This window comes from Gopherus evgoodei, chromosome 4 (genome assembly GCF_007399415.2).
Source record: "Gopherus evgoodei ecotype Sinaloan lineage chromosome 4, rGopEvg1_v1.p, whole genome shotgun sequence".
NCBI classification, from domain to species: Eukaryota; Metazoa; Chordata; order Testudines; family Testudinidae; genus Gopherus; species Gopherus evgoodei.
The window spans coordinates 99,352,135-99,474,030 of record NC_044325.1 but is presented as its reverse complement, the minus strand read 5'-3'; the positions used below and the strand labels follow the sequence as shown (position 1 = coordinate 99,474,030).

The following is a 121,896-nucleotide window of genomic DNA, read 5'->3' as shown; positions in this document are numbered from 1 at the left end:
TAAACTGACTTTTCACATGGGATTCTCTCATGGCTGGCCAATAGCTAGCCTTGCCAGTTCCAGATTTGAAGCAGCAGGTTCTGTTTCACTAGAGCCTCTCCTGGACAGGAGATGCAGGGAAAGCCCCATTGAACAGTCTCTGCAACGCACATAAATATACAGGAGTTCTCCCACCATTCTTTCCAGTACTTCAAAAGAGCCAATCCCCTCACCATAGCCTTCGAACAAGTGTTTGTGTAACTTCTGTAAGATCCATGATCCACAGCAGGAAGCTTTTGGTAAAAGGCTTTGGAATCACCAATGAGACACTGCTATGTTTTGCTTTCTTCTCAGACCACTCATTCACAGAGAGCAACAGCCCGAAGTCTGTCAGGTATTCACGGTAAATTTCTTCTCAGGCAAAAGTGCTTATGGCATCTAGAAGCCAATGCCACCAGTTGTAATATTTGCTTACAGAAATCAATACATTTATAGGGATACTGCAAGTAACAACTCCAGTACACACAGACAGGATTCAAACTTCCTCCTAATACCTCCTGTCCCCCCAGCAAGACAACACATTATCTCAAAACAAAACAGCTTAACACTAAAATAAATATAGAGCACCACCTATTGATGAAGGTGCTGTCTGCACTTATCGTGGTAATACATCAAAAGAAATAAAAAACTATGTAACAATTTCAAAGGACAAAACTCAAGGAAATTTCACAATGAGGCTACATATATCTGGAGAAAAGAAGAATTTATGCTCTATAAAAACCCATTTTAGAATGCAATCTTAATTGTGGAGCTGAGAATTGATATCTGCATATTATAGAGATGAAGATCTTGATACCAATGCAACAAAAACTAGGTGTGATGACTCTAACACAGGAGATATATGCTGAGTGAGCCTAACTGTAGGTAAAATTCTATTGGCTTAATCCTGAATAAATATCTCTGCCAATTTGGCAGGCAGTTTAGCAATTAGCAGTACACAAGTCTATGTGTGTTAAAAGTGAGTTACAGTCCTCAGTTCAGCTTTGGAAAGAAAAAGGGTGTACTCAGTCAGTATCCCAAATGTGAGATCAGAAACATTTGACAACAGATTAAACATGTTCATATATTGTTGGATCTGAGTCAAATATACAAAGCTAGAAGTGTCAGGATGACCAGAAAAAAAGAATTTAACCGTTGCTTGGGATCAAAAAGAAACATTTGACTTTTTTACATAAATATCTCACTTTGAAAGGAGTGCATTTTTAGAACAATTTCATAGCACAAAGAAGAAGATATTCAAATACATTTAAAATGTACAGATTAAAATGTACATTTAAAATGTATAGAAGAAAAAAAATGTACAGGTGAAAGCAAATACTTTCTCATGTGTCACATAATTAGGCTGTGGAACTGTCACCACAGGTATGTCATTAAGCCAAGAATTTAGCAAGATTCACATATTTCAAGGTCAGAAGGAACCATTGTGATTATCTAGTCGGACCTTCTGAACAACATAGGCCAAAAAAATTCCCCAAAATAATTTCTAGAGCATACCTTTTAGAAAAACACTCAGTCTTGATTTAAAAATTGTCAGAGATAGAGAAACCAGCATGACTCTTGGTAAATTGTTCCAGTGGTTAATAGCCCTTACTGTTATGTATGCCTTATTTCCTGTTTGAATTTGTCTAGATTCAACTTCCAGCCATTAGATAGTGTTATATCTTTCTCTGCTGATTGAAGGGCCAATTATTAAATATTTGTTCCCCTGTAGATACTTATAGAATGTAATCCACTCAATGACCTGGAAGAAAACATTAACTTTCTCTTTGTTAGACTCAAAGAGCCCAGTCTATTTAGCTTATCACTATAAGACATGTTTTCTAATCCTTTAATCATTCTTGTGGCTCTTCTCTGAAACTTCTTCAGTTTATCAACATCGTTCTTGAATCATGGGCACCAGAACTGGACACAATATTACAAGAGCGGCTGCAGCAATGCCAAATATAGAGGTAAAATAACCTCTTTACTCCTACTCAACACTCCTCTGTTTATGCATCCCAGGATCACAGACTACTGCAGCAGCACAGGAGCCTGCAAATAGAGCTGTAAACAGGGGAGTTTGCGTGGGAGTTCTGTTGGAGGAGACAGCATTTGTAGAAGCTGTTGGGGCAGTGTGCTGGGAGAGAAGCTGAGCCCTGATTAGGGGTGGGGCTTTTCTGATTAGGTGTCCTAGAAAGGTAGCCAGGCAGTGGCATAGACAGTGGCAAAGACATAATGAAGATGACTGGATGTGGAAGCTTTGGTATGTACATGATCCTGGAAGGGGTACCTGAAAAGAGTTTCGTCTGCAACAAGTGCCGCCTGATAGAGCTGATGGAAGAAAAGATCTGAGGATGGGAGATGCAGGTGGAAACTCTGGTTGAGTTTAGAAGGGGCTTTGAGCAGATGATGGAGCAAAGACATGAGGAGGCTGAAGGGAAAAGCTCAGACTTGCAGTTAAAAGCAGGACCAAAGAACTCTGAGGGGAGACTGCTGGGTGAGGAAAGTGGACAGTGGAAGCATGTGACTAAGAGAACCAGGCAGAAGAAAAGATGAGCTAGTGAAGGAGAAATAGAGCATTCATGGACAGAGGACTTGTCTCTCGGGATGGACTTCACCTGAGTAGGGAGGGAAATAGACTTCTAGGATTGAGGCTAGCACAATTGATTAAGGGAGCTTTAAACTAGGAATTTTGGGGAGATGGCAGGGAGATGTCCAGGTAACCTCCATGCTGGATTTTAACATTGAGAGGGAAGGAAACGAAGTAAGAAAGGATACAGCCATGGGTAGGAGAATGGACATAAGCAGAAAGTGTAGTGTAGACACCAGTCTAATAGATGATACTGAAGGTAGAATGTCTGTGCCTAGTCAGATAAAGAACGTGAGCAAAGCCAAACAGCAAAAATTAAGATGTTTGTACACCAATAAAAGGAGCCTAGGTAAAAAAATGGAGGAACTAGAGCTACTGGTGCAGGAAGTGAAACCAGACCATAATAGGGATAAGAGAAACATGTTGGAATAGTAGTCATGACTGGAGTACAGGTATTGAAGGGTATGTGCTGTTTAGGAAAGACAGAAATAAAGGCAAAGATGGCGGAGTAGCATTGTATATCAATGATGAGGTTAACTGTAAAGAAATAAGAAGTGATGGAATGGATAAGACAGAGTCTGTCTGAACAAAAATCACATTGGGGTAAAAAGCTACTAGATCCTCCCCTGGGATAGTGCTTGGAGTGTACTATAGACCACCGGGGTCTGATTTGGATATGGATAGAGATAGAGACTTTTAAAATATTTTTAATGAAGTAAATACTAGTGGAAATTGTGTGATCATGGGAGTCATTAACTTCCTGGATATAGACTGGAGGAAAAGTGCTAGTAGTAATAATAGGGCTCAGATTTTCCTGGATGCAATAGCTGATGGATTCCTTTACCAAGTAGTTGCTGAACAAATAAGAGGGGATGCCATTTTAGATTTGGTTTTGGTGAGTAGTGAGGACCTCATAGAAGAAATGGTTGTAGGGGACAACTTTGGTTAGAGCAATCATGAGCTAATTCAGATTAAACTAAATGGAAGGATAAACAAAAAAATAGATCTGTGACTAGGGTTTTTTATTTCAAAAGGGCTAACTTTAAAAAATTAAGGAAATTAGTTAGGGAAGTGGATTGGACTGAAGAACTTGTGCATCTAAAGGTGGAGGAGGCCTGGAATTACTTCAAGTTAAAGTTGCAGAAACTATCAGAAGCCTGCATCCCGGGTTATCATACAGGAAGATCTGGATGACCTTGTAAACTGGAGTAATAGTAATAGGATGAAATTTAATAGTGAACAATGTAAGGTCATGCATTTAGGGATTAATAACAAGAATTTTTGTTATAAGCTAGGGACGCATCAGTTAGAAGTAACAAGAGGAGAAGGACCTCGGAGTATTGGTTGATCACAGGATGACTATGAGCCACCAATGTGATATGGCCATGAAAAAAGCGAATGCAGTCCTGGGATGCATTAGGCGAGGTATTTCCAGTAGAGATAATGAGATGTTAGTACCATTATACAAGGTATTGGTAAGACCTCATCTGGAATACTGTGTGCATTTCTGGTCTCCCATGTTTAAGAAGGATGAATTCAAACTGGAACAGGTACAGAGAAGGGCTACTAGGATGATCCAAGGAATGGAAAACCTGTCTTATGAAAGGAGACTCAAAGAGCTTGGCTTGTTTAGCCTAACCAAAAGAAGGCTGATGGGGAGATATGATTGCTCTCAATAAATATATCAGAGAGATAAATACCAGGGAGATAGAGGAATTATTTAAACTCAGTACCAATGTGGCACAAGAACACATGGATATAAACTGGCCATCAGGAAATTTAGCCTTGAAATTAGATGAGGGTTTCTAACCATTGGAGGAGTGAAGTTATGGAACAGCCTTCCAAGAGGAGCAGTAGGGGCAAAAGACATATCTAGCTTCAAGACTAAGCTTGATAAGTTTATGGAGGGGATGGTATGATGGGATAGCCTAATTTTGGCAATTAATTGATCTTTGACTATTAGTGGTAAATATTCCCAATGGCCTGTGATGGGATGTTAGATGGGGTGAGATCTGAGTTACTACAAAGATTTCTTTCCTGGGTGTCTGGCTGGTGAGTCTTGCCCATATGCTCAGGGTTTAGTTGATGACCATATTTGGGGTCGGGAAGGAATTTTTCTCTAGGGCAGATTGGCAGAGCCCCTGGGGGGTTTTCACCTTCCTCTGCAGCGTGGGGCACAGATCACTTGCTGGAGGATCCTCTGCACCTTGAAGTCTTTAAACCATGATTTGAGGACTTCAGTAGCTCAGACATAGGTTAGGGGTTTATTACAGGAGTTGGTGGATGAATTCTGTGGCCTGCGTGGTGCAGGAGGTCAGACTAGACAATCATAATGGTCCATTCTGACCTTAAAGTCTAGGATCACATTAGCTGTTTTGGCCACAGCATCATACTGTTTAGCTGATTACCCACCTCAACCCCCAAATCTTTTCAGAGTCACTGCTTCCCAGTGCTTTACCATTATCAGGTAGAGTCCTCTATCCTGAAAGTATGGCCTACAATCTTTTTTCTTAAATGTGTATATATATATATTCATTTAGCTATAGTAAAACATACCTTATTTGCTTGGCCCAGTTTACCAAGACATCCATATGGCTCTGAATCTGAAACCTGCAGGACTCACTGGAAACATGCCCACTTGATGTCAATTCCCCATTTACATTTTGAGATCTATCCGTTATCCAGTTTTTAATCCACTTAATGTGTGCCATGTTAGTTTTATAATGTTCTAGTTTTTTAATCAAAATGTCATGCAATACCAAGTCAAACACCTTACAGAAATCTATTATTTCAACACTGTCACCTTTATCAACCAAACTTGCAATCTCATCAAAAAAGATATAAAGTTAGTATGACAGGATTTATTTAAATTTTGAAGTTGCACTAAATCCAATATCAATTGACTGTCAGGAAATAGTGGGAGTAGAGTTTGAAAGTTTGGGTGAATATACACATATATATGTGATCATCTCAATGGATTGCTCAAGCATTACTTTGTCTTATGGGGTTTCCATCTGAAAAATAGCTTCTGCCTTTTTTGGGTTGTCCTGAAGACTGTGTTCACTGAGTATATGCCCCATAGAGATAATTTCTTCTATCCCAGTTTGGTAGTTTGCTTTAACTTAATTCCTAGGAGACAGAACTTTTTAGTGTAGAATTTTCTGGAAACAGCATCCACTTCAATATTTCTCATGGGTGAGCATTCATATTGAAAACTCCTTTGGCCTTAAAGATCAAAATAGAGCAATCCAACATGAACGCTGCCTCATGAGAAATATAGAAGAGGATACTGTTTCTAAAAAGCCCTCCCTCCTTCCCAAAAAAGTACTCTTGTCTAGATCTTTGACAAGTGCCATAGGATTTCAAAGTCTGTAGGTGCTAATCGCTGCAAAGGGACAATGAAGGCTTCAGTTTGTGACCCACACTAAATGAATCCTACACTGTTTACCTATCTCAAGAGGGAGAGAAATAAGTGTTAAAGGGAAAACGATATAAAAACTGCAAAAATAACACTGCTCTACAGCCAAAATGCTTCTGAAATAAATGTAGTCCAACTTTACTAATTCTGGGTCACTGAGAACAAAAATGATGCTTAAAATTGTTGATTGGCTCTAGTTTTCAAGATATGCTATTGGGTCAGTATATACGACCCTTGACTTGGGGATGGCGGAGGATAAGTGAGTTGTAAAGGGAAAGGATCTCAATTTAAACCAGAAATGACTAAAATACATCTTTGACTGGATCCATGAATAAATCTATGACTGGGTTTGGACAGTGCTTGCTTTTTAGACAAAACAATGAATGATGCAATCTGAAGCTGATATTTCATCAGACATGATATGAATTGCATCATGTTATTCCTAGAAGTCATGGATGATGCAAACATAAAGAAGCTTACATCACTCTGTTGAACAAATTGCTCTATATCAGCTCTAGAAATCATACAGTGTCGTGCTCTCTTATTTGTCAGTGTTTGATTTTGCAAAGGGACACATTTCTGTTTAGCCAAAGTGAGCAGAGATGCCTTGTACGTGTGTGAACAGTGCAGATAACTTCTGCTATGTTTGTGGTGAAGTGACTTTTGCATCACAAAAGTGCAGTATAACCACTATGGTTAAGAAAGCCTATCACCTTTATTTTGGCTGCAAAATAGGACATCAGGACAAGAGGTGGGCCCCACACATATGCTGCAACACTTGTGCAACAAATCTTCACCAGTGGTTGAACAGGAAAAGGAAATCTATGCCTTTTGCAGTGCCAATGATTTGGAGAGAGCCAACAGATCATACCAGCAATTGTTACTTCTGCATGGTGCCTCCAGTTGGGAAAGGTGTGTCAAAGAAGAAAAAGTGGACTGTGCATTATCCAAACATTCCATCAGCTATACGCCCAGTACCCCACGGAGAAGGCCTGCCGGTTCTTGATGCACCAGAATCATTCTCACTTGAGTCAGACGAGGAAGAGGAAGAGGATGAAACTTCTGGTCCTGAACCATCCATGTCACAGGACCCACATTTTCTCCCATCCTCCTCCTCTGAACCACACCTCATAACACAAGGTGAACTGAATGACCTTGTCAGGGATTTGGAACTACCCAAGAGTAAGGCAGAGCTGTTGGGCTCCAGACTACAGCGGTGGAATCTCCTGGCAGACTATCAGGGCAAATGGAGCCCATCAATGCTTGCAGACTAGTGCTGGACAGTGACAAGAGATGCTCCATTTAACGAATACAAGAGACAAGCCAAGAAGCACCGAGTAGACACTGAATAGGACTAAACTATGTACATAATAGTTTTTTGCCTTTTGTTTCATAATAAATGTTATTGATATAACCCTTTTGCTGATTTTTAAAGTGTTACATAAACAGGACAGGTGAAATATTATCATGTAAAGCAACCATAAACACATGAAAAGACCTAGGTTTACAATTTATGATAAAAACTCTACTATCTACACAATAAACATAGACATAAAATGTAAAAACTTAAATATCTTAGAAACAGTAGCCAATCAGTTGTTTTAATTGTCATATTTGAATTCAGCACATCAAAATACATAATAAATATCACATTTTATCTCTGAAGCAGACGACTTCTCAAAAATTGTAGACCAGTGTAATTTGACGCTCTCATACACAGTGGGCCAAATTAGACTCTAAATTACACCAGAGTAAACAAGTGTAAACACTACGTTATTCTGGTGTAACAGGACAGAATTTGCCTCATTGGGCACCCAAAATTAGTGGAAATTTTTTATCTTAATATATTTGTGCCTCAGTTCCCCGTGTGTAAAATGGAATGTGAAAAGTACACAGAAAAGAATTCCATTTAGCAAAAATATTTAGAGATTTCAAAATTTGTTCTGATTCTGCGTCAAAACAAAAGTGAAAAGGAGAGAAATCACCCCAGAATAGCCAACAGCCCAGGGATTATGCTAGTTACCTGGGCTGTTCAGGCAGAGGAAAGACTGGAACCTGTTTGGGTTTCAACAAATTGGCATTTTCAGATGGAAATATGTTTTGTTAAAAAATTCCCTAGTGCTAAGCATCATAGAAAGGCCCATGAGGAAATTTAATAATACTGTGTTTAGAGCAGGGTTTGTATAGTGTGCAATAAATATGGCCCGGGACCCCATACTGAACGAGGAGAAAACAAATTTTGTAATAGATAATAATTAGGTAAACCCTGAATGAAGCAGGGTCCTATTGGAAAAGAATAGTAATCTGATCATGTAATTAAAGCTTGCATTACATTACAAATGTGCTAGAGGGACAAACTACAGGTGCACAGAATGGACAGTCTGGTGGTGTTTGGATGTGGGTCCATGATGTGATCCACAGGGCATAGTGCAGTAGTGAGAAGTGTTTTTATGGTGAGTGGTATGGTGTTTGACATGATAGCAAGACCACGGTTCTGTAAGATGGAATAATGGTTCAAGAGGGGGTGGTGGGACTTTGGAGTGTACCAGAACAGTGGCTCCATTGTGCAGGGCTATGACATAATGACAGGGTTATGGTGCAGTGGCAGGAGGGCTGGGATTAGGGTTGCCAACTTTCTACTTGCACAAAACCGAACACCCTTGACCTGCCCCCTACCCTGCCCCTCAGCAGAGCTCCTCCCCCACTCACTTCATCCCCCCACCCCCCTCTCCGTCTGTCAGTTGCTCTCCTCATCTTAACTCGTTCATTTTCACTGGGCTGGCTCAGTGGCTTGGGGTGTGTGTGAGGGCTCCAGCCGGGGGTGCGGGCTCTGGGGTGGGCCCAGAAATGAGGAGTTCAGGATGTAGGAGGGGGCTCCGGGTTGAGGCAGTGGGTTGGAATGTGGGAAGGAGTGAGGGCTCTGGCTGGCGGTGCAGGTTCTGGGGTGGGTCCAGGGATGAGGGGTTTGGGGTGTGGGAGGGGTCTCCGGGCTGGGGGATGTAGCCAAGGCAGGGGTTTGGAGTATGGGAGGGGGCTCCAGGTTGAGACAGAGGGTTGGGGTGTGGGACAGGGTTGCGGGTTCCAGGATGGGGCCAGAAATGAGGTGTTCAGTATGTGGGAGGTGGTTCTAGGCTGGGGGTGTGTGGCGAGGGATTTGGTGTTCAGGAAGGGGATCAGGGCTGGGGTAGGGGGTTGGAGCATGGGAGAGGATCAGGGTGCAGGCTCTGGCACCTCAAACAGCTCCTGGAAGCAGCATGTCCCCTTCTGGCTCCTATGTGGAGGTGTGGCCAGGTGGCTGTGTGCGCTGCCCTGCCTGCAGGTGCTGCCTCCGCAGCTCCCATTGGCCATGGTTCCCAGCCAATGGGAGTTGTGGGGGTGGTGCTTGGGGCAGGGACCAGCATGTAGAGCCCCCTGGCAGCCTCTACACATAAGAGCGGCAGGAGGGACATGCTGCTGCTTCCGGGAGCCACGCGGAGGACGCAGGCAGGGAGCCTGCCTTGTCCCGCTGAGCCACTGACCGGACTTTTAACAACCACAAGAGTCCCTTTTCAATGGGGTGTTCTGGTCGAAAACTGGACACCTGGCAACCCTAGCTGGGACTGTGGGGTGAACAGCAGGGCCAAGAAGTGGCGGTAGGAAGTGATCTTGTGGCAGCTGGCAGGGGAGGCTGGTGGGACTGGCTCTGGCGTGGATGGGGCCATGTTTGAGGACACAGTGCAGGCGGGAGGACTGTGTGCAATGGCAGGGTGCCGGGCTGGGTAGGAGTTGTAGCGAGGGGCATTTGGGGCTGTGGTAACGATGGCAGGGCCATGGCGGCAGCGTGGCTAGTGAGGGGACTGGTCAGTAGCGTGTGGCTGGGCTAGGAGGTTTTGCAGCATGTTGTGGCTCTGTGGCGGGACGGGTCGCAATGCGGGGCCTGGGGGAGCGGTACCGCCTGGCCCAGCGGCGGGCGCCCGCCCACTAGCGAAGCACCGACGGGCCGGGGGACTTCGCCCCAGCCGCTTACAGCGGCCCCGCAGGGGGGCGTCACGCGTCGGCTACCGGCCAACCAACGACTTCCTCCCCCAGCCAATTGGCTTCTCTCCGACCTCAGCACGCGGGCAGGTGTCTCGCTACCGATGGCTCCGAGAATCTGCCAATCAGCGGCGCTTTTCTCTCGGAGAGTGGCGTGCGCGGGAGCCAATAGGAAGGTGGATGGCTCGTGCCGCGCAACGGCCAATGATAGTGGTTGTTCCAGGCCCTGTTGGGTTTCTGGGAAGCGGGGAGCCGGGGCGGCCGGGTGAGAAGCGACGGGAGGGGCTGGAAGTAGCCGGCTGCCGCTGGGAGTATCCCGACGCGGGGGACCTTCAGGCTCAGCGGGGCTAGCGGCAGCATAACGGTACGGGACGCTGCCGTGAGCGAGCCTGGGCGGGTGGGGAGCCCCCTGTGGGGGTGGGAGCGCTGGTGTCTTGGGGGGAGCGGGCGGAAGCGCTGAGCCCCGCCCCTCGCTGCCGTGGGAGGGGGCTGTCTCCGGGCAGGGCAGTGGGGTGCGCTGTCAGGGGGTGCTGGGGTGGGAGGTGCTGGGGCTACTCGGGTGGGTGTTCTGGGCAGGTCGGGGAGGCGCTTCTGGCGCTGGGGGAGCACGGTGGGGGGGGCAGCATAGCCAAGGAGTAACGGGCTGAGGCTATCTCAGGTATAGGGGCAGTACTGGGGTTTTCTGTCTGACAGCAGGGGAATCAACACAGATTCTTCCTCAAATTGTATGAGCTTTGTAGATGCATTCATCATGATGCTATGGGTGTGTTCGTCCTAAACGTTAACTATCTTGTTTTAGATATAAACTTTTTTGTGCTATGTGGATTGATGGCTCTGTTCCCTGTAATGTGACACTATAATGCTGCTGCATTTGCATTTGCGTATGTAGGACTACATCCCTGCTGTTAAATGAAACTCCTGTCTGCTGTTAAATGATTTCTCTCAGCCTGTGTTTTTCTTGGACTTCAGTCTCTTTTGGAAGGGGGATTTTTTTCCCCTATACCTCCTCCCGGTGGCCTTGTATATGAAGAGGGGTATTGCAGAGAGCAACACACCCACTCTACCGTTAGTTCATCATCATATGCTTCCTACTTTTTCTCTTACTAGTGTTTTCTTATTGGTTGGGCCTCCCTGTATGGAGTAAAGCACTGTCCTTCCCTACAAAGCAGCTCTCTGCTCCCTGCCTGGCAACCACTTCTGAGGCATTCTGTCTCTCTCCCCCTCCCCCCCCCTTCAGTGTAGCTTACTGCTCTTAGCATAGCAGCATTAAAACAGCTATGAGGGAAGGGAAGCTGCTAGAAGTAGCAGCTACTGGATGGGAAGCAGAGAGTAGCATTCAAGGAAGGGGACGCAACCTCACTTCCTGCAATCCAAGAGTCTATGAGAGAATGGGGATTAAAACTGACCACTTCTTTGTCTGAAGATTTTTCTGTCTAGTGCTTCCACATGAGTGGGGAAAGGCATAGGTGGGGTTATAATCACTCTGATGCCCCAGGGCTTTAGGTTGCCTTAGGCCAGGAGCTTATGGAGGTGGAACTCTGAAGTGTTATATTGACAGCTCTTGATGAGTGGAAACAAAGGGAGACTTTCTTGCCTGAGGTCTGGTCATACAGTTTAAGGCTAGATACTAAGGCTGACCACCTAGATATCAAAGCCACCAGCATCCACATGCTAATTCCAACAATTGAAACTAAATCAAGGTATTACAGCCCACAGAGGACTAAACTACTACATGCCACAGGCAGAGAATAGGAGGGACCCAGGTGCATTGGTGCTCAAGGCCCCACAACGATAGAGAAATAATTAAATGAGATATACCTAGATAATACTGGCAAGTGTGCAGAACCCACACACTGCAAAGGAAGGCAAAACCCCGCAAAGTCACTGCCAGTTTGACCTGGAAAAAAATTCCTTCCTGACCTTGCATATTGTAATGAGTTAGACCATGGACATGTGAGTAAGACCCAGACAGCCAAGCACCCAAGACAGAGAATGCTTGGTGCTACTTCAGAGCCCTTGCTGTCCTTGTTCAGTTTTCCATCTTGAGGCATGGCTATCGCTGATGCATCAGAGGAAGAGGATCATACCTCTCCTGTAGAATATTTTGAGGGACATGAGCTTCTAGGATCTTAAGACATAAATCAGAAGTGACCCTCAGGGCAGCTGAGCATCACCTCCCATAAAGTTTCACTCATTAATTTGTCCAGCTGTCTTTGGACAAGTTAAAATTTAGGTCAACATAGCTATTGCAATCAGATGTGAAAATTACAAACCCCTGAGTGCTGTAGTTTTGCCAATTTAGCCCTCAGCATAAACATAGCTAGGTTGACAGAAGAATGTTTGACATAGCTTTTGCAACTCAAGAATGTGGAGTTTCTACAGTGACAGAAAATCCGTTTCTGATGCTGTAATCTCTGTCTACTCTCCAGAGTACAATAGCTATGCTGCTGTAGTGCCAATAATGTAGATGTGGGCTGAGGCTTGACAAAAGTGCTGGCACCTATTATGTAAAACATTTTAAAGCTTAGTTGCCTTTGTGCAATAGGTAACTTTTGGAGAGGTTTTTTAATTGCACTTAGTGTGAATCCCTTAATACATTAGAAGTTAATGGTGAACTCATAGTCATAGTAAGCTAGCATGAAATTGGTGAAACAAAATCTTTCTGAAACCTGAACAGCATGAAATGCTTTGGTGAAAGGTTCATATATGTATGCATTCTTAAGCATGTTAATAGTAACTATTAAAATAAGAGATTCTGGCATAAAATGTAATCTTAATCAGTGCTTTATTTCATTAATTTCTGCCATCCATATTATGTCTGAACTATGAATGCAGGGGGCTAAAGTAATGTGCAGTGTTACTCTGTGTACTGCAATATCTGGTCATGAGCTTTAAGAGTGAGAAACCTTGTTACAATTCTTTCTTATGTTTGTTTGGTCTTTAATGGGGCTTTGACATATACCACTTTTTTCCCCTTGAAAAGCTTGTGTACACGTAGGAGAAACTGGTTTTCCAGTGATAATTTTATGGATTTGTTTTTTAGATTATAGAGCCAGATTGAAGAATTAGGGAGAAAATGTGTATGTTTTTAGCATTACTTTGAAAAGAACAGATGTCAAACAGTTGATTTTTATTATTCTAATACTTAATTGTCATAAGTGATACTTCAAGGTAAGTATAGGCATAACTTTGTGATATTGGAACGCATTGTAGCTGTTTAAATTTAAAATCATTTTCTCTAAAGATGAAATATCTTCCTGTCCCAGTTCTAGTCATTTAGTAATGGGGAGTGGTGAGGAGACTTGAATGTTGTGGGACAGTAATGGGTTTGGTTTTCTGGACATGTTCATAAATTTTTCAAGCCCTGAGATAACACCTGTTATCTTCGGTAAGCAGAGGCTGATGCATGTCTTGTAAACTTGAGGTACCACCATTTACCTCTATCTCCTGAAACGGCAAAGGAGCTCTGTGTTGCTCTCCCACTACAGAGCTTCATAGCTGTAGAGAGGGCATGTCTATCCAGTCTCTTGGCTGGTGTGAGTAGAGGGCGCTCTTTCATTTGCTGCTTTTCAGCCTCTGTTTTTTTTAGGCTTCTCTGTGAATAATTCTAGTTCTTGATTCTGCTGTAGTTAAATAGCCTTTCTGAGCATCTGAAGTGTGAAACTGACAGTATCAGTTTCACAGCTTTTCCCTGGCTCTGGGTAGAAGCTGTGCCGTTTACAAGTATTGTTTGAGTCTGAAGCTGCTTGGAAAAGCTGCCTGAGTAGCAGCAGCAGAACAGGACTTGTCTGTGAGCAAAGAAAAGCAGTACTATATCACTTAGCCTTCCAAATGTGAATGCAGTGTACCTTCATAATCATGAAGGCTATAAACTTTATTTTTAATATAGTCCAAATTATGCACAAAGATGCTTTAGGGGGCCCATGCCTCCTAATGAATGTTTCTTACTTGCTAGTGGTTAGTAGACTTTAGCGGTTAGTGTCCTGTTTATGCTACCAAGACATGCAGATACTGTTTAAGGAGAACAGGTTGTCAGTTTTTGCTCTAGTGTCATCTCTAATACTTTGGAAGCAAGTTTTGAAGAAGTATTATCTCAGGCAAACAATACCTGAAGATAAGGTTTCAAAAAATCCAGTGCCACAGTAAAAGTTGTAGCTGTTCAATTCAGGTGTGATACCACTCTTATTAATGTAATATTTATTTGCATATTCTTTTTTGAGAGGGGGTATCATTTTCTAAGTAATGGAGCTAATTGTTAGAGGTGGGTCTTTGGGTTGGAGACCCCAGCAACATGCTTGCACTGGTTCTGCATGACTCTGTCAAAGGGGAAAGCAATCTAATATTTTTGGGTGGATGGTGAGTCAGGGAAGGGGTTCATACATTTTATATAACTTGTTCACTTGCAACCTGAAGATTTTTATGCTGTACCTTTTTGTGGGACAATTAAATGAACCATCACATTCTTACTGAAAAGGTGAATATATGCTTTAAAAGTGTGGTGTGGTCTTACCAGCTTCAAAACTATGAAAATAGTAAGTAAATTTAATGGAAACTGCAGAGATGGTTTTAATGAATCTTTGCTTAAACATAAATGTAATTGCATGAATCTGACCTTGGCATAGCTCCCCTTTAGGGGTTATATAGGGAATGTATAACTGTCTTCCTCCCTCTTACCCCAGAGGATCTGTGTTCTCCTTTCTTCAGGGGTAGAGGCTGTGTTGGCTGACAGATCTCTCTTGGAGCTGGTGAGCTGAACAGCCTATTTCCTGCCCAGGGTTTCCCCCTTCTGTGTGGAGCTCCCTCCTTTTAACTCCTCCAGCCCTTGCATCCCAATCATCCAAAGCCCAAGATTTGGTGGTGATGGGGGACTTCAACTATCCAGATATATGTTGGGAAAATAACACCGCGGGGCACAGACTATCCAATAAGTTCCTGGACTGCATTGCAGACAACTTTTTATTTCAGAAAGTTGAAAAAGCTACTAGAGGGGGAGCTGTTCTAGACTTGATTTTAACAAATAGGGAGGAACTCGCTGAGAATTTGAAAGTAGAAGGAAGCTTGGGTGAAAGTGATCATGAAATCATAGAGTTTGCAAGTCTAAGGAAGGGTAGAAGGGAGTACAGCAAAATAGAGACAATGGATTTCAGGAAGGCGGATTTTGGTAAGCTCAGAGAGCTGATAGGTAAGGTCCCATGGGAATCAAGACTGAGGGGAAAGACAACTGAGGAGAGTTGGCAGTTTTTCAAAGGGACACTATTAAGGGCCCAAAAGCAAGCTATTCCGATGGTTAGGAAAGATAGAAAATGTGGCAAAAGACTACCTTGGCTTAACCACGAGATCTTGTGTGACCTACAAAATAAAAAGGCGTCATATAAAAAATGGAAACTAGGTCAGGTTACAAAGGACGAATATAGGCAAATAACACAGGAATGCAGAGGCAAAATTAGAAAAGGCAAAGGCACAAAATGAGCTCAAACTAGCTATGGGAATAAAGGGAAACAAGACGACTTTTTATCAATACATTAGAAGCAAGAGGAAGACCAAGGACAGGGTAGGCCCACTGCTCAGTGAGGAGGGGGAAACAGTAACGGGAGACTTGGAAATGGCAGAGATGCTTAATGACTTCTTTGTTTTGGTCTTCACTGAGAAGTCTGAAGGAATGTCTAATATAGTGAATGCTTACGGGAAGAGGGTAGGTTTAGAAGATAAAATAAAAAAAGAGCAAGTAAAAAATCACTTAGAAAAGTTAGATGCCTGCAAGTCACCAAAGCCTGATGAAATGCATCCTAGAATACTCAAGGAGTTAATAGAGGAGTGTAAGCCGGTCGTGTCGGGGCTCGTCCCTCCCAGGCGCGGCGGGGAGCCAGGGCGCCTCCTTACGCACTGCAGTCCGGGTAGGCTTAGCCCTGCGGCCAGTGTTGAGCAGGGTACAAGGCCTGTAAACAAGGTAGAGCCCCGGCCCTCTAGCCGGGGTCGGGGCTCTCAAAGTAGATAAGCCCAGCTCTTGGGCAGGGAGGGCAGTAATAGTCCAGGCTCAGGCCTCTAGCAGGGGCTGAGCAAACACAGTATCAGCCCAGGCCCTTAGCAGGGCGGGCAGTAATAGTTCAGGCTCAGGCCTCTAGCAGGGGCTGAGCAAACACAGTATCAGCCCGGGCCCTTGGCTCGGGGGGGCACCAAACACAAGTCTAATTAGCTCTGGCCCTTTGGGTCAGGGCAGAGCAGTGGCAAAGTTAAGGGGGCCCAGCCCTTGGTTCGGGCGGGGCACCAAACACAAGTCTAATTAGCTCTGGCCCTTTGGGTCAGGGCAGAGCAGTGGCAATAGGCGGGAAGAGGGGGAGTCTGCCACCCGGTTATGGGTGGCAGGGGGAAACGCAGGCCCTCCCACTCCACTGCGTTTCAGCCCGGGGCCCTAGCAGCGGTCAAGACCCGCTGCGGTCAGTGGGGATCCTGGCCGCAACACACTGACATGGGTTCGGGCTCTTCGGGAGGCAAAACAGGGTCAGCTATCCCCAGGCCACTTCCAACTTCCCCCTCTCTGGGTACCTGGTCCTTGCCAGCGTCGTCTGGGGGGTCCCAGACCATGGGCTCCTCCGGGTACCGGTCGTGGGGAAGCTCAGGCCACTCCTCGGGGTATCGGGCACACAGCAGGTCAGGCCGATGTTCCTCTGGGTGCCAGGTCTGAGGCAAGTCCAGCCAGCGCTCCTCTGGGTAGTGGGCGCGGGGCAGGTCCGGCCAGCATTCCTCTGGGTAGTGGGCGCGAGGCAGGTCAGGCCAGCGCTCCTCTGGGTAGTGAGCGCGGGGCAGGTCAGGCCAGCGCTCCTCTGGGTAGTGGTCGCAGGACAGATCCGGCCCAACGGGAGCCCGGGCACCAGCGTCTGTCCTCTCCGGCAGCCTGCGCCCAACTGAGTGCTGGGGCTGGGCTTTTATACTTCCTGTCCCGCCCCTTGACTTCCGGGGGGCAGGGACAGGCCGTGCTGACTCCGCCCACTGAGGCACCTGCTCTGGCTCGTCCCTCCCAGGCGTGGCGGGGAGCCAGGGTGCCTCCTTACAAGGAGGTATCTGAACCTCTAGCTATTATCTTTGAGAAATCATGGGAGATGGGGGAGATTCCAGAAGACTGGAAGGGGGCAAATATAGTGCCCATCTATAAAAAGGGAAATAAAAACAACCCAGGAAACTACAGACCAGTTAGTTTAACTTCTGTGCCAGGGAAGATAATGGAGCAAGTAATCAAAGAAATCATCTGCAAACACTTGGAAGGTGGTAAGGTGACAGGGAATAGCCAGCATGGATTTGTAAAGAACAAATTGTGTCAAACTAATCTGATAGCATTCTTTGATAGGATAACGAGCCTTGTGGATAAGGGAGAAGCGGTGGATGTGATATACCTAGACTTTAGTAAGGCATTTGATACGGTCTCGCATGATATTCTTATAGATAAACTAAGAAAGTACAATTTAGATGGGGCTACTATAAGGTGGGTGCATAACTGGCTGGATAACCGTACTCAGAGAGTAGTTATGAATGGCTCCCAATCCTGCTGGAAAGGTATAACAAGTGGGGTTCCGCAGGGGCCTGTTTTGAGACTGGCTGTGTTCAATATCTTCATCAACGATTTAGATGTTGGCATAGAAAGTACGCTTATTAAGTTTGCGGACGATACCAAACTGGGAGGGATTGCAACTGCTTTGGAGGACAGGGTCAAAATTCATAATGATCTGGACAAATTGGAGAAATGGTCTGAGGTAAACAGGATGAAGTTCAATAAAGACAAATGCAAAGTGCTCCACTTAGGAAGGAACAATCAGTTTCACACATACAGAATGGGAAGAGACTGTCTAGGAAGGAGTATGGCAGAAAGAGATCTAGGGGTCATAGTGGACCACAAGCTTAATATGAGTCAAGAGTGTGATACTGTTGCAAAAAAAGCAAACGTGATTCTGGGATGCATTAACAGGTGTGTTGTAAACAAGACACGAGAAGTCATTCTTCCGCTTTACTCTGCGCTGGTTAGGCCTCAACTGGAGTATTGTGTCCAGTTCTGGGCACCGCATTTCAAGAAAGATGTGGAGAAATTGGAGAGGGTCCAGAGAAGAGCAACAAGAATGATTAAAGGTCTTGAGAACATGACCTATGAAGGAAGGCTGAAAGCATTGGGTTTATTTAGTTTGGAAAAGAGAAGACTGAGAGGGGACATGATAGCAGTTTTCAGGTATCTAAAAGGGTGTCATCAGGAGGAGGGAGAAAACTTGTTCACCTTAGCCTCCAATGATAGAACAAGAAGCAATGGGCTTAAACTGCAGCAAGGGAGATTTATGTTGGACATTAGGAAAAAGTTCCTAACTGTCAGGGTAGTTAAACACTGGAATAGATTGCCTAGGGAAGTTGTGGCATCTCCGTTTCTGGAGATATTTAAGAGTAGGTTAGATAAATGTCTATTAGGGATGGTCTAGACAGTATTTGGTCCTGCCATGAGGGTAGGAGACTGGACTCGATGACCTCTCGAGGTCCCTTCCAGTCCTAAAGTCTATGAATCTATGATGTGCAGATGTGGTGGGTTGGGGCAGGGCATCTGTAGCCCAAAGCAGATTCTTACTCCACCCTGGTGTGGGGTTTGTATACCCCCTCACATGGATTTCAAATACAAATTAATAGACTAATAGTGGCTGTTTAGAATGAATAATGAAGTTATCTGAGTGTAATGGCAGAACTTCTTGAACTGTCTGGATTTAGGGGGGAAGACGTGTTCTGTAGCTTGCTTGGAAAAACGACTGTACCTAATAGCACCCTGCTAAACATGGCTTGCTGCTTAATTGGGCTGATTGCATGGTCAACATCAACATATCAGAGGGGTAGCCATGTTAGTCTGGATCTGTAAAAGCAGCAAAGAATCCTGTGGCACCTTATGGACTAACACATTTTGGAGCATGAGCTTTCGTGGGTGAATACCCCCTTCGTCAGATGCATGTAGTGGAAATTTCCAGGGGCAGGTATATATATGCAAGCAAGCTAGAGATAACGAGGTTAGTTTAATCAAGGAGGATGAGGCCCTGTTCTAGCAGTTGAGGTGTGAAAACCAAGGGAGGAGAAACTGGTTTTGTAGCTGGCAAGCCATTCACAGTCTTTGTTTAAACCTGAGCTGATGGTGTCAAATTTGCAGATAAACTGAAGCTCAACAGTTTCTCTTTGAAGTCTGGTCCTGAAGCTTTTTTGCTGCAGGATGGCCACCTTAAGATCTGCTATAGTGTGGCCAGGGAGGTTGAAGTATTCTCCTACAGGTTTTTGTATATTGCCATTCCTAATATCTGATTTGTGTCCATTTATCCTTTTCAGTAGAGATTGTCCAGTTTGGCCAACGTACATAGCAGAGGGGCATTGCTGGCATATGATGGCGTATATTATATTGGTGAACCGGTGATGGTGTGGCTGATCTGGTTAAGTCCTGTGATGGTGTCGCTGGTGTAGATATATGGGCAGAGTTGGCATTGAGGTTTGTTGCATGGATTGGTTCCTGAGCTAGAGTTACTGTGGTGCGGTGTTCAGTTACTGGTGAGAATATGCTTCAGGTTGGCAGATTTGTATGTGGGCGGGGACTGGCCTGCCACCCAAGGCCTGTGAAAGTGTGGAATCATTGTCCAGGATGGGTTGTAGATCCCTGATGATGCGTTGGAGGGGTTTTAGCTGGGGACTGCATGTGATGGCCAGTGGAGTCCTGTTGGTTTCTTTCTTGGGTTTGTCTTGCAGTAGGAGGCTTCTGGGTACACATCTGGCTCTGTTGATCTGTTTCTTTATTTCCTTGTGCAGGTATTGTAGTTTTGAGAATGCTTGGTGGAGATTTTGTAGGTGTTGGTCTCTGTCTGAGGGGTTAGAGCAGATGCGGCTGTAGCTCAGTACTTGGCTGTAGATAATGGATCGTGTGGTGTGCCCGGGATAGAAGCTGGAGGCATGAAGGTAGGCATAGCGGTCAGTAGGTTTTCGGTATAGGGTGGTGTTAATGTGATCATCACTTATTTGCACCGTGGTGTCTAGGAAGTGGACCTCCTGTGTAGATTGGTCCAGGCTGAGGTTGTTGGTGGGGTGGAAACTGTTGAAATCGTGGTGGAATTTTTCCAGAGACTCCTTCCCATGGGTCCAGATGACAAAGATGTCATCAGTGTAGCATAGGTAGAGAAGGGGCGTGAGTGGACGAGAGCTGAGGAAGCGTTGTTCCAGGTCAGCCATAAAAATATTGGCATATTGTGGGACCATGCGGGTGCTCATAGCAGTGCCACTGATCGTGAGATATATATTGTCATCAAATTTGAAATAGTTGTGTGTGAGGATAAAGGCACAGAGCTCAGCAACCAGTTGTGCTGTAGCATCATCAGGGGTACTGTTCCTGACAGCTAGTATTCCATCTGTGTGTGGGATGTTTGTATAGAGAGCCTCTACATCCGTGGTGGCTAGGATGGTGTTTTCTGGAAGGTCACCAATGCATTGTAGTTTACTCAGGAAATCAGTGGTGTCACGGAGATAGCTGGGAGTACTGGTGGCATAGGGTCTGATTAGAGAGTCCACATATCCAGACAGTCCTTCAGTGAGAGTGCCAATGCCTGAAATGATGGGGCATCCAGGATTTCCGGGTTTGTGGATCTTGGGTAGTAGATAGATCCCCGACCAGGGTTATTCTAAGGGTATGTTGATTTGTTCCGGTGTTAGTGTAGGGTGTGTCCTGAGTAGATGGTGCAGTTCCTTAGTGTATTCCTCAGTGGGATCTGAGGGAAGTGGCCTGTAGAATTTGGTATTGGAGAGTTGTCTGGTGGCCTCCTTTTGGTAGTCGGACCTGTTCATGATGACAACAGCACCTCCTTTATCAGCCTCTTGATTATAATGTCAGGGTGGTTTCTGAGGCTGTGGATGGCATTGCATTCTGTGCGATTTAGGTTATGAGGCAAGCGATGTGCCGACGTGCACAGGCAGAAATTGTGGAAATACAACATCAGCTCAGGATTAAACAAAGACTGAATGGCTTGCCAACTACAAAATCAGTTTCTCCTTCCTTGGTTTTCACCTTACAAGTTTTTTTTTGAATTCTTCACCACCAGTTCATCCCCAACACTTCCCCCACTCCATTTCCTTTTATTGATGTATGAAGACCTGCACTTGAAAGAAGTTAGTTCTCCTCTATAGCAACTGCTGCTCAAATAGGGTACGTCTACACTATGAGATTATTCCGATTTTACATAAACCGGCTTTATAAAACAGATTGTATAAAGTAGAGTGCACGCGGCCACACTAAGCACACTAATTCAACGGTGTGCGTCCATGGTCCGAGGCTAGCATCGCTTTCTGGAGCGTTGCACTGTGGGTAGCTATCCCATAGTTCCCGCAGTCTCCCCCGCCCCTTGGAATTCTGGGTTGAGAGCCCAGTGCCTGATGGGGCAAAAATCATTGTTGCGGGTGGTTCTGGGTACAGCCTCACCCCTCCCTTCGTGAAAGCAGCAGACAACCATTTCGCGCCTTTTTTCCTGGGTGAACTGTGAAAACGCCATAGCACAGCAAGCATGGACCCTGCTCAGGTCAATACTGCAATAGTGGACATTGTAAACACCTCGCGCATTCTTGCCCAGTCTATCCTGAACCGGGACTTGCAAAGCCAGGCGAGGAGGAGGCGGCGGCTACCGCAGCGCGGCGATGAGAGTGATGAGGACATGAACACAGAATTATCTCAAACCGCGGGCCCCTGCGCTTTGGAGATCCTGCTGGTAATGGGGCAGGTTCTAGCCATTGAACGCCGATTTTGGTCCTAGGAAACAAGCACAGACTGGTGGGAGTGCATAGTTTTGCAGGTGTGGGGCGATTCCCAGTGGCTGCAAAACTTTCGCATGCGTAAGGGCACTTTCATGGAACTTTGTAACTTGCTTTCCCCTGCCCTGAAACACCATAATACCAAGATGAGAGCAGCCCTCACAGTGGAGAAGCGAGTGGCAATAGCCCTCTGGAAGCTTGCAACGCCAGACAGCTACCGGTCAGTCGGGAATCAATTTGGAGTGGGAAAATCTACTGTGAGGGCTGCTGTGCTGCAAGTAGCCGAAGCAATCATTAAGCTGCTGCTACGAAAGGTTGTGACTCTGGGAAACGTGCAGGTCATAGTGGATGGCTTTACTGCAATGGGATTCCCTAACTGTGGTGGGGCGATAGATGGAACCCATATCCCTATCTTGGCATCGGAGCACCAGGGCACCCAGTACATAAACCGCAAGGGATACTTTTCAATAGTGCTGCAAACACTGGTGGATCACAAGGGACGTTTCACCAACATCCACATGGGATGGCCAGGAAGGGTTCATGACACTCGTGTAACCCTTCTGCCCCTCTGAATTGGCAGCAACAAGGGCCGGGTTCAGTATCCAGGGGTTCTGTTTCAATAACACAATGCATAACCAGCTCGAGCCCCCACCCAGTGACCTGAGACACTTACATACCACACCCCCCTGGGCGCCCCTAGGAGGCAATACTTCCCCTCTTGCAAGCATGAAGTCTGAGTGTAGCAAAATCTTTTTAATAAAGGAAGGAATCAATGCGGCATCCCATTGGAGAAACACCACAAACAGGGTTATAACACAAACCATAAACAAAAACCCACCTCCAAGTACTTTTGGCAATGTCCTTTTTCCCCTTAGGGTTTTAAGTCCCATCACCTGAAAGTCCAACAACCCAAAAGTCTCTGGTCAGTGCCACCCCAGAGTTCGAGAGTTTATCTGTAGAGGTCCCTCCCCCCAGCCTGGGTAGAAAGGGGCATCTTACGTGGTCCGGGGCCAACTGCACTCCCTCTCTGTGGGTTCTGCTTCCGTCTTCTCCATGAACTGCTCCGCTTTACAGCCACTCCACTCTGCTCCTCCAGCCATCCTCAGAAACTGCTCCGCTCCACCAGCTGCTCCGCTCCACGAGCTGCTCCAGTTCTCGCTGCAAACTGCTCGGCTCCACTCGCTCTGTGGGCCGCTCCACCCGTCCCACAGCTACTCCGCTCTGCCAGCCGCTCCGCTCCACCAGCTGTCCTGTGATCCGCTCCAGCTATCCACACAAACTGCTCCACTCCACCAGCTCCTCTGTTCCACAGTATAGCTTCAGGCTCCCCCACTAGTTAGCACAGTACTCAGTGCTCTCAGCTCAGTAATTTCAGCTCTTTAGTGATTTCAACTCTTAGTAGGGGAGCCCCAGTGCTAGTGCACCATTAGCCCAAAGTGCGTTCAGCTCGTAACCTGTATCTAGATTCTTGGGGGAATAAAAAAATCAACTCTGACATTCCACAATGGAGAGAGGAGGGGGTGGAACTGGTGCTTCTGGCTCCACAAGGAGACTGCACCACCAGGCACAGATACCTGTCCCCAGCCTCTTGCAATTCACTGGGTTTTGGAACCCATGTCCCTTGTCTAGCAAATACCACCCAACTGAGGTTGAATCATTTCTGTCACAAAGCAGTCCCACAGCTCGGCAGCCTGGGATGGGGTAGGCGTGCCTATGCAAATACATTCTCTGAAATTCTTTCCACCAGATGTCAGGGTAGAGCTCATCCTGACTCTGCTTACACTCGCGTCTTCAGAACCACTTCTCTGTTTCAATGGCTCCAGCAAGGGAATTACTTCCCAGACCAGAAAATAACAGTTGGGGATGTTGAAATGCCTATAGTTATCTTGGGGGAACCAGCCTACCCCTTGATGCCATGGCTCATGAAGCCATACACAGGCAGCCTGGACAGTGGTCAGGAGCTGTTCAACTACAGGCTGAGCAAGTGCAGGATGGTGGTGGAACGTGCTTTTGGCCGTTTAAAGGCGCGCTGGCGCACATTCCTGACTCGCTCAGACCTCAGCCAAACCAGTGTCCCCTTTGTTATTGCTGCTTGCTGTGTGCTCCACAATCTCTGTGAGAGTAAGGGGGAGACCTTTATGGTGGGGTGGGAAGCTGAGGCAAATCACCTGGCCGCTGATTATGCACAGCCAGACACCAGGGCGATTAGAAGAGCACACCAGGAAGCAGTGCGCATCAGAGAAGCTTTGAAAACAAGTTTCATCATGGGCCAGGGTACAGTGTGACTGCTGTGTTTGTTTCCCCTTCATGAACGCCACCCCTTTATTGACTCCTTCCCTGCAAGCAACCCACCCTCCCCCTTCGATTACAGCTTGCTTAAGGAAATAAAGTCACTATCATTTAAAAATCATGTATTCTTTATTAAGTCATTCCCTGTAAGCAACCCACCCTCCCCCTTTGATTACAGCTTGCCTAAGGAAATAAAGTCTCTATCGTTTAAAAATCATGTATTCATTATTAAAAAGTAATTATAAAAAGAGGCAGAGAACTGACAAGGTATCCTGGGTGTGGTTTGGGAGGAGGATAGGAAGGAAGGAAAAGGCCATTAAATACACTTCAATGTAATGACAGCCTTTTGGTTGGACTGTAAACTGGGGTGGAGTGGGCGGGTGCACGAAGCCTTCCCCCATGTGTTCTTACATGTCTGGGTGAGGAAGATATGGAACATGGTGAGTGGTGAGGGTGGTTACACAGGGGCTGCAGCGACACTCTGTGAGCCCGCTGCTCTTCCTGAAGATCCACCAGACGTCGGAGGATATCAGTTTGATCACGCAGCAGCTCCAGCATTGCATCTCACCACCGCTGATCCTCCTGCCTACAGCTCTGATCTTCCTGCCGCCACCTCTCATCTCGAGCGTCCCTCCTATCCTCACGTTTGGTCCCTCCTGTCCTCACGTTCACTGGCATCTTTCCTGTACTTTGCTACCACGTCCTTCCACTCATTCAGATGAGCTCTTTCATTGCGGGTTACTTCCATGATTTCTGAGAACATTTCATGTCGCATCTTCTTTTTCCTCCGCCTTATCTGAGAGAGCCTTCGGGATGGAGTAGGGAGGCTTGGAAAAATGTGCAGCTGCATGAGGGAGGGAAAAAAGGGAGAGAAGTATTTTAAAGGATACATTTTACAGAACAATGGTTAAACTCTTTCACAGTGATCAACACTATTCACCTTACATAGCACATGTGATTTCACTACAAGGTTGCATTTTGCATCTTAATATTGAGTGCCTGCGGCTCTGGTGTTACAGATCTCACAGACGCAGGTCCGGGCATCAGAATTCAGCTTGCATGAGGCCATGGTAAGCCATTGTCTTTCGGCTTCTCCAGTCTTCATATACACAGTGCCCTCTGATGCTTCTTTCCTGTTAACATGCAGCAGCAGAAGCCAACCTCCCCATCCAGTTCTCTAGGATGATTGCTTTACCCTTCACCCCACCGCATGGCTGGTATCATGGAAGATCACTGCTCTATGTGCAAGGAAGGATTTCTTTTAAGCAACAGCCCAGTAGGAAAATGGCCATCTCTGTCCCCTTAATTAAATTCCTGAATTTCAACCAGGTTACCATGAACGATATCACTCTGCTGAGGATAACGGAGTGAGATAAAGAACGGATGTTTCTAGAATGCCAGCCATCACCGGGACCATACGCAGCTATGCTTTGTCATGCAATGATACCCGATTACTTGCTACACGCATGGCGTGGTAAACTGTCCTACCATGGTGGACAGAACAAGGCTGCCTTGCCCAGAAACCTTCTGCAAAGGCTTTTGGAGTACCTCCAGGAGCGCTTCTTGGAGATGTCCCTGGAGGATTTCCGCTCTATCCCCAGACACGTTAACAAACTTTTCCAGTAACTTTACTGGCCGTGAATGCATCCCAAGCCCTCATGGCAAATCAATCATTAAAAAATGCTTGCTTTTAAACCATGTTTTATATTTACAAAGGTACACTCACCAGAGGTCGCTTCCATGGCTTCACTGTCTGGGCTAGTGGCTTGCGAGGGCTAGGAGGGTAATTCTGTCTGAGTCACAAAAAGCTCCTGGCTGTTGGGGCTAATGGAGTACTGTGTGCTCGCTGCAAGGTCGTCCTCTTCCTCCTCCTCCTCATCTTCCCCCTCTGCAGAATCCTCATCCATGGTTGAGATTACAACCCCCACCTCGGAATCCACGGACAGGGGTGGGGTAGTGGTGGCGCAGCCCTCTAAAATTGCATGCAGCTCAACGTAGAAGCGGCATGTTTTCGGCCCTGACTCGGACCTTCCGTTTGCTGCTTTGGTTTTCTGGTAGTCTTGTCTGAGCTCCTTAACTTTCAGTCTGCACTGCAGTGAGTCCCTGGTGTGGCCTTTGTCCATCATAGCCTTGGAAATTTTTTCAAATATTTTTTCATTTCGTCTTTTGGAACGGAGTTCTGTTAGCACTGAATCCTCTCCCCATATAGCGATCAGATCCAGTACCTCCCGTGCGGTCCATGCTGGAGCTCTTTTTCGATTCTCAGGAGACTGCATTGCTACCTGTGCTGATGAGCTCAGTGTGGTCACCTGTGCTGATTAGAGCTCCACGCTGGCCAAACAGGAAATGAAATTCAAAAGTTCGCGGGGCTTTTCCTGTATACCTGGCCAGTGCATCTGAGTTCAGACCGCTGTCCAGAGCGGTCACAGTGGTGCACTGTGGGATACCGCCCGGAGGCCAATACCGTCGATTTGCGGCCACACTAACCCTAATCCGATATGGTAATATTGATTTTAGTGCTACTCCTCTCTTTGGGGAGGAGTACAGAAACCAATGTAAAGAGCCCTTTATATCGATATAAAGGGCCTCGTAATGTGAACGGGTGCTGCGTTAAATCAGTTTAACACTGCTAAAATCGGTTTAAACGCCTAGTGTAGACCAGGCATAGACTTCATCTCCTTCCTGGGACTGCTGTTCTTGTCCCTGCAGCACTAAGAGGAGGTAGGAGCTCTTGAGTGTCAGCTGCTGACTTAGGAGGTGGACGTAGGTGCTAAACCTCCTATCACCAGTTCCCCTTCATGATAAAGTGGTGGCCTTTGTAGGCCAATCTGTCTCCACCCACCTTATGCCACTGGGGTTACTGAGGTATCATGTTCCTACTCCAGATTTTCATTAAATTTACTTGTAATAGATCTCTGCCCTGATCATCTGGGACTTAATTGTTTGGCTTGCAGTTTGTCTCTTCCTGCTTGAGTGATGTATGGTGGAAGTCTGAGAATTGTATGATTCCGGAGACTGCACAATGAATTCAAGTATGATTTGACTGTGAAATATAACACTCTAAAAGTGGCCTTATGAGGTTCTATTTTTGTCTACTTACTGTATCTCAAGTATCCTCAGTTTACAAGTAGAAAGATCAAAGGCTGATAGACTTTTCTTTTAAATCTAAGAATCAGACTGTTTTTGTTCTCATGCAGCAACAGTAATACATTCTATAGGCTTACATAGGGATTCACTTGCATCTAATCCATCTATTCACATGTAGAAATCAAATTTTACTGTTAACGAAGGTGTAATAAAATAAAATTAAAAGCTTACATTAATTGCCTAGGTAAGCATGTTTGACTCTGGACACAGGATCAGATCTGTTGAGTAAAAAGGTACCATCTTCAGTCACTTTTTAGATTAAAATTGCTCTCTTAGTCCCTGGCTATGTGGTCCTTGTTAAATCCATAACTCGCTTATTTTTTGTTAGGTTTACAATAAGCATATCCGTAGTATGTTTTAACATGTGAGGGACACCAGTCATCAATTGCTTTCTTCATGTGTCCATTGTTCTGACATTTCTTGAGGAAGCCATCCCAAAAATTACCAGAGGAAAATGCCAGCACACCAATGACAGACTAAAAGTTGAAAGCATGGTGCTTTTTGTTTTAAATGCCAATATCCAGTCTAAGTATTTAGCATAATCAAACTTTCATGTTGATATGGAGATTGCATAGAGTCTTCTCTCTTATTATCTCATCTCTGGATTGAACAATGGTCAGATGATTATGTTGGGTATATTAGACTTTTTCAGCAGTCTGATATTGACTGTGTAGCCCAGGGGTGGGCAAACTGTGGCCCACGGGCCACATCCAGCCAGTGGGACCGGCCTGCCTGGCCCCTGAGCTCCTGGCCTGGGAGGCTTCCACCCCCCTGCTGCTCCGCAGCCTCAGATCACTCACTCCACTGCCGGCACACTGCTCTGGGAGGCAAGCTCCTGGAGCAGTGCAGCTGCAGAGCCTGGCCTAATCTGGTGCTCTGTGCTGCATGGCAGCATGGCCCGGCACCGCCAGCCACTGGTGCTCCAGGCAGTGTGGAAAGGGGGCACAGAGCAAGGGGGGTCAGAGTGGTGGTCAGGGGGTGGGGGTGTGGATGTGGACGGTGGTCGGGAGGAGGTAACCTGGGGGTGGAATGGGGGCAGAGATCCCGGGGGCAGTCAGGAAGGAGAGGGGGTTGGATGGGGTGGCAGGGAGCAGTCGGGGCAAGGGTTCTGGGGGAAGTCAGGGAACAGGGAAAAGGGGTGATTGGATGGGGCAGGGGTCCCATCAGGAATGAGAGGATGGATTGGATGGGGCAGCGGGGGTCTAGGAGCAGTCAGGGGACAGGGAGCAGAGTGTGTGGATGGGGCATGGATCACAGAGGAGCCGTCAGGGAACAGGGGGGTTGGATGGGGCAGGAGTTCTGGGAGCAGGGGAAGATAGGAGGTGGGGGCCACGACCCCTTACCATAACTAACCCTCCATACAATTTACAAAACCCGATGCGGCACTCAGGCCAAAAAGTTTGCCCACCCTGGTGTAGCCTATAGGTATGGATATTTGCTAGGTGAGGCATAGGTATAAAGTAAGGCAATAATGCAATGAGCTTACTAGCTTCAAGGCCTGGAAGATAGTAGCTTAGTTAAATTAATCAAGGCATAAAGTCCCAAAAGCATAAGCTAACCAAGTGCATGGCTATGTTCGCAGATGTAGAGCGCTGTGAGTTAAAGCAGCCCTCGGAGAGCGCAGAAGGGAAACCACTGCAGTGTATTCACATTGTCAGATTCAAGTGCTCTGGTGTGGCCACATTAGCAGCTCTTGCAATGCCACAGAGAGCAGTGCATTGTGGTAGCTATCCGAGCGTTCAAGTGGCTGCAATGTGCTTTTCAAATGGGTGGGGTGGGGGGGGGGGAGTGTGACAGGGAATGTTGTGTGTATTTGGGGGGAGCGGAGTTTTTGGAGTGCTGAGAGTGTCAGCATGCTGTCTTATAAGTTCAAACAGCAGCAGACCCCCACACCCCGTCGCCTCTCGTGACATGCTCACAGCAAGCAGCATTTCAGCAAGCATAGTTGTTTTGTCCCAGAGCAGATAAGCATGCCGGAGTCAGAAATGGAGCTTTGAAAGGGGATATCAGCATTCCTACAGCCAAGTTCAAAACAATGAGAAGAGTGACCACGTGACTTAGGGGGATTATGGGACATTTCCAGAGGCCGGTCACAGTGCAGTAATGCAACACCTCGTTCACACTGATGCCTGGGCGCTTCAGCCAAGGCATAGCAAGCGTTATGCTTCTTGTGGATGTGGATTACCAGGAGTGCTCCAGCTGCAGAGTCCAAGCACTCTAGGTGTCTTGCCAGTGTGGCCGGATTTGGAGTTAGGGCACCTGGGGCTGTAAGTTGCTCTAACTTGCAAGTATAGCCAAGCCTCAACAGTAACTCTAGATTTTAAGATATTACAAGATAGAATTCTGTAATGACTTAACTGCTGACAGGTAACTACAGGATGTTACTTTATACCATCTTGGAATATTTTAAGTTTGGGACATTAGCAGATGTCTGAATACAAGAATGCCATAGTAACTAATGGGTATTCATGTTAATAAGCTTGAGGTAAAAGGATTAATAACTGATGGGAGACAGGTGAGGAACTACAAATAAAGTAAAGGGGCTGAAATCCCTACTGAATATGCATTAGGCATAGTGGCAACAGTATAACACACCATAAAAGCTGTATCCTGGCCAGTGTATCCTGGGAGATGCCAGAATGATGACTGATGATGATGGTTAGGGGGAAGATGAAGATATCTAAAACTTCTGGTTGCTCTGTAAGTATATGGATGCTCAGATCATTCTGTACTATCTTTACCTACATTACTGGGTTGGAATGTTTGTAACTTTGCTAACTGTGTTAATAAAACTATTAGTTACAGAAGGTTTTACCTAGATGTGAGTGTTGTCATTGGTGTGCACACTGGGGCTCCCAACAGTAACTCTACTAATGCTAGGCCTGATCTTGGGACAAGAACCTACCAGATTTCAGAGTGCTAATTAGGGAAACGAAATTAGTCATATAATCAATATACAATATATATCTTTATCGGACAATAGTGGGTGGGTGTTGCTATGTATTACGTGGGTCGAAGAGGTTACTGTATTTTGGTTCTGTTATTTCCTCGGGCAGCTTCTGAGAGAGCAGTGATTGGCTATTGCTCATACTTCCCATGACTCTCTTGGGGAGAAACTGCCAGATTTCATCTTTTTAAGCCTGTTTGTATTAGTGTAACTGAGACTGCTGGGGTAGACCACAATATTTTGGGTTGGAATATAATTAGTATGATGTTCTGAGCTACACTTTATCCTCAGCAAAGCCAGAATTTTTATCCTTCTTGTTCACCCAATGGCTGGTTTCATGTTCTTGAGTGCATTCCAGACTAGTGAGAGGGTGTCACCACCTGCCCTGTAAGCCTGGGTACCTTAGATGCTCTGCTGCTGTGGCTCACAGCCTAGACAGTCAGCAGACGAGCTTGCTGCAGTTTCCTGAATGTCTGTGTGCTTTGCAGCCCTGATTCAGCACTGTGACCCCAGCAGCTTGCCTGTGACACATTAGCCTTGCCCTGATCTCCACCACCCTTGGTTACTATTTGTAGGGTGACCCCAAGACATCCCCAGTCCTGAATTTCCCCCAAATCATTTGCCCTGCAGTGTCCATCCCTCTCCTGGGATGCTTAGGGAAGACTAACGTTCTTTGCTCCTTTTAAAGAGACAAAAGAACAGCAGCTTGTTGCTTTAACTGGAGTTAACAATCATTTCAGTTCCAACACATCACTGGGTTGGTTGGCTTAGATTGAAAGTAAAACAAGTGTATTAATAAAGAGGTTTTAAATGACATTAAGCACAAGGGATAAGGAAAATAGTTACAAGCAAATAAAAGTAAAATATGCTTTCTAGTGGCTAAGGCCTGGTCTAAGCTAGAAATTGAGATTAGTTTACTATGTTGGTCAGGGGATGAAAAATTCACATCCTTGAGTGGCGTAGTTAAGGTAACCTAAATCCCAGTGTAGCTAACTCTAAGTTGATGGAAGAATTTTTCTGTCAACCTAGTTGCTGCCTCTTGGAGAGGTGGATTACCTATGATGATGGGTGAATCACTCAGGTTGGCCTAGGTAGTGTCTATACTGAAGCTCTACAGTGGTGCAAATGTGCTGCTGTAGCGTTTTATGTATTGACAAGCCCTTAGGCTTAACTCAACATGCGACACTTGATTCAAGGTAGATGTCTTACCAATCTCTTTCTTTCCTGCCGTGGCTGAGTTTCTCTGTCATGTGCTGGTTTCCATTGACTTTGTTGATGAAAGAGCTTTGTGGGTTTCTCACCTATATGCAGTCCCCAGACACTTCAGCACTGTTGGTTGAAGGGCCTATCTTTCTCAGCTTGCAAGAGCTCTGGCTCCATGTGTCCGTGCAGTGATAGATGCCATGATGTTTTTGACTCTCTCCTTATATCTTTGGATGACCTCATGCTTCTGTCCTTTTTCTGAGGACTTCCCTTCCCACGCTACTTCATAAGTAGATGGGGCTTTCATTGTTTGGATTCCATCATGCTTAATTTACAGAGGAGACAGGTAGATAGCGGTCTCCCTCCTGTCTAGGGGAGAACGTGTATCTCTCCCTTTGTTTGGTCATAGACTTTAAAGTACAAAATTGGTGAGTATCCATAATTCCTTATATAATGTTAATACATTATGGGGGAAAATATGGATTGGCAAGAAAAGAAGGTATGAAAACTGACCTCGGCTGCTTCTCACACCGACCCTGTTGCCAAGTTACAAACCTGTGGCAGGTACTGCACTTATACAGACATCCACAGGCAGAGACACACCCAACTGAATAACACGAATGCTTCTCCCAGCCACTCATGAACCAACAGTAGTGAGGCTCCAGTTGGTTCTCTCCATCTCCCCAGTCTTGCACCCCAGAACTGTACCATCTTGTACTGGTCAGAAACCTGACCAGTGTAAGTTCATTACCTAGTCTGTTCCCCCTGGATGTGGAGGAGACACACTAGCCTTTGTAAACTGAGCTGAGATTTCCTTAGCTCTTCAACCAGAATGCACTGTTTAGGTAAATTTTAAAACAGATTTATTAACTACAGAAAGATATATAGATTTTAAGTGTGTAAGTAGCAAGTGCAGAAGTGAAAGTAAGCCAGTCCAGTCCGTTACGGTGTACTGGCAAGAGCCAGTACGCCGTGCCGGACCACACTGGCTTCCGTAGCGGGAATTTAAAGGGCTCTGGGCTCCCTGCCACAGCGGGCAGCCCAGAGCCCCTTAAATCCCACCCGTGGCTCCGGCGGCCAGCCTGGGGCTGGATTTAAAGGGCTCTGGGTTGCAGCGGCTGCGGTCAGCCCAGAGCCCTTTAAACCCCCTGCCCGTGGCTCCGGCGGCCAGGCTGGGGTCGGATTTAAAGGGCTATGGGCTGCTGCAGCTGGACTCTGGGCTGCCTTGGCTGCTGTCAACCCAGAGCCTTTCAAATCCCGTCCACAGCTCCGGTGGCTGGGCTGGGGCCGGATTTAAAGGGCTCAGAGCTCCCCTGGCTATGGGAAGCCCAGAGCCCTTTGAATCCCGCCCGCGGCTCTGGCAACCGGAGCTGTGGTGGGGATTTAAAGGGTCCGGAGCTGGGAGCCCCGGGTTGATTTAAAGGCCCTGGGGCTCCCAGCCACAGCCGATGCCCCAGGACCTTTAAATCTTGAGAGGCCACGCTTCCGGTTGAGGCCACGCTTCTTCCGGGAGAGGCCACGCCCCCCTCAGGACTCCGGCAGTACCGGTAAATCCTGTAAGTTACACCCCTTGGCAAGTATGGAGATCATAATTCATTACCTAAGAGACTGAATTTATTTTATTTAAGCTCTATAAACTAAACAAGATTTGAATCAAGCAGTGTCTCACCCTGACAGATGGGCCACAGGTTGCCCACCAATGAACTATACCGTCAGGGTAATCTGATTGTGGGCCGCAAGACATTTTGCTGATGTTGACTGTCCGCAGGCACGGTCCCCCGCAACTCCCAGTGGCCACGGTTGGCTGCTCCTGGTGAGTTTGATTCCCCAGCCCTCATTTGCTTTTCAGTTGTCTATGATGTAAAACTGAGCATATGGCTGCATACATTTTGTTGACTAATAACTAGAAATAAAGCGTCAAACCTAGCTACATTATTATTAGACAAACGAGGTTTGGGGATTTCCTTTAATGTTCTTCACTCCCATTTTCCATCCATTATATTATATTTTAAATAAATTGCCAAAATAATTGAAACCAGTGTGATTATATTGTGTTGTTTTGACAAATACAATATGCAGAATTTTAAAATATTGTGTGCAGAATTTTTAATTTTTTGGAGCAGACTTCTTAAATTTTTGGTGTGGAATTCCCCCAGAAGTAGATGTATAGCAAGCAGAGTTAATAGCAGTGCTGCTTCAGAATTGTAAACCTAGTGCTCACAGCCTCATTCAGATAGGTGTTTTACTCAAACTAAAAAGGATAATACTGTATCTAGAAAATTCATGACCGTCATGTCATGTACAAACCATGACAAAAATTGTCAGTATGTAATAAGCTCTTAAAGGCAAGTCAAGGTGGGGAGAGAGAGCAAAGATTTAGGAGGAATTGAAAATGGTTTGAGGAAGTGACTTTGCTTATTGCCTGTTATGCCTCTTGATCATCATAGTACAGTTCATCTAGCCATGTCAGCTTCTAGCTGAGCATATGTTTTTTTTAATTTGACTTAAACCGATTTACAGTTCTGGACTAATATAAAAAATAAACAGGTTTCTTTCCTTTAGTAGTTGTATATTAGGTTAGTTGATCATATCAGATTGTGGGAATACACAATTAGCCTGTTGTAACTGAAAGAAACCTGGGAATGTACTTGCCCCGCCTTGCCTACATCTTCACGTAGTCTGTTGGAAGGTATTCACCTTGCTGGTGTAGCCATGTAGATGTATCCCATTCAAACTGACTTAATGGGATTGTTTCTGACACTTATTCTTCAGGATTAGGTTAATTTAGGAATTCTGGTGATGTACAGACCAACCCTTTATTGCTTTTGACAATGCTGACTGAGTTGTTTTGGGATGTCATGGCCTCTTTGACAACTGTGGGAATTCTCTGGTGGCTTCTGACTTCTTTTTAGGTGTGCAAACACTAAAGTTTGGGGTATGACTGAGTGGGAGTGTAGTGATAACATTGTCATGGTCTTGGCAAATGCTTACGTCAGCCTTACTTCAAGACCTTCCTAGATCCTGTTTTGATAGTTATCCAGAACCAAACAGATCCATTTGAATTTCAAGGCTGGAGATATAAATACTGTCCAGCTACTGGATCAGTGCATTGTTGGTTTGGGCTAGGGGTTCTCAAACTGGGAGTTGTGACCCGTCAGGGGGTCACAAGGTTATTATGTGGGGAGTTGTGAACTGTCAGCTTCCACCCCTAAATCACGCTTTGCCTCCAGCATTTATAATAGCGTTTAAACCTAAAAAAAAGCTTTTTAATTTATAAGGGGGGGAGGGGATTGCACTCAGAGGTTTGCTATGTGAAAGGAATTGCGAGAACCACTGGTTTAGGCCATCCCTCCTGCAGATTACTGTGGTTTACACTTTGCCTATGAGTTGACCTTGTGGGGAAGAAGGCTAGAATGCAATGGAAGAAGATGCATTCTAAATCTAAAAAACTACAGATACCTTTTACATGCTGTTCTGTAGTTGTAGGAAGCCTAGATTATGTTCCTTTGGCTAAATGCAGTTAGTAGAATCAATGATGGGCTACTCAAGTGATCCAGATGGCCTTAGCTTGGTGGCAGAGTATTGTTGTGAAGAGTTTCTGTTCTCCTCTCCTACCATGAAGATTTATTTCACAGTTGAGGTTATATCCATTGACTAACATTGGAACAGAAAGACAACATGCCACCCCTCTTTGGAGGAGTTTTGCTGACAGAAGTTTAGGATATACTGGTGGGTTTTGTCCAAATAAAATAGATCCTGGACCCTCAGGATTAGTGAAAGCATGTGGACCAATTATTGAGATTCATTAACTTCCCTTATAGACCAACAGATTTATCTAGGCATAAGCGTTCATGGGCTAAAACCCACTTCATCAGATGCCTGGAGTGGAAAATACAGTAGTATTATAGTAGGAAGCTATATATAGCAGTACATGAAATGATGGGAGTTGCCTTACAAATGGGGGGTCGAGACAAATCAATTAAAGTAGGCTATTATCAACAGAATGAAAAATCATTTTGTAGTGCTAATCAGGGTGACTCATTTAAAACAGTTAACAAGAAGGTGTGAGTAACAGTAGGGGCAAATTAGCATAGGGGGGAAATTAGGTGGGTTTTTTTTTTCTATTCTTGTAGGGACCCATCCACTCCCAGTTTTTATTCAGGCCTAATTTGATGGTGTCCAGTTTGCAAATTAATTCCAGTTCTGCAGTTTCTCATTGGAGTCATTTTTTTTAAGGTGTGTGTTTTTTGTTTGTTTTGCTTTTTAAGAATTGCCACATTTAAGTCTGAGACTTTTCATGTACTGCTGTATATATCTTCCTACTGTATTTTCCACTCCATGCGTCTAATGAAGTGGGTTTAAGCCCACAAAAGCTTATGCCCAAATACATTTGTTAGTCTGTAAGGTGCCACAAGTTCTCCTTATTGTTTTTGCTGATACAACGCTATCGCTCTGGAACCTAACTTCTCTTTGTGAGAACAAAATATCAACCACAGCAAAACATGTTGTGACCCAACCCATGCTCAGACTCATCTGACAATAACCTTGTCTGGCCACATTGGAAAGTTAATGAAAAAGCATTGGCTGGCCAATTTATCTGAATCCCTTTAGTTTCTTCATTACTCGTTAGTCTAGCACCACACCTCAATCTGCCATAGATTGCGTGTTTTAGTATTCTTGCAAGGTAACATGGTTTAAGGCTGGTGGGTGGTAATTTTTTGGTTTTTTTGTTCTGTTGTTTTTCTTCTCTATAATCATTTGTCCTTACCCAATCGGGGGCTATGTACACCCGCCATCCCCATGTGCATCCTTATAATATGATTGTGTGGTATCCAATGCAAAGTTTGTCATGTTGGGTGTCTTCGGAAGGCTTATGATACACTGAGCATTGTTATAGTAATGTTATAGGTTGTAATTTCATGTATATAGTTATGAGGCTGAAAATGTGTCCTCATGGCTTAAAACAAGCCCAGGCAAAACTCTTCAAGAGCAGAGGGGCAGTTCGCACCTCTTCAGGGCATGTATGGGACAAACCCAGTCCGGCCTCACTAGAACAAAGGACACTGGCCTAGGCAGCAACAAAAGATCTGTTGGACTCTCGAGTGAGTCACCTCCCCCTTCCCTTGGTCAGTTTGGGACTGCAATGAGGTAATGCTCACCTGACTCTGAAAGAAGGGTGTAGAGGGCAAAGCCAAGAGGGAAGAAAGACATGATAAAAGGGAGAGATGTTTGCCATGCACGCTCTCTCTTCAACCTCCATCTACAGACACCACCACCAAGCGACTGAAGTGCTTATCAAAGGGGAAAGCCTGGCTGAAGGGCAACCAGCCAGCCTGTGGTGAGAAGCATCTAAGTTTGTAAGGGCACTGAAAGTGTTAAGATCAGCTTATAATCCATTTTGCCTTTATTTCATTTGACCATATCTGACTTCTTGTGCTTTGATTTAGATTTTAAGTGATTTTATTTTTTGTAGTTAATAAATTCATTTGTTTTATTCTACCTGAAGCAGTGCATTTGATTTGAAGCATGTCAGACTCCTCTTGATCTGGTACATATCAATTTCTTTGTTAAATTGACAAACTTGTAAGCCTGCAGCATCCAGTGGGCATAACTGGACACTGCAAGACGAAGGTTCCTAGGATTGTGTCTGGGACTGGAGATATTAGCTCGTGTCATTCGGTTGCACAGTCCAAGCAGTGGCTGGCCAAAAGTGCTCACTCACGTAGCTGGGAGCAGCTTACATGCCAGAGGCTGTGCGTGAACAACCCAGGAGTGGGGGTTCTCACAGCAGAGCAAGCTAAAGGTGGCTCCCAGAGTTGAGGATTGGGGTGACCTAGCAGATTACCAGCCCAGATAATGGGAACGTCACACCTGCTACTTGTGCTTGCCAAAGCTCAGATTTTAGGTATGCTTCTAGTCTTAAATGGTCCACTTGTTAGCATTATGTACCTTTATTTCCCATCCCATCTTTCTTATACCCACTCTTGTCTCTTTTTATTGCACTTAAACTAAAACTTGAACATCTGTTGGAGCTAAACTCTTAATACAGAATTTCAAGAAAGTGTCGGACAATAGAGGGATGATCCTCCCTTTGGAACTTTGTTACTAAGGCAGCCAAATCCTTTGTGTCCAGACAAATCTAGAAAATATCCTTCTGATTCAGCAAAACACTATAAAATAGCAATGTAGATTTCAGAAGTATCTCTTATCTAGAGATTCATAGATCTTAATGTATTACAAAGCAATAAGTTAAATATTTGCTGCACTGACTGAAGAAAAACAGAGCAGCCATTATATGCCTTACAATACTACTTGCTCAGTCTTAGACACTAGAACGTTTTACTGAAAGAGGAAATATTGGCCAGGAAGCTAGACTTATTGTTCCCCATTGATCTGTTTGTTAAGTGCCTGGTGAGTTTTAATGTCCATCGGAGGTGGGCTGAAGGAACCTTTTTTGAACATTTTATTCAAAGCATCTCTGAATTTTCAGCATGGAATTCAGGCCCTGAATTCTGGGCTAAACTACACTGACATAAATTCTCTCCAAAAGTGTTCAGCAGAAGCTTCCCATGGAGGATACAGAACTACATGGTTAAGAAAAAATTGTCTTGGTCTTTTATGTGAACAAACAGTACAGAAATAGGCTAGTCACCCAACTGTTTAAATTATTTCTGCTTTAAATCAAGAACCTTTAAAAAACCATTTGTATTAAATCCTCTAAACTGTCATAATCTCTCTTCCCACTCTTGCTTGTTACTAGTTCTGTGAATAATGGCAACTGTCGGTCTGCCAGATTCCAAGTGACCCACTTCCCAGAAACCCAAGAGATACTACTTTGTAAGAATTTTGGTGTTGCACGTGCTAGATTTGACATCACTGAAGCGATCAGGAATATCTGGATGTTTGTAAAAGAAGTAGCTGTTTTATATAAATCATATGGTTAACCCAAGGAACAAAAGCACTTCTCTTTCTAGCTTAATGATGATTTTTAGCACTTTGTATCTCATCCAAATCTGAAAGGAATTTTTCAAACAAAGATGACCTGCTGCAAACAATGATGGTGGGAGCTTCTAAAAAGAAAAGGTAACAAGAATCCCTTAAGTGTTAGGCCAAAGGTTCTCAAACTGTGGTCCATGGACCACCTGTGATCCACAAGCTCTATTCAGGTGGTCCGCAGATAGTTCCCTCTAAGGTGCATGCCTGGGTGGCTGCAGACAAGAGAATGAAGGGCCACCTGCCTAATTAGTGGAACCACGCAGGTGTGACTCCACTAATTAGGTGCCTAAACCCTGGAGAAGATGCACATGTAAAGTGAGGTGGTGGCCTTGTAGGGGGAATAGAGGGCAGTGGAGTGAGAAGAGGAAGTGGGGGGAATTTGGAACATGAAGGGCTGCAGCGTCCAGAGAGAGGCGACTTTCCCCAGCTCTAGGGCTGAGGCTGGTGGGGAGAGATGGCCCTCCTTTCCAGCCTCAGCTCTGTGGCTGCCACGGTGGGGGAGATACCTCCTGCTTCTCAGCCCCAGTTCTGGGGCTGCCATGATGGGGGAAGGGGGGAGAGACTCCCCCCATCCTTCTTGGCCCCAGCTCGGGGGGCTGCCACAGCAGAGGAGAGAGGACACATCCATCACATTAGAAAGGTCAGACTACTGATATTAAAATACGAGTTGTGTGCTTTTATTTGTAGAACAGAACCCCCTCCCCTTTTTTTTCCCCTAATATAGTGCTTTTATCCCAAGTGCTTTACAATATCTATCTAATGGTGCAAACAACATTTGGAAAGATCATTAAAGGTCCGCCGAGACCCTCAGCAATTTTCAAGTGGTCCACAAAGAAAAAAGTTTGAGAACCACGGTGTTAGGTAATATTAGTTTCTTCCTTAAAATTTTTATTAATGTCAAAAATGTCATATGGCTAGCCAGTGGAATTCACATCTTTAATACAAGTACCGTCCAACTTCAGATAACCTCAGATTATTCATGAGCTGGCTTTCAGTCCCTGCATGTGCTAACGGGTATGATTTTTGCAAGCATTGTTGCAACCATAAGTATTTCTGTAACACAGTCAGTGCAAAAGTTGCTATGTACAGTGCATTTGTATTGACTCACCCTTAGCCTTGCTCAGAGCAAGTGCAATCCCTAAGCACCATGTCTCCATTAGCGTTGCTTGCTCTGCTTTGGTTCAGTGTCTGCGTAGACAGCAAGCACTGGTTTAATGTTTGCAAGGAGTACTCTCTGTGAATATGGTATACCGTGTGCAGCAAAAACAGAGACTATTTGAATTTGCTCCCTATTACGGCTTTTACTGACTTAGTGGCGCTGTACTAGTTTTAGCATTGCAGTTGAGTTATTTTAGACTTGATAAATCACTATAGGTAACACCTCATAAAACAAAATAGAGGCTTGGATGGCCACAGTCTAAAACAGTCATGCCTGGGAACTTTTTGACCTTTGCTGTCCTTTTTCTTTTCACTTTCTTTTCTAGTATCAGACTCTGTCATAAGCTGTATCTCTTGTTTACTAAAATACGTATCATTACAAAATGCTTTTTTGGAGAGATTAAAATATGTTAATCCTGTTTGTACTGGGTTCTGTACAAACAGGTGAAATCCTGTTTGAGACCTCGGGACACTACATTAGAAATAAATAGCAACAAAGGTAATTCTTACTCCCTATATAATTTAGAATCTAAAACACACGTGTACAAAGGTTTGGGGATGAGGATATAGCATTAAAGCATCTGAAGATGTTGGTGAATTAGTACAGTTTTCAGTTTTATGTTGTGATGGAGGTAGGGTAAGGAAATGGCAGAGAGAGAACTTAGAGTAAGAGAGTAGGGAAGGAAGAAAAAGATAAATGGTTACAATTCTTCACCTTCCTAGCAATCATTAGTAGGCAGGATTTTATAGGCTCAGCTGCAAAAGGGAGTGTTAAGGAGAGATTCTTGAAAAAATAATTGCTGTATTTTTTTAAGTGTTTTGCCCACTGTCATGCATAAGGGGAATATCAGAGAAATCATGGAAGTGCTTGAGGATATGTCCACACTGCAATAAAAGAACTGAGGCTGGTCTGGGTGAGCTAACTTGGGCTCACGGTGCAGGGCTATAAAATAGTTATGTAATTGGGGCCCTCCCTCCTTGCAGCCCCAGAGCTCAGGCTATAGCTGAATCCAAACATCTACACTGCAGTTTCATAGCCCTGCAGACTGAGCCCCATGAGCCCAGGTCAGCTGACCTGGACCTGCCGTCGGTCTTTTATTGCAGTGTAGTCTTACCCCATAGGAGAAGATGGGGAAGGTAGGAGTGAAAGCAGGAATGTTGGACATAATGAGTCACTTGATAAGAAACTTTTGCTTTCATGCAAAGCTGAAAGGGGAAATGACTAAAGGTCAATGGGCTAGTCATTTTTCTTTAAGTTCATAGTAATTAAGGATGAGGGTGTAGCCTCAAGTTACTATTAGACAATATTGCCCTCTGCCTTTTCAAGTGAACTTATTCAAAAGCTTACTTGCTCCAAGTTCTTTCCAGTATGAAATCTACCAGATGATAACTTGGTCAAAATAATTGTCCAATTGGAGATTTAAGTGCTGTTCTGTTCAGGGACCGTCACAGGTGTATGGGTGTGGCTTTAGGTGCTTCATATAGTCCTTTAATGTGTACAGTGCAAGAATTCATATTCTCATTCTCAGCTCTTGGATAAGAATCTTTAGCAAATAATTAACAAGCCGTATGCCTTGCTGCCTGAAACTTCTAGAATTGAAACCTAGCCTACTCAGGTAGCTGGACTGCTTGCTAGAAATGACTTGGCTCATAATTCAATACAAGAGGAGGCTCTGAGGAAAAGCACTGTAGAATATTGTTGGACAGTGACTTCAGTATCAAGGATACTGGTGGTGTGGCTACATGGCTTGATATTGATATAAGAATATTATTTAGTCACCTACCTCACGGGTATTGTGAGGATTGTAAAGAATCTTGAAGATGGAAAGCAGGCATAATTATCACTATAGTGCTAGATCAGGGGTTGGCAACCTGTGGCACGCATGCCAAAGATGGCACGTGAGCTGATTTTTAATGGCACGCTATGGCTTGCCGGGACTCCAGTGTGCCATTAAAAATCCTGCCAGCTCGGCAAGCCGCAGGGTGCACGCTCCAGGGCCGAAGTGTCTGGCCGAGTGCACAAGCCGCTGGCCCCTCCCCCGCCTTCCCTCCTTCCCTTGGAGCTCTGCCGCCGCGCGCACAGCGCTCAGGGAGCCAGGGCTGCGCACTCCCGCAGGGCAATGTTTGGCTCTGCAGGGAGGGAAAGACGCTCCCTGCTCATCCGGAGCCCTGCTGCCGTGTGTGCAGCATTCTGAGGAGCGGGGCTGCGCACTCCCGCGGGACAGCGTATCTGGCTCTGCTTGGAGCCTCGTGGTAAGGGAGCCGGGGGGGAGGGGTTGGATAAGGGGTGGGGGCAGTCAGAGGACAGGGAGCAGGGTGTGTTGGATGGGGGTGGGATCCCAAGGGGGGGTGGCTGGGGTGGGGGTCTCTGGAGGGGGCAGTCAGGAAGCAGGAGGGTGGATGGGGCATGGGAGTCCCGGGGTCTGTTAGGGGGTAGGGCGTGGATAGGGGTCAGGGGACAAGGAGAAAGGAGGCTCCTGGGGAGGGCAGTTAGGGTGGGGGGGGTCTCTGGAGGGGGTGGTCAGGGGACAAAGAGCTGTGGGGGTTGGATGAGTCGGGAGTTCTGGGGGGGAGCTGTCAGGAGGCTGGGGTGTGGAGAGGGGTTGGGGCAGGCAGGGAGCAGGGGGGGTTGTATGGGTCCAGAGTTCTGGGGATCCTCTCAGGGGGCAGGGAGTGGTTGGATAGGCATGGGAGTCCAGGGGGTCTGTCTGGGGGCGGGGGTGTGGATAAGGTTAGAGGCAGTCAGGGGACAAGGAACAGGGAGGCTTAGATAGGGGATAGGGTCCTGGGGGGCAGTCAGGGAACAAGGAGCATGGGGGTTGGAGGTTCTGGGGGAGGCAGTCACCCAGCCCCCTGCCCTGAGCCCTGCCCCCAACACACACACCCCAGGCCCCTGCCCTGAGCCCTGCCCCCAACACACACACCGCAGGCCCCTGCCCTGAGCCCTGTACCTTCTTCATATGTACCCAGCCCTCTGACTCCTTCACCCCCCGCACGACCCCAGTCTGACTCTGGCACCCCCACACATACCCAGCCTCCCCCCGTCCTGACTCTTGCACCCCCACACATACCCAGCCTCCCCTCGTCCTGACTCTTGCACCCCCCTCACATGCCCCCAGCCCTCTGCCCTGACTCCTGCACCCCCCTACATCCCATGCATTCCGCATATTCCCACCCCTATCCCCACCCTGAGCACCAAATGGGAGCTCCTGCACCCTTCCCCCACATCACCACCTGCACCCCTCACACCAAATGGGAGCTGCCCAGGTAAGTGCCCACACACCCAAACCTCCTGCCCCAACCCTAAGCCCCCTCCCTCATTCTAGCTCCTGGCCAGATCTTTCACCTATGCTCAGTGCACTCCCACCCTCAGCTCAGTGCAGAGAGAGGAAGAGAATGGGCCAGAAACAGGGAGAAGGTAGGTACCCACTGTATGTGGCCAGGGCCAGGACCCCAAACTGGCAGCAGGGCGAGCGGGTCTGGCAGCTGGGATCCCGGCTGACAGGAGCTGGCGGATGGAACCCGAGCCCACTGCCAAACTGAGGTCCCAGCCGCCAGCCCCGCACAGCCTGCTGCCGGTCTGGGGTTCTGGCTGCCGGACCCTTCCCAGCTTGGGTCCCAGATGCAGGCCCCACTCAGCCCGCTGCCAGCCTAGGTGAACAGAACCCCAGACCAGCAGCAGGCTGAGCAGGCTGGCAGTGTAAGATCAACATTTTAAATTAATTTTAAATGAAGCTTCTTAAACATTTTGAAAACCTTGTTATATAATGTATAGACTTGTAGAGAGACTTGTAAAAACATTAAAATGTATCACCGGCACGCAAAACCTTAAATTAGAGTGAATAAATGAAGACTCGGCACACCACTTCTGAAAGGTTGCCGACCCCTGTATTAGATCTTCTCCCGTGTGGAAAATTATGCTGCAGTTCCTCACTATTGGAGTAGGCAGTGTCATGTCTCATGCATGTCTTAAGAGTTTACTGCTTGCAGTGGTTCAGATGAGTCATGGAACTGCAGATCAATGCTTCAGATTAGTTAGGAAAGTCTACCTTGTGGCATTCTCAGTTCCTCTTCTTCCACCTACTCTAAAACCTTCCTCTTTTCATTAGCTGTTCTAGTAAGGTAATCATTAGTTGGGTAAGAAGTGTGAGACAGCTACAAGAATAACATTCTTTGAATATACTGTTTGTGTAGATCTGCACTAACACTCCTCTTCCCCCACCAATGACTTTCTGGTTGTAATGGCTTGATACACAGTTTTGTAGTGTAGATCTTCATAGATAATTGTGTATACAAAATGCAGTTACTAATAAGTAACCTTCCTGTTAAGGTAGATATTTCTGTATTCATGGATTGTTTCATCGTAACAAAATATAAAGCCACATTGTTGCAGGCACAGAGGGTGCCGGAGGCAAGCAACAGTGGTTCGTTGCCCCGAGCGCGTAGCGCCAATAAACACACCAGGATAGAGAAGCAAGCAAAGTTTATTTGAAATCTCAAAGCGGTGCTGGGAGACTTAGCATGCCTCAGATCCAGCACCCCTACGCAAGCGGCTTCCTCCTTTTATATCCCAGTTGCTTTCTGAGAACTTTTTCTTGCTGACTAGCTGATCTCTCACTCCCCCCTCCTTTCCCATCCAGCTGCAGTATCTTTTCTCACTCAATCTTTTGTCTTCCCCTTTCCTCCCCCCTCTCCGCTGCTGAGACACCTATACTGTATCTAAAAGCGACCTTGAAACTTGCTTCAATTTAGCTCCAGTGTGTTACAGCAGGGAGCTGGCTGCTACAATTAGAAAACTAACTGCTGACATTACATTTTACAGCTCTTAACATATTAGGTTACACTAGGTTACACAAAGTGTTTAACATGGAGGAACATTGGTTTATTGAGGCCTACAGCAGGAGGGCTTCACTGACACTTGTGGTCTATCACCCTCCCGAGTTACCTAGGGTTATGCCTAGTGACACCAACAACATGTTATAGTATTTATTTTAAAGATATGCTCCTTAAATAGTAGGAGTAATTATGTTCCAGGAGCAGTGGACTGTCTGGTATATTAAACTTCACCAAATAATTTTGAAAGAGCAGAAACACACGAAGGTTGACTTTCCCAAGATCACAGTCGGAGTTAGTGAGAAATCTGAAATTAAACTCAAGATATATTTCTTGCTTCTAGCCCAGTTCTTTAGTCACTAGAACTTACTCTCTGCATCTATAACTAATTGTAAGGAGATGCTTTAAAATTTGACCTAATGTGTCAGGGTTAGTGGAATGAATGTTGAGGATTGCCTCTTAAGATTCTGACATGACTTTTCAGTTGCCATCTTTCTCCCTATGATTTCCTCCTTTGTGATCTTGGATAAATGCGAGTTAAGAAAGTCAAATAGTCTTTTGAGGTCTTTACTTCAGCCACACCTTGAGCATGCTGAAACTCAAAACAAGGGTGTGTGAGTATTATGTGACGCTTATGCTAAAGTGCTTTCTTGTAAAATCTGTAGTCTGTGTGACTTCTAAAACGTATGCTGCTAAACGGTTTATAGCAGGAAACCAAAGAATACTCTAGGTCTCTTGGATTTGCTAGCCTTTTGGTGTTGCACCTCATATAGTATCCAGCAAGTGCCCCATAACACACAGTCCTTGGATAAAGAATAGTACATACATCTACTAGGTGCAGTATACTTGTCACATCATGGTGAGATTTGTGCTTTGGAATGTATTATGATCAGAGGTGGATGGCTTATTCTTTTGCCTCATCCTATTATCCCTGTGTCCATTTCTGTCTCAGTTAAACTTCATTTGCAACAAGGATGCCTCTAGCTTTCATCTGGAAGGAGTGAACTCATAAATCCTAAATCTGGTTCTGTCCTGACTACTACGGTAGCATTGGGGAAGAATCTTTGGTTTTATCTGTAAAAGGGGGATACTACTTAATTTCGTCCAAGTATAATGGTGAGGATAGATGTCCGTACAGGATGTTGAAAAAATAATGTACTACTTAAATACTAAGTACCATAATCTAAATATGGGCCCAACCTTGTGAGTTTGGATTTTTATGTGAATTTTCCAAGTTCAGATGTGTATGCATCCAGATATCTGTTTTAATTGTAATTTTAATTCCTCCTCTCACTGACTTTGTTCCTTTTGTTCACTTTCACTTCCTTGTCTTGGTTTAGTTTCTGTAAACCCAAAGCAGAAAAAAAATCTTGGTTTTTGTTAGTTTTAATATACTTTTAAAAGTTACGTGCATTTTCCTGCAAAAATTGCAATATTTTCCAACTTTGCTTGTAAAGAAATGGCTGAAAAACTAACAGGTAATTAATTAGACATTTTCTAAATTTTGGTTTGGTAACTAGTTTAATAACAGGAGCACAGAGAATTAGACTAGACTGAATAAATTCTGTTGTGCTCTGTTTGAATCCAAGCAACTATATTTGATTGTAAGAATCTTCACTTTATTTAAAAAACAAAAAAAAACAAAAAAAAACTTCTGAGGAAAGTGTACTACATTATTAAGTATCTCTAGATAATCGGAACCTGGCTGTAACAAAAGGTGAATGTTGGCCATAAAACAGCTGATGCTGTCAACATATTGATACAGCTTGCTTGTTTCTGTTTGCTATTAAGAACTTGAAGAATAATTTTTCGTCTGGGAACTAGGATTGGCTTTGTTTGGCTTTAAATTATTGCAAGTAATAAAAAGCCATACCAAAACTAATACTGTTAACTAGCACCTGCAAATAGAACTGACTTTTTTAATAATTTAATTTAATTTTTTATTTTATTTGCTGGCCCTTCTGAAAAATCAAATTTTAGTTTTGGGTCAAATGAACTTGTTTAAATTTGAGCTTTTTAAAACAATTTTCTGTTTTTAATAAACCTGAAGTAAATATTGAATAAAAAATTAGAAAATTTTCAGTAGAGTTTGTCAAAACCAAACTTATTTATTTTTATGCCTAGCTTTTGCAGATGAAACAACTTGGCAAAATTAGATATACGTTCACAATGTTTCTGTCAGTCAATCTGCTTTTTGGCCAAAACAGTTTTTTGGCCAAAATTAACCCACCTCTATTTTCAAGTCCTCAATTTTTGTGTGTGAGGGGTTGGGGTGGGGAAGTGTTTCAGTTATGTGAAGCTGTAATTCTGTTGTCTTCCTGAAATATATTAAAGGATTCAACCAAATGTTTGCCCAATGAGTGGGACACCTATTGACTCCCAACAGGTTCAAGATTGGACTACAATTGTTGTAAACAAAGTCTGAGAAATATTGTGATAGTGGGTATGTAGGTAGGAACAAGAATTTTAGTTGATCGTTGAAAAGGTTCGTGTATCTCTGAAAACCGAAGCAAAGCACTTCCGTGCTATCCTGTGAGTACTATGCAGTTTGGAGTAACACTTTACCTTTCACAGCAGGCCCCAGGTTTTGTTCTTTTCTTGGGGAATTCTTTAGTGCAATTTTTGTGAATTTTCCAAATCTTTGGCTTGTATGCATGTTCCAATACACAAGTGATATTATTGTAAGAAATTACTACATTATCTTTGAGGTGTAAGTACTTATTCTTGTTTTTGCAGGTACTTATTTAAGGCCATATCTACACTGCACTTTCGTTGTTAAAACTTTTGTCACTCAGAGTTGTGAAAAAAACACACCCCGAATGACAAAAGTTTTGGCTACAAAAAGCACTGATTTGGCTGCTGCAGGTGCGGCCTGAGCCCGCCGCCCCGGGGACATCGGCTGGCCCCGCTGCAGGCAGCGCCAGCGCCTTATGGGGGAGCTGGGGTGACCGCGGCCCTGCCAGTACAGCCTCCGCCTAAGAACCCCCCCCCCAGGAAATTGGCAGGGGCCCGGCCCCTTTGTGTATCTCGGGCTGTTTGTGGCGCCCATCACCCTGAGCGCCTCTGACAGACAGTGGCAAGGAGTAGGCAATCCATGGCACCTGTGCTGAAGGCGGCAGTGGCCCTTGCACTGCCCGGCTCCTGGCCACCAGCCTGGGGGGCTCTGCATTTTAATTCTGAGTGAAGCTTCTTAAACGTTTTACAAACCTTATTTACTTTACATACAACAATAGTTTAGTGACCGATATATATTATAGACCAGGGGTTGGCAACCTCTGGCACGCAGCTCGCCAGGGTTGGCACTCTGGTGGGCCGGGTGATTTGTTTGCCTGCCGCGTCGGCAGGTTCGGTGGATTGCGGCTCCCACTAGCTGTGGTTTGCTGCTCCAGGCCACTGGGGGCAGCGGGAAGTGGTGCAGGCCACAGGATGTGTTGGCTGTGGCTTCCTGCTGCCCCCTTTGGCCTGGAGCGGTGAACCACGGCCAGTGGGAGCCGCAATCCCCTGAACCTGCTGACGCGGCAGGTAAACAAACCGGCCCGGCCCGCCAGGGTGCTTACCCTGGCGGGCCACGTGCCAGAGGTTGCCAACCCATTATAGACTTATAGAAAGAGACCTTCTAAAAAGATTAAAATGTATTACTGGCACGCGAAACCTTAAATTAGAGTGAATTAGAGGGTTTGAGCATTGGCCTACTAAACCCATGGTTGTGAGTTCAATCCTTGAGGGGGCCATTTGGGGATTGGTCCTGCTTTGAGCAAGGGGTTGGACTAGATGATCTCCTGAGGTCTCTTCCAACTCTAGTAATCTATGACTGTGCTTTGTTGGTGGAACCACTCTCCCACTGCCCCTTGTTCAGGGTGGCTACATTTTGTCTCCAGGAGAGCTCTCTCCGGGGACAGACGCTACACTGTGCACCATATAAGGGCACAGCTGTAGCAGCACAGCTGCGCCATAGTAAGGTGCTCAGTGTAGACATAGCCTAACATTCCCTGCCCTCTTTGTGCTTTTTGGTATAAGGGACTTTGCTGCGACAGGGAGGTATACTGTCATAGTCATTGAAGGTCAGAAGGGACCACGAAATCATCTAATGTGACCACCTTTATCACAGGCCACCAGCACGCACACACTAATGCCAACAGCTGAAATTAGACCACAGTCTTACTGCCCACTGAACACTATACTATTATATACCAAGACAGAGAATAAAAGAGACCGAAGTGCACCAGTGTCTGAGGCTACCCTATCCACTGTCTGATTTCCTGGCCTCTGATGCTTCAGAGGGAAGAAGACCAGGTGACCTCCCCCTAAAACTTATTCTTGCGGGCATTGAGGGGAATCCTTTCCTGACTACTGCAGGTAACTGTCTGAAGCCCTGAAGCATGAGCTTTAGGAAAATAAGTTATAAACCAGGAGGGACCTCTAGGGCTGTTGAGCCTGTCCTTACCATCACAAGCAACCCCATCATACAGTTAAATTCATCAGTTTGTCCAGCTCTTAAAAAGTGAGGAGTTGTGTAGGCAAACAACTAGGGGAAGGGGCTTGTTCCAGAACCTCACTCTTGTTTGATGGTTAGAACCTTCTTCTAATTTCCAGCCTGAATTTGTTCATGGCCAGTTTATATCCATTTCTTCTTGTGCCTGTATGGCCCTTTAGCTTTAATAGCTATTCACCCTTCTTGCTGTTTACACTTCGCCCACATGTATTGATGGAAAGTAATCATATCCCCTTTCAGCTGCTTTTTTTGCTAAGCTAAACAAGCTGAGCTCTTCCTCTCTCGTCATAAGATAAGCTATCCATCCCCATAATCATCCTAGTAGCGCTTCTCTTCAGCTATTCTAATTTGAGTTAACCTTTCCTGAACATGGGTAGCCCAGAATTGTACACAATATTCAAGGTCTTACCCAGTTTCTTGTACAATGGCATTAATATTTGTCTATCTCTACTGGAAATACCTCACCTGATGCATCTCAGGATCACTTTTGCCTTTTTTTGCAGCCGCATCACGTCAGTGGTCTGAATTCAGCCAGTGATTGAGCAGTGTACCCAGGTCTCTTTCTTCCTCTGTTTTTCTTCCAACTGATGAGCCTTTAATTTGTAGCAGAAATTCTTAGTATGAATCTTTTAGAGCCAGCAGCTGGCATACCTGGGTCCTGTTTTCACTGAACATTTTTCAAGTATCTACATGTGATCGTGTATTAATGATCTGAACACAAGAACAGCCGTACTGGGTCAGACCAAAGACCCATCTAGCCCAATATCCTGTCTTCCGACAGTGGTCAATTCCAGGTGCCTCAGAGGGAATTAACAGAACAGGTAATCATCAAGTGATACATCCCCTGTCGCCTATTCGCAGCTTCTGGCAAACAGAATCTAGGGACACCATCCCTCCCATCCTGGCTAATAGCCATTAATGGACCCTATCCTCCCTGAATTTATCTAGTTCTTTTTGGAAGCGTGTTATAGTCTTGGCCTTCACAACATCCTCTGGCAAAGAGTTCCAAAGGTTGACACTGTGTTGTGTGAAGAAATACTACTTTTTGTTTGTTTTAAACCTGCTGCCTATTAATTTCATTGAGTGACCCCTAGTTCTTGTGTTATGAGAAGGAGTAAATAACACCAGTCATGATTTTATAGACCTCTATCAGATACCCCCTTAGTCTCTGTTCCAAGCTGAAAAGTCCCAGTCTTATTAACCTCTCCTGATATGGAAGCCATTCTATACCCCCAATCATTTTTATTGCCCTTTTCTGAACCTTTTCCAATTCCAATATATCTTTTCTGGGGATGGGACAACCACAGCTGCATGCAGTATTCAAGATGTGGGCATACCATGGATTTATATAGAAGCAATATATTTTCTGTCTTATTATCTAGCCCTTTTTTAATGATTCCCAACATTGTTTGCTTTTTTGACCGCTGCTGCACATTGAGTGAATGTTTTCAGAGAACTGTCCACAATGATTCCCAAGATCTTTCTTGAGTGGTAACAGCTAATTTAGACTTCATCATTTAATGTTTATAGTTGGGATTGTGTTTTCCAATGTGCATTACTTTGCATTTATCAGCATTGACTTTAATCTGCTATTTCATTGCCCAGTCATCCAGTTTTGCAAGATCCTGTTGTAGTCAGCTTTTGACTTAATTATCTTGTAGTTTTGTTTCACCTGCAAATTTTGCCACCTCACTATTTACCCCTTTTTCCAGATCGTTTCTGAATATGTTGAATAGGCCTGATCCCAGTAAAAACCTTTGGGAGACATCACTATTTATCTCTGTGCATTCTGAAAACTGATCATTTATTTCTACCCTTTGTTCCCTAGCTTTTAACCAGTGACAGAGTCCTGTGGCACCTTATAGACTAACAAAAGTATTGGAGCATAAGCTTTTGTGGGTGAATACCCACTTCGTCAGATGCATGGGTTGATGGATTTCCACTCCACATGGCTAAATGCAGTGCCTTGCATGGTGCGTCTGACAAAGTGGGTTTTCATCCATGAAAGCTTGTGCTCCAATACTTCTGTTAGTCTATAAGGTACAACAGGACTCTCAGTCTGGATCTGTAAAAAGTGACAAACATGGCTGCCCCTCTGATCTTTTAACCAGTTACCAATCCATGAGAGGACCTTCCCTCTTATCCCATGACCACTTACTTTGCTTGAGAGCCTTTGATGAGGAACCTTGTCAAAGGCTTTCTGAAAGTCCAAGTACACTATACTCACTGGATCCCCCTTGTCCACATGCTTGTTGACTCCCTCAAAGAATTCTAGTAGATTGGTGAGGCATGATTTCCCAACAAATTATGTTCATCTGTGTTTGATGATTTTGTTCTTTACTAATAGTTTCAACTAGTTTGCCTGGTACTAAAGTCAGGCTTACCAGCCTGTAATTGCTGGGATGAGCTCTGGATCCCTTTTTAAAAATTGGCATCACCTTAGCTATCTTCCAGTCATTTGGTACAGAAACTGATGTAAATGATAGGTTACAAACAACAGTTAGTAGTTCCTTCAGAACTCTTGGGTGAATACCATCTGGTCCTGGTGTCTTCTAATTGTTTAGATTTGTTCCATAACCATCTCTAATCTCACCTCAGTCTTGGACAGTTCCTCAGATTTGTCGTGTGAAAAGAATGGCTCAGGTTTGGGAATCCCCCTGAGATGTGAAGACAGATACAAAGAATTAATTTAGTTTCTCCGCAATGGCCTTATCGTACTTGAGTGCTCCTTAGCGTCTTGATCGTCCAGTGGCCCCACTGGTTGTTTAGCAGGCTTCTTGCTTTGGATGTGCTTAGCAATTTTTTTTTATTACTACTTTCTTCGTCTTTGGCTAGTTATTCCTTAAATTCTTTTTGGCCTTCCTAATTCTATTTTTACACTTCATTTGCCAGAGTTTATGCTCCTTTCTATTTTTCTCGTTAGGATTTTAACTTCCACTTTTTAAAGGACGCCTTTTTGTGTCTCACTGCTGCTTTTACTTTGTTGTTTAGCCATGGTGTCACTTTTTTGGTTCTGATTATGTTTTTTAATTTGAGGTATACATTTAAGTTGAGCCCCAATTATGGCGTCTTTAAAAAGTTGCCATGCAGCTTGCAGAGATTTCACTTTTGACACTGTACCTTTTAATTTTGGTTTAACTAACTTCCTCATTTTTGTGTAGTCCCTCTTTCTGAAATTAAATACTCCAGAAGCCTAGCACTGTAGCGTTTTCCCTGCCACAGGGATGTTAAAGTTAATTATGTTATGGTCACTCTTACCCAATGTTCTAGCTATAGTCACTTCTTGGACCAGATCTTGCTCTCCACTTGGGACTAAATCAAGAATTGCCTTTCCTCTTGTGGGTTCTAGGGCTAGCTGCTCCAAGAAGCAGTCATTTAAGGTGTCAAACTTCATCTTTGCATCCTGTCCTGAGGTACCCAGTCAATATGGGGATAGTTGAAACAGTCACTATCACCATCCTGGTGAGGTGATCGGTAATATATCTTATCTGCTATAATCTTATTATTAGAGCATGGAATTATTATACATAGAGAGTCTATGGTACCGTTTTGGTTCATTTAAGATTTTTACTTAATTTGTTTTTATACTTTTTTTCCATACATAGTGCCACTCTCCCACCAGCACAACTGGTTCTGTCCTTCCGATATATTTTGTACTCTGGTATTACTGTGTCCCATTGATTATTCTCTTTCCACCAAGTTTCTGTGATGCCAATTATATCAATATCCTCATTTAATACAAGGCACTCTAGTTCACCCATCTTATTATTATCTTCTAGCATTTGTATATAAGCACTTTAAAAACTTGTCGCTTTTTAGCTGTCTGCTGTTACATGATGTAATGGAATGGGACTTCCCCCCCACCCCCCGTTCAACTGTTTTTCATCAGATCCTACCTGTATTTTATAATCTTCCATCCTCTCCTCCTTATTGGGACACAGAGAATCTCCATTAATAGATCCTCCCCTAAGGGATGTCTCTGTCTGAACAACATGCTCCTCTGCACCTGTTGGCTTTCCACCAGTCCTTAGTTTAAAAACTGCTCTATGACCTTTTTAATTTTAAGTGCCAGCAGTCTGGTTCCATTTAGGTTTAGGTAACGCCCATCCCTCCTGTATAGGTTCCCCCTTTCCCAGAAGTTTCCCCAGTTCCTAATACATCTAAGCTCCCCCCTACACTATTGTCTCATCTACACCTTTAGACCCTGCAGTTGTCTGTCTAACTGGCCCTGCGTTTGGAACTGGAAACATTTCAGAGAATGCTACCATGGAGGTCCTGGACTTCAATCTCTTACCTAGCAGCCTAAATTTGGCCTCCAGGTCCTCTCTCCTATCCTTCTGTATGTCATTGGTACCTACGTGTACCACGACCACCAGTTTCTTACCAGCGCTACACACAAATCTATCTAGATGTCTCAAGATCTGCAGTCCTTGCACCAGACAGGCAAGGAACCGTATAGTTCTCCCGATCATCACAAACCCCGCTATCTATGTTTCTAATGATCAAATCCCCCATAACTATTACCTGTATCTTCATAATAACTGGAGTTCCCTTCCCTGGAAAGTTATCCTCAATGTGAGAGGATACCACGACATCATCTGGAAGGAGGGTCCGAACTATGGAATTATTTTTCTGCTCCAGTTGGATGTTCTCCTTCCCCTCCTCAACAGCACAATGGCTGTCAGACTGGAGGTAGGACCATTCTACGGTGTCCTGGAAAGTCTCATATATGTACCTCTCTGTCTATTTTAGCTCCTCCAGTTCAGCCACTCTGATCTCCAGAGCCAGTACACAGTCTCTTAGGGCCAGGAGCTCCATGCACCAAATGCGCACATACACTACCTGCCCATATCATACATGCTTTATTCAGTGCAATAAACTGAATAGCCCCCACTCTGTTGCTGGACTTCTACCTGCATTCTCTTTTTACTCCTGTAGCTCATTCCTTTGATGTTTAGTTTTTGTCAGGGGGTGGTTTTGGCTTTAAGTTTAAAGAATGTTAAGTATATCTAGCTGCCCCCCCCCCCCCAACAAACTTACTTGAAGGGTCATGTAAGTGCTCCTCCTTCAGCTTGAGAACTCCCTTGCAGAACTCCCCTGTTAGCCGCTCCTGTTCACTAGCTCCTCCGGCCGCTTAGGAGCGGGCTTCCTGAGTAGCCCCGCCCCCTGGTTAAGGATTGATGCATGCTAAAGGACTTGGGGATCAAAACCTCATTAAGAAGCTCTCAGCCTTGCCTGGCAGGCTGCTAGGTTCAGCACACAGTTCCCCAAACAGAGCACGTGACCAGTCCAGCAGCAAGGATACCAAAAACACGCACACTACAGACAACAAACTTACCTTAAACTTTCTGTAGCAGCCACCCAGTTTTTATTGGTCCTATAAGTGGTTAATTAAAGTGGGTATATACACTTTTTGTTTATATTGTACAGTCTCTTTAAAACTCCATCTATCTAGCTCTGCAAAGCAAGTGGCTTATTTCACTCAATGAAAAAAGAAAATATTGTTGGCTAAATACTTAGAGCCAGTTCTGAATAACCAAAAACTAAGGGAGAAATTGGGATGGGGCAGAGGGAGAAATCTTGAATTGTGCAAGTGGCATGGATCCAGATCGTGTAAAAGATGTAAAAGGTATTCTGTGAATTGCTTCTAAAACCTATGGCATTTGCTTAAACTTAATACCCACTTGTGTAAGAAGGAAGGGGATACCGATAGATAAAGAATGTGGTCCGTGAGCTTCTACTTTCAACCACAGGACTGAATGTTCATATCTTTGCATTATAATGAAGGAGGTACAGATCTATAGGCCTGCATAAAGTGAGATTTTTCTAATATATTCTTATTAAACTTTAAGGTCATAATGGTATCCATCCCTGAATACTATGAAGGAAAGAATGTCCTCCTCACAGGAGCTACTGGCTTCATGGGAAAGGTGCTTCTGGAAAAGCTACTAAGGTCCTGCCCTAAAGTGAAAGCAGTTTATATATTGGTGAGACATAAAGCAGGACAGATGCCTCAAGAACGAATGGAAGAAATGATCAGCTGTAAGGTATGTCTCTGGAAGCTTTGTGTTAACTGACTAAAGAAGTGATACAAACCGTTTTTCCCCATTATAAAGAAACTTGTGAAATAGTGAGCAACCGTCAACATGTTGGAACAGGTTTTTTGCTGTACAAACTTCCAGATAACTGACTGCTGTGGTATTGATAACTAAATATCAGGATTGCATTGACTTGTAACAAATTTAAAGGAAAATAGACGTCTCCCTCCTGGAGACAGAGGGACACATACAGCAGATGAACATAATTAAGCTTGTTTTCTGCCATTTAAACTTGCGGACAGATACACATTCTTTGAATGTCATATACCATATTATATGCTTTGTTTTTTAAAGTTCTGCTGATGACTTTTTTTGTGCTTTGCATTCAAATGAAAAGCCCAGTGATAAGTTTTACAGTGAGGGTAAGAGGATGTACATTTCAAGTGGAGTGTCTTGCCCACTTTCAGCTTTGTTAAAAGGTCTTGTTTTTAATGCAGCTATCTTGTATGTTAGAGTACAAAGCAGTGTTGAAATGTCAAATGGTTGTCATGTAAATGACTTGTGTTTTACAGTCTGCTAATAAAATGTGTAGTCACCTGTAGGGAGATAGTGTTTTCCCTTATGGATAGAGCATTGACCACTGACTCAGGAGACTTGTGTTCTAGTCCCAATTCAGCATCTGGCCTGCTGTATGCCCTGGGACAAGTTACTTCAGCTCTGTGTGCCTTAGTTTCCCTATCTTTAAAATAGGGAGAAAAATCCCTTCTTTTTAGAGTGCTTTGAGGTCTACTGATAGAAAGCACTCTAAGAGCTAGGTAGTATTTATTATTATTATTATTATTAGAGCTTCCCCAAGGTGAATTAGCTGGAAGACGGTGTGAAAATATTGGAGAAGATGTAAAATTAAATGTGTGGTTTACAGTGAAATTAAATTACCCTTGTCTACAGTTTCTGTACCACTTAACTATTGTAGTTTAGAAATATGGTCAAATTGGTGCAACCCCTTAGTGTGCATGAAGTTATACTGTATGGAGGAGGTGCTTATCAACATAGCTTATTTCTTTAAACTTACCAAAATAAGCTATGCCCATATTTCAAAATATTCTCAGTAGATTTTTTTATAATAGAGTTGTGGAGGTCTAGCACCCCACATTTCCCATGAATTTTGGTTGGTTAGTAATCTACATTACAGTGTGAGCCTACTATGAAACCTCTTTTCAATTTTGGAATTTCAGTGATTTCTCTTTGACAAAGTAACTGTTAATATTTTGCTACCCTAGGTACCTGGTGCTTTGGGCTAATGAAAGTAAATAATGCTGGAGATGCTGTTTAAAAGTGCAAAGTTTCAAAAAGTTCAGTGAATAGATTGTTGGATCTGGAATAGATCTGGGCAAGGAGAAGTCTGGAGATATATGTGAGAAGGGAGGGACAGGCGGTAGAAACAAAAATGAAACCATTTGAACAACATATTTCAGAAGTCTTGATCTTTCTGGGTGTAGCCTTCATTGATTTGAGTTCTACCATACTATTCTCTCACTAGAAAGGAAAACCTATAATGGCAGCAGGCTGTAAGCAGACCCAGTTTGAGTCTTTTATCTCATCGATCTCCAAGTTGTGAAGAACGTGTATTAAGGTTATAACAACCAACAGGAATGCACTTTTATGTAGAAATCCATGATTAAATAGTCTTCCTGACTAGTGATTTAAATCAAATCAACCCTGGTTGGCTGGCAGAGTTCTCACTTGCACCTCAGGAGGCTTGGACGTAGCAATAACTGGCAATATAGTAGTATCTGACCTCATCCTAATATCACCTGGCATCTCCTCTGTGTCCAGCACAACTCCACATTTGTACTCCTGTTCAAACACTCCCATGAAGCCTTCCTGTCTTCTGTTACACCACTGTTCTAGGGACTGCTAACAGTAAATGGTATACATTACCTGGGACAATGAGTCACATTTTGAGAGCTAAGGTAAATTGCTCTGAGGAACTCCTCAGAGCAAGGATCAGTGGATTTTAAGAACTTAAGTTTCCCCAGCGTTGCTCCTCTTCCTCCTCCTTGCTGATGTCCATATCTTGGGAATAGATGTAGTACTCTAATTAGTTGGGCAAATTTATTTTGTCTGAATCTCTTCTCTCCCCCCCCAAATAAATAAATAAATAAAAGATCTCGGGTTAAATAAAACATTTCATTAACTTGTGTCTAGTTTACATTGTTGTGGTCAAAACAAAACTTGAGAGATGCTGAAATACAGCACAACTAAATATTAATAGAAGCAGAAATAAGAATTTGGGCGTGTCCTCTCCTACCTCCCAGGTGACTGCATAAAGTCTCAATGAATGTATATCTATATATTTATACAAAGTAAAATAGCTTCAACAGGAGAGACTGGGACACCCACCCCAGAATACCATATAACCTGGTGGTTAGGATGTTCAGGTAGGATCAGGGAGTCCTGTGTTCAAATCCTTGCTCCAGAGTGGGGATTTGAACCTGGGTTCCCCATATCCCAGGTGAGTGCCCTAACTGCTGTGATAAAGGTTATATCAAGACACAACCAATAACAACAAGCTTGAAATGAAATGTTTTTTAACTTTTTTCAATTCACTGAACCTTAAGTTCAGTTCAGATTGAATTGAACAACTTTCAATCTTCCAGAACTGCCAGCAAACTGACAAATCAGTTATTCACACAGTTCTAACTGTAATCTCCCTGAGGGACTCCCTAGGGAAGCAATTGGAAAGACCTGAGTTAAGACTCTGTGGGGCTGTCGTGTATCAGGCATTATCTTAACAGGTGTTTTGAGTTTGCTGGATCCCACAGGTTTGTGTTTTGGCTGTCAACTTCTGCATTCTGGAAGGTTGCAAGGTACTTGCAGCTAAACAGCATTGGCTCCCTTGTTTATGAACTATTTTTTGTTAAAGAATTTCCTGTCTAGAGAGAGTAGTGGCAGCTGGGAGGAATGACTGAAGGACCCTTCTTAAGAGGGCTTCCGGGACACACTTTGCTGTTTTAGTTGGGATTGGTCCTGCTTTGAGCAGGTGGTTGGACTAGATAACCTCCTGAGGTCCCTTCCAACCCTGATATTCTGTATTTCTATGATTCTATGACTAGTGGCTTCCAGCCTCTCCCTGCCCCAGTACAGTTGGAGGGGTTATGGGAAGAATCATGGGACTGGAAGGCACCTCAAGAGGTCATCTTAATCCAGTCCCGTACCCTCATAGCAGGGCTAACTACACCTCTACCCCATTATAACGCCACCCAATATAACACTAATTTGGATATAAAGCAGTAAAGCAGCTCTTGGGTGGGAGAGCGAGGGGGGGCTGTGCACTCCGGTGGATCAAATCAAGTTCAATATAATGCGGTAAGATTTTTTTTGGCTCCCGAGGACAGAGTTATGTTGAGGTTGAGGTGTATTATCTAGATTATAGACCATTCTTGATGGGTGTTTGTCTAATCTGCTCTTAAAAATCTCCAATGATGCATATTCCACAAGCTCCCTAGGCAATTTGTTCCAGTGCTTAACCACCCTGACAGGAAGTTTTTCGTAATGTCCAACCTAAACTGCCCTTGCTTCTTGTCCTATCCTCAGGTTATGGAGAAAATTTTTTCCCTTCTTCCTTGTAACAACCTTTTACGTACTTGAAAACTCTTATCATATCTGCGGTCAATCTTCTCTTCTCCAGACTAAACAGACCCAGTTTTTTCAATCTTCCCTCATAAGTTGTGTTTTCTAGACCTTTAATCATTTTTGTTGCTCTTCTCTGGACTTTCTCCAATTTGTTCACATCTTTCCCGGGATATGGTGCCTAGAACTGGATAAAATACTTCAGTTGAGGCCTAATCAGCACCGAGTATAGAGGAAGAATTACTTATCGTGTCTTGCCTACAACACGCCTTCTAATACATCCCAGAATGTTTGCTTTATTTGCAAGTGTTACACTGTTGACTCATATTTAGATTGTGATCCACTATGACCCCGGATCCCTTTTCTGCAGTACTCCTTTGCAGGCAGTCATTTCCCATTTTGTATGTGTGCAATTGATTTTTCTTTTAAGTGGAGTATTTTGAATTTGTCCTTATTGAATTTCATCCTGTTTACTTAGACTACTTCTCCAATTTGTCCAGATCATTTTGAATTTTAATTCTGTCCTCCAAAGCACTTGCAACCCCTTCCAGCTTGGTATCATCTGCAAACTTTATAAGTGTACTCTCTATGCCATTATCTAAATCATTGATGAAGATTTTGAACAGAACCGGACCCAGAACTGATCCCTGCAGGACCCCACTGGATATGCCACTGATAACTACTCTCTGGGAACAGTTTTCCAAACAGTTATGCAGCCAACTTACAGTAGTTCCATCTAGGTTGTGTTTCCTAGTTTGTTTATGAGAAGGTCATGCAAGACAGCATCAAAAGCTTTACTAAAGTCAAGATATGCCACATCTACTGGTTCCCCTCTATCCACAAGGCTTGTTACCCTGTCAAAGAAAGTTGTTAGGTTGGTTTGAGACAATTTGTTCTTGACCATGCATGCTGACTATTGCTTATCACCTCATTATCTTCTAAATATTTGCAAATTGATTGCTTAATTATTTGCTCCTGGTACTGAAGTTAAGCTGACTGGACAACCTGGGGAATTACAGACCATATGTCTTTAGACTGGCACTATATTTGCCTTTTTTGAAGTCCTCTGGATTCTCTCCATCTTCCAGAGATAATCACTGATGTCTCAGGTATCTCCTCAGTCAGCTCCTTGAATATTCTAGGATGTATTTTATCAGGCCCTTGTGACATGAAGACATCTAACTTGTCCAAGTAATTTTTAACCTGTTTCCCTATTTTAGTCTTTGATCCTACCTCATTTTCACTGACATTCACTATGTTAGATGTCCAATCACTGCTAACCTTTTTGGTGAAAACTGAAACAGAAATGATTTAGTACTTCTGCCATTTCCACATTTTCTGTTGTTGTTTGTCTCTCACCCCTTTCCCCTGCCCCAATTGAGTAATGGGCCTACCTTGTCCTTTGTCGTCATCTTGCTTCTAATGTATTTGTAGAATGTTTTCTTGTTAGCCTTTATGTCTCTAGCTAGTTTAATCTCATTTTGTGCCTTGGTCTTTCTAATCTTGTCCTACATACTTGTGGTGTTTAACATTCATCCTTTGTAATTTGATCTATTTTCCACTTTTTGTGGGACTCTTTTGAGTTTCAGAAAATTGAAGATCTGGGTAAGCCGAACTGTCTATCTTTCCTACTCAGTGGGGTAGTTTGCTCTTGTGCCCTTAAATTCTCTTTAAAAAACTGCCCACTCTCTTAAACTGTTTTCCCCCTTAGACTTGCTTCCCATGGGATCTTACCTACCAACTTCCTGAGTTTGCTAACATCTGCCTTTTTGAAATCCACTGGTTTTTATTGTGCTGTTTTCTCTCCTACCATTCCTTAGAATCATGAGCTCTACCATTTCATGAAAACTTTCACCTAAGCTGCCTTCCACTTTCAAATTCTCAGCCAGTTCCTCCCCATTTTAACTGATTAAAGAAAACTGATTTACTATCAGTTCATGCCTTCTGTGTAACTATATTGGCATTCAGCCAACTTTCTCCTACTCCAATTGAAGTAACTTTGAGGAACAAAGAACCTCTGTTAAATCCAGAAGCATGGCGGCTGTTCTCAATTCCTTCTGGGGATACAGGAATCAAGAGTTCAGGAACATTTAAATCCTAGTCAGATGCTTAGCCACTTCATTGGATTTCATTTACTGCTTCAGTTGCCATTTGGTTATAGAAACTAAGGAGTCTTTCCTTTTTTATTCTTTTCAGCTTTACTCTACCACCATGCACTGACCTGTATAATGGTATAGACAAGAATAGCAGTTGTGTTTTAAGCTCGAAGAAGTCTCAGGTTGACCAGATAACTTCTGATGTGTCTATATAAATGTGAAGAGAACTCAGCACAAAGCTATGTCTAGAGCAGTGGTGAGCAACCTGCAGACAATCAGAGTAATCTGGTTGCAGGCTGCGAGACATTTTGCTGGCGTTGACCATCTGCATTGGTCCCTGTGGCTTGCTGCTTCCCACAGCTCCCATTGGCCGGGGACGGCGAAATGCAGCCACTGGGATCAGTGGCGGGCCATGCCTGTGGACAATCAACATTTGCAAAATACCTCACGGCCTGCAATCAGATTACCCCCAATGGGTAATGGTTCTCGCATGGTTCTCGCCACTAGTCTAGAGAGATTCTTCACATGATCTGACATCTTTAACTCTGATTTCCAGTAGCACTTTATATGTTCAAAAAGTAGTATTTGAAAAGCATAGACGTCACCATTACTTGTTTTGCAAAATTAGGTGTCTTAGCAAAGTTATACCCCCTTTTCATGGAAAGCACAACCTTGAAAGCTCAGTCTTTAAACAACACTTTCAGTAGTAGTAGCTGCTACCTAACTGGAGGCTTCTTTCATTTTTGTTAATGTGATGTTGGATTAAAACATTTTGATATGGTGTTCTGTTCAAATTGATGTTAATCTAAACTGAGCTTCCTGTCTGACTGGGATATTGACGTAAACGCTAAGGTTCTGTTGTACTGATACATTAAAACCATAGCATGTGGAACTTCCATTGCTGTTAGTTTGTTACCCCTGTAAATTTTCTGGGCATCTAATGGAGAGGAAAAAGACAAGGATTTTGTATTTGTATGTAATACACCAAATATATGGTGATAATCCATGCAATTAAAATACAGATGTGATTAACACATTTATTGTACCTCTCTAACAGCCTCATGTCATGGTATATTTCCCCAATCTGAACCTTAGAGTCCAAAAGTTGGGGTACCAGCATGAATTCCTCTAAGCTTAATTACCAGCTTAGATCTGATAAACTGCCACCAATCAGGAATTCCAGTGCCTGATACACTCTGGTCCCCCCAAAACCTTCCCTGGGGACCCCCAAGACCCAGACCTCCTGGATCTTAACACAAGGAAAGTAAACCCCTTTCCTCACTATTGCCTTTCCTAGGATTTCCCTCTCCGGGTTACCCTGGAAGATTACCATGATTCAAACTCCTTGAATCTTAAAACAGGGGGGAATGTCCCCCCCCCCCTTCTCCCTCACCCAGAGGCAAAACAGATTCAAGCTCCATGAATCTAAAACAAAGGGATTCCCCCTTCCTTCCCTCCCTCCCTCCCTGTTAAGTACAGACTCAATTCCCTTGAGCTTCAACAAGGGGGAAAAATCAGACAGGTCTTAAAAGTAAAACTTTTTATTAAAAGAAAGAAAAAAGTAAAAGGTGTCTCTGTACTTTAGATGGTAAAAGTTACAGGGTCTGTCAGCTTATAGAAACTGGAGAAAAAGCCGCCTCCAACAGAAATACAATTTAAAATACTTCCAGCAAACTACACATTTGCAAATACAGAAACAATCAAAAGACTATAACCACCTTTCTTACTAAAATACTCACTATAAAAGACTGTAGCAGGGAGATTGGCAAGAAAACTGGTTGCCCGTCTAGTCCCTTCCAGGACCCAGAGAGAACAAAGCCAAACCCAAAAACACAAACAAAGGCTTCCCTCCACCGAGATTTGAAAGTATCTTGTCTCCTGATTGGTCTCCTGGTCAGGTGTTTGGTTCCCTGTTTGTTAACCCTTTACGGGTAAAAGAGACATTAACCCTTAACTATCTGTTTATGACACCTCATTTGAGCAATCTTAAATCCTCCCGCCTCTTTTGCAACTACCTGCAAGAGAAGTGGGGTTTTTATTCATTCTTTGTCAATTGTGAAATTTTCCCCAGAATGACACCTGGCTTAAGCCCATGGTGTGTGTTCATTCTTGGATCATCAACACATCTTCTAGACCTAAATGTCATGGGATTAAAGACTGATATCTGGAGTCCTCTCACTTCTAGACTGCAGTATTATACAGGGGAAGATGTTTTGCTTTTTAGCTCTGAATGGGCCAGAGATGATAGACTGTAAGTTGACTATAGCTACTTTAGTTAATTTTTAAATGCTTTCTGTGGCTCTGTTGGAGCCCTGAGCATTTGGACTTGTGGGAGCTTAAGGAGTTTAGCTTTAAGGACAGGAAAAGTAGTTCCAATAAATAAAGTTGAAAAAAAATAAAAGTGTCATGCATGTTCAGCTTTATCATTAACTTGGAATGACCTGCAAAATTCACTGACTGCTTTGCCAGTTGAATAACTTGCCCATCCCAACTTGTACTGATATGTGATATGAAATTTTACAATCATATTTTTAGTATCCATTATGTTTGAGGGAAGTAAAACTCCATGTTATAGGCAGAAAATATTTTTAGTTAATTGCCCCCTTTCCTGCTACATTTAAAAAAAAAAAAGCTCATTTCTGAAATCTTTGTGTGAATTTTTATTTTTAGTCCTGATTTTCTTTTGACAGCTCTTTGACAGGTTAAGAGATGAACAGCCTGAATTTAAAGAGAAAATAATAGCAGTTCCTAGTGAACTTACGCAGTCTGAACTGGACCTTAGTGAGCAGGACAAAGAAAAGCTCATAGACTGCATTAATATTGTATTCCATTGTGCTGCTACAGTCAGATTCAATGAAACACTGAGGTGAGTATAAAGCTTGATATATATATAAAAAAAAAACTAATGTAATTTAATTATATTAGTGTATTCCTCAAGAGAACACCAGCTTGAAAATAACATTTATCTGCAAAATCTTATAAACAAACAAAAACCCTTGGTTCTTCCTGAATTTCACTGCATATAGAGTCAATTTAATTTTTTTCCTCTGTATAAAGAAACTCCCCAAGAAGATTTTAACCCTTAGGATTTAAAGGATAAGTATAAAGGTCCATCATTGAGGAAAGACCAATATGAGGATTGTGCCAGGCCCCAGACTTGGTACAGGCACAAGGTGTACAGAAAGTTAAGTTATGTTGCTGCTTGTACTGGTCTTGGCACCTTCATGTGTCTTGTGAGCTCCTGCTGTGATGGCTCCTGATATATGTCTAGCTGGTGGATAATAAATGGATGTGGATGGGCTAGAGCAAGATTCATCTGGCTCAGCAGTTGAGCTGAACCACCACCCATTTCATGAACCACTCATGGAAAGAGTGCACAGGTATATGTAATTTCATGGTCAGCCTTTTTGGAAGGTAAGGGTGTACTGAGAACAAAAATGTTCTCGTTCTGAGGGTATGGGGATAAAATTCTAGCTCTTGCTGCTTCATCTGACAGTGGGGTCAGAGAATCAAATATATGCTAAGGGTGGGGGCAGGGGAAGAGAAGATATGTGATGAGGTGGAAGGAGAAAGTAATGGCAGAGGGATAGCAATACACATTAGAGGAAGTGTGGGGAGAAATAAGAAATAAAAAGTAGAAGAGTGAGGTGAAAATTACTAGGAAGATTTCTAAAGAGATTGAGGGGAAAACTACTGAAAGCTTAAAGAAAAGACTTTTGTAGGAGAAAAGGACTAACAAAAGCAAAAGAGATAAAGTAAGCTTTGGTATATCCATTTTTAGTAGAAATTTTTTTAATATTGAAATGTTACAGTACATTTTTGACATTTATTGCTATATGAGAAATCTCTCTTCAGGAAGGAGGAGGGAAAGAAACTTGGCCATATTAGAGTGAAAGGCAGGGTTAGGAACCCCTCGTTTCTGAGTCCCTGCAAATACTGATCATGGCCCTCTGGGACTGCTACATGATGAAAATGAGCAAATCCCCTTTTTATACTTCCTTCTCACAAATTATTTTAATTAGGCGGTTCCCTTGTGTCACTAGCATAAGAATTTAGCTAAAGAGCTAGGTTTACAGAGGCCTTTAGTGGTGAAAAATCCTTCTGGATTGGGGACATGATGCCTCAAGCCTCCTGTAATTTCCACTCTGCTGACAGATCTGGAATCTCCTGAAGCAGAACACAAGTGGACGGAGCTGGCTGGGAAGGGCTACTGGAAGTGTGCTGAACTGATATTTCTCTTGGGCAGTCTTCGCTGACAAGTCCCCCTAGGAAGCCCTTGGTCAGAACTTAATTCCCTGCTGTTGAGTCTCTGCCTCATCTCTCCCCTGCACCCAGAGAGTTGACTCAAACTCAAAATATTCATCTTCTGAACTAAAAAGCAAGCACAGAACATGTTTGGACTTTGTTTCAGAACTTTTTCCATTTCCTAAGTTAGAAATGCAGGGAATTTTTCATGGATCAATTCTTTTGGTCTTTTGAAAGCGCTGAAGATTGAAGCCAAAATAGGTTATGAAAAAATCTAACACTTGTTTAGATAACATTTAACTTGGTCCTGCTAGTGAAGGCAGGGGAGTGGACTCGATGACCTTTCAAGGTCCCTTCCAGTTCTAGGAGATAGGTATATCTCCTATTATTATTTATTATTATTTTGTAAAATGATTGTGCTTTTGCTGCAATGGAGTGGGGATTGTTTGAAAAATTGATATGAGATTACTGAAAAACTGTGATCTCTATGTAATTCTACTTATGTTAAAGCAAAAAAAACCAAAAAACCCTCAAACTTATATTCAATATTAATATAACACTTTATCCCAGCAAAATTTTGACAACCTTATAAATAGTCCACCAGTATTACTGAAATGCCAGTCAGGGGAGGAAGGCAACAGCCCATAGTAATATAATAGAAATGGAAAGAATACCTTACTTATGTGAAATTTTATAGGTGAAATTTGTGTGTCCAGAAAGTCACAGCCCAGATACTAGCTAAATTAAATTTGCATTCATCCCTAGCCTTTCGGAAAGTGCCATGGAAATTTTAATTAGAAGCAATCAATACCGTGGTATCTTTGGTTGCCTTCCTCTATACAAGACCCCATGACTAACATAATGCCCATCCTTCCCCCAACCCTCCCCCGCATATCTGGTTATTACCTGAGCACTGACTCAGAAGGGAGAGTTTCACCTATTGACTTGCCAACATGAAGTCTTTGGAGACCTCCCACTGAAGTATTGACCAGGGCAGATCTTGCCTAGCTTGATGTGTTAACTGCCTGATGTGGATGGCTCTGCAGGTTTATATATGAATATCAATTGATACCGGGTTAGACACCTTGTGTGAGGGTCAGAGGTGAAGAAAGCAAGAGAGCTTAGCATTATAGATTGCATGTAAACATTTTTCACTCCCTTGTTTTTAGTTGAGAAGAATTTTATTTTAGGAAAATAAAGAAGTTTCATAACTTGACTAGAGTGTATGCCATGTAAGCAGAGGAATTTTTTTAGACAGTACACAAAGATGGAACTAAAAACAGTGGCATGAAATTAGTGAAAACTAGTCTGAGTACTTAGAAACTTCCATATTATGGGTTCTGAGACTGGAACAGTCTTGCAAGGAAAGTGGTGCAAGCCATTTCTAGGGACACCTAAAAATCAACTGGACAAGATGTGGGAAAATGTTATGTCTGCGTTGGTAGAGGGATGTGAATAGATGACCACATGAGACTTTTCATCTCAATTTGATTCTCTGACATGATTACTCTTACTCATCTTCATTTGTCTATTTTCTTTAACAGAGATGCTGTTCAGTTAAATGTGATTGCCACACAACAGCTCATCATCTTGGCCCAGCGAATGAAGAATTTGGAGGTGTTCATGCATGTTTCAACAGCATATGCTTATTGCAATCGAAAGCACATTGAAGAAATCATATATCCACCCCCTGTTGACCCCAAGAAACTGATAGGTTCTTTGGAGTATGTTTTGAATCTTTGTTTTTTTCCTGACTAATCCACACCCACTTGCTGTTCTCTTCTCGAGTACTATTACACATTGATAAAAGACTTTGAAAAGCATAATATAAAAAAACTATAACATGGGTGAGGCAATTATCTCCATTTTACAGATAAGGAAACTAAGGTATAGGAAGGTCGTGACTTATTTTAGATCACTTACTCAAGAATTGAGATAAATGTCTGTTTTTCCATACAGAATACTACCTCCTCAAAGCCAAATGATAAATATTGAATATATCAAACTAAACATACAATTAGATGCCAAAAGTTAAAACCATCTAAAGCACTAGCAACCCTATAAAACCCCATCAAGCAATCCTAATAAAAAGATAGTGTCTATTATTTAGCAATTCAATATAAAGTTAAATGTCTATGCTGTAGCATGTAAACATAAAATATAGCAAAACTTAAAGTTCAAACCAAACAAATCTTTGTTTTCCTAAAGTATTCTAAAGTTGCATGGTTTTAAACTTCAGTTTCCAATTCACTAAGGCATCATCTCGTTGAAAGAAATTGAAGATCATTGGAGGAGGGGGTTGTATTTGAAATAAGAGTAGTTTTAAAAAAAATCAAATTTGGACTCAAGAATTGAACCTGGATTCAGAACACTGCATTACAATAAAAATAGTGTGTAGAGGCAAACTTTTTTTGCAGTCTGCCTGACCGTGAATGGTTGTAGTGATGGGCAAGTGTGACTGCAACAGGGACTGAGATGGAGACTGCAAAGGAAGGATAACCTCTTGCTCTTTGTATTAGAACCTCTTGATGTCAAAAATAGCCAAAACTAAACTTGTTCTTCATTAATCCCGTGCTGTTTTTCTGACTACTCTGAGGGGATATCTCGAGAGCAGACAGAGCCCCCTTCCAATTGTGAAAATACAGCATACTTTCTGCCCAACAAACTTCAATGAATAAAACAAAACTATATGAAGGGTAAACTCCCTCTGGCTCAGATGTGTGGTATAGTTGTGGCAAATACAGTAAAGTTTGAGTTCTAGCATCAAGTGGGAAAAGCAGTAAACAAGCCGAAACTAGCTGCCCATCTGTAAGGTGCACAAAAGATTTCATTTAGCCAACTGTAACTAGACCTAGGTTCTAGTGGGTTAATTTTCTGAAGCTGCTGCAGAGGATAGACAAAAAGCTTGAGTGAGTTGGAATAAAATGTAAGGTTTAGTAGCCTGGATTTCAGTAGGGAAGAAAAGAGAATCTGATTCTAGGCCCACGTCCACACTACAGGGTAAAATCGATGTTATTAAAATCGATTTTATAAAGCAGGCTTTATAAAATCGATTTTGCGCGTCCACACTAGGGCTACTTACATCGATGTTGAGCGTCCATGTTCCCTGGCGTCCATCTTTTCCCTGAGCGTTGCACTCTGGGTACCTATCCCACAGTTCCTGCACGGGTCCCTGCCCTTTGGAATTATGGGTTACTAGCCCAGTGCATGATGGGATCAAAGTCCCCGTCCTGGGTGGTTCTGGGTACAGCCCCCCCCCCCCTTCCTGTAAACGGCACACAGTCAGTTCGCGCTGTTTTTACTGGCTGCAGTGAGGGAAACGCCATTTTGCAGCAAGCATGGATCCAGGTCTGCTCTTGTCCTTGATCGCGAATGCTGTAAATAATTCACGCATTCTCGTTCTATCACTGCTGACCCATGATGCAGAAATGCAAGAGAGAATGCTTGAATGCGGGGACGACAGCGAAGACAAACTGGAGAACGAGTTTTCTGACACCCCGGGCCCCTGCACGTTGGAGCTCCTGACGGTTATGGGTGAGGTTCTACCCGTTCCGCGCCACTTTTGGGCACGGGAAACAAGCACTGACTGGTGGGACCGCATAGTCCTGCAGGTGTGGGACGATTCGCAGTGGCTGCGGAACTTTCGCATGCGTAAGAGCACTTTCTTTGAACTTTGTGACTCGCTTTCTCCTGTCCTGAAGCGGCATAATACCAGGATGAGACCAGCCCTCACAGTGGAAAAGCGAGTGGCAATAGCCATATGGAAGCTTGCAACGCCAGACAGCTACCGGTCAGTCGGGAATCAATTTGGAGTGGGCAAATCTACTGTGGGGGCTGCTGTGCTGGAAGTATCCAAAGCAATCATTAAGCTGCTGCTTCGAAAGGTTGTGACTCTTGGAAACGTGCAGGCCATTGTGGATGGCTTTGCTGCAATGGGATTCCCTAACTGTGGGGGGGCCATAGATGGAACCCACATCCCTATTTTGGCACCGGAACACCAGGGTGCCCAGTACATTAACCGCAAGGGGTACTTTTCGATGGTTCTGCAAGCCCTGGTGGATCACAAGGGACGTTTCACCAACATCCACGTGGGATGGCCAGGAAGGGTTCACGACGCACGTGTCTTCAGGAGCACTACACTGTTTAAACGGCTGCAGCAAGGGACCTACTTCCCTGATCAGAGAATAACAGTTGGAGATGTCCAAATGCCTATAGTTATCCTTGGGGACCCAGCCTACCCCTTGATGCCCTGGCTAATGAAGCCATACACAGGCAGCCTTGACAGTGCTCAGGAGTTGTTTAATTACAGGCTGAGCAAGTGCAGAATGGTGGTAGAATGTGCATTTGGCAGGCTTAAGGCGAGATGGCGAACGCTTCTCACTCGCTCAGATCTTAGCCAAACCAATATCCCCTTTGTCATTGCTGCTTGCTGTGTGCTCCACAATCTCTGTGAGAGCAAGGGGGAGGCCTTTATAGCGGGGTGGGAGACTGAGGTAAACCACCTGGCCGCTGATTATGCGCAGCCGGACACCAGGGCAATTAGAAGATCTCACCAGGATGCTGTGCGCATCAGAGAAGCACTGAAAAGTAGCTTCCTCATGGGCCAGGGTACAGTTTGAATGCTGATTTTCCTTTCAATTGATTGCTGCCCTCCCCGTCTATGCGGTGTTGCTGCTGCAAGATACTTTGCCTGCAGCATTCCTCAATTGCTTGCTTAGGTTACTTGCGAGAGCTGTCCATTGGAAAACATATAATTCTGTATTTCCCAATTATTACCTACCTCCACCATTAGCTGCTTCCGTCTGCTGCTAGGCACAGGACCTGCAACCTTCCTTAACTGCTTTTTTATTGAAAATAAAGTTACTACTATGTGTTACAAGAATTGTGTTCTTTATTTAGAATCAGATCCTTTCATCAATCAAGCATCATGCTTGTTGTTACAATACTGTGCTTGAAATTTCATAACTCAGCGTTCTATGGGGGACGGAGCGAGGGAGGTTTGGAGGAAGGGGGAGGGAGGTTTGAAAGAAGAAAGTGCATCAGAGTAGACAGAACAAGAATTCTCATGGACCAGGGTACGGTATGGCTGCTTTCTTTGTTTTCCCTTTATTACCCATATCCCCAATTGTCAAATCCTGATGCTGATAACTAGCTTCCGTGCAGCTTTCCAAAGCTGCTTGCTTCAGTTCATTACCAAACTACAGTCACACTTCCTTAATAGCATGACCTGAGAGTAAAAATAGGCAAAGGTGCCATGGGAGAAGTTTGGATCATTAGAGGAGGGAAAAAACAGGACACAAAGGGCTTTTCAATCTAATGAAAGCCTTCTGGTTGGAGTGTCCGCAGCAGTGGAGGGGGCTGGTGTAGAGAGCCTTCCCCCACGCGTTCTTACACGCCTGGTTCTGGAAGGTGTGGGACAAGGTGAGTACTGAGGGAGGTTATACACGGGCTGTAGGGGCATTCTGAAACCACGGAGCTCTTGCAGCATATCACGGAGGATGTCAGTCTGATCACGAAGAAGATCCAGAGTTGCTGCTCGCCAGCGCTGATCTTCCTGCCACCTGACATCATTTTTGGCGTCCCTCCTGTCTTCGCGTTGACTGGCAGCCTCCCTGTACTTTGCGACCAATTGCTTCCAGTCTCCCTGCTGAGCTCTCTCTGTACGGGTCACTGCCATAATTTCGGTGAACATGTCCTCACGCGTCCTCCTTTTCCTCAGTCTTTTTATGATACCCCCCCCCACGTGGATGAGAAGCGAGAGGGAGGCTGGAGAAATGTGCAGCTGTGTGTGGGGGGGTAGGGTTTGGAAAGAGTGATAAAAGAATCATGAGACACATTTCACACAACCATTCATACAGTCTTTCTCCTCACTGACCTGTGCCTGTTACCGAACCTTGAACATTTTACTTTACCACAAGGTCACCTTAGGATTCCTTTAATATTTATTGCTTGTGGCTGAGGACAGAGAGTTCTGCTCAGACGCAGGTCAGGGAAGCACACAGACCTTGTCCGGAGAAAATGGGAAGTTAATAATGGCTAGTAATCCCTGTAGTAGATTGTACTGGTAATCAAGCTACTGTCCTTCCCTGCTTTGCTCTCGCGTTCCCCGAACAAGCAGGTCTCCTTGCCTGCGGTTTGCTGGGTGGTTCGGGGAACGGGAGAGCAAACCGCGGCGAGGCTGCTCTCCTTCCCTGCTTTGCTCTCGCATTCCCCGAACAAGCAGGTCTCCTTGCCTGCGGTTTGCTGGGTGGTTCGGGGAACGGGAGAGCAAACCGCGGCGAGGCTGCTCTCCTTCCCTGCTTTGCTCTCGCATTCCCCGAACAAGCAGGTCTCCTTGCCTGCGGTTTGCTGGGTGGTTCGGGGAACGGGAGAGCAAACCGCGGCGAAGCTACTCTCCTTCCCCGGTTTGCTCTCGCGTTCCCCCAACAAGCAGGATGGAGACTTTTCTAAAAACCACCTCATGGGTCAGTGTTTTAGGAAAGGTAAAAAAAATTACACTCACCAGAGGACGGTCCCTCAGCTTCATTTTCTGGAGTACTGCCTTGAGATGGCTGGCAGGGAACCTCAGTAAGGGTGAGGAAAAGATCCTGGCTGTTTGGGGGGATAAAATGCTCTGTGCTCTCTGCTGGAGCCTCCTCCTCTTGGTCCTCATCATACTGATCATCGCCATCAAATAAATCTTCCGTAGTTGCAGGAATCACGACGCCCACCTCTGAATCCACAGACAAGGGGGGGTTCGTCGTTGCGCTGTTCCCCAATATTGCGTTAAGCTCGTCGTAGAACCGGCATGTTTTGGGGGCAGAGCCTGACCTGCCCTTTGCTGCTTTGGTCTTCTGATACGCCTGTCTGAGCTCTTTCACTTTCACTCGGCACTGTAACGAGTCCCTGGTATGTCCCCTCTCCCGCATGGCATTAGAAATTTTTTCAAAGGTTTTCTCATTTCTTCTGCTCGAGCGCAGTTCTGAAAGCACCGACTCTTCTCCCCATACAGCTATCAGATCCTGTAACTCCTGTGTGCTCCATGCTGGAGCTCTTTTCCTATTTTCAGGAGACTGCATTGTTCTCTCTGCTGCTGAGAGCTCCACGCTGTGCAAGCAGGAAATGGAATTTCAAAGTTCCCGGGGCTTTTCCTGTTTACCTGGCCAGCAGAAGAGTACCTTTACCTGTGTAGAGCGGCCACTAGAGCACTGTGGGATACGTCCCGGAGGCCATTAACTTCGATGGCCGTCCACACTATCATAAAATCGATTTTAAAAAATCGATTTTGGGGTTACTCCTCTCGTTTTGATGGAGTTCCAAAATCGATTTTAGGGACCCTTAAAATCGATTTTATGCACTCTGTAGTGTGGACGGTTACAGCTTAAAATCGATTTAAAGCTCTTAAAATCGATTTAAAGCTCTAGTCTGGACCTGGCCTAGTAAAGAGAATAAAGAATACCCATGGATAATAGTTAAGGGGACATCAGTGTAATAAATTTCACAAAGGTGTAATTTTTGCAGTATGTAACCTCAGATTACTGTAACAAATATTGAAGATGAGTTGTTTTTCTTGAACATTTTCACTGTTTACTTCTACAATAAATGTAGGTCCAAAAAGATTTCAAGTTGTTATCTTTCCTCAAAGTAATTTCAAGTATTGTAACTGCCCTTGACTCCCCTATCAATTTTTGTGGTAATTTTTCTCTTTAAGGTAACTGTCCAAATTTATTTTTTTTATTAGATTCTAATTAATTGGATCTCAACTTGATCTCTTAAACGTAAAGTGGCGGATGATGGTGGGTAGAATATGAGCCTTTCAAAAAGGCTGTCTGTTATGGCAGAAGTAATAGAAATAATAAATGTAGTATAGGAAAACTTTTTTTTCATAAGAATGCATTTGCCATTTTTCTTATTTTGGAGCAACAAGAAACACTTGTAGAAATTCTCAAATTTTTATTTTATGAATCTGAAGGCATGGATTAACTGTGCTGTGAATACTTCATAGACAAAGTTAGGGGTTGGATAGTCTGTTTAGCACTTGATTGAAAGGCCATTGGATCAGAGTTCAGACAAGCATGCACTTAAATGCAGAAATAAGACACTGCTTTCCATTGCAGCTTTGCTGGATTTTGTCCAAGTAACTGAAAGCCTGGGTAATGAAAGATTGTGAATCCTTTTTGAAGTAAGTTGATTGCATGCATTATTGGGCTAATCTGAAGCTACAGATAAAAGTACTATGTATTAACCCAATAACATAAGGATAGACAGGATATGGATAATTGAGTTATGAAGTTAGAAATTTAGCTTTACCAACTAGAAAAAACCAAATATATCTAAATGATCACTATACTCTCTTTGCACTAACTTCCTCTGTAAAATCAGAGTCTTGAAATGAGCTTAATCCTCACATCAGTTTATAGAAGTTGACTATTTGGGAGCTTCTACGTGGAAGTGTAGAATTACTTTTTTAAGTTTTGTAACTGCCTATTCAGGGAAGAAGGTGTTGGGCTGGTAGGAATCTAGCATGTAACTAATTTAATGTGTGAAAAACTTGGCAAAACTAAAAGCTGGTCGAGTAGGGAAATACTTTTTTTAAATAACTGATAAGGGCCTTGTGTAAAGCAACATATGTTGTAGCATCAGAAGTGGCTGCATAATTAGTATTAACAACAGTTGTCAAGACGTTGTATAAATCTTTCTTAAGACCCAAACACGGGTCTTCAGTGCCTAGGTAGAATAGGTAAGACCTCAGTGTTAAGTAACCATGAAAAAGTCCTCTATAGAACACATTCTAATGATACTCCATTATCTATCTTAAAGAATTAAGGCCTGAACTGAATTTCACAGAATTTGAACCTGTTTCCAGAAGTCTAGATATTTCAAAGCTAGTGCTTAGGTTTCATGAATAAATATATGCATCTAAAGTGAAAACAAGGCAGCATCAGAATATGGGAGGGATATTGAGAGAGATTAAATGTATTTCTGGTTCTGCTGCTGCTTTGTGTGACCATGACGATGTATGTAAGCCTTTCAATGCCTCAGTTTCCCCAGTTAGTTGAAATGCTAAACCTGTTTTTTACAGTAGTATTCTCTTCTGCAACGGCAGAGAGAATATTCTTCATTTCAGTTTATGCAACTACTTCAGTTTCATGACCAATTGATTCAAAATTCAGAAACAGAGTGATTGGGAATCAAAAAAGTAGGAAAGCTTTTTTCTCTTAGTCTGTGCATAAAACAGGTGTGAAAGGATGAGATCTAATGCTGAAGTGTTTCTAGTCACCTCAAGAATCAATTCAATTCACTAACTACAGATCATCTTTTCTTTTTTTAATAATTATTTTAAATGCAAAACATATTTTAATAAACTTTGTTCTTAGGTACCCGGTGCATTTGATGTTGTTTAATAAATAAGTAATTTTAAAATGTTATTTGTACATTTTAACTGAATTTTACTTTCTATCCAATTGGAGTTTGACACAAGTCAGGAGTTATTTTAAAAAAATTGAATAAATAGAAAATGATGAATGATGCATTTCTTAACATGATAAAATAAAGTAAAAATTAAGACAGACTAAATGTATATTAAACTATATAATTGCTTAAAATATGAAGTTAAATATAAGGTATCCTGGTAATCAAAAAGTAACAATTTTTATAAAGGCTATAGTTAATTGCAAATTTCATTTTAATGATTACCAGCCAGGAGACTAAACATTCTTTTAGGGTAAATAACTAAATTCAAATGCAAAACAAGATTAAAATCAATTTAAATCAAGGTTTCCTACTTACTGATTTAAACCATAATTAAAATTGGTGACTTAAATCACTATAATTTTAAATCCTTTCACCCTGTGTACAAATGCATGTCAAAATGAATACTGTGTGCATTTGGTATTTTTTCTAATAAATAACTTCCTTCATTTTTAATGTTAGTGTTAGGTAATCCTGATGTCATGTGTCATTCTGTATAAAGGGGAGTTACTCCCATGTTCCTGAGGCTGGTACTCAGAAGCTTAGAGATAAGTACCTCTCCTTGTGATAGCTATTGAAATGTGGAAGTAACTCAGCAACCTCTTGATGTGTTAGATGTTGGGACTATGTAAATATGAACACGTTTTGTGTGAAATACAATAGAAATTGCTTATTCAAAGCATAAGAAGTCTAAGCATTGTGTGGCTTGAAAGGAAGGAGAATCCGTTATTTTTCAAGATAAATTTAGGAACATACCACCACAAAAAAAAAATAGTTCCATGCTTCACTGCAGTGTATGTTAAATTCTACCAGCTGCCACAACCCCTAGTTTGGTTGGAACCTAACAACTTGATGATACTAAGCCAGCAGAAGTGTCACACAATCTCTGGCCTTTTTTGATGTGTGACTCTTCTGGAAAATATCTGGAATACTCACATCAAATGGATTAGATTATCATTTCGGCTTTATAGCACATGCATCAACTGGAACTATAGATGGGTACGTTGGAGAATAATAGATCCCTTTCTTTTTTTGGCACCCAGAACAAGATACTTAGTTAACAGCACACTTATAAATCTATAACTAGTTATGGGAGTTATATATTGGTTGAAAATCGTGTTTTTCAGAAATGCAGAGGTAGAAACCAATTCCTTTACTGTTACTTGAGTATTGTGGTAGAGGAGGACACAGGGTAATTTCTGCTGGTCTGCTACTGCATATAAACACTCTGAAAACCTGGACAGTTGCCTGCAGAATTCAGCTGAAGGACAAACTTGGAGATGTGGGGAAAAGCACTGGGGGTGTTGAAAAAGGGAAAAGGATATGGGGTTGTTTGACTGGCAGTGCAACATGCTCTCCTATGCGTGCATACTGCAAATGTGCTCTAGTGGATGTGGGTCAAGGAGTGAGTAGCTTTTTGAAGGCTGCTTGAATGTACAGCAGGCACTAATGTGGGTACAGGAGTAGTTCATGTAAATTGGGCTGAAAGTGAAGGCAGCAACCAGGAACCTGCAGCACTCAGTGACTCTACAAGAACATAACAACCTCACTGAGACAGTCCTGGTTCAAACTGTGTGGCCTACTAGTGAGTGGGAAACAGAAGTGGGGCCACAAAATGCAGGAAAAGGTATAAAAGTTGGCTCTATTTAAAAAACAAAAAAACAAAAAAAAGCCCTAAATAGGTGCTAAACAAATAAGATGGACTGAAAATGGACCAAAAAACATTGGCAGCCATTGTTCTGTGACATGGTGCAGAGGAACATGCATCCAAAAGATCTGTAAGCAGGGGATGGGCTGTGAGCTGCTTGTTACTAAGCCTGTGCTACCATAATTTCCCTTAGAAATGTTACTTGTGGTTTTCTCTCCAGATCCCTCCCCTGAAGGAAGGGTGGTATCCCATTTGTGCAGTATGCTGTTACAGGGCAAGAATCTTCAAGACTAGATTAAGTTTAAAAAACAGAGGAAGCATTCAGATGAAGTAAAGGGTTGGAAAATAAGGATGAGATTCCCCCAGTGCACGTACAGCTCTCATTAAATATATTAGGGGTTTGCATGTGTACATGACAAGGCAGAATTTGGGCCCAAGTGTGGCGGGATTGCTACCTTTCCAGCTCTTGTCTTTGCAGAGATCACTGAAGAGCGCTGCATATAAAAGCATGGGAAGAGATCTTTATGGGCTAAACTAAGTTGTAGTTTACTGTAACTTTCTGCCCCGCACCTTGAAAAACATTTAAAATGCACCAAATTAGGTTCCCTTTGGAGTCCTTCATTTTTTAACCCTCTGTAGATCCAGGCCTACCTACCAAAGTGTGAATTACATACACCCTTGCACATCATATCTGGACTTGATTCACTAAATGTAAGGGAACATAAATTGTAACTAATACTAAGGAGCCAGAAGAGAATAGTAAAGCAAGAGGAGCGTGTACAGAAAAGGCCTTAAACATCTTTTTTCCTAGTCTAAAAATAGCGTTCAGTGTTTTAAGTGCTGTTTAAATTGTTCTGTGGCCTTTTTTTATACAGTGGTCCCTTCTCTGGCTCAAAATTTATGAAAAACCTAGTATAAACAGCTTTTAATACCTTTTAAAAACATGATAGCTGGTTATGGTCTCCCCTGATTTTACCAATACTAGCTGATTTTTAAAGGTGTTTAAAACTCGTTTTTAATAAATACCAATATATTCAGCAAGTCTGGACAAAGTGTAAGAAGTAAGTCTATTTCAGTTTTCACCTTCTAGATGTTTAGTATGTAACTTACACCATTTTAGGCTCCCTTGTAAGGTAATCTAAGTAGGTGTAAGGAAGCTTTCAGGTGTGGTCTACACGCACACGGTTGCACCGGTTTAACTAAAGGCGTGACTTTTTAAATTTTTTTAAAATTGATTTAATTTAAACTGGTAATGCTTCTATGCTCAGACAAACCTTCATTACACACCAACTAACATGACTTCTCTCAGTTTGAGCCTATGCCTATAGGAGGGTTTTTCACCTTGCTCACTGTGTTATTTGGAAAAACTGTTTAACATCTTGGAAGAGCCAAGAAAATTAACTTAACATATATAGCTGGCATGTAGTAGAAAATGTAAACATTAAATCAGAAGGGGGTAGGCAGAAAAGTGGCAATATAAAATCTTGAAGATGACAGTCTCGTCATTAGCCATAACTAATGGACCAAGTCCACTAATTGTGTATCAAATATGCACTCTGTCCCCTCACTTTTTTTAAAAAATATGGTATGAATTAATTCACTACAGAAAAATGGGGGAGAATGAATTGTGAATTGATATGTATTAAAAAGTATGTTTTGCTTTTATTTTAAACCAAGTTTGCAAGCAGTTCTGGTATTTTACTGGATATTATTTTATTTTGTCTTATCAATTTTTGTGTTGCAATTGAACTTCTGGAAATGTGGTGGTGCACAGTGCATTCAGTTGTGGGTTTTCTTGTGCAGTGATCTGTTGCTTTTGAGAAATCTTGTATTGATCAGAGATCAGTTTATATCCATTTTCTTCTTTTTATATTGCCATTTAATAATTCCTGTAAATTCTTCTTCCTTCAAAAATAACCCTTCAGATTTTTAACTCAATTCATAAAATAAACTTTAATTTCTAGAGCACATTGCAATGTTTCTAAACATAATGGGGTTGGTCTATGTAAGAAAACTTTAACCTGAATAATTAAATAAGCTACGCCAATGCAAGCCCTTATTTTTAGATATACTTACAAGCTTAAATTATACTTGTACCCATGTTGCTTTGGGATAAGTGATTTGTTTTTTTAAATCTGTTTTTAAGTATAGTGGGTTTTAAATCAATTTAGCCTTATTGGTGCAAGAGTTCTAATGTAGACCAGCCCTTAGTCTCCTGAAATTGACATCAAATTCTTCTTTCAGTACAGTTCTTCCACACTTTACTCACCTCCAGTCTGAGAGAGCTGTTGATTAAACAGAGTGAGCATTAAGGGCTAAATGCTGTTAGTGTTCAACTGTTATTTTTTGCTTCTAATGAGATCAGGCTTTGGCTTCTAAATAAATGAAACTGTTTCTCATAAGTGAAATCTGAGGGAGTTGTACAGATTGCAAAACTGAGCTTGGTGTAAATTATCTGCAGAACATCACTATTGTACAACCTACATATATGTGCTTGCATACCAGCGTCAAAAGTGCTGATTTATCTGAGAACTGATTTTTCAGAGGTGCTATGCTTGTTAGTTTTTGTGCAAAATGGTGCTCGCATCTCTGAAAATGAGGCTATTGGGTTTTTTAATTCATTGATGATCTGATATTGGACACTAGGGCTGTTACAGAGCTTTGAAGTGGCAGTATTAAATTACTTCCAAAGCTTTTCCTAAAGCAACTTGTAAAACTTACCAATAAAACACTACAGCAAAATTCCTTGCTTTACTGTGTTTATGCCATTCTTTGTCTACCTTGCTTCTGTGGAACTTTACAGCTTCAATTTCTCATGATTGTTGCTTTGAAATAAATGAGGCAGTCATAAGCATTTTTTCTTGATAAGTTTTTTTTTAATTTCTCTGCTTTCTTTCAGACTTATGTACTCCTTTTAAGTGAATTGTACAGTAAATTAAATTGTTGTCTTTTTTGATTCTTTAGGTGGATGGATGATGGTCTAGTGAATGACATTACTCCAAAACTGATAGGAGACAGACCTAATACTTACACTTATACAAAAGCCTTAGCAGAATATGTTGTGCAGCAGGAAGGTGCAAAATTAAACATAGCCATTATACGGCCATCAATTGTTGGTGCCAGCTGGAAGGAGCCTTTCCCTGTAAGTCTTTTTTTGAGCCTCCCTCTGAATGTTCTACAATCCATGTTTCTTGACCTGTAACCTATGCATGCATCCTTGATAGCCTGTATTGCTAGGGATCTAGTTCAGAAGTTTATAGAAATCCAAGTTGAAACTTAGTCACTTGTGGATAGCAAACTGAGTTACAAATCTGCCTCATTTGGTTGACAGCTTTCTGTGTGTAGGTTTTTGTGTAAGAAACCCATAGATTTAAAGGATAAATTACTCTGACCTCTGGATTGTATGGGCCTATCAAGTGAATTAAGAAATATTTGTTAAAACGCAGGAAGGGTATATTTAGTTGGAACTACTGGAGTGAATATGATGCTTTCCTAAAGCGATATTTTTCACTATATACACACACATTTTACACACTTAACTGTTCATCCAAAACTTTTTCTGATAAGGAGACTAAATAGTGTAGCCTTTTGGAAAGTAGTTTTGACTTCAGTGAGTTTCTGCGTATCTATAAAGAACGGAAGTTTCTCTCATTAGTTAGTTCCCATGACTTCTAAGTGACTAAAACACATGCAAAAGTAAAGCCTTGATCTTTTATTTTTCTTTGCCACATTTGTGCTTCCTGATCCTGGAGATGCCTTTACGGACCCTTCTCCCCTTCAACTTGCAAGAGAAACTAGGGATTAACAGAGCACAGAAATGCCCTGGAGCGCCCCCTGTTTGTAACCACCCTACATGACAGCCATAGGAAAGGGAGTGTTTTAGATGATGTTCTTCGAGTGATTGCTCATATCCATTCCAGGTAGGTGTATGTGCCGCGCGTGCACGTCTGCCGGAAACTTTTTACCCTAGCAACTCCAGTGGGCCGGCAGGTCGCTCCCTAGAGTGGCGCCAGTATGGCACCAGATATATACTCCTGCCGGCCCGCCCGCTCCTCAGTTCCTTCTTACCGCCGTGTCGGTTGCTGGAACTGTGGAGTGCGGCTTGCTGACCTCCACGTCCCTAGCTCTCCTGTTTGTCGCTTGACTTGTAAATAATTCTTAGTTAAGTAGTAGATAGTCTTTTAGTATAGAAATAGTTAGTTAGAATCTTGTAAATAGTTATCGAATGTTGCCTGCGGTTGGGCCGTTGCCCTCCCCGGCACCCGGCACCGGTCCCATGCCTGGCGCGCCGGGTTTCAAGCAGTGCTCGGCGTGCAAGAAGCCGATGCCCACGAGCGATCCCCACGACGCGTGCCTTAAGCGCCTAGGGGAATCGCACATTAGCGACAAGTGCCGCATTTGCAAGACTTTTAAGCCTCGCACTAAAAAGGAGAGAGACCAAAGACTCCGTGCTCTCCTTATGGAAGCGGCTCTGTCTCCGGCACCGGCGGCGCAGGCAGCCAGTTCTACTTCGGCACCGGACCGCGCCGGCACCGGCAAGACTCCCCGGCACCGACCATCTCCAGCACTGGGAGCAGATCTACGTCCCTCGGCATCTGCGACACCATCAAGGCAGGCCCGAGTGGACCGCCCGGCACCTACCTTAGCCGCGGCACCGCCTGCAGGACTGCTGTCAACTCCGGGCCCGGAAGGTCCGTCGAGTCCAGCCCCACCTAGCTCCCCCATAAGATCAGGGGTCGAGCTAAGGGTCCCGTCGACGCCGGAGACTTTCGCCTTGGCTCGGGACTTAATTGCACTGACGGAGCCATCTCAGCCTCAGCCTGCACCCCCGGGACGCATAACTTCCAGTGGCAAGCCGATGCTTCAAGCGCTGTCTCCCAAGTCCTGGCACCGATCACCCCGGAGGCGTGAACACTCACGCTCGGTGCGCCGCTCGGAGTCCCGGCACCGGTCGCCCAGACGGTACCGATCGTACTCATGGCACCGATCACCATCCGCACGGTCCCGGTCGGGCTCATCTCACCGCCGGCACCGAGACTCCAGGAGCCGTTCACCTCGGCGTTCGGCCCCACGGTCGACCTCCCGGCACCGAACCGGTGGCAGGTCCTGAACCCGGTCAACCTCCCAGCACCGCGCTGGTGGTAGGTCCCGGTCTCTGCTGCCGTCCCGGCACCGTGTTCTCAGAAGGTCACGGTCCCGCTCCCGGCACCGACATCGCTCCCGATCCCGGTCGGGTTCTCGGCACAGATCATCACGCCGTTCTTGGTCCCGATCCTGGTACCGATGTGGGTCGTGGCACCGAGCCTCGGCACCGAGGGGAGCGTCAGTCACGGCGCATAGAGCTGCATACCAACCAAGCTCAGCGCCCCCCTGGCCTTCTAGGGAGCCATCAGTCTCCTCCCACACTGACAGTGCCTATGCCATGGCACAGGACAGGCACGCGGCCTTGTTCCAAGACCCTCCACCACAAGAACGAGGGTCTCCACAGTGGGGGTTTTGGACCCCAGGGGCATACTCTCAGGCCCAGGGACGGCAACACATTACCCCCCGCCCTGTGGTGGAGCGCAGACCACCGGAGGCGACGGTGTCTAAACCCCCTCACTCCCCGGAAACAGACGGTACTCACCGGAACCCAGAGCTCCCTCCAGAAACGGAGGTGCAGCCCCTCACGGAACCCCCCCGTGGACACTTTGTTGCCGGGGGTCTCCTCGTCCTCGTCTCCGGATGAGGCAGTGGTGGGTACCTCGTCCTCCAGTCCCCCCCCCACTGGATTTGAGGGCACACCAAGACCTCCTCTGCCGAGTGCCACAGAACCTGAACTTGCAGGCGGAGGAGGTGTCGGAAATTGAGGACCCGGTGGTGAGCATCCTTTCAGCTGATGCGCCCACCAGAGTGGCCCTACTCTTCATAAAAATGATCCAGACTAATGCCACTAACATCTGGCAGTCACCGGTCTCCATCCCTCCGACCGCTCGAGGGGTGGAGCGAAAGTACATGGCCCCCTCAAAGGGCTATGAATACTTATATGTTCACCCGACCCCCTGCTCGTTGGTGGTCCAGTCAGTGAACGATAGGGAGCGCCACGGGCAAGAGGCCCCAGCGCCCAAGTCGAAGGAGGCGAGGCGGATGGACCTCCTGGGCCGCAAGGTCTATTCGGCGGGGGCGCTGCACCTCCGGGTATCAAACCAAGAGGCCCTCCTCAGCCGCTACTCCTTCAATTCCTGGGTAGCGGCAGGGAAGTTTGCAGAGCTCTTGCCCCAGGATGCACGCCAGGAATTTTCCACTATCCTGGACGAGGGCAAGAAAGTAGCAAGAACATCGCTACAGGCCTCCCTTGATGCTGCCGACTCGGCCACTCGGACTCTAGCTTCGGGGCTCATGATGCGCCGGATCTCTTGGCTGCAGGTCTCTGGCCTTCCGCCGAAGCTCCAGCACACAATCCAGGACCTCCCCTTCGAAGGCCAGGGCCTGTTTTCGGATAAAACAGACCCTAGACTGAAAGATCTTAAAGATAACAGGGTCATAATAAGGTCGCTGGGCATGCATACGCCGGCGACACAACGCAGGCCATTCAGGCAGCAAAACCAGCAGCAGCAGCGGCGGCCATACCCTCAGTTCCGCCCGCGGCAGGACCCTTCGAGGCGCTGAGGCAGGAACAACCGCCGCAGGCAGTCTGGTGAGCAAACGGGGCAGAACCAAGGCTCCACCAAGGCCCCTCCAGGGCCTAAGCCTTCATTTTGAAGGTGCGCCCGAGGGCGCAGTACCAGTTTCCCCTCCAGATCTTTCCTCGCAGTTTTCCAACCGCCTTTGCTTTTTCCTCCCGGCGTGGACCCAAATAACGTCGGACCGTTGGGTCTTGCGTACGGTGCAGGCCGGTTATCACCTGCAGTTTTCTTCGCCCCCACCCTCCCACCCACCATCCCCGTCCCTCTTCAGGGACCCCTCTCACGAGCAATTCCTCCGTCAGGAAGTGCACGCGCTCCTTGCCAAGGGAGCCATAGAGGCGGTCCCGGAGAACGAGAAGGGCAAGGGGTTTTATTCCCGTTACTTTCTAATCCCCAAATCCAAGGGCGGCCTCAGGCCCATCCTCGACCTGCGGGAACTCAACAAGTATATCGTGATGTTGAAGTTCTGCATGGTATCCCTTGGAACCATCATCCCATCCCTGGATCCCGGAGACTGGTACGCCGCCCTCGATATGCAGGACGCCTACTTTCATATCTCTATTGCCCCCCAACACAGGCGTTTCCTCCGCTTTGTGGCCGACCGCCAACATTACCAATTTGCGGTCCTTCCGTTTGGCCTCTCTACGGCCCCGAGAGTGTTTACAAAATGCATGGCAGTCGTCGTCGCACACCTTCGACGTTGCCGCATCCACGTCTTCCCCTACTTGGACGACTGGCTGATCCGAGGCACGTCGGAACTGCAGGTCTGCGACCATGTCGCCAGGATCAGCACCCTCTTTGCGGCCTTGGGCCTGGTAATCAATGTATCCACGCAGCGGATAGAGTTTATCGGGGCCGTTCTAGACTCTGCCCTGGCCAGGGCCTTGTTGCCCTTGCCCAGGTTCCAGTCGTTGTCGGATATCATTCTACGGTTGCGAGAGGCCCCGCTGACCTCAATACGAACATGTCTGGTCCTCCTAGGCCGCATGGCAGCCTGCACGTTTGTAACGGCATATGCCCGACTCCGCATGAGACCTCTTCAATCATGGCTCATTGCGCAGTATCGGCCGGCCAGACAGTCGTTGGACACGGTCGTCACCGTCCCTCAGAGGGTGCTGGACTCTCTTCGCTGGTGGCTGAACCAATCCGTAGTCTGTGCGGGGCTCCCATTCCATCTGCCCCAACCTTCGGCATCCCTGACCACGGACGCCTCCGATCTGGGCTGGGGGGCTCACTGCGGCACCCAGAGAACTCAAGGCTTGTGGACACCACAAGAGATCAACCTCCATATCAACGTACGAGAGTTGAGAGCGGTCCGCCTTGCTTGTCAAGCGTTTGTCCACCTCCTTCAAGGTCGTTGTGTCCCGGTGTTCACCGACAACACGACGACCATGTTTTACATCAACAAGCAAGGCGGCACCAGGTCCTCTCCCCTCTGTCTCGAGCCGATATGTCTCTGGGAGTTTTGCATAGCCCATTCGATTCACCTTTCCGCCTCCTATCTCCCGGGAGTGCGGAACACCCTAGCGGATCGGCTGAGCAGATCCTTCCGTTCGCACGAGTGGTTCCTCCGTCCGGACGTCACCCTCTCACTCTTCCAGAGATGGGGTCGTCCCCGGCTGGACCTCTTCGCGTCCAGGGTGAACAGGAAGTGTCGGACATTCTGCTCCTTCCAGGGTCGGGAGCCAGGGTCTCTAGCGGATGCATTCCTGATCCCATGGACAGCCCACCTGTGTTATGCTTTCCCGCCCATTCCGCTGATTCACAGAGTTCTCATCAAGGTGCGCAGAGACAGAGCCCGGGTGATTCTCATAGCTCCAGCATGGGCCAGACAGCACTGGTACCCCATGTTGCTGGACCTCTCAGTAGTCAACCCAGTTACCCTGCCCCTTCATCGGGACCTGATCACTCAGGACCATGGCAGGCTCTGTCACCCGGACCTTCCGTCTCTACACCTTACGGCATGGCTCCTGCGTGGTTGACAGACTCCGAGTTGCGATGTTCCACCCCAGTTCGCGAGGTTCTCATGGGCAGCAGAAAGCCTTCCACCAGAGCGACTTACACAGCTAAGTGGAAGCGTTTCTCCTGCTGGTGTTCAGAGAAAGCTCTTCGCCCTATGGAGACTCCCGTCACCACTCTTTTGGACTACATCTGGTCCCTTAAGACCCAGGGTCTGGCATTGTCGTCCCTCCAAGTCCACCTAGCCGCCATCTCCGTGTTTCATCCTGGAGTGGAAGGATGTTCTGTCTTCTCTCACCCTATGGTGGCGAGATTCCTGAAGGGGCTGGAGCGGCTTTATCCACAGATTCGCCCTCCGGCCCCTTCATGGGACCTCAACCTGGTCCTGACTCGGCTCATGGGCCCTCCATTCGAGCCATTAGCTACTTGCTCCCTACTCTACCTCTCGTGGAAGACCGCCTTCCTTGTGGCCATTACCTCTGCTAGACGAGTGTCAGAGCTGAGGGCCCTCACGGTGGACCCACCGTATACCGTCTTCCATAGAGACGAGGTACAGCTGAGGCCTCACCCTGCCTTTCTTCCCAAGGTGGTCTCAGCTTTCCATGTGAACCAAGAGATTTTCCTCCCAGTCTTCTTCCCCAAGCCCCATTCGTCCCGCAGGGAGCAGTAGCTCCACTCACTAGATGTCCAACGGGCACTAGCATTTTATGCGGACAGGACCAAACCCTTCTGCAAGTCCCCTCAGTTATTTGTGGCAGTAGCGGACCGGGTCAAGGGGCTGCCGATTTCCTCCCAAAGGTTATCTTCATGGGTTACCTCCTGCATCAGGACCTGCTATGACCTGGCCCAAGTTCCGACAGGCCGTGTGACTGCTCACTCCACCAGAGCACAGGCATCATCGCTGGCTTTCCTCGCCCGCGTGCCAATACAAGAGATCTGTAGGGCGGCGACCTGGTCATCGGTCCATACATTCGCTTCTCATTACGCCCTGGTCCAGCAGTCCAGAGATGATGCGGCCTTTGGTTCTGCAGTGCTCCAGGCCGCAACTTCTCACTCCGACCCCACCGCCTAGGTAAGGCTTGGGAATCGCCTACCTGGAATGGATATGAGCAATCACTCGAAGAAGAAAAGACGGTTACTCACCTTTGTAACTGTTGTTCTTCGAGATGTGTTGCTCATATCTATTCCACACCCGCCCTCCTTTCCCACTGTCGGAGTAGCTGGCAAGAAGGAACTGAGGAGCGGGCGGGCCGGCAGGGGTATATATCTGGTGCCATACTGGCGCCACTCTAGGGGGCGACCTGCCGGCCCACTGGAGTTGCTAGGGTAAAAAGTTTCCGGCAGACATGCACGCGCGGCGCGTACACCTACCTGGAATGGATATGAGCAACGCATCTCGAAGAACAACAATTACAAAGGTGAGTAACCGTCTTTTGCTTTAGCAGCTGAATGCTATCTGACTTTTCTCCCAATCTGGGCTAGTCCTCTTGTGACTAGTTTTGGGGCTGTTTTCCTAACTCGGGAGAAAATCTTTCTCAGGCTCTTACAGATCACCAAAATCAGAACTGTCCTTCCTTTTGATACTGAATGTAGACATTAAAAATTGAGACTCCTACCCTAGAAAATGGCAAGAAATCTAATAAGGGACAGCAAAATTGTTTCTGGGTCACTGGAAGTAGCTCAGGTCAAAGTATGTCTTGACTTCATAGCTGCTGTTAGGAAACTTCCTTCAAACTGTAAACCTGTGTTATAAAATTATTTTAATCCCACCATTTATTTGGTAAGAAGTGAATACACAGCAGCTCATTTTGAGGAGCTAGTTAAATTGCGTGTGGCTCTTCTGCTGGAGGAGTTGTAGCTGTTAATTAAATGCTGTCACAGGTACACAAACTGAAAGCACCTTTTATATTTGAAACAAAAGTAGGAGTGAGGAAGTAAAATGTTGTCTCCTTTAAATTGTAACAGTAAATGTTTGTCAAATACAAACTCTATGTTGAACTCAGTAAACTTCTACTGAAATTGCTTTTGGTTTCTTTACACAATAGGGATGGATTGATAACTTTAATGGGCCCAGTGGTCTTTTTATTGCGGTAAGTAAACATTTTAATACAGCTGTCTTTGAAAGGAAACACATTACTTGAAATGTTTTATTGATGTCTCTTCTGTTTTTGTTATTTAAGGCAGGAAAAGGAATTCTTCGAACAATAAGAGCCTCCAACAGTGCAGTTGCAGATCTTGTTCCAGTAGATGTAGTTGTCAACACAACACTGGCTGCAGCTTGGTATTCTGGAGTTAATAGGTATAGCAGGTGACAATGCAGTTATTTTTAATTAGCCCCAAAAGTGGTTGTGTGATGTTTTTATAAACCTAACCATCTATTGACTGCTCGTCTATAGTTTGCTTTTCCCACACTATTATGGAATTTAAGATTCACCATATTAGCCCATTAAGCCAATGGCCAGTATCTGATGATGTGTTTAGTCAGTAGTGCAATACTGTAGATGAGGGGGAAATTCCTTCCTGATCCTTATAGCTGTCAATTTAAATTATAAATATTAGAGTTGAAACTTAAATATTTGTTTCATGAGAGAGAGAGGAATTATTACAACAGCTGTTGGGAAGAAAAATTCTTGAAGTACGGAGATAAAATAAAAGTAATTAGATTGGTCCTCCCCTTTATCCAAACTCCAGAATTCAGGGGACAAGAGTGATTTGGATAAATAATTCTGGTTTGGGCTATTGTGTACCAAATTTTAGTTTATTTTTAATTAATTATATGTGCTGCTTTTTTCAGACCAAGAAACATCATGGTGTACAATTGCACAACAGGTGGCACCAATCCTTTCCACTGGGGTGAAGTTGGTATGCTGTGTTCTTTCTATACATGTTCTCTGTAAACTTCAATAGAAATTTTTTTATTGAATAATAAAAGGCCCAAAATGTGGCCGTTAGATAATGTGTATTTTTATAAAAACCTTGTATCAACTTTAATAACTTCTCTGTAAGGACTTGAGAACACAGATTTTAAAATGTTAACATTTTTATAATCCAAAATTCAGCTGTCATACCTCTCAACTTTGCAATGTGTTCTATCACTTTTTAATTTTATCCTCTGTTCCATGTTTCTTCCCCCTCCATTCACTGTTTATTTTCCTGGTAGTAGCTCTTCCCAGTCCCACCTTCATCTGAAATGTGGAAGTCCTACAGTTTTCCTAATAATTCCCACAACCTAATCTGCCTGCAGTTCGTGGGTAGAGTGAGTAAAGCACTGATCACAGGGAGCAGTAGAGACCCCATGATGTTGGCAAAGTATTCACCGCTGGGTTTAGCGGCTGTCTTGCTAAACGCACCTAGAACTTCTTGTTCTGTGTTTGTACAGTGCCTACCACAGTGAGGTCCTGGTCCATGACTCGTAAGCACTACAGTAATACAAGTAACAAATAATAGAACAATAGTCCAAAAGTGAGATGGATTTTGCACAGAGCAGTACACTTGAGAGGTATGATGGCAACTTTTGCTTTTAAGTAGTCAGATTGATGTAGTTATTGTTTTTTTACCTTTAGATAGTCACATGAGGTATCAAATACAGAAAAATAATCCTTAAATTTGGCCACCTATTTTCAGCTCTTAACATACTTTGAATTAGTCTAATCTGTTTCTGCAATATTTTAATATTAGACATATAATGTTTGTTTTCTTATATGAAAATGTAAGATTTCTAACATTTTAATGCATATGTTCTCTTATCTTTATGATCAGAAGTTTTAATAGGTTTGGAATATATTTATTCCAAATATATAAATATTTAATTTCAGAGACTGCCCTGTAGCTAGTTTTAAATTAGTTCTAAAGATTTTCTCTGCACTGAGGTTTTTTCTTAATTGGTGCAGTTCATTCTCTCTCTCTCTCTCTCTCTCTCTCTCTCTCTCTCTCTCTCACACACACACACACACACACACACACACACACACACACACACACACACACACACACACACACGTATATATAAATAAATAACACACACACACACACACACACACACACACACACACACACACACACACACACACACACACACACACGTATATATAAATAAATAAAAACATTTCAACCATTTAATCTTCCAAGCAACTTGGTTTCAACCATTTAATCTTCCAAGCAACTTGGTTGGAGAACTACTGGTTTTTAGTTAAATCACAACTTACTTTGGTTTCTTGGAGAAAATGTGTTCTTACTACAATGTGAAAAATATGGGAGATATTTAGAAAGCTGAAGTAAATATGCATGTACCTACTTAAGGGCCCAATCCTGCATTTCTTTCACAGCTGAAGTTTCTGTTGACCTCAGTGAGTGTTGGATGTGCAAGAAATGCAGAATAAAACCCTAATACAGTTTTTTTCTTTAAATGTTTAAGAAGTGAATCATTTGTTAAAATGTCTTTTGAAATGCAGATCAAATGTTTAGAAATGGCAATGATATCATTAAAAGGAAGGTTAAAATAATTTGTACTATAACAGATTAGGATTATTGCTAAATATATAGTATACAAAGCTATTTTATTTAAATTGTTTACAACCAGAAGATTGAATAGTGTTTTTTTCTTAAGTAAGAAAGAGGGACAGAAAGAGAGACGCTACAGTGAAGTACAATATTAAAAACAAACAATAGAATTGTGGGTGTATGAAGTACCTCTTGGGACAAAGAGTGACAGTCCAATAGCAATTCAAGTTGAACAGTTTCATAATTTTGTTTTAGTTGATGGGAGGTGGCAGAAATGTTAGAAAAGTTTTTTGTATTTAAAGTAACATTAAGAGTAAGTACTGTACTGTAATGTACTTTGAAAACCATTAAATTTTACATGGTTATTATCAAACCTATTACACAACTTTTCTTCTTCAGAATACCATGTAATTTCCACTTTCAAGAGGAATCCTCTCGAACAGGCCTTCAGACGGCCCAATGTAAATCTAACCTCTAATCATCTTTTATATCATTACTGGATTGCTGTAAGCCATAAGGCCCCGGCATTCCTGTATGATATCTACCTCAGGATTACTGGAAGAAGCCCAAGGTAATGGTGACTAGAGCTGTCTTACCTGTTCCTCTGTTTAAACAAACCCATGTTTACATGAAAATGTATATTAATACTGAATTATTTTCCAGATTTTGCTTGCTTATTAAGGTCGAGTCATCTCTAAATAAGAGAAGATCCTTGAATTCAAGACTTTTTCACTCCCTGCCAGTAATGAGAATGCATTGTCTGGGTATTTTATTTTGTTCTAGGATCTGAATAATCATTGTGATGTTGGGATAACTTGAATTCAAGACCTAACTACAGGCTCTCTTGGAATAATAAATATTCAAAATATTTTAATCCTTATTTTTCCTACAGTGTATTACCTAAATTTGAATTTCAAGATGAATCCTTTAGAACAAGCACTAAGGCGCCCCAATGTTAATATGCATTCCAACTTCCTTTTGCATCAGTATTGGACTGCGGTCAGCCATATACTACCTGCAGTATTGCGTGATGTTGTTCTCAGGTTGACAGGTCAGAAACCGTGGTAAGAATGACAGTGCTAAAAGGTGGTGGAGGCTTGTAGAGATGATAATCGCATGAGCTTTACCTTAGATCTACTAATACAAGCAATAACAATAAACTGGCTGGGTATTCCGAGAGGATTAATGACTGTCTAGGAAGAGTTGACTTTGAACTGTTCCTCAGGCTGGTAATGCTTGTCAGTCACTAAGCCCTAAGAAATGTCCTGCTCTGAGGTCATTATTGCTATTATAAACTGAATGTGGAGAGAGAAATTCCACAAACATGGCACGCAATTTTTATATTTTGTTGTAGATGATGCAGTTTCATATCTTATGCAGGACTTTTCCAGATAATTACTTGTATTGTCTCAACATTCCATTCAGTTTATAATATTTAATTTCTTTATTAGGCTAACTTTTTGAAGTGGGAAAATGGTATAATGTTTAGCTTAAATAATAAATAAAAACTAAATTACACAGAGTGAGGTCTAACTACTACTTCCTTTCTATTGTTCCTGACTTCAAAAGCAGTATAATCCTCTAGACTTCTCTGCTGCATTTATATGGCAAGCCTGGTTTTGGAAATATTTATTTTCCAACTACATTGCAATCATAGTAGAGAGTCGAAATAGTGTATATGATCAAAGAGTCATTCACTATCCCAGAATCTAGATCTTGTTATTGGGAAAAACAAAGTTTTTCATCAGTCCATTTTTAAAAAATGACTCTCACTGGGCCAGTAAGAATATTTTAAGATTTATTTAACATATGCCAGACCTGCTTGACCGTGGAATTGTCTCAATAAAAGATATTGGCAAAAAGTGAAGAAAACACTCCCGTTTGCACATAACATGCAATAACATTTCTTAGACTGTAATATGCTCAGGGCAAGAACCATCTCTTTATTTTTTTGTTTGTACAATGCATAACACAGTGGGGCTCTAGCCTCTACATGCTACCACAAGACAAATAATAATTTCTTATAATAATTAATGATGTATACATTTAATAACTTTCCACTCCATCTGGCTAGCCTTTAGCTTTCATTACTAGATGGCACAAGTTAGAGCAGTCCAGAGTCTTCCAAACGTGGTGAAATCTGTACAGTCAAACTGACATCAATATTGTTCTCCCTGTAACTACTTCACAATAGTGTTTTGTTTGTTATTGTCCTTTGTGTGCTATTTCTATGCTGTGTCTTGGAGTATTAACACACTTAAAATGATTTTCTGAAGTGTGTGTTCAACTGCTGTATCTAATATGCAAATAATGACATACTATAAATGAGAAATCCACTGTAATTTTTACTCCGCAATGCTTTGTCATGTAATTGATGTATGATACTGCCAAAGGAGAAGGAAAATCTTAACAGAAGTAGAAAAACTTTCTTGAGGTTACTTCAACAGTTCAGACAAGTTGTATGACATTCCCTACAAACTGTTCATCAAAGTAACAGCAGGAGCTTTGTGTTCACAGAATTTTCTTTCCAAATTCTTAGTCTCGCTTTACATGATCAAATCATGTTTTCTGACATGCTTCATTTAATCATGTCAGCACTTTAAACATTTTTATTCTTGAGGTGTCTGTTTTTGTTTATCAGAATTTCTGCATCTGGAGGAAATGTTAGAAAAATTAAAAGCAATTTAAAACTCTTAGGTTAACCTAGGTTACAGTGTCATACAAAAACTTGAGGAAGGAGTAGGGATGGTGGAGGGGTTTAACACTTGTCCCAAATTTTGTGCAAACAGTATTACTGTAGGCCTTGTATCTATAGGTCTATAAAGTCATGACTGGTGTTAGAAAGTAAATAAGGAAGTGTTATTTACTCCTCATAACACAAGAACTAGGGATCACCAAATGAAATTAATAGGCAGCAGGTTTAAAACAGAAGTATTTGTTCCACACAACACACAGTGAATCTGTGGAACTCCTTGCCAGAAGATGTAAAGGCCAAGACTATGACAAGGTTCAAAAAAGAACTAGATAAGTTCATGGAGGATAGGTCCATCAATGGCTATTAGCCAGGACTGGCAAGGATGGTGTCCCTAGCCTCTTTGTCTGAAGCTGGGAATGGGCAACAGGGGATGGATCACTTGATTACCTGTTCTGTTCATTCCCTCTGGGGCACCTGGCACTGGCCACTGTTGGAAAACAGAATACTGGGCTTGATGGACTGACTCAATATGGCTGTTCTTAAATTCTTCTTTTTTTTCTTATAGGAATTGATGTGAGACTGATCTGATTTTTATAATTATACAAATGTTGTTCTTTTTGGTAAATGGTATAATAATCATCCTTGGCAGTGTTACTGGCAGCACATCCTTAGCTCAGAATGTGCTATGTGTGAAGTAATCTGACCACTTCTATTTAAAAACTAAACAAACCCCAAAAACGTAACAATGCTTTGCACTTACCTTATTTGTATGTTTGTACAGGGCACAATAATGTCCTGTCCTCTAGGCATTACAAATAATAATTCAGCATCTTTTATCTGAGGATTTCAAACCACTTACAAACACTAACTCATTAAAGCTTCTCAGTATCCCTGTAGAAAGATGGAAGATATGGCAATCATGAATTTAGAGATCTATCCAAAAGCTGTTGTTTGAAGTAGTTTTAATAAAAAATGAAGTGATAAATTGTGAAGCCAGGGTTAAAAATATCATTTTATGTGATCTTATTTCAGATCTAGGTTATCTAGAGTAGGGATTATTTTAACTTTGTAAAACACCCCACACATTGTTGATGTATTATAAACCATGAGTGAATGAAGGGTACATTTACTCAGAAAATGGAGGTGTATTTTTCTGTTGGGCATGAAAACTTTCCCTTCCAAGCCTGATGCATCTGTGAAGACTGCAGAGTTGTTGGAAAGATATGTAGGATTCCAACTGATGCATAAATGTTATACACTTGTATTGGAATTTTGGTCCAAAAAATGGACATAATTTAACAAGGAATTTAAAAGCTTACTGGGCACTTTAAAAAAACAGTTTTAAAGAAACTAATGCTATAATTATTCAGGTCTATTCTCAGTCACCTCCAGGTCTGTTCTCTTGGTGTTTTCTTCCTAACTGAACCTTAAAACAGGCTGTCAAATGGCACAACAGTTATCATTACTGCTAATGTTACAAGAGTCCTGGTGAAATCATTATTGTTTACCAACTGGTTTATAAGATGGTAGGTTATAAGATGTATTCCATCTTCACCACTGGAGCTGGCCTGGCCTGGCCTTACTGCTTTGAATTTACAACTCTGTTATCGCATGTCTCTGGTGCTTTTCTCCTTCAGTTTGTATGTGTGTTTTGGTTTTGATTTTTAAAAGGCATTTGTGGTGCTCAAGCCTTAGTGTGACCAGAATATTGAATCCTCATCCCCATGTTTTTGGCCTGAAGTGATGTCTTAGCTGTCTCCCTTTTGACATCCATCCCATCTGTGCATGCATACACCTTCTGTATCATATAAAAGCCAGTAAGAGGGAATTATTGCCGCTTCTTTCATCCACATCTTATATTGGAGTTCCGTTAAAATATAGCATTTTTAGCTTGTACACAATCCCAAGTCCTTACATAGCATATTGCGCAGCTGCACCATTCCCTACTACTCACATACTGAGCACCCATGAAGGAAATAAGAGACTGATGCATGGCACATTCCAGCACCACATATATCTGCCTTTCCTTTCTGTGGGTTCCTTTGATACAGCTCTTTGCTGTGTACTTAGGCATGAATATATGCCATTCTATATGACTATGTTCCACAGCACACTAAAACTTTGCAGGTATGTTCTCCTGTCATGATCATAACATTGCAGGTGTTTGATGAACTACACTGCGATGTTTGTGGCCAAGGACCTACCAGTAGTCTGCCCAATGGAACATATAGAAACAGTGAATTAAGTATCTAGCAGAAAAGCAGCTAGATAAGGGCTTTAAGAAATTGTTTGAGATCTTCTGTCCTTATTTTGTTTAGGGGATATAAATGTTTGTTTTTATTACAAATTCTCTCCTGCACTTTCATTCCATGCCTCATGAAGAAACTGCAAAAATTATGCCCTATTTTAAGGTGGCAGATTTCTCTCAGTAACTTTTTCTGTACGTAGAATACATATGCAAACACTCGCAAAGAGTTAAGAGTAATAGCAATAAAAGATTATCCAAAGGCTTATACATCAGCAGAGCTATGTTTTAATGAAGGCACTAGCTCTTATTTTTCAGTAGAACTATTTGTAACGTGGAGGTGTTTTCTAGATTTTTTTCTGCAAAACTTTAATAAAGCAAGGGAACTTTGAATGAAACTTGTACTTTTGATGATATTTTACATATTTGAATTGCTTAGTTAACTGTTTTTGTTTTTAAATCCTTGTTCATATTTAATATATTCTGTTTTTTCTCTTATTTAATTTTGAGCTCATGAAAGTATGGGATGAGTAGCACCGGCTAACCTCTACAAATTATTGGCACATTCTCTGTGTGCCTCATTAACAATGGCTGGCATTTAGTTCTTTGAGATAAATAAATATATTGAAAAACTCTGACCATTTTATGATTGTTAGGAGAAAGTGTGATACAGTATTATCTGATCATATTGTTCTATTGCCTCGTTATTTGTGTATGTTATGTTTATTTACATATGTCTAACAATTGTCTTTGCAACAATCTAAAATATGTATTTTAAAAAACACTTCCGGTTGTTAATGTCGTCACAGAGGAACTTGATGTTCTTTGTGTCCTCTGAATTCCCACTTGTTGGTGGGGGATGGTGCCCCCTGAAGTTGAATTACAGAATCTCTACCAAAGTCGTGTCCGCTGGAGCTGCACTAGTGTCTCCTAGTGATGTCAACTACTGACATCTTATTGTACATAAGGAAGGGTATTCCCTATCTCTCTCAGTTCCTTCTCTTCTGCAACAAGGAGCATTAGGAACTTTGCTACTTCTGCTTAGTATAATCTCCCTGTTTAGTTTAGCTTAATCTAATTTTTGTTTCTTTGTCTGAAGAAAGAGCAGCCCTTTCCCATTTGCAGTCTCAGAATGCTCAGAGCAGCCTAAGGCATTAAGCCAAGTTCTACTTGCTCATTCATTTACTGAGAATCAGACATCTGCACTATTTGATTGGTTTGGGCAAGGTCACTCCCTTTGAGAGTGAGCCAGAAGAGGAACTTTCAGGATCTCCACACCACACCTCCTCATCTGAATAACTCTGGGTTCCTCCAGCTGGTGGGGTTCCTATGGGGTATCTTAGGGAGCCCTAAGAGTTCAGTTTGATATGGTTTGTCAGACTGGCTCACCGCACAAACATGGCATCAGCATGGTCTCTGTACCTGGTCCCAGTGACTTTGCTTCTGCCACAACAACTTTTCACTTGTGCTGGCAGTGGCAACTATGCAACCAGAAGCCTCACCTTGAACTCCAGCCTTGCCAATAAATCCATCAGTTCCAGTACCTGCTTCATTATCCTTACTGAAATTGCCACTTCAGCTTCAGACAGGATGATGACAATGACCTCCCTATTAATGGGACATCAGCAGATGAAAACACTTACCCTTCAATGGTTTCCCCACCATTTGCATGAGCCACTGAACAGGATGGCGCACACACTGCAGCAGGATTGCCTGTTTGATATCTTTCAACCAAAACTGAAGGGTGGACTTTTTCTCCCTATCTGAAAGTGCCTACTCAATTCAGATAGATAGATAGATAGCTTGCTCACACCCTTCTCATTGCCAGCAGTCTCCTGCAGGGACAACAGATGTATCCAGTTCCGATAGAGGATTTTTCCTTTTTCTCCTAGCACCTCATTTCTGAGGGCATGAAAAGAAATCAGAGCACAAGATCTCAAGCACTCAGCTCCTGTGAACAAGGAAGTTCATGATTCTCCCACAAGTGGGAATGCACAGAGGTCCTTGAGGAAAGTTACTAGTAACTGTTTGAATCTCTTTTGTGCATTTATGCTTTCTGTCCACATTCCCTTCTATCTCAGAATTCTCTTCACATTTTGGGGCTTCATGGTCCAGGAGAAAAAGCTGAGGGCAGGGAGAAGGAGGGGGTAATAGCTGAACTCCCTTATACATTGATGTTGGCCATTGACCTCACTAAGGGGTGCATTCATATAGTTCAATGGACTCTGTCTTGGTTGAGGTTCCCTGACTCAACATCAAGGAGCACCATATCCCACCTATAAGTGTGACTGCTCAGAGGCAACTCTCAAAGAACAGTTACCTGTAAGTGACCTTTGTTGCTCACTGTGAACGGTCATTCAACTATCTGAAGCAATGGTCCAAAAGCAGTTTCATATTGGTGGTGGGTTTTGTTTCTTGTGCCTCTCCTTCCCCTTGTTTACACTGATTAGTATATTCAGTTATAAGGATCGGACTGGAAATGATTTATTTGGAGTCTGCAAAAGCAGGAAAAAAATGGATCCTTTTTTGAGCCAGTAAGGTAAAGGATGATGGTTTGTATAAGTGCCATTTGGAGCCAGATATAACTTGACTGACTAGCCTTGGCATTACAGTACCAAGCACAATTCGCTGTCCTGGCAAGACGGAGAACTTGCTTGTTATGCACACTTCCATTTTGGGCAAAACTCATTGTTTCATGAATCCATGTTCAGCTGTTCTGGTCAGCAAGGAATTTGCCCAGATCGATTCTTATAATTGAATCCCACTGTACTCCAAATGTTGTTATGTTTTACAAAGTGGCTTAAGTTGAGCGATAAAGGATGATAGAATATTTCTGCATGTTTGAGGTTAGATCCTCCGGAGTGGCTGCTTTGCACTGCTCTGTAGGCATTGCCAGTTAGGAATGGATTGCGCCTCTCAAGGGAGACCCTCCTTGAACCACTCTCCACTCTGTGGCCAGCAAAGTAGAGACAAGGACTGGCAGCGGGGCCAGGCCAGGCCATGCATTTGCTATGTCAATCCTCTGCTACTTGAGGCTGTTTCTAGCCATAATAGGGCTGCTCTCATTTGGGCCAGTTCCCCTGAACTTGAGCTGCCACTAAGCTTAGGGGAGTGCAAATACAAACTTCTTTGCATACACGTTCCTCCTTTTCCTCCTCTCTCCCTGCCCCCCATCAGCCGCACTATAGAATTTGGCTGTAAATACTTTTCATCAAGTTAAATTATTATGCATAAGAATAGATATTTTTATTATGAATAATAAGTCTTTTCAACCTGTTAATGTTTTAGAATTGCAAGAAAAATTAGTAGGAAGATGCTCTTCTAATATCTATCTTCTTTTGTTATATTTCTTTTCTAAATACTTTGAAAGGTAGAACCATTAGAACACCATTTTAGGTTGCTGAATCAATTTCAGATTGCAGCAGCTGGCGACAATTGGATCTCCAGTACATTTAAAAATAAAAATATAAAATATGCAGGAATATTCTATTTATCTGTTAAAGGTGGTCATGCTTGGTTTGCTGGGTGATTTGGGAGTTCCTGTATTGGTATTAATGCACTGTGTTATGGGGAAATTGAGAGGTGGTTTGGACAGTATGGGTATGTTGGTTTTGGATATTTTTTTTTGCTATTGTAATCTGTAAATCCCTTTCCTTGGGCAATAGGATGATGAAAACAATAACCCGTCTTCACAAGGCCATGATGTTAATAGAATACTTTACAAGCAATTCTTGGATTTGGAACACTGAGAATGTCAATATGCTAATGAACCAACTAAGCCCTGAAGACAAAAAGGCAAGTAAACTTTGTGTAATACACCTCTTATCAGTCATTTTAAGGATTTAAAAGAAGTGAATCTATTTTCTTAAGACTGGATAATGGAAGTTTAATTAAAATAAGTAAATTAATTTAAAAAAAAAAACCAAAACAACTGATTAACTATAACTGTCTGTGATTTTTGTGTACACCATGAATAAGGTAGGTGAAATGGTCTTTGAAAATACACACACGTAGCATAAATTTTTTGCCCCAGTGTGGTAAGGTGTAATATGGACAAAGCAGTTTTTTCAATATTAGGCAGCAGCGTAACTTGATGTTTTTTTTAATTAACTGTGCTCTTTTCATATGAGGGGAAAGGAGCTGCGCTTGCTGAAACAATTTATGAAAGTAGCTTCCGCCCCCATTTTGATAGTAAAAAATGGCTCCATACTGTGATCTGTAAGAAATAGGACCTTATGTGGTTATTGTGATGCTGGCAGACCAGATACCAGCTCTTGCCAGGGCTTGAGGCCTCAGCTGAACATTGACAAATTCCTGATGCTAAAACAATCTAGTTCCCCTATATGTTAGCATGGTTAAGATGGGTACTGGATTTATAACAATGTGTTTTGTGTTTATGAAATGCTTGTAGGGTGCTGCATTTATTGATCTCACTTATCTCTGTAGCCCATGGTATAAACTTATATTGAGTGTTTGCATTGTAAACCTCTGTAATTGTGTAGCTCACCAAACCATAAAAGAAGCATTGATTAAGGTAAAGTGCTTGTCCTATAGACAGGATGGACCTTTGAAGGCAAATTATATATTGTACAGCATTAAAGAACAGAGACTTTGACTGCATTTCTAACTCCCTCCAGGAAGGAGAGGTCTGCGCATGAACTCGTCCCATAAGCTTAGCTTCACGAGTGAGGGTACATAAAAATTCCTGATAGGGAGCAGCTGGATTTTTATGTGGTCTGGACTGTCGGGAGGGGGGGTAAAGATTCCTAAACATAAGTAAGAGATCCCCATGCTGCTTGACATTGGTTAGCCCTAAAAGACATTCAGTGTTGACAGATTGCTATAACTCTCAGCTTTTGGAACCATAGACTGTAACTCATTTCTGTATATGTTTGTCTGCTTTAACCTGTAAATAACATGCTCGTTTCTTTTTCCTAGTTAACAAATCCATAGTTAGTTTACTATAGGATTGGCTGTAAGCATTGTCTTTGGTTTGAAGTCTGAGATACAAATTGACTTGGAGTAAGTGACTGATCTGTTGGGACTGGAAGACACCTGAATCTTTTGTGATCTGTGATGTATTGCAACCAGCTGTCACTAAGTCCAGCATGTCTGGGTGGCAAGATTAAACTGGAATGCTCAAGAGAACTGTCTGTAACGCCAGATAAGACTATTATAGTGCTTTAGGAGGTCACATTTGTTACTGGGTTGGTGAATTCTAATTATAGAACATACCACCAATTTGAGGTGTCTGCCCTGCTTTTTAACTATGCAGTTGGCATGCATAGTCCTGGGTCACTCCAGACGGTGTGAAAATTGGTGTAGTGTTTGCAGGATTCACATGCCACAATTGGGCTTCTAGATCATAACGCCAGTGCTGTTAAAAGTTTAAATTTAAACTTTTTTGAGAGTTTTTAAGGGTTAAAGATTAGTTGCAATGAGTGAATCAGCCATATCATGGTCTTGACACAAAAGACCTTGGAAAGTTATGTAAAAATAGGGGGATAGCCCATAAAAAGCCTCAGATTAGGAACTGAGAGCTTGGCTCATAAGCTTTGACCAGGGGTCCAAGGGCCCTGCTTCCCCAGATGCTGCAGGGGAACAGGCCCAGTTGCAGTACCTGGCAGCCCAGGAAGTATGCGAGCAAGAGAGAATGATGGCAGAGCTATGGATCAGGGATACTAGATAAGCTGAGGAGAGAGCACACTGGAGACACATGGAACATATGGCAGCAGCCAACAAACAGATTGAAGAGAGAGCCTACCAGAGAATCATGGAACAATAAGAGGCTGAGGAGAGAGCTCACACATTGCAACTGAAAATACTGGGGCATTTTCAACCAATGAATCCCTCCCCCCACACTGCCCCCAGCACCAGGGAGTAGGAGAAAATCTGCCTGACTTACAAAGAGACTGACTGTGTGGAAGAGTTCCTGTCCACATTTTGAGACTATATGGTATCCACAAGATCGCAGAGGATAAGTGAATGCCTATCCTCTTGACCAGGTTAATCAGGAAAGCTAGAGAAGTTTTTAATTATATGGAGGAAGGTGATGCTTAGATGTAAAAGAAAATCTATTGAAAAGGTTTAAAATTACATCTGAGTCCTATCAGTTGAAATATAGAAAGCTTAAGATGTTTGACAGTATCACTTGTTGAATATGTGCGTAAAATGTGTAATTTTATAAGAAAATGGATAAGGGGGGCAGGGACTGAAGGCAGATATGAAAAACTGTTTGATCTGGTGGCCCAGAAGCAATTGATTATACATGAGATGAATATCGAAGCTGAGATGATGGCTACTGCCTTTTAAACCATTTTTAGCAGAGCATGTTTTCACAGGGAAATCTTGTCTGAGCAGGGTGCAAATTTCATGTCTTTAGTTTTCAAAAAGTTATGGGAATTGTATGGAGTGAGGCATACAAGGCTGCCCTCTATCATCCAGAAACTAATGATGAGGTGGAGAGATTTAATGGGGCTTTGAAAGGTATGTTGAAGATGTATGTTACCAGCTGAGAGAGTGACTGGGATGCATTACTCCCTTATTTGTTGTTTGCATATAGAAGCATTCCCCAAGAATCTGTCGTCTTTGCCCCCTTTAATCTACTTTATGGGAGATGTGGGGCTACCCCTAGATTTTATTCAAAGCTCTTGGGAGGGCAGTACAGAGGAGATAGGCCAGCCTGTAGGGAGGTAGTCACTCATTTTAAAGAGAATTTAAAGGCTAAGATGGATTTTGTGCAGCAGAACGTAGAAAGGAGTCAGCCTTTTGAGACCTCTTGGTATGACAGGCGTGCTGAAGAAAGATCTTTTGACTTAGGAGATTTAGTGTTAGAGTTGATTCCAGTGAGGAAAAACAAAATGCAGGATTTTGGGGAAGGACCTTTTCAGATGATTGAGTGAATGAGGTCATTTATGAAATAAGGAAGTGCCATGGCAGGGGAGCTGTATAAACTATACATGTCAATAGATTGAAACCTTACCATGAAAGGGAGATGCTAGTGAATATGATTTGTTGTACTGATGAGGGAACATTTACTGCTCCTTCAATTGATTTGGTCAGGGAGGGAAAGGAAGAGATTCTTTTGGAGAGCACTGAGATGTGTGCGGGTTTGATCCCAATCCAGAAGCAGATTTTAGCCAGAGCCGGACTAAGACCTTTAGAGGTGCTAAACACTAAAAGATTATGGTGCCCTCTCATATGTAATTCACAATAAATACTATACCATAAAATAAAATTTTTTTTTTCAAAATGACACAACTTACATGTAATCAAAATTCTGGATAAGTTAATCAAAGCTGACTCGACGAAGCATGTCTGCTTCCATACACAGTAGGGAAAGTGAATCAAGTCTGTCCTGATACGTTGTTCTCTGAGGGTTTTTTATTCTTTTCAGCTGAGAAAGTGTTTTGAGGAGCAGTTAGTAATCATCAGTGTTAGAAAAATACATAGTGCGATCTCTACATTTGGAAATACACATTATATTCCATCTTTCAATATTGTGTCATGAAGATCAATGTGACTGAATTTCATTTTTCCTGTTTCATTAAACTTTGTGCACATTAACAATGGAACTGCCATACTTCTCAACAGAGATTCGTGTTCAAGTCAACAGGGTATGAGTCAACTAGCTTTTGAGAATCTTGTGAATATTGTTCATCAAATAAGTCCATATCGTTTAGAAAAGAAAATCTACTTCATACTACTTTGTACACTTCACCTCTCCTCTTCTTATGAGCTTCAAGAGTATCAATTATAGCGTAGTAAGTAGATATGCAAAATTTGTCTCTAGGATTCAATGTTGTTTCTGTTGCACTTCTATCGTTTGCTTGTTTTTTCCTGATTCGCATGCATGATGGCTTCTTTATAGTTAGGCAAGATATCTTTTGATATGTCTTCAAATCTTTTGAAATCATTCCTCAGTGTGTAAGTCGTCTGCTAATGATTGACAGAGGTCTGCACATGTTTTCAAATCCAGTTCTTTTTCTTGGAGAGCTTGACTTTTGTGTGGTAAACATGTTGTTGTAAAATTTTATTCCACATGGTCAACATGAATACAAACTATAGTTCCTGCATCTTGTTTGCAATGTTTTCTGCCTCTTGTATAGTTTCTCCCTTTTGTGATTGGTCTTCAGCTATACTTTCTAATGCATTCACAATCTGAGTAGGACTCCAGAATTGCACTTGTTGCACTGCATGTGCCTCCCAGCGAGTATTAGAAAGATTTCAACACACGATCATTGCCCAAATATGTTTTAAGAACTGCTCATCGGTGTGTTGAGGCAGAGAAAAATGTATAAAGTAACTGGACTGTTGAGAAGAACCTTACTGCCACAGACCACAATCAACAGCACTGCGGCCAACAAGATTGAGAGAGTGTGCAGCACATGGTATGAGTATGGCATATTTGTTCTGTTCTAAAAGCTGCTTCTACATTCCTTGATAACACCCTGACATATTGGCAGCGTTGTCATAAGATTGACCTCTGCACTTTGAGAAATCCTATTTTGCAAACTTGGCACAGATAATGCAGTTCTTGATTTGCCATTTCTTCACAGTGTGGCTTTTCAAACTGAGGAATGTTATAAATCGTTCAACTGGTTTTCCATCTGTGGGAGACACATCTTAGTACAATACTCAATTGATCAAAATGTGAAAGATCAGGTGTAGAGTGGACAGATAAACTGAAGTACCCAGCAGTACTTATTTCATCCACAACAGCTGAACGAACTTTGTCACTCATTAGACCAATGAGTTCATCACATATTGGCCTGGTCCACACTATGCATTTAAACCAAATTTAGCAGCATTAAACTGATTTAACTCTACACCCGTCCACACAACGAGGCCCTTAATATCGATATAAAGGGCTCTTTAAACCGATTTCTGTACTCCTCCCCGACGAGAGGAGTAGCGCTGAAATTGATATTGCCATGTAAAATTAGGGTTAATGTGGCCGCAAATCGACGGTATTGGCCTCCGGGCGGTATCCCACAGTGCACCATTGTGACCACTCTGGAAACTCAGATGCACTGGCCAGGTAGACAGGAAAAGACCCACGAACTTTTGAATTTCATTTCCTGTTTGCCCAGCGTGGAGCTCTGATCAACATGGGTGGCAATGCAGTCACAAATTGAAAAAGAGCTCCAGCATGGACCGAGCAGGAGATACTGGATCTGATCGCTGTGTGAAGAGACGAATCTGTTCTATCAGAGCTCCGTTACAGAAGATGAAATGACAAAGCATTTGAAAAAATCTCCAGGCTATGATAGAAAGAGGCCACAGTGGGGACAAGTGTAACGAGAAGTCAAAGAATCAAATGGACGCTCATGGAGGGAGGGAGAGGGGACTGAGGACTCCAGCTCTCCCACAGTTCCCGTAGTCTCCGAAAAGCATTTGCATTCTTGGCTGAGCTCCCAATGCCTGAAGGATCAAAAACATTGTCCGGGGTGGTTCAGGGTATATCTCGTCAATTTACTCCACCTCCCACCCATGAAAGAAAAGGGAAAAAATCGTTTCTTGCCATTTTTCAATGTCACCGTATGTCTACTGCATGCTGCTGGTAGACACGGTGCTGCGGCGCTGAACAGCAGCATCCCCTCCCCCTCTATTCCTAATGGCAGATGGTGCAAAATGGTGGAAAACCGTCGTCATCCCATGAGTGCTCCTGGCTGGCCTCGGTGAGGTCGGCCGGGGGCACCTGGGTAAAAATGGGAATGACTCCCGGTCATTCCCGGCAGATGGTACAGAATGGCTGGTAACCATCCTCAACATAGCAACTGGAGGCTGAGCTCTATCAGCTCCCCCCCTTTCATGTCTAAAGAAAAGATTCTGTACTGCCTGGACAATCATAGCAGTTGGAGGCTTCCTCCCCCTCATTTTATCTCACTAAAAAGTCAGTTTCTTATTCCTGCATTCTTTATTACTTCATCACACAAATGGGGGGACACTGCCACGGTAGTCCAGGAGGGTTGGGGAAGGAGGGAATCAACAGGTGGGGTTATTGCAGGGGCACCGCCTACAATGGTATGCAGCTCATCATTTCTGCAGGATCTCTGGGGCTCTGACCCGGAGCGGCTGTGCTCTCTGGCTCTCTAGTAGACTTGCCCCATATTCTAGGCAGGACTGACTCTATTTTTAGATAAAATATAAAGAAGGGAATGACCCAGGGAGTCATTCCCATTTTTGTCCATGCGCCCCCGGCCGACCTCAGCGAGGCCAGCCAGGAGCACCCATGACAGCAACAGATGGTACAAAATGATTGATAACCATCAGCTCATCGCCAATTTCCAATTGCAAACGGTACAAAATGATTGATAACCGTCAGCTCATCACCAGTTTACCATGGCAGACGGTGCAATAGGGATGGTAATCGTCTCTGCTACCCTGCAAAGGCAAATGAATGCTGCTGTGTAGCACTGCAGTACCGCTTCTGTCAGGAGCATCCAGTACACATACGGTGACAGTGACAAAAGGCAAAACAGGCTCCATGGTTGCCATGCTATGGCATCTGCAAGGGCAATCGAGGGAAAATCACTTAGAAAAGTTAGATGCCTGCAAGTCACCAGGGCCTGATGAAATGCATCCTAGAATACTCAAGGAGTTAATAGAGGAGGTATCTGAGCCTCTAGCTATTATCTTTGGGAAATCATGGGAGACGGGGGAGATTCCAGAAGACTGGAAGGGGGCAAATATAGTGCCCATCTATAAAAAGGGAAATAAAAACAACCCAGGAAACTACAGACCAGTTAGTTTAACTTCTGTGCCAGGGAAGATAATGGAGCAGGTAATCAAAGAAATCATTTGCAAACACTTGGAAGGTGGTAAGGTGATAGGGAATAGCCAGCATGGATTTGTAAAGAACAAATCATGTCAAACTAACCTGATAGCGTTCTTTGATAGGATAATGAGCCTTGTGGATAAGGGAGAAGTGGTGGATGTGATATACCTAGACTTTAGTAAGGCATTTGATACAGTTTCACATGATATTCTTATAGATAAGCTAGGAAAGTACAATTTAGATGGGGCTACTATAAGGTGGGTGCATAACTGGCTGGATAACCGTACTCAGAGAGTAGTTGTTAATGGCTCCCAATCCTGCTGGAAAGGTATAACAAGTGGGGTTCCGCAGGGGTCTGTTTTGGGACCGGTTCTGTTCAATATCTTCATCAACGATTTAGATGTTGGCATAGAAAGTACGCTTATTAAGTTTGCGGACGATACCAAACTAGGAGGGATTGCAACTGCTCTGGAGGACAGGGTCAAAATTCAAAATGATCTGGACAAACTGGAGAAATGGTCTGAGGTAAACAGGATGAAGTTCAATAAAGATAAATGCAAAGTGCTCCACTTAGGAAGGAACAATCAGTTTCACACATACAGAATGGGAAGAGACTGTCTAGGAAGGAGTATGGCAGAAAGAGATCTAGGGGTCATAGTGGACCACAAGCTTAATATGAGTGAACAGTGTGATACTGTTGCAAAAAAAGCAAACATGATTCTGGGATGCATTAACAGGTGTGTTGTAAACAAGACACGAGAAGTCATTCTTCCGCTTTACTCTGCGCTGGTTAGGCCTCAACTGGAGTATTGTGTCCAGTTCTGGGCACCGCATTTCAAGAAAGATGTGGAGAAATTGGAGAGGGTCCAGAGAAGAGCAACAAGAATGATTAAAGGTCTTGAGAACATGACCTATGAAGGAAGGCTGAAGGAATTGGGTTTGTTTAGTTTGGAAAAGAGAAGACTGAGAGGGGACCTGATAGCAGTTTTCAGGTATCTAAAAGGGTATCATCAGGAGGAGGGAGAAAACTTGTTCACCTTAGCCTCCAATGATAGAACAAGAAGCAATGGGCTTAAACTGCAGCAAGGGAGATTTAGGTTTGACATTAGGAAAAAGTTCCTAACTGTCAGGGTAGTTAAACACTGGAATAGATTGCCTAGGGAAGTTGTGGAATCTCCATCTCTGGAGATATTTAAGAGTAGGTTAGATAAATGTCTATCAGGGATGGTCTAGACAGTATTTGGTCCTGCCATGAGGGCAGGGGACTGGACTCGATGACCTCTCGAGGTCCCTTCCAGTCCTAGAGTCTATGAGTCTATAAAAAGGATGCAAAATGGTTGTCTTCCATTGCTTTCCCGGAGGAAGGATTGAGTGACGACATTTACCCAGAATCACCCGCGACACTGTTTTTGCACCATCATGCACTGGGATCTCAACCTAGAATTCCAATGGGCGGAGGAGACTGCAGGAACTATGAGATAACTACGGGATAGCTACTCACAGTGCAATGCTCCAGAAATCGACGCTAGCCTCAGTACATGGATGCACACCACCGAATTAATGTGCTTAGTGTGGCCACGTGCTCTCGACTTTATACAATCTGTTTTACAAAACCGGTTTCTGTAAAATCGGAATAATCCCGTAGTGTAGACATACCCATTGTCTTGGATGAGTATGATGGGTTACCTTTGCCAGCATTCCCATATTTTGCGATATGGCCTGCTAAAAAATGGGTCAAACTGAGCCACAAGCTCCAACAATCCCAAGAATTTCCATTCTGCAATGATCCAGATGTGTCATTTGATCCCCGGAAAGGCAGACCATATTCAGCTAATGTTTGAATAACAGCTATAACACGCTGCAAGACAGGTTGCCAGTATTCATGCTCCTCTTTAATTTGTTCTTCCAATTTTTGTGTCAATTCAAATCCCTGTCTTCGATTTAAATGTCAACATTGAATCTCTGAACAACATGAAAATAGCACTACTCACAATTAAAACAGTATTCTGCCAGTCACTAAATTCATCTGCAGAAAACCAGGATGTTGAAGATTTATATACAAAAAGTTTGCAACAAAACAGTACACAGACCCTGTTGATGGTGAATACAGTAGCCATTCTTGAGTGTGTTTCTCACCATTCGCTTTCATGCCGAAAAATTATTTTTATGAACAATATCTTGTTTGTTTGCCACTGGTAAAAGTCTGATGTGATTTCTCAAATGGCCCAGTGTGATGTTGACAGTCATTTGGTCCATGATCTATCCAGTAAGCTGCTACATCTGTACTGAAATCAACTCGCATACCAAGATCTTTTCTCCTATTGTTTACAGCATGAGCCGGTTCAGTCTTTGACATATCCACACCTTCTAGAACAATGTCTGTTTTACCACCAGGAGTAGGATGATCAATTACAGTCACTGACACATCCAAATGTTCTGGAATGGTGTTTGTTTCACCAATAGAAGGATCAGTCTCTGAAACACCTACAGGTTTTGGAACAATGTCTGTGCTACTGAGAGAAGATGTTGCTTCTGATGGATTTGCTTTGAAAAATGTCAGCTTTAGTGACATTTTCCAAAATCTTCCAATTTTTTTTCTTTTTTTCTTTTTCTTCTGCCAGTTTGCATTTCTGTGCTCCACTCGGTTGGTTGGTTCATCCTGCCCCTTATCTCAGTTATCTGAACTTAAAAATAAATAAATAAAATTACACATCATACACTATTTGTGTGTGTGTGTGTGTGTATATATATATATGTATATATGTATATATATGTATATGTATGTATGTATGTGCCGGAGAAAAACTTAGTTCTCACTTATTTTTTTGGGTACAGCAAAGTCAGATACTTTATTCTGTTTAGTAGCTACAGCAGGGAAAGAGTGCACTAGGACGTAGGGTCTCCCCTTCCTAGACAGGTCTCTCAAAAGGTAAACAATTACAGCAAGCATTTATACTTTTGTTACAGACAATAATAAGCAACAGCTGCATTTTGTTTATACATAGGTCATCTTCATATCTTGTTTTTCTCTCTTAAGAGATTCCAGTCTACATTTCGTACTGTCTACACATTATCTACACAAGGTCGCAACAACTTCTCACACATTTCTTTTCCACTCGCCTCACACAATCCTCGCTTCTACAAATCTTGCGTTATTAGGGTTACAGTTAGCCTAACTGTTGCTAACAGAGACTGTCATGCATTAAGTTCCTCTACAAATCCCTGTCGGTTCTTTCTCTACTTCCACTATCTATATAGATATATCTATCTAATCTATCTATCTATAATAAAACAAATTTATGGCAATACATAACGGGATCTGGTTTCCTCGCATTATTTCAATCTACGTTAGTAGGACACCCCCTTGGTTTAGGTGGGGATAAATAAGTAGTGGAGTGTAAGGAAGTCTAACAAAGTTCTGATTTTTTTCCCCATGATGACTGCTTCGATGCTTTTTTTTTTTGCAATATCAAATACCAAATTTTTTCCCAAAAACCCCTCATTTTTTTTGGTGCCCCCTGCTTTGCTGGTGCCCTAAGCACGTGCTTAGTTTGCCTATTGTGTAATCCCGCCCTGATTAACCCCTTTGAAGCACTGCAGACAGGTATTTTCCAACCAGCCAGGTTTAACTGACAAGATTGTCCATTTCATTGAAACTCAGGGCTATGACCTCGTAGGAAAGCATATCATGCTGACAGACACACGTAGAAGGAAATTCAGGAGGAAGTGGAAAGCATGCTGGATATGGGGGTGATTACTAAATCAAAAAGTTTCTTGGTGTCATCTCCTATTGTCATGGTACCTAAAAAGGATAAAAACCATGAGGTTGAGTGTGGACTTTAGGAAGTTAAATGCTATTACCCAACCTGACCCATATCCTACAACCTGACTAGAGTACCTGCTGGATCTGTTGGGGAGTGCAAAATTCATAAGCACTCTGGACTTCTCTCAATTGGCAAATTCTCTTGTATGCTGATGCCCAAGAAAAATTTGCTTTTATAGTGGAATTTGGCCTATAGGAGTGTAGAGTTATGCCTTTTGGATTAATTTAATGCAGGGGCCACCTTCTAGAGGCTTGTCAATGAAGTGTTGCAGGGATTGCAGACCTTAGCCAGGGCCTGTATAAATGACTTGGCTCAATACTTTCCTGTTCAGTCTAGTCCAAACTAATTTTAAAAAAACTAAATTTGAGTCTAAGAGCTATTTTCTAACATGGATTAAAATAAGTGATGTGGGTGAATGCCTTAGTTGAGCTTTAATATAGTTTTCAGACAAAAATAAATCCACATCCACATTATTTAGGGAAAACCATCCTGAAATCTACTCGCAACAGTAATAGTTAAAGCACAGTCTTGCTTCTAGGGACAGGGCCTGGAAAAAGATCAGGAGTCACTCTTCTATTACAATCCCAGTCTTTTTTTCCAAAACAAGAAAACGTTTGAAAAGCATCTCAGAGCAATCTTTGAGACCACAGATATATGCCTGTTTACTCATTTCGTACAAAGTACATAAATCCAGGAACAAAGAAAACAAGCTCCAGGTTTTTTATCAGCCCTGGGTTGATCTCTTTCAAGGACTGCTTTATATAGCAATAATAAGGCTCTTGGACCAAAATTCAGAAAGTGCTGTTAAAACTAAATAACTTTAATTGCCCCGTGTCTCTTCTGGCACAGGTGTCTTTGTTTAGTATGGGTCTGAGCCTTTTTGTTCTCACTAATGTGATTACGTACACTCGGACTGCGGCAGAAGATGCCAAACATGGCAACTGGTTCTTTCTCTATAAGTAAAGTTTTGGCATAACCTAACCCAGTCTTCTGCACTGCTGGAAAAAATTATGCAAAGTTTCTTGTCTTATTCCTGAGTTACCAAGTGGTCTTCAGATAGTGTGAAAGATGTTGCTAAAGCAGGAATATATGGTTCTTTTACCTGTAGAATGTCTTCTACAGCAAGAATACATTTGTGGAGTACATGTATCTTATGTACGTAATCTAGCACTTTGTAAACTGGTAAGAGTCACTCTGAAAAAGTACATCTAAGATGGAGAGGGGAAAAATGTAACTATAATAAACGCACTATAAAGAGTGCAAATTATCTGAGGAACTCCAAACACTTTTTTTAATTAAATGGTAACTAAGCCTCATTTACCATGAACAGAAGTAGCATTATTTTATACTAGTTGATGCTGAACACCTACAACTCATCTTGAGCTGGTCTTTACTAGATGATTTCATCATGTTTAAATGGTATTATGAAGAGTTGAGTTTGTCCTGGTCAGTTGTGGCCAGCATTGTGGATGCTAATATAGTTCTTCACTAGAAGACCATCCCATTTGAAAAAGCCCATTGAAAGTCCTCAGAAGATACTGTTCCTCAGAATCTTATAGGTTCATATCCATAGTACCTAGGCATCAGCACAACTAAAACATACATACACACGCACCTAGATGGAAGCACTTTCATTTGTCAAAAATGTTTTATTTTGGTTTGAAGGCTTTGAACTGATGATTTCCTTCCCCGTTTCTTTTTTCAATTAAAAATTGCGCTCTGTTCTTTTCCTTCCTCCTCCTTTGATGGGGATGTGTGTGCATGCATGCTCATTCTGGATGAAGGTGGACTAGAGCATGTGTATGCGATCATAAATGAACGGTGAGGTGCAAAATGTGAAAGTTAATTAAAACAATTAGTAAGAAGCAAGATAAACATGCATTGGGTAAAGCAATGTAAAAAAAAACAGTATTACATTGATTAACATTGATGTTATATAAAATATCCTGGGAATATTATTGAGTGACACTAAATGAAAGTAACCTAGAAAAAGCCAGTGATAAAGAATAGGTTTTGGAAACATGATTAGAAGTTAATCATCCCAAAACTCAGGGTAAAATGTCAGAATAACTATAAAAAACATAGTGCAGCTACTTCTCTTCCGTTGAACTAGAGATGTGGTAGTGTTTTGATTTTAAGTTTGAAGGCTGTGCAGGTTTTAATGGGGGAGTGGACACACTGCACTTTGTATTGTTTGATCAAACAGAACAGCCAGTTGGTATCTGTTTTTTCAAACTTAATCCCAGATCATCTTCCTTAACTAAGCAATTCTGGACTGCTAGTCTCTTGTTCTGACCTTCAAGGAGAATAGGAGTATACTTTGGATTGTTGCAAAGCCACCAAATAGCCTTTGCCTACAGAGAAGTTTCCTAAAATTGAAGAATGTGCCCAAAGTAATTTTTGAACAATTTGAAAGTTAAATAATGGACTTTCTTGATGTGAAATGAAAATATAGAATATCTTAAACATTATGATTTAAAACTTTTTTAATTTTGAGAACTTTCAAGCATAATTCATATTGGCACTAGAAAGTTTTATTTCTAGATTGTTTGACAGTACATTTGCATTTTATGTGCATGTTTTGAAATGTATGTTAATCTTCTCAATGTTTTGAATATTGAAATAAGATAACTTGTTAGAAGGAGAGAGGAGACTGTGAAGCTGCTTATTTTGTGAATTGGCAACATGGATGCTAAGGAGTTAGCATATGTAATATCAACTTTATGAATCTGGATAAATTACCAAGGACATTTTTCCAGCTTACAGAACTGTTTACTTAACTTTTGCTCTTGTCATGATCTATCTAGTTCTGTTTTCGGAAATCTGTAGCATTTGTAAGGTTAAAACCTCTAGAAAATTGTAGTGTTTTATGAGACTTGTCATGACTGCCATCACAGACTGTTTTTATATTAGGGAATCCAGAAATCCACACTGCAAAATTAAGTTCCTAAAGCTACCAGAGTGATGAAGAAACTCCTAGGTGGTAACCACATAGAATACATACAGAATGTAAAGTCCTACAAGTCAAGTGTTTTAAAAGAACTGCATAGGTGACAAAGAAAATGGTTGAAGGACTAAAATAACAAAATCTTAGACCATTCAATCTATTGTGGCGTTAAATAGTACTAAAGAATAACGTACATGTCATCAGTTTGAACACCTCACAATGGAAAACAGTAGTATAAATGCCTAGGCCTTTTTAGACAGTTTGTCTACACTTGGCTCACAGTGGTGTAGATGTCAGGGTCCTAGAGCCCAGGCTGCAGCCTGAACGCCTGAATCACAGTTAAACAACCTTTTAGCTTGAGCTCTGTGAGCCCAAGTCAGCTGGCATGGGCCAGCCATGAGTTTTTAATTGCAGTATAGACATACCCACAAACTCTGTAAGACCAAGCAACACACTTCTAAGAAATTTTCCAGATGGGGAAAATGTGTCACTGAGTCATTAGCTATCTTGCTGAAGGTCACACATTAAGCCTGTGGTAGAGCCAGAAAATAAAATCTAGATCTTTGGACTTGAGGGTTTTTTTTATAAAAGCACGGGACACAATTATTTCCTTGCAATCATTTTGTGATGGAGATATCTGACCATGACATGTCAAATTTTTGTTGTTGCGTTATGAGACTGAAGTGTAAAATTAATGTAATGATTTTTTTCTTAAAAGTTTTAACCGTTAGGTTCTCTTTTTATGTAGGTGTTTAATTTTGATGTTCGACAGTTACACTGGGCAGAGTACATGGAGAACTACTGTATGGGAACTAAGAAATATGTACTGAATGAAGAAATGTCTGGTCTTCCTGCAGCTAGGAAACACTTGAAGAAGTAGGTTTGCATTTCAGTGATTTCTTCATATATTACCCTTTGTGCATATTGTTTCCTTGTCTACCTCTGTCCCTTCTTGTCCTATGGCTTAATCATGCTTTTTTAATATAATTCTAATGGAGTAATCTATTCCCTCTCTGACTAACAAAGTGATCAATCCATTCTTATCAGAGTTTGTTGTAATGCTTTGGAAGACTGGTTCTGTGTGGAAATGAAAGGGTCTGTCTTGTATTCCCTCACTGTGCAATAGAGGAGCCACTCTCTCAGCTGGTTCTGTTGTCTGCTGAGTCATTCTGTTGTAGCTCCTCTGTTCTCCCTCCTAACCTCCCCTGACATCGCCCCCCACCCTCCCATCCCCATACATTGGGCAATGCATTGTTGCCATGAGAACTGTTCTGTCCAGTTCAGTATTAAGCATGCTTCAGTCAGTGGTAGCCTTTTCTATATTAAACTTTTCTTTCTGAGCTGAAAGAGATTTGGGCTCTGGAATGTCCTTTTTCTCGGGTCTGGTGTTCAGTCCAGACTGGGAGCCTGTTTAGCCATATACAGCTGCCAGCTGCCTAGAGTTTGAAGGAATCTGCTTCTAGAATCTAGAACAGATGTAGGGGCTTAGCAGAGGATTGGCCTTTCAGATAAACTACTACTGTGTAGAACTGTTTTCTTGGGTGAAGGATGGATAGGCTTTGGCAGTGTGAGAATAAGAGAATGGCCTGGATTTAGTTTCGTAGAGAGACAGACATCTGGCCATGACATGAAACATTAACTGCACTGCAATAGGTGGGCAAATACCAGCTTTGGAAAAAAATGGCATGCAAAGCAATTTCGTCTGTTTCCTGGGTGCCTGAGCTTTGGCTGGGATCCTTCCATCTGCTTTCACAGTGCCAACTGGGATACTGTCAAAATTTGGTAGCCAGTGAATTCTATCCCTTTCAGTATGTGAGTTTTTTAGGGCTTAGTGAATTAGAGAGGTTGGCCTACTTTCTTTCTGAGTGGTCTAACCAATCTGCATGCAGAACATACCAGTTCTACACAGGTTGTAATCAGTAAAACCATTTTTACTCTGTCTGGCCATTCTGGCAGAGAATGGGAAGAGCAGTGTGCTACTATGTCTTGTCTCTAGTAAGATTTAAAAAAAAGACCAAGCTGCACAGCAGAAGAGCCAGTTAAAGATCACCAGAGCTTTGTCCTATTGAGCAGTTCTGCCGCCAGTTACTAAGGAAGAGTGAGAGAGAATTTGGTGTCATCTAGTGTCTGGAAGCCGCAGTAATCTAGTAACTACAGTTATGACGCTTAGATGAATTGGACACTACGTGAAAATAAACAAAAAGCCACTAAATCACTTGCATTAAGGCAGCTTTGACTGTCTTCAGCATCTCTCACATTGATACTGAGTAACACTTGTTTATCACAAACTGTGAATGGCTTCCTTTGTCAGTAACTTTTCTCCTGTGTTACTATAGAGGTCCCATGGTATCTCCATGTATAAAGTTGTATTGTTATCTCCACTACTTTCATATGTAAATCCTGCACCACTGATTATGAGAACATTTTAAATATTTTTGTCCAGATGCTACAGTGATATGTGCTCTGGAAATTCATAAACTTAATCGTCTTGATATGTAGATTTCAGTGCAACTTTTACAGTGCTTAGTCACAATGTCTTTTTTTGTTTGGTGTGAACTCTGTTTAGCCAACAGAGTAGTTTAAATTCACTAAGCAGTTTATCTATCTTTGTAAAGAGAAGAATCAATTTAATTACATATGTCTACCTAAGGACAGCTCTCTCTCCAGTCAGGGAGCAAGAGAACACTTTTTATATGATACAAATAGTGTTATAACTAATTTTTTTTAAAAAGGCTGCAAACAGGCAAATGATTCAGCCAGTCTAGAGAGTGAAGTAGTTCTATCGTGTCTGCCAGTTGACTTCATTTTTTTTGAGCTCAGTTGACTTCATTTTTTTGAGCTATGTCTGCAGTACTCATACTAATTGTGCTTATTTTAAATTAAAAAGACCCAAAACTGAATGACCGCAGATTAGAGAAGCTACAAAGTTCTGTTACATGGTTTAGAGCCACCATCTTGGATTCACACCTGTGAAGACTACCTACCTTCAGAGATGCATTACAAAGAAAATTAAATATTTTTAAGCTTTTTAAATGATCTGAGATTCTGTCTTCAAAAGGAGTAAGTCTAAAGTTGTAGGTGCGTTCTAGGTTCCCATAGCTGAAAAACCTACAATTTTTTTTTTGTCAGCCATAGTTAGTCAGTACTGTGTATGCTAAACCTGTTAAAGAAATGAATGGTGCACGTTCTGGAAACTAAGGATTAGTGTCCTTTCTAAAAATACATGGGAAAACCATGTTTTGGCCTTGAATTTGCTTGATAAATATCCTTTACTGTTGGCATGTTATATTTCTGTTTATTCTGTGGTACAGTTACCAGCCCAGTTTTGTGGCTTTCCTCTCCATTCCTGTCAAGCCCCTTCTCAATAATTAAGTCTGGTCCCAGCCCTCTGGATAACTGCTGATGAGCTGCTGCACTTCATTCAGTTAATTTGGCCCACAGTGCTACTTGGGGTGTGAAAAGCGTGGAATGCCTTATATTCCATAATAAATTAGAGGTTGTCCTCTATAGCATCTTGCACCTGCACTGCTCAGTGTTTTTTCAACACTTACAATTTTTACATTTCTTTAATTCTTTCCCAGGTTAAGGAACATACGTTATGGCTTCAATACAGTCCTTGTGGATCCTGATCTGGCGTATCTTATTGCAAGATCACAAATGGCGAGAAACATCTGGTACTTCGTGGTTAGTCTGTGTTACAAAGTTCCTCTCCTACTTTAGAGCATCCAGTACTATGAGATACTGAAGAGAAGAATTTTAGCATTAGGACATCTATGCATATGGTGGTCTAACTGCACAAAGCCTGTAAAATGTACTTTGTCATCTCATCTTTTGTAAAAACATGAAATCATCTTAGACCTGGAGTGTGAAATATATACAGTACAGTATAGGTAATGTTTAATTGTGTAGTCCATGAAACTTAGAAAATAAAACAGTTGAATACTGGATCAAATTGGCATTAGACAAATGTATTAGTATTACAAACAAAAATTATCCACAGCAGTTAACTCTTGGCCTGGGCAGAAACATTTGGATTATTGATCAATATAACTGGTGCAATTCTGGAATGCATTTGATTGAAATCTGCCTTAACAATTAACGTCTGGTTTTAATTTTATACTGTAAATAGGCACATTCAGTAAGAACAAAATATTGACTCAATTTGTAGACCTATTTATTGGAGACTCTCCTAGATTAGTGACTTTGTGCCCTTAGCAAACTCATATGAGTGACTGTGGATCTTCGTAAATTACTGAAAGCTCCTTAATGTTGTTCTGTTCTTGACTTCTATCACCTTTCCCTCATTTCCTTCCTCAAAGATGGCAAGGATATGATGAAGACTCCATCATTAAAAGAAATGCATCTCTCTTAATTGAAAAGGCTAGTTGTTCTGAATCTAGTCTTCAAAATGCACACACTGATTATTTCTGCCCTTATACACTGTCATGAAATTCCCATTAACGTTAATCAGAACCATTTGCGTGTCTGAAAGCAAAATCAATCCTTGTATTGAAAAAAGAAATAAAAGAAAAGGAACAATACCTGAAAAGAACAAAGATGCAAGCTGTTGAATTCTTCGCCCTAGGTGATGGCTAGATTCAGGAACACAGAGACAATAATTACATGCCTAGTTCAAGAATAACCTCTCCCAGAGGAATTCCATAGTCTTTGCTACTACTTATTAGTCATAGAATATATTTAAGTTCTGGTTGGCTAAAACAAATTGTAATATTCTCCGTCAGATAAAAATGGTTTAGCAAGGTATGCTATCTCCCCATATCATAATCCCAGCAAAAATTATCTTACTACGTGAAGGATTGAAGTTAACATACTTGCAGACAACATTAAATAATGATCCAACACAAACCTGCATTTCACTGGGGCAGTAGGGAGAAGAGGAATCCTGCACATCTTAAATAATTAAGAATTATTTTAAGTTTACAATATTTAGTAGCAAACTCTTGGCTAAAATTGAAGAGTCGATTTTCTGCACGTCTATTTTGGTTTAGCAGAGAAATACGTATTGACTAACTGCAAGAAACAGCTGAATTCTATTTTAATGTAACACATATGAATTTCCCTTTATATCTCAATTGCCTACAATTCTATTTTAAAAACATTTTTAACATTGCTTTTATTTGACACACTGATTGCACACTTACATGATATGTTTCTCTTTAAAATGATCAGTTTTGTGCTGTACTTAAATTCAGTATGTGTTTTTGAATATGCCTGGAAAGGGAAATTTTGAATTAATCATACAAAAATTACATAAAACATATATACATTTGTTGTTTTCTTTTCCCATTTGAAGTAAGTGGGCATGAGCTTATTTTGCTGTTCTTGTGAAAAGCTAACTTGAAAGGAAAACACTTTATTTCACATGGGTGTATATCTAATTTTGGAAAGAGAACAGCTTCCTTTGTTGAAGCTGAATACTCTGTAGTAAGTACTTAAAACCTTACCTCCTTTTAAAGATTCTTGTGTGTATATTCTTTACAGTGATACAAAACTATAATGATTTAGGACCACACCATGAAGTGTGAGATACCTCCGACGATGGTTGAAACTACAATAAATTGTGGCTTTGTGTGATTCAAAGTGTTACACTTAACTGTAATAATCTAATGTATTTGTCATAGCTGCCTCCCTGTGCATCTTCTGTTATTGGACTTGAAAATATACTGTTAATGAAATGTAGATTTTCTGCAGAAAGTGCCTGGAATCTAATGACACCACCTTTTCTGGTCTTGGTATGTGGGTGAACTTTGAAAGAGGCCCAAATATATCAAGATTGTGAAATTAATAGTTAAACAACTTTTTCTCTCTGTAACAATAACTTGTTTTTACAGTTCCTTTAAACTGAGCAACTGAGAACTATGAAGCCACTGAATTGATTTTTCTTGTCCATAGCACTCTTTAAAGGAAACTCTGCTATTGAATGAATAAATGACTGAAGTAATTGCATCATTTGAGCATAAGAATCTCTAATCTTTCCCATGTAAACTTAACCATTAAAACCCCAGGCTTTTCTTTATAATTGAGACTATGGTTAGCTGTGGATTACTATTTTTGTTTCATACACAAACTCATCAGTCACCCTGTTTAATTCATGATAGGATTTATCACATTAAGTACATTTATTCTGTCATTCCACATGAATCAGCCATTAAAATTTTGTCTGAAGGCACTTTTTCCCATACAGGACACTATATTTTTGCTTTTTTCCCCTCGTATTAATGTTTCAGTTTTCTGTTCCAGAACATAATATTAATGAGAACATAGTGGATCTATATTTTGATACCGTAAGATTAACGTGTCCTGTAACTCATTAAATAACAGTGAATTTTGACATGTTAAGTAGGAGGAATAGCAGTCTGAAAACAGATGTCATTAAACGGTATACCGGTATTTAAAATATGGGACCAAGGGAAAAGTGCTTTTTTTCTATAATGGGATTTTCTTGCCATAGGAACAGATACTCTAAAAAGAAATGTTAAATCTGTAAGCTTTTATAAGACATCAATAGAAACATCGGGTGCCTTTGTTTGTAAACCAAAAATAAACAAATCCCTTAAATATGCCGTTTATAATATTTATTGCATCTTTACATATCCTGAATTTCTCAGTTTTGAGTTAAATTGTGTGGAATACATAATTGAAAATAGGATTTACAGAATTCAAGGTTATACTGTCTTGATAAGCTCTTTGTAGTTACATACTCATTTTTGTGTTTTCTTACCCTTACCAACTAGACTTTCTGTATCTCTCATGCTGTTCTTTTTATTTAAGAGGACAGAGCACAGACTAAGATTTTTATGAGGTATTGCTCAAGTGCATAGCTAGGAATATTTGGTTATATTGAAGTTTATTACTAACTATCAACATCTCTTTGTTGGTAATGTCAATTTCTCTATATCACAGTGCATGAAGACTTCCTTTTGCAGGTAAAAGGGTTGAAGGTTAGGAGGAAAATGAACCTAAATATGAAAGCTAAGGAAATACTAATTAACATCGCAAGTTTATCCTCACCAAATGTGCAGTACACCGTGGCTTTGCAGTAAGCTGTAGTCTTTAAGTTTGCGTGAGTGAATTGCAATCACTGTACCACAGAGATGGAAAACCTGGAACTTCTGAGGAGAATGCAGGAGGAAGTGTAGCTCTGTACAAAAACAGTGTTCATAACTCACCAAGACTAAGGCATGACATTCATGCCTGTTTTCCCTTGCCCTTTGAAAGATTACACTGGTAAGCATGATAGGTTGGATTTGTTAATTCTGCACACACACAGACGCACACACACACACATACACTCTTGTCTAATGTCTAAGACTCAGATATTTGTACTGCAGGAAACTATAAAAAATACCAAATTTGATAACCTTCCTTCATAAATTCCTGATCTAGTATTAACAATAATGTACAGGGATGGTTATGTCAGACTGAAGTAAATGTCAGATCTAAGGAACATGTGTTCTTTATATAGGAGAGATGAGAGGTGTAGATAAATATTAACTAGCACTAAATTTGCATACTTCATATGATACTGGGGGACAAACTAATAATTTAATACAGAAACGAAGCTAGGACACTGCTGTAGACAAATGTCGGCAAGCACTTAAAATATATTCTATTCATGCTATCCTTTTAAAAAATTGCTTGCTTAACATGGAAAAGATTAAAATAAGTGTTCACAGTACTTGTGACTTGCTAGAAGCTATGCAACAGCTCAGTGAACAGTGTAAGTGTGAATTACCCACTTCTGCTTCGAATCTGCAGTTTAGTGATCTGTATAAGGGAGAGGGCAAACTGGGTTCAGAGGGCGTCATTTTTTCCTTTTTAACTTCAAGCTTTTCTTAAATTTATTATAGTGCCTCTTGCAATGCATCTACTTTGGCTTTGTCTGTTTGAAGAAGCTTACTGTTTCTTTTGTCTGCTTCAGATGACTGGATGAATAAAAGGTTAGTTAACTTGACCACCAGTCCTATTTCTCTGTCCCCTCAAGGTAAATTTTAACTGTGCTTCCACTTTCAGGATTTATAAGCTCAAACCCATTTTTCCTCCAACACTATCTTGTTACTTTCTGTGGTATGAGATTGGCAGTCTCTTTGGCTTTCTCTACTCTTCAACAGATCTGTGACTCATATTGATAGATAATTAGTAATTAGACTACCATCTTTTCTTTTCACAATATGGAGGGGCTGAAACAATGACAGCTTTGAGCAATTTTAACTGTGTGCATTACTGTGGAAAATGAAAATAATGACTAATTGGTGAGGTTCAAAGTTCTGATTAGTTTAGAAATGTACTGAGATAAAATTTAAACATGAAGAATGGTGGTTTGAATGCAATGTGTGGGATTTTTCTCTTAATTCTAATTGCATCCTATCAACTTCTAGAATGGTGGCTGGTAACAGTGGCCTTTAATTTCACTTACTAATTGAATGGTTGTTCCTCTCAGGGCAGTAATTGCAAGGACACTCTGATTTTCCCCAAAGTGAATACACTTTTATTTTTATTGTTGGGTTTCATTGTGGTAGGCACTGTCGAGATACAGATAGTAAAAACTTAAGTTTTTTTAAAAGTGCAGTATGTGGCATTTCTCTGACCATCATAGCCAGCATTCTGTAGCAGTCTAGTGAGCAAAAACTAAAACCCCAACATTGTTGAGGGTAATCTAGTCTCTCTCCTTTTAAAAAAGTGAAACAGAAGATCAGACAAAATCTAAAATTGTGATGTTCTAGAATTGCTAGGTGAGTGCTTGGTCTCCCTGGAAAGGGATGAGAGACCTAGCAACAATCTACTCTGCTTCTTCCCATCCACAGCATTGTTGACTTGTTTGGACTTGACCTGTATAAATCTTCCTAATAGTACTTCAGTGGCACTGTACACTGGACTTCACATGCAAAATAAGTGAAATAGCTAAAAGGTTGCAGTAATGTACAAAACTTGTTGATGTTATGATGCAAGTAAGGCATTAAATAAAAAACCCTGAAGTATCATTGTTTAATCTCTAAGGGACCCCTTGATCCTAGTTTGGCGCATTAGTGAAAGGAGACAGAATGCAAGTAAGTAATAATGATTCCTTTTGATAAAATACACGCTAATACATCTGGTCAAAACTTCCCATACACCCTGGCCTGGTCTACACTACGCGTTTAAACCGAATTTAGCAGCATTAAATCAATTTAACCCTGCACCCATCCACACAACGAGGCCCTTTATATCGATATAAAGGGCTCTTCAAAACGGTTTCTGTACTCCTCCCCGACGAGAGGAGTAGCGCTGAAATTGGTATTGCCATGTCGGATTAGGGTTAGTGTGGCCGCAAATCGACAGTATTGGCCTCCAGGCGGTATTCCACAGTGCACCACTGTGACCGCTCTGGAAGGCAATCTGAACTCGGATGCACTGGCCAGGTAGTCAGGAAAAGCCCCGCGAACTTTTGAATTGCGTTTCCTGTTTGCCCAGCGTGGAGCTCTGATCAGCACAGGTGGCAGTGCAGTCACAAATTGAAAAAGAGCTCCAGCATGGACCGAGCAGGAGAAACTGGATCTGATCGCTGTATGGGGAGACAAATCTGCTCTATCAGAGCTCCGTTACAGAAGATGAATGACAGAGCATTTGAAAAATCTCCAGGCTATGACAGAAAGAGGTCACAGCAGGGACTCAGCACAGTGCTGCGTGACAAGCGTAACGGAAAGCCAAAGAATCAAATGGACGCTCATGGAGGGAGGGATGGGGGGATTGAGGACTCCAGCTCTCCCACAGTTCCCAGTCTCCGAAAAGCATTTGCATTCTTGGCTGAGCTCCCAATGCCTGAAGGGTCAAAAACATTGTCTGGGGTGGTTCAGGGTATATCTCATCAATTTACACCCCCTTCCCCCATGAAAGAAAAGGGGACAAAATCGTTTCTTGCCATTTTTCAATGTCACCGTATGTCTACTGCATGCTGCTGGTAGACACGGTGCTGCGGCGCTGAACAGCAGCATCCCTTCCCCTTCTTTTGCTGATGGCAGGCGGTATGAAATGGTGGAAAACCGTCATCAGCCCATGAGTGCTCCTGGCTGGCCTCGGTGAGGTCAGCCGGAGGCGCCTAGTTAAAAATGGGAATGACTCCCGGTCATTCCCGGCAGATGGTACAGAATGGCTGGTAACCATCTTCATCATAGCAACTGGAGGCTGAGCTCTATCAGCCTCCCCACTTTCATGTCTAAAGAAAGGATTCTGTACTGCCTGGACTATCATAGCAGCTGGAGGCTTCCTCCCCCTCATTTTA

At 42.8% G+C, this 121,896-nt stretch overlaps 1 protein-coding gene across 1 annotated transcript; it reads left to right on the top strand.

Annotated features, from left to right (window-relative positions):
* The first annotated feature begins 9,584 nt into the window (after window positions 1-9,584).
* Window positions 9,585-115,497, top strand: LOC115650400 (fatty acyl-CoA reductase 1-like). Its single transcript, XM_030560324.1, is given in 13 exon segments — window positions 9,585-9,658; window positions 54,745-54,939; window positions 63,350-63,525; window positions 66,449-66,628; window positions 78,967-79,144; window positions 86,672-86,716; window positions 86,807-86,925; window positions 87,421-87,488; window positions 89,526-89,697; window positions 97,732-97,861; window positions 112,366-112,493; window positions 115,199-115,316; window positions 115,318-115,497. Coding segments are annotated over 12 exon segments (1,548 nt in total). The 5' UTR covers window positions 9,585-9,658; window positions 54,745-54,750; the 3' UTR covers window positions 115,363-115,497.
* The last annotated feature ends 6,399 nt before the right edge of the window (window positions 115,498-121,896 follow it).